Genomic DNA, 143,813 nt, shown 5'->3' on the forward strand with positions numbered 1-143,813 from the left:
GGAGTGAGGAAGAGGAGACTACATGAGGAAGTATGGAACGAGGAATGTATTTATGAGGAAGTCAGGCTGCCAGAAATACTTACAGAGTCCATTAATTTTTCCTGTTTTAACCTACCCTGTACAAGGACCACCTGAACTGCCTTAACATTAAACCTCACTGATGCTGCTGCGATTGGCCTTGGACAAATCCCATCTTGGACACACGCTGGAGGCAGCTCAGACAGAGCTGCCTGAGCTCAGCTGCCGGGCACTGCCTGTGCTGCCCTTTTCTGGGTATGTGGAAACACTAGCTTCTATACTGACAGTGAACCTATATTATTTTAAGCTGTTCTATCAAACAATTTTATTAAGGAGAGAAATAGTGAACACAGCATAAAACAGGTAATTCATTTTTTTTCCAGTTAGATTTTCCCAGGTTCCATCTACACAATACACTTATAATCTAAGAAACGACTCCTGAGTGACCCAATTGCCACACTTCGCACACTGGCACAATTAGCCTGTTAACAACTGCAGTGCTACTGTAAAACATTTGTTTTTCTCATTACAGAAAGCAAACTTTGATCCTAGAAAAATGTAAATGAGCAGGATCTTATCAAAAGCTCACCTCTATGTTGCAACACCTATGCAATACAGGTCTTTCAAGCATGATTTTGCATTTCTAACTTCTCACTGCAGGCTCACCCCATCTGACTAGATCAACAGAAATATCCCATTTATTACTTATCAGGCCTCCCCCGAATGAAAGAGTGTGCTGTTTCATTTGAACTGGGCTGCAGTCAGAAAGCAGAAGGCGCTTTTGTTCACAGCTGCCTGCAGCCTCTGCTCGTGTTGTGCCTCAAGGTAATGCATTTGTCTATGCTATGGCAGCTGGGCAGTCGTGCCATGAGAATCACTCAAGCTGTGGTTCTGTCTCGTGCTTGGTTTCGTGCTGTGGTTCTGCCTGGTGCTTGGTTTCCATGGGCTGCCTTCCCCAAGATTTCCCCCTTACAGCTTCGTCTTAGAGTAGATGGCTCAAAACGTGTCCCAAAGTGCCTGCTCAGTCTTCAGTTAAAATGTTGCCACCACCACTAGGTCAAACTGACTGAAACCAAAGCCAAATTTGACACAGTCAAGAAAAAAATGTGAACTGTCATATCAGGTTCTTGGTATGAAAAACATGGCTTGTAACCCAGATGAGGTCGTACTAAATCGTCCTATTCTAGCTCTAGGGTGCTCGGGCCTCCTGCGATTGAGGTCTGTATCACCTGGAGTGGAAGTTTGCTTTGCCCAGTTCCCTTTCAGGTGAGAAGAAAATATGTCAGTGATGTGCCAAAAAGAGGTAAAGGAAGAGGCTTTGCCACTCCAGGTACAACGTGTGTAAAATGCAGTATTCCACGTCACAACACTTTTTCAAATTACATTGTAATGATCACTGTTAAAGAGCGTAACTTTATCATTGAACACACAGAAAAAAACAAAAAACAGCAACAAAAAAGGCTGAAATACTTGAAATCTTTAAGAACAGCATTTTTCATTCATTAAAAAAAATTTAAAAACCCAAAACAGTCCTGCTTCCTTCAGTTGTTTGGGAATTAAAATGCTGCTGGCCGTGTTTCCCCCATGGCACTCCCCTATGGCAGCCACAGTTCAGTGCTGTTTTCTTTGAGGGATCACAAGACAAACTCACATGTAAGGAAGGATTGCCAGAAAATTCTTAATTTATAAAAAAATCACTGTGAGCTTTTTCACAAAGAAGCCATTTGCTATCCCACATGCATCTCAGGCCATATTCAGGAAGTTTGGACAACACTAAATATTGGGAACTTATATTCTCCTACTGCAGTGCCATATGAAGAATATTTCAACTCAGAAGAACATGCGATGAAAAGCAGGTCGGTCTGGAAATGCACATTCTTTTTTTTCAAAATGCGCCTTCGTTATCTTCTGTGACTGGGTGATACTTTTTTTTTTTTTTTTTTTTTTTAAGGAATTACTCTTAAGCATTTACAATAGAAAACTAAAGCCAAAACCTTATTCTAATTTTTTGTATCTCTTTTGTATCCAGAGTTCCAAATCCAGTTAGTCTCTGGGATATTACAGAACTTGCCATCTGTATTATAAATACTTACCAGGCCAAAAAAAAAAAAAAGCCAGGTGAAAATGAAGTCAAAGTAGTGAGTCATTTAAAGCAAACAAAACATAGCCAAGGACACCGCAGTTAACCCCAACCAGAGCATATGCAGCTCAAAAATTCTGCGAGAAGGTCACACTTAATAGAAATCCAGAAATAGTGAGAAAATAAGTGTCAGATGAAGGCACAGAAACAAATTAAACACTTCTATCATGTTGTTAGGCAGCAAATATACAATTAATACATATTTGTGTTCACTAAGATTATGGTCAGCTCATTTTAAAGAGGTTTTCTTCACTTATTTTTTGTCTCACTATTAAATAATTCAGAGTAATGTTCACATGTAACTTTTACATTAAAAATCTTTATAAACCTGCAGTCTCCCCATTGCACTTACTTTCCTTTCTACACAGAACAAAAGATTGTTCTAGGCGCATCCAAAGCACAATTTATACTTGATTATAGCTATATTCTTCTGCCTGAGTGACTAATATGAAATCTTATGAAGACAGCTTTACCTTATAAATATATTTCCTAAGCACAAACAGAAAGATTTCCTCATGCCAGTATATATCCACATCCATTTTAGAAAGTTATGCAGGCAAGACATTATTCTTCTCAACTATTTATATTTCTCCTTCACACTAACACAAATTGCAAACACCGAGACAAAATAATCTGATATTAGGAGCAAATGTTTCAGCTACTTTTTTTTTTTCAATTGTACAGCAGGAACGAACCATCTCATCCAAAGAGCAACATCATTAAGTTGCACAGTCGTAATGGCAATGATAGCACTGCTTTCTGAAACATCAAGACTGGGGAATTGAACCGCTCAATTCCCTGACTTACGGCACTGTTTTAGAGGGTGTTTGCACTGTGCTACATTCCTCTCTCAAAGTTTTTGTTTTGTTTTTGTATTTGGGAAAGATATCTATAAAAATAAATAAAAAGGCTTAATAGTGAGAGAAATGCATGTAGGACTGAAGCAGACCTCTCAACTGCAAATGACATTTTATTATCTTACCGTCTTCTGAAGGCTGGTGTATACCCCAGCTCAGTAGAGCCTCTATGTATTTCTTTGTTATATTTGTCATATCTCATAAGCTCACAATAACATAATTATTTCCTTATACATCAGGTGATCCACTGCATCATGGCCTTTTAAAAACAGCTTCTGGTAGTGCAGAGCTATGATCATGGTCAGATGCTTTATTTTTCTATTTTTTAAGTTAAGATCAAAACAAACTGGAAAATGCCATACAACTCAACAAAAAGTTGTAAAAAATATCCAGAGGGATACACAGTTCTGTCCTTCATACCAAGAGTTTTGCTGTTTTTCCCCCAAAGAACAGAAAGATTGGCAGCATTTTATTCACAGCGTCGGTAAAAATAGAAGTAGTAATCAGTAAAAAACACTCCAGCATAATGGCGATCTGTTGAGCAGTCTGCAAGATCCTGCAGGAGTAAAAAAGGGAGATTAATATAGGATCTTCTGTGAGCTCAGAGGTTTTGTCTTTTGCTGTGTTCCCATTTGAAACAAGCTTACCGGTGCAGCCACACGGAAATAGTATCCGCTGTCGTACAACCTAGCTACGGGCAGGCTCCAAATATGCTGATAGCCCTAGATGATAAATGAGAGAGAAAGAGATCCGATAACCCCATTTCGCATGAAATTGGAGAGAAAGAAAGTCTGGGGAAACATTTCATTGACAAATGCAGTGCAAGCAATTATGATAACAAGACTTGAGAGGCAGTCAGAGTATTTAAAGACAAAGTGCTGACTTTAAGCTTTGCAAATGCAGCTTTGCTCTGATCAGCTCTGAGCAGGAACTGACAGACATCTGGCTCCCGGCGCCTCTCGGCTGGCTCGGGGTAACTGAGCTCCCTCTCTAGCCTTCAAAGCAAATTGCAAGTGGGAATTGTCCCCGATGTGCCAGGTGGCCTGAGAGCTTTAATAAAGAGAAACAGCAATTCTGCTGATTTAGGAGTAGCAGTGATAGTCCTGTTCAGAAGGCAACTTCCTCCATAGATTCAAAAGATATGAGCAGCGTCTTCACCATCGCTCAATATTTCAAAAATTGATACTGGGAAGATTTCATTTTACTTCTGATTGCAATGTGCAAGTGAAAAAATATATTTTATACCTCTGACTTCTATTCTACACTGCATAAAATTCAACCCACACCTCTTTGTTGTGAAATGATCCATTTGGATACTCCTATGATATTTTTTATTTCATCACTTCTTAATGTCTCAACTCTTTTCTCTTTTCTTCCTCACTTTGATATGTGTAGGAGATGAGAGGTTTACATGATAGAGTTTCTGAGAAAATTGTCCAGAGTCCAAATGACTGCTCTCTTGCCCTTCGGCAGGGGATAAACCTTCCAGTCCTCAGGAAAATCCTTATGAAAAGGAGTTCCCAAGCAGGCTGCATTTCTGTCCTGAGTCAGGTTAAGCCTGCATGCTCCCTGCTGCTGGAGTCTGGCTGGCTTTACTCTTCTGGTGTGGATTTCAGGCTAACCCATGGAGTCTCTTTGACCAGCTTTGGCACTAAGCTTCAGGGATATTTCTGCCCGGGCAAACTCTCTGAGTCTAACAAAATTTCCAGGAGTGCTGGAATTACAGCAGACTGGTCAAAGTTTGGAGAACTTCATCTCCTTGAGCCTTTGCAGCACTTTCAGGTAAGCATATAACTTTATCCAAAGGTAGATGGAAAGTTTATTTAAAAGTCAACTGAAGGATGCAGATATCCTGACTGCTCTAAATTGACAAAGCACCAAAACTAGTAATTCAAAACCAATTAAGAACAAACTATGTATGATGCAATAGACCAACAATTTGAAGTTCGTGAAAGGACTCCAATTTCATGTAGGCTCCTCTTTCTGACCAGTTTGTTCAGAAACACTATCATCCTTGCTTCTATCTTTCCTACTTTTTTTTTTCTTTTAATCCAGAATAAACATTCCCAAGCAATGTGGACAAATCTGAGGACTTGGTCACGAAGACCTTCTATTTCCCCAGATTTTGAAGAAAATTTAAAGCCTTCAATTACTTTACTGGAGACGATCTACAGTTTTCAGGATCATGGCCCTAGATAACTTTCTAGAAGGAAAAGCTAATATGTTTTAATAATGTTACTTCCATCAAGATAATCCAGAGAATGACATGAAAATAACTCTTGCTTTTACAGCGAATATTTTTTTTCTACAGAGCTTTACTGGTAAATTCCTCTTCACACAGAAATAACTCTCTTCAGTGAAATCAAGATCTAAAAACTGGAATTTGCTACTTGTAAGATAATAGGGGGAACAGGAATAGACAGGGAGTTTGAAAGAGTCTGTCTCCTAAGGCCGTGGGTAAAAAGTACTTCCATTTCTTAAGTATCTCTAGAGATGAAATAAGTCACAGAAGTGATTAAACTCAAGAAAAGCCTTCTTAGGGTCTTCAGAGAGCTGCTAGATTTTATTTTTATTGTTTAATAATAAAATGCAGCAGAAAACTCACTCACACCAGATGGTCACATCCTAGCTATCTGATTATGGCCATACCAAAGCCAGCTATGTCCAGTAGACTTGAAGAACATCTGGACTTCTAGCACCTTAACTAATACCAGAATTTAGTGTCTAATAATTTTATGAGTCAGCTTTTAATGGGCCATTTCTTCCAATGAAAGCACTACTGACCCGTCCAAAGGGATAAGCTGTCACCAGCTACTTTTCTTTCCACAATTTGTAGCTGGAGATCTTCTCCATGGGGTCCTTTATCTCTTCATTTATTTATTTATTCCTTGCAATCGGCGCTGTGAGGCTACTCAGTGGAACTAGATGTTATAACTAGTCTCTTCCACCTTCTAGATCTCCCTCGATACCAGAATGCATCCACAAAACACAGGTGGTATCAAGAGTACCTACATTCAAGGGATCATGATGCCTTATCAATGAGACTCTGATGCTTTTATGCAAAACAGAGAGAGCTAATAGAAGGAAACATCATTCTGGAGGGCAAGGGGAAAGGAACAAGCTAATCATAAAACTGACAGAGAACCGAACACTTTTTCCTCCACAAAGCTCAATTTTCTTTTCACTTTTGCAAATTACTTTTAATCGGAAAGATAGCAAAACAGACAGTATATACAAATGATTCTCACAAGCCAGAGTATTACTGCAAAAATCTTACCTGTGTCGTTTCTTGGAAAATAGACCCACTGCTTTTGCTTAAAATATGATAGGGACAATAATTTCCAAACGTGAATTTGCACATGTATACAATTAATGCTTCTGTGGTGCTTCAAGAAAGAGGAAAAATATAAGGATCTATTCCACTGCTCTTAAATAAAATAACCATATATATATAATGCTACATAATAATAAGGAAAAAAATCCTTGCAATGGAACAAATTAATTATGATGGAGAAATAAAGCAGAGGAAATTGTTTACTTGGTTGATACGATGGGGAAAAAAAACAAACCATCAACCTCTAAACTTGTTTCATTCTCTCCCACAAATAGAGGAAGTTTTGCTTCTGGAAATCTGGGTGATCTTTACAGTCATTAAGATAAATCAAAAAATCTTCCTTAAAGTTTCCTTAAGCCCTAAGCCTATTCATAACCAGAAGCTATTATATGACTTTTTATACAACCCCGTGGTCATGGCAGACTTGGGTTGCATGGCTTAACGCGTAACATGACTATACAAGAGGCTATTTGGGCATCTAAACACAATGGAATAAAATTTTATGGAAGACAAAGCCTCAAAATAAGGGCTTATATAAACAGCTAACACTCGCTACTGCACATGTGCAAATATTCACATACGCTACATCCTCTGTTCTAGATCAGATGTGAGACTTGTGTGTTCTAGTTTCACACGATTTTACTTAGTGGCAGGAAGGTTTTCCATATTTTTGATTTATTGTCTTAGCTTTTGTACACAGCAGTAAAACAAATATGTTTGAGTTTGTGCTTTTAAGTGAAAGGTTATAGAAAAAGTATAGACCAAAAATCCCTCTCTCCCTCAAATAATCCAATACCCACAATAAATTCTGCAACTACTTCAGTGAAACTCTGAATAAGATTTATTAATCCCTACATGGAAGGATTTCACCGCTAGTTTCTAAAGTTTAAAATACAGGTTTTCAGTTGCTGCAGAAAATGAGTGGGGCTTTATATTTCCTGTTATATTTCCTCTCGTCTCTGTTCAGAGTGGGACAAATCTATACAAACTAAGTCCTTAACTTAGACTTTTAAGTCTAAAGGAGGATGTTTGCAAGGCGATACTTTTAAGATCAACAGATTGGATTTACAGGCCATCCGTAACTTCAAACGGCCCCGTCTTGGACAGACTGGAATTACCAAGTGTCATTGAGCAAAACGTTCAGCAGCTTTTCTGGCTAGTGCTGGCCTTCATCAGAGACCAGCTCCAAAAGAAAGGATAAGTTACTTCTGACAGAATGCAACAGAGCTAGACCTTTATTTCAGAAGAGAACCTCTACTGAGCATTAAGTCTGCTGCTTATTTCTGGTGTAAATCCTAACTCTCCATGTTCCCAGAGCCAATATTCCTGCACAAGGATTCTCTTTTACAGGGCTTGATGCAGCAAGTCAAAAGAGACAGTCTCTGCCTCAGAGATTTTACATACTTGCAGCTCATGCTGTTGGGAGTTTTTATGCACATTTTTAATAACATTTCTCTACACTAAAAAAAAAGCAACAAACAAACAAACAAACAACAACACAATCGGTCAAAGCCTTCAGTCCTGCTGATACAGGAGAACATTCAAATAACAAGAAGACTTATTCAAATAACAAGAAGCTTGTTCAAATAACCAGAAGACTAAAGCTTAGGACTACTGGACTTTAATAGCTACCTTGAAGGGTGAAATTGTCATTCTCCTGAAAGCAGTATTTGGTTTATGCTTCTGCAAAGTATCTCCCCAGAGGTCTAAACTAAAGAGCTAGTTTTGCATAGATTTGTCCCACTTCTCTGAACAGGGATGAATTTAACTTAGTAACAGAATAGAAATTAGGCAAGAATTTATATCAAAAATGAATCAGAGTTTTGTAATGAATGCATTATTGCTAACTGCACTTACTTGATTTCCAGTGAGATTTCTACATTCGTGGGCGTGTGTTTGTCAATGGGAATAACATAGCTGTAATTTCCAAACCTGATAAAAAGTGAAATTAATGCAGATAGGATTTCAATATAGACAGTAGTTTTGTAGAAACTGGAAATTGCTTTTAAAAGAAAAAATGTTAAAAAGTAGAAAAAAGCTCAGGTAAACCAAAGAAAACTGAAGAGGAGCCCACCAAGTAGCCATGTCAAATTTATGGTACTCCTATCCCACCACAGTAAAGCATAATAAAACAATTTACCTACCTGCACTGTAGCTTTTTACTACAATAGCGACTGTCAATGATTTGCTGAGTTTCCAAAATCTGTATGGAACTGACTGTTGTATCAATCCCTAAAAATATTAGGAATAATGTTTTCTTCTTTATTATTTCAGAAGTCATAGATAAGAGCATAATAATAATGCAGTTAATGCATCTACTAGATTGCTTGTCACTACAGAAGTTGCTGCTGCTCTAAATTTGCCCTCAGTTAAAACCTGTGGTTGATGACATTCATGTTGAAGTTACAGGGAACATGGGATCCTTGTTGGATTTACACAGACAATCAGCCTGAGCGCCTCATACTTAAAAGTTTTCTTTTGACCAGACTTTGAAGACCATATTGATGGTAGTCCAATTATCACACAAATATTTTAATGTTCATTTTAATGTACTAGTTGCTGTGGTCATACTTTTCATATTTTAAAATTAGCTCAGCATCTCATGTATAAATACATATGCATATACATTGTATATATACATGCATATATATCACAAAATATGTTTCAGGGCAATGTGAAGTGCAGTCAGATACTACTAATTGAAAACCTATTTTCTGGAGAAAAAAAAAGAAATCAAAACTTATCTAGTGCTTTGACTACCAGAAAAACTGAGTAAAGTCACTGGTTACCAGAGTGGTTATGTATCCAACCAGATTGGATTAAGTCCTTCAGTTTGCCAAAGACTTTTTGCCTTAATTTGGACCAGTCTCTCTGTGACATACACTGAAGGGGACAGATGTGGTGAGTGGAAGGGTATGGCCATACTGGCGTGGCTCTCCCCTAGGTGAATTAGCCCTGCAAAGAGACAGGCAGCAAGAAGCAGTGTGCTAACACAGCTCTACTGCTGCTGTTTGACGTGTGGGTATGCAGGCAGCAAGCAGATTATGTGCTCTGTTCATTGCTTGGCCATGGGCAGCAACCTGCTTTCAGTGCACGCCACTGCCTACATGTTTTATTATCCAAGTATTGCCCAATCTTTAAGCAAAAAAGACAAACCATAGAACAGAGCATCCACACAACTGAAAAGACAGGCGCAATCCTGCTCATACCAAGTGAATGCTAGACTATAAGAGGATAATATCTGCAATCAGTGGCTACTCATCTTCATAGAAAAACATTAATATTTTCAGCCCAGACTGGCTCTGACAGCAATGCGTAAAAAGGGGAGTCTGACATGAAGCTGGAAGTCCTGTGCCCAAGCACTCCATTTCATCTCCATTAACGCAGGTAATGTCAGGATCCCAAAGCAGAGATGGTCCCCTTCAAGAGCTCGAGCTTTTAGGTCAGCTATGGCAAAGCCCAAACACTTCCTCTACACAGTGTCCTGCACTCCCTGCACACAAATACACCGCTCATGCTTAAGCTCTTGCTGTGTAAGGGATACCATCGTGGAGCACCTCACAGGATTTTAGCCCCTGTCAGGAAAATCGCCACTTGCCTTGCTTGTGAAGCCAAGACTTCTGTCTCAAGTAGCTGCTTGCGGAAAAAGGTGCAGGTTTACCTGAGACGAGTTCATTTTTATTAAAAAAAAACTAATGAAGATGCAGGAATAAAATGCAATGACAAGAAGATTATAGTTCAGGTATTTAATGGATTCCTAAACTCTAATTTCCTATAATAACCAGTTATAAATGAAACTTCTCTCAATTCTAGCAGCAGAATTCCAAGACTAAAGGTAGCCTTTCAAAGTTATACAATTATACATTAAAAAGGTTAAAAAAAAAATGTGGGACTTACAGTCATCTCCAAGATCAAACCTTCTGTTACGATTTTCGATTGAGTTACTTTCAGATAACAGGCTACTTGTGTTTCCTGTGCAAGAACATGTTTACAGATGTTCTCAGGTTAGCTTTGCACAGTTATGACTTCAAAATATGGACATATATATCTTGTGTGGTTATTTTTTACATGGATAAAGGCACACATGATAATCCTTTAAAATACAAACACCTCTATTTGGACTAAACCACATACAAACAAAAGGTATTTGTAAATAAGAAGAAAAAAAGCTTCCATAAGATGTATTGAACTTTTTTTTTTCCATAAATATAATCTCCCTTATGAATGCTTTTGTTTCCACTGACCTTGAACACTGCTGACTCATCTTTTTCCTCAACAAATCTGAGACAGAGAATTAGGATCTACAGATCTACAACAGATATGCTCATCCATTATTAGTGTCTGCACTCACAAAATTCAGGTGTCACAGAGAGGAGCAGGAATGGGTCTGTTGGATATGCCCTCCTAAAGCAGCATTATCACAACTGTAATTATAAACTGTAGTTTTATCTTTCCATGACCTAGACTAATCAGCTGATTCTAAAATATCCTCTGCTTATCTTGAATACTTCTCATTTTAACCACAGTTCTGTTTGTTGTTAAAACATTTTCCTTTTCATTTATCTTGGCTACAGCTACATTAAGCAGCTTGCAGGTTTTCTTTCTGTTTGGATTTCATATTGACATTGTCACCTTCTGTCTAGGGATACACTCAGCTTCATTAAACTTGTGCAGATCTGAAATATTCCAGTAGCCTGTGTACTGCGCAGATTTTTCACTCTTGGATCAACGCTTAATGCTATTTGGAGCATGCGACCCTGAGAAGGTAATGCTTTGTGTTTGTTCCTATCTTCCATTTCCACCTAATATCAAAGCATCCGACTGGAGATAGAAGGTTTTCTATTTTATTTTCTTCTGCCTACAGTTCCCTCGTTTGTAAATGAGATTAAGCGTCCCTTTAATCAATCAATGCCCCTTCAGGCTTAAGAGCAATACAAATCACTAGCTAGGACCTTTTGAAAGCGTTGTGCTGAGGTGCCTCTGCTACAGGACTTGGTGCAGCAGCAATCCCAAGAACCATTTACACAGAACTTGCCTGCAGACAACGGCACTTTGCAATGTAAAGAATGGCCAGGGAGCGAGCTCCACTGGAAGGGTTTGGTGGTGAGAGCTTCCCAGCAATCGGCAATGCCTGTTCTTACAGATAATGGTGCATCAGAGGCTGAACTAGGTCAGTTCCCAATTTCGCCTCAGATCATCAACTGCAGTTAAACAATTGTTCCCAAGACAAAGAAAGGAAGAGAAAAGGGCTTGGTAATACTAACCCTTGCTCTAACAAGTAACATCACTAACACTTGCTTCTAGATGCCAGCAATGTTAAGATCTGGGAATGGGGAATACAGATCCCAAACTTTTTTCTCATCAGAGCTGAACTTTATAACTTCATTAACAAGGGATGTTTTCTTCCCTACTACTTGCATGGCCAGTATGCCTCTGTGTACAAGCCATTTATTACAGTTATTCTAAAGGTTGTAAATAATATGCCTACAGACATGTTACACATAATATCTGGCAGACAGTACCTGGAAGGGGGTTCATTCCAGTAAAAGGAATTTATTTCAGAGAGCCCTGCCTTCAAATAGCACTTCTTTGCTCAAAACTCCTGCCTGAATGAGCACAGTTGAAATCTGCTACTTCACCCTCCACTACTCCCAGCTAATTCCTGGCCAGTTAAAGCCAAGAGTTAAGTGATTAGTGATTTCCAGATTTATTTATTTGTTTTCTTTAACTAGAATGGCCAGTTGGAACAGTGACACCTCACAAAACATTTTAGGACCCAGAACTCTAATGGTTACCAGGCCAAATTTTCAAGAGATATTAACTGTAGTGACTATTAGTTATATCAAGACTTTTGAAACCCTCTAGACTATGCACTTTCTTAGGAAGCTAAATATCTCCCTGCCCCTTCCCCTAGATTCTCATACAATCTTTACTCATATGGTAAATCACAGAAATTCATGTTTTCTACTTACCTTGCTCTACCATGTTGGTTTGCTCATAACTTAGAGATTCACTTTCAAACCGATGAATTGGACAACAGTAGATGTTGTCACATGGCAAAAGGTCACAGAAATTCACTGATGGGATCTCAGTGACCCCATCAGGTTGAGTGCTCTGAGAAGTTGTACTTTTCTCCTGCAAAGCTAAATTAAGAAAAAAAAAAAGACACAATTCTCGCAAGTGTTGTCTATTGGCTTTCTGTAACAGCACAGAAACTGTAAGCCTGCTATGTGGAGGCAGACCAGCAGAGATACTCTACCTGCTATAGTAGTAGAAGGAAAGAGTGCAATAGGACTTGAAGTACTGCTGATGAAGAAGAAAAACAATTCATTAAGAAATGGACAGCAGTGTTGCAGACCAAAAGAGAAAACAACCATAATTCAATTACTTGCCTGGAATTGGGCTGTTTTTCCAGAAGTCTTTGATGAATGCTAAGTAAATAAAGAGTTGATATCGTCAAAGCGCTGTAGAAAGAGAAGTATTGTATAGATTAATATCTTTCCCTTATAAAACACAGTATACATAATACTTTCAAAGTATCTTGCCCCAAAGCAGTAGTTAACTGGCTGATTATAGCTCTTGTAATGGGAAAGTTCACACTGATTTTAACAAGTCAGGTACACAGCTAAATTAAGCAGAAAACATGGACAGTTTTTCCTTGTAAATAGACTCATAACAGTAGTTCAAAGTATTCAGTATATGAAGAGATTGTGAACTCCGGGTTTTTCAAATAGAAACAGAAATTAGCAATTTGGAAGTCCTGAGCATAGTGTGCCTGCCATAGGTCTTCATTTGCACCCAGCAGACTCACTCTTACATAACCGTGCCTGCACACTTACTGGATGTGTCTGCTGCAGCCTGCTTTGGACCTGTAGCACAAGTCACCGAGAAACCTTCATACTTTGTGACACTGACAGAGACTAGACCTGCGTGTGCTCTGCAAATGTTTCATTTTCCTAAAAGCATTTTGACTTTGCCACATTGTCAGGCATTTGCATTATTCATTTGAGTCACTGAATATATTGTGTTCTTTGAGTAAGATGGATAAGAGAAGGAAAAAACAGACATTGTTCACTTTTGAAAATACACTTTCTGGAACACTAAAAAATAGTTTAAGCCCATTTATTTCAAGCCAAAACCAAGAATAAAATGCAGTCTTTATAGTGAGGCAACTAAAAAGGGAAAGAAGAAACAAGTTAACTTGTAATTAGTTCTTACCATAGTGTCATAATAGCAATTAAAGCTATTATAGTCATTTGGAAAATCTTCCTGGAGCAAGACTCTCTTTTTGAGAAACAAACCTGCAAGAAAAATAATGTGTGGTCAACTTAAACGGTATATAACTAAGCTACTACCAGTAGATTAAGAAACACTACATTAGCTTGATTTTAAGCAAATCTTGTTGTTAACAAGTCATACTTTACTTAGATGTTGCACAATGTTAGTAGTCTGGGGACACAAAGATTACACAGCAAAGATGGACAAAAACAACAGTTCTTCTCTTTTCTTCATGACATTTTTCACACTCCTGAAGTATTTTAAAATCAAATGAGGAAATCAGTGAGTGATGGCCACACCTAAAAGATGAATAGCTCCACTATAAGTCAAACGTTAAACTGGGCCTGATATAAATACAGAAGAAAGGCCCTGTCCAAACAAGATTAATAGTAAAGGTACTCTAAACAAGAATAATATGATGTTGGAATATTTTATTGTCATTATAGAATAAAGAGGACCTGTCCTATTATTTTCTATATTATATTTTATGTAATTGTTCTGTACCTGAACAGTAGGGTGACTGTTGTGTGAAAAAAAAAAGCAATCTTGGGGGGCACTGGCAAGAGTAAGTCTGGAAAAGGAGCAATGTTTTATCTTAAAGAACAGAACAAAGCAATCTTGGAACACTGTCCTGAAGAAGGCCAAAATACATTCTCTAACGAATTTGATGCAGATTCCCTCTTTCTTTAATAGGATATGGACAAGAGTAGTTCTCCAAATATACCAAGGACATCCTGAGAAGGCCCTAAGCACCCAAAGAGTAGTATTATCCAATGCAAAATAGGAGATGCAAACAGCAAGCCATGGAGAAGATACCATCAAGGAATATATAGCTGAGAAAGAATTATCATTGTGCAGACTTCTGAACCCAAACCAACATTTCTGCACAGGGCAAAAGGGCGTGATGTGAACACACTTCCACGTTCAACACTTCTTTCCTAATAGTCTCCCCCTGCATACCACACCATACCACACCATACCACACCACACCACAATGTAGATCTGTCCTCATGCACAAAATGTACAGGCAAAGGGCTGAACAGTGTCTTGTGCATGCTTTCTACTGCCTGCCTCCTGGAACAAAATTCTGGCAAAGGAACTTGATTCTCTATTTAGAGACATGAAAACTTTCACCAATTTTTTAACACATATAAGACTCTCTCATAAACTTATTTCACACATTTAATTTCTCTCACCTTGCTGGATTTTAGTGGGACTGACTTTCTTGATGTCAATAGACTAGTAGCTCGACTATACCTACTGTAAGACACAAGATCTCATTAACATTCAAACATTTCAGCATACACTGAATGCAGAAGAGATGGGGTCAACAACACATGCTTTTGCAACTGAAACATTTAAAAAGAGAGAGGCAGAAAAGCGATTACATTCATTTTCAAGAACAAAGTCCTCCCAGCTACCTCAGTTTGATGAATGCTTTTATAAGCTACTTTTGATTTCAAAGGAAACCTGGAAAAATGGTTTAGAAATAGGAAATGCTCATCATTTTTCTACTGAAGCACTAATGAAGATAGAGTTTTTTTGTGAAAGAAGTTTTGCAAATTTACCTTAGCAGCTATTTCTAAGTGACAGGGTTGTAACTGGAAGTGGTCTGCCTTTGCTTTACACTGCTGAAGAAATTATAACAACGATCGCAACTTAAAACCCACTTTTTTTCTTTTTTCTGATTTGCAGAATGTGTGAATTTGCCTTTTTTGCCAACTTAAATGATGGTAATTTGAAAGACAGAGCAGCTGAAAAACAGCTGAACTTTGCTGTAAAGCAAAATCTGTTTTCACTTCTACCACAGAGGCTTTATCAATTTCCATGACAACAATGAGAGAACATCCCAGCCTGGGATGGTGGTACCTGACTGTACTCTTTTCACTGAGTGTTGACTTTAAACTGCTTAACCGTTTCAGCGTGGCCAGTTTTCTATTCCACTGTTCCAGTTCTTCTATTCTGACTTCCAGGTTGTTGGTCAGCTTACACAACTGCTTTACTGCGCCGACGTTCTCCATGAAGATCTGATCCTGAGAAGGAAAACAATGACAAATGCAAGATACAGTGTAGTCATCAATCAGAGGCAACAACCAGTGATATTCACAGAATTCACCTATGCAAGGACTAATTGAATATTTAAAATACAAACATAAGTTGGAGTAAGAGCTCTAAACCATAACAAGAAGCTTATGGAGCAGTTTTTTTGCTACCACCAGTGGCCTCCTATTTTCCTGCTAGTCTCCTGAAAAGTGAAATCACTGCTGTGGATAACATGAATATTGGGATGTTCAAGAACGTGTTCCCTCAACAGCTTCATTCAGTGTGTTTAAGTCATGATTGCTTTGTATGGAATACAGCCTAGCATGTTTAATCTGTTATTTTAACTTATTTGTAGCCTATAAAAAGAAAATAAGACAAGCAATACTTTTCATAGATCCTTTCTCCAAGTTTGGTGGGGTAAACTTTTGTTTTCCATAGAATAAAGAAAGAATGCATGACTATAATGAATGCTTATGTTATTGACATTGTTCAAATAGGACAGAATTACCAATCTGTAAAACCCCTCTCTTCCCATAATCGGCTGCCAGCGGGACGAGAGGAGCCCCTCTGAGCAGGGCTTTGGATGAGCACTCCCTGCAATCCTGTGTTCCTGGTCTCTGTGACTGCTTAGCCTCTCACCATCCCATCCTACATGACACGGAAGAGGAGAGAGCAGAGGACAAGAGCAGGCATTGCTTCCAGCCTAGCACCACAGTCATTACTGTGTGTGCCACCAGTATTTCATGATGTGTGATTTTGAAGCCATGATAAGGATTTAAGATAGTCAAAGAAATTTCCCACAGGGTGCACAGAATTAGCATTTGCATTTGATATAATGGGATTATACAGGCTATTAAAGTATGGAAGTTTTTATTTACAAAGAAAATGCCACCGTGACTTAATTTACCTCTAAAACATTTTATTAATTTGAACAATGAGATGAAAAAGGAGGCCCGCTTGTTGGATCAATTTTGTGAAATCTCTATCCAACTTTATTCAAAGTTGATCTAAATTTCTTGCATTTACAACTTCTTTGTGTGTTCATTTATGATTATAACGGAGAGATGCTAATGTAAATACATTCTATCATTAGAAGATTCATCTATTTACCAACATCTGGGTGTTCAATTTTCCTGAATGATTTTCTGAAGGTTATTTTTATAAATACATATGCAGACCTACATCTTATTATAAAACATAGTGTATATTTATAGCTCCATACAAGAAAGAAAGAGTCTAAATATACACATCCTCCTTCTTTCCCAGATTCATACCTTATCAACCATGAGGAAGTTTTCTATTTTTTCTCCATCATCGCAAGCAACATCTCCAACTTCTGTAACGGCTTGAGGTAAAAGCTCCTTCACTTCCTGAGCTATAATTCCTGTTCACAAGATAACAGAAGGTTGTGTCAGGAATTGCACTGACATCTAGACATGTAGCGACCGTGGTTTCATGTTTTCTTCGAGGTACCCATCATAAAAGCTACAGCTATGGCCAATGATCTAGAATCCTACTGTGGTAGGAAAATCCATGATTTTACTTTTTGTTCTATCCCCAAACAAAAACAAAACAAAACAGAAACCTTTAAAAATCACATTTCTCCCTAGTAACAATAGAATAGTTTCTGCTCACATATTTCAGTCTCATTCAACTTATGTAAAAAAAATCCCTTATATCTTTAAAAAAGGAAACAGAAGCTAGAAACACACTAGAAATGCTTAATTTTGGTCATTTTGTTTTACAAAAGAAACACAATGGTATACAGAAATGGAAATTCAAAGTAGTGAACATGTGTAGTTTCTTAAGAGATGAAATTCAAGACATTAAAATACACTGTGGCACAGGAGAAGCAACTGAAAAATGAGTACAGAGCTGACTGAATACCTGTTTCACGGGTGTTTTTTATTCCCATAACAGAGGCAAATTCAGGCTTATAGTCATATTCCACCAGCTTAATTTGTGCTATTCTTCTCAGTTGCTCGTTTGTATCAACCTAATTGCACAAAGACCAGGATTCACACACTGAAGCACTAAGAATTACCATGGCATCAAGGACCTCACTGACATAACAGCAGGCCTGACAGGCCCACTTGGCCAGTCTTCCCAGTGGAAAATACCAAGTCCTTCTATTCCTCCTTTGCAGAATTTACTCATATTTGTGTTTCCAGCTCCCATTTACACAGATACCCCCAAAATCCATAGTTTGCCTTTTCAAAAGTGCCTGCATGATGGCTGCGTAGAGCACAGGGGTACCCTTCTTTTCCTTAGCCCTGCATTTCAGCAAACCCAGGATAAATAAGCTACTTTGCATGTGTCAGAACAATGAGGCACACACATGCTGCAGAGCAAATAAATAGAAATGCCTTAAGTACTCCCCAGCCCTTACCTCTCGGATATTCTGTTTGGCTCGGCTGTCAGATGGATGCATGACCCTACCCATAACTTTTGCATTTCCACAGACAACCAGAGCTTCGTCTGGTGCATCTGTGTTAATTCCTACTCGACCATGATAGACCGTTGTGTCTGGAACATGTCCTCGTTGCCACAGCACATCACTGTCATTCTCAAACTGCCCTGGGTTAGATGCCTGAAAATAGATATATTTAAACATACTGTATAACATAGATGTGCCTAATGCTTTAACCCCTTTGTTGATGAAAACCAAATGCCAAATCTTTCATGTTTAAACTGCATTCATAAACTTTTCTAATACATCAGCATTAAAAAACAGATTGGAGTCATTTCTGAGTGATTGTTTCTGCACAAGCAATCTTGGCTTCATTGCTAGTCCCTTTGAATTCTATTATACTTTAACATTCAGTTAAATCATCAAACTGCAAAGCTTTCCAAATTTTAGGTTTGAAATTATGCCATGTAATCATTCTTGATCTGCCAGCAAATTTTAGCTGAGCCTTGCTTTTTCTAAGGGCTGGAAATTAGAAAACAGAAAACAAGCCAGAGGTTAAACACATGTGGTTCAAAAATATTTTTTGCCTATGCTTTGACCGGACTGGTTTCTTTCTTTTTGAATGCTGTTTCACAAGCTTTTTCAGGGCCTGTGCTGAACAGATCAAGGGGGATCTTAGACTGAATTCACAGGTCCTGATCTCCTAAAAGAGCGTATTCTATAAGCAATGCGGACTGTAAGTTTCTAGAAATAACCCTTAAAGACAAATAAATGAAAAAAAAAAGAAAAAAAAGAAAGAGAAAAAAAAAAAGAAGAAACCCAATAATGCAACCCAACTACATTACCTACTTTCTGAGTTACAAAGTTAACTGCAAACCGCTTGTGGAAGGGACTTGTCTTGTGCCCCGCAATGAGAACGAGAATAAAAAGGGGAGCGAGATGGGAGCCAGGAAGAGCTCCCTTTTCTCTTCCCCCCTACACTTTCACCAGCTTCAAAGCATCTGCTGGGCACCGACGGTCTCAGAAGAGGTGCAGTTTTGCTGGCCTGAAGTTTTTTTTGTACGCCTGCTCCATCACCCACAGACCTCTATCACCTCAGCACAGCCACGGGGAGGAGGTTCCCCCCTGCAGCCCAGGGGGAGAAAAGCACTGCTAAAATGCCCCCCAAATTATGCCCAGGGCCACAGCTTCACTGTGCCACTCTTTTTGCCTCTTCTCACTGTAAGCCCCGGCTTTATGCAAATGCTTAGAGCTAAGAGGGAAATGTGGAGTGGGGCATTCAGAACCAAATGCCGTTAGGACAAGTGTGGAACACTCTTGATTTTTTGCAATATTTATTATTATTATCAGCCAAAATCTCAAGTACTGAGCAATTCAAGCAATAAATCTTACCCTACTACACCCTCTTGACCTTTTTTGCCTTTTTAAAATTTTTTTCCATTCATCTCCTCCTTCAAATTAAGGATTCAGCTAATTAAAGCATGTGTGTGTTTCCTGGCAGATTCAATAATTTATTGCAGCTCTAAACAACCCCAGACTGAAGGTAGTTTGTACTGAAATTCAAATCAAGAGGGTTTTTTTCCTTCATTTTTAAAGCTTTCTATAACTTTATTTTTAACACAGTGAAATTCTTATAATGAGAAGATAACAAACAATGGATTCATTATCCAACAGATTTTTTTTCAAGCTTTTTGAATTTATATTTATTTTCACTGCCCAAGTACCTCTCAACTGTCTCCCGTGAATAACAAAACAGTTAATATTGGTCATGTGAAAGCAACGTATTTTCTACCTACCCTCACAATGATCCTTTCAGAAATGTGTGCAGACAGTAAGTAGAATTGGTCCTGGGAGAGCGCATACAGTCCAACCACCAGCATGAAGTATCTAATTTTAAAGGGGTTTAATCAAGATAATTGAAACAACGTCTCATCACACTTTAAGTGTTTTCAATACAGTGTCTATTATTGACACAAAAAAAGATGTTCAGAACCATTTTAAAATAAACTACAATATAAAAGAAAAACATTTCCTCCACTCTCAAGCAATATGCCCATTCAACCCCCAAAAGTCACTGAGAAGTCAACATAGATTTCAGTGATTTTGACAAGCTTAAGTAATAAGGACTTAAAGGTGAAGATCCCTCTCAGAGGTAAAACGTTTTTTTGTTTCATTTACTTCCTGATTTCCTAATCTATAAACCAACATTCTGGTTATGGCTTCCTGAAATAATCTTTAACTCTCTTTTAGCTCTTTTAAGCATGAGGCATTTACTTTTCTTTTTCATATCGTCACCTGATACAAGCAAAAGGCTTTTAAGCAGACACCAAGTATCACAGAAATTGCGATAAAAATCACAGGAATTGACAATATCGACGTTTTTCCCAGACATCAGCCCCATTCAAAACTAGATGTTCCCATTTTCCCTTTACATACACAGGCCAACTAGATACCTTTGGTCAGGATTAGGTTTTCCTTTTTTTCGCATATTATTTGCTGTTGTTTCACTAAAATGCAACCTTCCCAGCGTTACTTTGATTATCTGGTCCCCTGGAAGATCAATTCTAAAACAGAAAAGGCAACAAACAACATCTCTCATCTGGAGATCTACTAGACTCTGTTCAGATTTCTTCACGCTCACTAACTTAATTAAAAAACATATTGACAATGAAAATGCAACAGAGGAGACCCAATAAAAATTCAATAACCTTGGCTTATACCAATGCAATGCATTTCTTTTTTTCTTTTACAATTCTCAACCAAAACACTCGAGTCATGTTTATCCATCCTAGTGACTATTTCAAGGAAATAAACAAGCAAGAGACCAGGAGTGGGAAAATGCTCTTAGTAGGAGCTGTCTTGTGTTTCTGAGTCTGAGTCAATATCATACATACTTGTGGCTTTCCATGGGCAATAATGCCTATTATGGCTCTGAATTTACATACTAGAGTAGTAAATTTTACTTTTTGAACTATTTTCTATCAAATTTGTGTTTCTTGAAGTATAAACACAGAACTACATCTGAAATACCTAGTGGCACCACTATCACAAGTGATTAATATTGTGATTAAACAGTTCGCGTGGTGAATTCAACACTCCTCCTACAGTATTCCCATCTGGAATAAATGAAAAAAACACCACCATTATCACCCATGAAAAAAACGCACCTGCCATCCAGCTCTAAACACCATATAGCAATGCTGTCAGCTGAAGATACATATTTTGGAATATTGGAGAGCAGGTATATATTTGATTTGATATATATGATTGATACCTAGAGTGGAATCTGAATATGGTTCAGAAGATTGGCTTACAGCTACTATGAGTTCCCAGTAAAAATAAAATAAAATAAAATAAAATAAAATAAAATAAAATAAAATAAAATAAAATAAAATAAAATAAAATAAAATAAAATAAGCCAAATCTAGTATTAAAGCAGAGTAAAATTTTCAAAATGCTTACTTAACAGGATGGAAAGTTTTTTTGCTTCGATCTGACTGAGACTGTTCAATAGCTATTGTTTGACTTGGAGCTTCCACCTACAAAGAAAGGGAAGTTTTCAAAAATGACAAGAATGTTACACTTTCATACAAATGAATTTGCAGTAGAAACTATTTGCCAGATTATGTCAGAAACAGTGGAATCACCTTCATTTCTTGTGGACCTGCATAGAAACTAACCTGGGAATTGATACCTTATCAGTGATTTCTTCCATCTGCTCTAAAATGCTGTCATTCTGAGGCCAGAAATTGGGGAAAAATAATAAAAACAAATAAATATCAAAGGAAAAGTCACACAAGAATTTTCAAAAGAGATATAACTTCCTGAATCTATCTCCCAAGGCGTAAATGTAGATATTTTATATACATATATGTATATAATTGAGTCTATGCAAGGCAGTTCTGCAAGTTACTTTAATGTAAACATCTGGACATTTCTTGAATGCTAGCAAGTAGCACTTTGATTCAAAAAGAAACACATGAGAGTAATATTCACTAATTTCTTCTACATTAATGTTTTAGAAAGCACTAGGTAAAACTCGTACTAGCTGCCTTGTACCATATCTACAAATGTATTCTTTGGATCACTAAATTTCAACAGCAAGTAGGAAACCTGAGAAAATCTTTCAGAAGGAAGGAAATTTCTCAGTACTTCTCCATAGGTGAGATTGTGGATCCTGCTTGGAAGGAAAGGAATTGGTTCCTAGAAGGAAAATGAAAACCTGGAAAGAAGAAATGGGCAAATTTTGTTGGTTTTCTACTTCTGAATTGTTTAGGTAAAACAGATTTGATTCTTCTTTGCTTTGTGATTTTTTTCCAAATCATCTTTTGATTTACAAACCAACTGACAGCACTGCACTGTCCACATATGGACAACATTTCAGGCAGTGAGAGGGAAGCTGGTGGAACCATAAGACAGGCAAGCATGACATCTCTTAAGCATGGATCAGCACAGGCATCCATAAAAACATCACTCTGCTAAAGAGTTCCACATAGCAGGTGACTTTAAATGTTGTCTTTGGTCAGTTCTTGGTCAAAATCATTAAGAAAAAGAGTTAATTTCAATTATTTACCTTATTCCATAGATAATCTTAACGAAAAGTGAGAGGCACTGAGAAGGGAAATACTTGCCTTTATTCCAAAAGCTTTCAAGTAAAACTTTTCTATTGGTTTCAACCCCAGCAGAGTTTTGACATATTTTGGATTTCCAGGGATTCCAATATGGACTGTGATCTGGAAATGGTTCTTCTTCTGGCACACAAAGGCATCATCTGTTATTGAAAAATTAAATCCTTTGTCTGTGGCAATGTGATAAACTATGGCGGGTCTATGAAAGCAAGAGGGAAGAATAGCAACCATAAGAACAGATTCCTACTTTTTCTGCGGATTGAAAATACAATGGATTTTTACTGGTAAAAATGGGAGTGGAAATACATCTTCACAATCACCAATGCTACAGGCATTTTCTTTTTAGGTTCCCAGAGGTATAAAACTCTGAATACACAGCAAGTGTACCATAATTCACAGGAGGTGTTTGGGAAGCCGCGGGAGTTCACACAATTCTCATGTACAAACCTGATATAAAATAACTTTGCATACCCAAAAGCACAACTAAACATTTTAGTGTATTCAAGCACCCCTTATGGCACTGTTATAAATAACAGAGCTGAACTCAGGCTGCAGACAGCAAGACATCCTGTTTTGTTCTATACCAAGGATTTCTGCAGAAACTGCTGAGGTTAAAATGTGAATAACATTTTACTCAAGCTACAAGTAAAGCTCTTGATGCTGATCCTTTCACCAGGTCACTACAAAACTCTCTTTTATGCAGTTGTCTGTCCTACCCCAAATAAAGAAATCCTATTCCATTTATTCAAATGATTAATTTGTCACTTAGAGACAGAGTATTCTATCTTTATGATTCACAGCAGACAAGGAAGGTATCAAAAGATCTTTTAAAAGACTAGGGAATTCACCATTCCAACAATTCTTCCAGTCATCTGATTTCAGTGATTAATAATTCTGAAACAACACGATAAGATATATCTTACATGAAGAGTGAATTTCCATTACCCATTAATGCAACCACTGAGGATGGCTTTTCAGAGCTCATCTTTTCAGAACTTTTTTGCTCTTTATAGGTTGAATGAATTAAAACATCCAGATGATTTTTGTACAACAACAATACCGGCCAAAAAAAAAAACAAAATTCAAGTGCAAACATCAGTGCTTACAGTTTTTCATAATCGGAGTTAAGTAAGTTGCTCCACTGAGAAGTTTGGTACGGTTGCCACGTTAGAGCCTGGCAGCATTTGTCCAAAGCCACGTTCTGTCCATCACTGTCATATTCTTGCACTTCAAGAGCACAGTCCTTAACTGTTGCTGGAGAGAGATCGGGAAAAGTCATGTATTACCTTATTACCTAATGTATTTGGCAATTACCTTATCACCCAATATATTACCAGTTGTTAGCTATTATTAAACATATGTACATACACACACACACTCCCCTATTAGACATGGCATGCATATTTAAATCTGATTTTCCTTTACAGCTATTCCAGAAGAATATTATATTCCCTTGCCCTAGAAGACAAATCTTTTAGCTTTCCTGATTTGCAAAACATTACACAAGGAGTGCTTCCTTTTTTTATTCTCTCCAAAAGGGTGGGCAGTCTGGGGGAAAAAAAAAAAAAACAAAAAGCACAGTTGCAAACTAAGCATTTTATTGTAAAACTGCAACACCGCAACAAAACTTAAGCAAAAGAATTACTGATGTTTTCTATTCTATGCACTAGAGGACTAAATGAAACACTACTCCAACAAGGTACTTCACTTGAGAGTAGGAGAGAGAAACTTCCATAACAGCTACATTCATCACTGCAGCTGGCTAAGATGTTAATGTTTTCTGACTATTATATTACATTACAAATTTCATGAAGACGAAAGAGAATGTGACAAGAGAGACAGATAAATGAACTGTAGGAAGAAAGTAGATTTTGGTACTGAAGACAGCAACAACCATAAATAGATAGAGAAGCGCTTCCTCTGGACCTGCTTGCCTTCTCTTTTCAGCAACAGCAGACTTAGAGGATCAGTCACAATCAAGTAAATTTTAAAGGAAAGATAATCTAGTAAACCCACTTGCTAGCCATCAAAGGAACCTACTAAAAGATTAATTTAATGCTTAGAAATAACTGAAGAAATGACAAGCAATTCATATTTTCCACTAGCAGACAAGGCTAAGATTCCTCATTACAAGTTGTTCATTATGACTCTTCATACACATGCACCACAGAAGCTGATCTGTTCCTGCCCGTTCCCAGCGAGCTTTTTTATCTATAGCCATTAGTATAGCCTTGACATTTTTATTTTGATGAACTCAGTTTGCGAGTGTGGGAAGGAACATATAGCTTTTACCAACCTAACATATGGAGACACTTCACAGAGAAAATACAAAGTTGATAAAGCAGACAAGAAAGCTGACATATGTTTGCTCATCCACTACATTAATTCCCTATTAAGCTGACCCAAGATGTTTCCTTTACCCAGTCAATTTATTACTAAGCAAGTCAGCAGCTGCCTAATCTGTGTGCAGCAGGCTCCTGTTCGAGGAAGGGCAGCGTATTTTGGCTGGAGAGTATCTGGGGAGTGCAAACCTCTAACATTGTACCTCCCTTTTCTAATTATACCAAATTCTTTGTTTTTGAAAACATGGTAAAGAAAAATTGGTCCACACCCAATAACAGAGTACCAGCTGTTGATATTGCTACCTTTTCAGAACCACAAAGAACTCTGCTTTTAAAATGTTTACTTGTCCATTGTAGGAAACAAAAAAATTCTTCTTCACACCACTGCTTATTTGCTTACCTTGCCTGGGGTTGTTGCTCCATACCGGAGAATCAGTGGCATCTCCCAGTAATTGTGAGAATTTCCTTTTTTTTGCTGATGCTGCAGAAATACTTTTTTAAAAAAATGTTATTTTACTCATTTAAATATGGATATTACAGAATTACTACAAGAGAAAACCCAGCCATCTCATTCTAATTGTACTAGCACTCAAATTTTGATTGTTTGGGGCTGCCTTTTAAACAGATTTATGGACTATTTCCTTCCAATAAATGTTTTTTTGCTCCATATAATCTCTAAAAAGAAAAAAAAAGTCACACAATATGAGATAGGGATTTATTGTTTTCTAACATTTGTAGTAAAACAACAGCTTTATCTTGAATATTTTTCTACACTGAGGGTGAGCTCTCTTTCCTTCTCACTGAAGAAACCATTAGGAGGAATGAAGAAAGACCATTAGGAGTCAAACTTAACACACGGATCTCTAGGGACAATGGTAGGAAATGGCTCTCCCCTTTCTCAGAATCTCATATGTCAAAAACTGCTCGTTTCCAAAGGAAAAATAGCTTAATTTCAAAGTTTTGGTCTTACAAAACGTAATCTAGAATATCCTCAGATCTGATCACTCTGCCTGAACGTGGAAAAATGCAATTCAAAACTCCGGCCAGTCAGGCCCAGCCTGTACCAAAACTAGGTTTTTTTTTTCACAAGCAGAGGAAAAGCCTACCCAGTACATCAGTCCTTAACCTTTCCCTGGGTTTGCTCAAAAATTTCACATTAATCCAAGAAGTATTTCCTATCACTACTTCCCCAAACTTGAGTATCAAAAAGTTATTTGTTTCTGAAAAATTGCCACTTTCTTCTAGAAAACAAAGAAGAAGACAAAAAAAAAAAAAAAAAAAAAAAAAAAAAAGAATAGATAGCTTCACATAGAAACCCAGGGCTTGGATAAAACCCACATTACTTGTGCAGCACATAATTAAGCTCTATACAGAAGGAGGAGACCTGCGGCTCCAAGACCAACACCAACAAATTTATCATCTCTCCCAACAACCAGAGAGATTCCCATGTGGCCTGGATTAATCAAAACATTCTTATTAGGTATCATGGTTAGACACTTGCATTTCCTGGTAATACTTACTTTTTTTTTTTTTTTTTTTAATAATTAAGCATCCAGAACATGCAAGTAGGTAAATATAGCAGATGGTATATGAATACCATTTCACTTGGTTACATGGATAAGGCAAGTTCTTTTTCTTCCTCTCATGTTGAAATACTTAGAAGACATTTATGGACAAACCTCTGCAATACATGTCGCAAAAAATCTAAATTGCTTTTTTATAACTTAGTTACATAGCTGGTCCCTCTTCAGACTTGCAACCTTTTCTACACTTAAATCTATTTCAACTCAGTTTAACCTTAATTTGTATCACGAGGATTGAAGAACACTCAACCACAAGTGACCCAAAAATGTCTAAACGCTGCCATCCTGTGGAAAATCCTGCACCCACAGGGATTTTACACTAGACTTTTTCCAGGTTCTGTTATCTGCCTCATCTGCCATATAAACATTTCATCCTTTACCCAGAAGTCTGAGGCATGTTTGGCTGAAAACACGAGTAATTGAAACTCAAGCTGCCAGAGGACGTGGAGTTATCCCAAGGCGCCGCAGCGGTCTCCATCTTCAGGGAGCAGCCTTGGGGGATGCCGCCACAGGGATGCCCGCTTGTTCCAGGGTCCGGGAACGTCTCCGGGAACTTGCAGGCCACCATGCTGGCTGCCCCAGCGGAGGGGAACGGGGGCGGCAGCTGCAGCCCAGAGGGCCACGGAGCATCGTACCGCGGGGCTGCAAGGAGCAAGGAGGCAGGGAGGTTAAGCGGAGAGGAGAGTTGCTGCCCGCCATCTCGGGAGAGGCAGATCTCTTGCCACCTACTCTTGAGCTGTGGTGGAGAGCACGGCTCTGAGCCCGAGTCCGGTGGAGAGTCTGGCAGCTGGCTCTGCCTAGGGAGAAAAACGAGATTCTACTTTCTGCTGGTAGAAGTGGAGAGAGACCGCTCAGGGTGGCAAAAAGTACCTGGGAGGGAGTACCAAGCTACTGAAAACAGCTCCGGGAAGCAGCACTGCTTGCCATGACAGCTGTCCCCTTGTCACAGCATCACAGGATGGCTGAGGTTGGAAGAGACCTCTGGAGAGCATCTAGTCCAACCCCCCTGCTCCAGCAGGGACACCTAGAGCACGTGGCACAGGGTGGCATCCAGGCGGGTTTGGAAGATCTCCAGAGAAGGAGACTGCACAGCCTCTCTGGGTAGCCTGTTCCAGGGCTCTGTCATCCTCACAGAAAAGTTCTTCCTCACATGGAGGTGGAACTTCCTGTGTTTCAACATACACCCGTTACCCCTCATCCTGTCACCGGCTACCACAGAGAAGAGCCTGGCTCCATCTTCCTTTCAGTCACCCCTCAGGTACTTGAACATGTTGATCAAATCTACTCTCAACCTTCATTTCTCCAGACTAAACAGGCCCAGCTCGCTTAGTCTTTCCTCATATGACAAATGCTCCAGTCCCTTAAACATCTTTGTCGGTCTACGCTGGACCCTCTCTAGAAGCTCAACGTCCTCCTGGTACTAGGGAGCCCAGAACTGCACCCAATGCTCCAGGTGCGGCCTCACCAGAGCTGAGTAGAGGGGCAGGATCCCCTCCCTCGACCTGCTGGCAACACTCCTCCTGATGCAGGCCAGGATCCCATTGGCCTTCTTGGCCACAAGGGCACATTGGTGACTCATGGTTAACCTGCTGTCAGCCAGGACTCCCAAATCGCTCTCTGTGGAGCTGCTTTCCAGCAGGTCAACCCACAGGGGCAATAAACACGCACCTTGGGCCAGCCATCTGCTTTGGCCTCCAACTCTGCCCCACGCTGGAGGCCTTGTCCCTGCTGGCTCCTGTCACCCACGCAGGCCTTGTTGGCTTTGATCCTCCTTCCTTCCTACAGCCATTCTTCAGTCCCCTCTGGACACATCACCAGGAGGTTTAAAATGGGGCTTGCAGGGGGTATGTTGACATACATTTTTCCCTCTTTCCCTCCCTTTCCCTCTTCCCATTCCTATATCCATTTCTCTGTTCAGTTTGGAAGAATCTAGTGCAGAGCCACTAACTAGTACTTTCCATATCTAATTCACAAGCAGATCAAAATTAAACAACAACTAAGAGGCCCATCCGAAGGGCCTCCTCAAAGCAAAACTTCCAAGGAAAGCAACCTTAAGTCTCCCAGTAAGACAAGCTATTGAGTCGCATTTCTGTCCCAAACACCCCAGCTGACAGGTTGCTGGTAGCATCTAGGATTGCTGCCCAGAACAAGCTTGATGCATTGCAGAAACCTGAATTAAGAACAGGTTGCAAAGGAGGCGTTTAATCAACTCCAAGACATTCACAAGTAGCCTGCAGCAAACAGTAGGGGAACCCCGGCTTCCCAGTAAAACTACTTGATTTCTCCTCCATGGGAAATGGAAAGGGTTCAAGTCATCAGCAACCAATTTCAGAGGCTTCCTACTGTGCTCCCAGCTCCAGGCAAATAAGGACATTGGTCCCTCCTATCTTCTTTATTTTGAGAGTGGTGCTTTCAGCTGAAGGGAGAAAAACTCCTATATCACCTCATTGCCATTTAAAGGAACTACAGAGTGTTCCTCACTTACATTTGGAATAGATGGAAGTTCAGAAGCAAGTTCTTAACCGCCTCAGTCATTCCTATGAGAGGTAGTCTCAACCTTCAATTTAAAGGACTACGTGAAAGAGCAGTGCTCAAGATCTGTTGGACTAAAAACATTAAAAGAGAGGAAATTGTGAGGCACAACCTCCTTTATGAGGGCCCAGGATTCTGGCAGAAACTGACTGTGAAAATGACACTGCTAAAAGGGGCACCTTATGTTACGCAAACACAAGTTTTCCCACAGATACACAAATACCTTGAAACATCAAAGGAAAATTTCCATGACAATTTCCTTTCTGCTGATTCTACTTTTCTGAGTTTGAATGGCATGAGAGAAATTAATTTTTGTCACAGCCTATTACTTTAAAACATCCTGTGTTTTTCATAACTGCTCTTTTTTTTTTTTAATTGCCATATCCCCAACCCAGTGAAAGCATGAAAAAAAATCAAACACTCCACATTGGTGAAATATTACAATAATATTCCAATAACTTTATTTTCTTTCAGAACATGGTGTCTTTTTAAAGCTTTACAGTATGATTTCTACTATTGTAATAGTTTTCAACCGCTAACAAACTAGAGAATTAGGATGCTTTTGATTTACGCTTTGAGATATATTTTGTTGACAGTTACTAAACTCCAAATGTGCCTTGTAAAACTTGAAACCATAAAATCCCTAAAGTTCCCTCCTAAATTTTCTTGGTTTCAAACATGGCTTTGAGTACTCCATTTCTGCTTTACATTAAAATAGTTTTAATAAAATGCAGAAGCATACTTTTAAACACTTCTAGAAAAAAAAAAAAAAAAAGTTTTCACAAAGTACAGACATGTAGGGATATTTCTCCTAGTCAAAATTTACCTGAAACTGGCATTGTATTTAGGAAAGAAATAAAGGTATTTTAACAGATTCTATATTACAAATGTAGGGTATAATTAAATGCCTATTTGGGAAAGAAAGTACCATCCTTTTTCTCTTTTCATCACTGAAGAGTAAACCCTTAGGGTGGCACAGGGTGCTTCGTGTTTGTTATGATAATAGATGTAAAGCAAGTGGCCTCTCTGGAGACAAACAATCTTCTACGTAGAAATCCAGATGCTCTCAAGTCCTTGGTGGTTAACAGCACCCTTTCCTTTGCATTCTGCATTCACTATTACATATGCCATTATGTTCATCTGCATTTTAAATATATGAAGTATCTTCATATTCTCCTCCTTTGCCACATTTTGGCACTTTTTTTTCTATGTGATTTTGTTCTGCTTATACACAAATAATTTGCAGTGCAGATAAATGCTTCATAATGTTATAAATAGAAATTTAATGATTCAATAAATGCTCTTCCTCATCTTAATGAATTATTACTGCACTATCAATTAAAAAAATTGAGCCTCCAAATGTATGGTAGCACATACCATACTTACAGAGCACTCCAACCATGTATATCTAATCTTAAAATATTTAATAGAAGACACACATATGTATATCGTAAAAAAGGTTCATGAATTTCTATGTACAGCAAGGCTTTCATTCTTCTTTGTATGAATGTAAGCAGAGATAGGATCAAGTTATTATTCATGATTTAAAGTGGGTAAAAGCCTGTTTAGCCCATTGTAAATATGCAGTGCCTGAGTGTGATCAGAATGAAAAATGCTACAGGCTGTTTAATTATTTTTAAACATCTCCTCTTCCTCTGCCTCTTGGCAATAGACAGCCTGTTAATAATAATATTTTGCATTTGACAAAAGTCATCTGGCAATTGTGGAGATGAGTGATTTGGGTTTTGAAGTCCTTGATAGATAGATAGTTGCATAACTTTCCACCTCTGACCATGGCCCTTTGCATTATGCATGCTTTGTTATTCATAACATTAGTCTCAGAAAAAATTAATGGACAGTTTTCTCTGTTCTGAATGAAGCATTAGGCTGAAAACAGTAGCTCTTTTTCCCTCAAACTGGAAGATTTACATTAGTCTTGCATAGTGTATTAGACATTAGTCTCGCTTACATCAGTTACTTCATACGCACACACTAAATCAGCACTTCAGTTGTATTAAACAGCTTTGCTTTAATGCCCAAATTAGCATAACAGTTGTGAATTTTCAGACTTCATCCTCATTCATTTGGTTGAACTACAAGGAAACCATATTTCCCTCTGTAATCACCACTTCTAATTAATTTTTCCAACTACCCTTTTACAGTTTCAAGTAAGTAAATTTGTCAATCAGGAGCCAGAATCATAAAAATACAACCTGCAGATTTCAAGTTTGATTGCTGCATTCAGATTTTACCAATGCACTAACGAAAATAATTTAAGAGGTAATGTCAAGGTTGCTTTAATACTTACAAGGCTCCGAACTCAAAGTCACTACTGATGAACTCTTCCAGCATACTGGTGTCTACCGTAGGGTTCTCCAAGGCTCCATGTACATCTTGCCCTAAATTTAAAAATGTGAAAAAGACTGAAATACTGTGAAATTTGGACGGAGCCAGCGATACTTTGGACTAAGGAACGCTGCCCCCTGCATCCCTACGCAGGTGAACATCTCATGTGTAACAGATGAGTTACGCTTGCGTTCGGAAACCTAGTTACTGTAACAGAAAATGCAGGGTGAAAAAGGGCATGCAGGGGATAATGAAGAATATGTCAGTGTAATTCATATACGTCATTAAGTCTTCATTAACGATCAAGACAGCAGCATGAAGGGTTCCAGTTTGCAACCAGAAAAACGAGGGTTTTAAAGTTAAACTCATAGCACTGTACATTAGGCGATTCAGTCAGAGCTCAGACACTGTCGCACACAGATCACTTTCTGCACTCGCATGGTCAGTGAGTCTCTAAAATACTCGATGTAAAATACTCAATACTCAAAAACCTACTATCCTGAGCTGAGGTTAAGGAAATGGAAATAAAGCCCTAGAAATGTTACAGGCATTCATGCCTTCACATTATTTCCCCAGCAAAACCAGCCCACTAATGTGCAATTTATTAGATAGTGGAAAGGTTCGGGACTTTGGACTTTGTTGCTTGGTAACTGAAGGCTATAAATGGATTTTATGATTATAAAGTCTACAGAATTCCTGAGAACTCTTTTTTAAGAAGTAGTCCAGACTTCTCTTAAAGAAAGAAAACTATTTAGTTGGCTCCCCACCTTTCCAGCAAGCTGTTCATAAACACAGGTGTGGCCAGCGAGAAAGCAAGCAAGATAAAGTGTCCACGTTACTGCTCTCTCCCGTGAACTGCCGGATTCCTGTGCGGCTCTGGCCCATGGCTCCACAAGAGAAGAGGGACAAGTTTATAAATCAAGAGGGCCGCTCGGCTCAGCCCCACGTGGCCAACACCAAACATTTCCCCTTGACTCTGCAGCTGGGTGGGAGTAATACAGAAAGTCACTGTCACTGAGCACAGGAGCAGTAACTGCCTTTAGTCTTCAACTCAGTCGTTGACTGCAGTGAGCATGAGGATATCTGCAGAACAAGAGGTCATACCATGAAGTGCCTTGTTTTTATTTGCTCTTTTCCAGATAATTCAGTCTTGATCAATGTTTAGATATCACTTAGCCATAAAGAGCACCAAAAATCCACTTCCATCAGCTCACACAGAAATTCCCTCACATGTCTGTCTTAATTCACAACCTCAGCTACTACTGAGCATTCCCTAAATTGTGTTGTGATCTCAGATGCATCTAGGGATCATTTGCTCATCAGTATTGTGGACTGAATGTCATGCGGAATGATACGATTTTGCTATTAAAAAGAAGCTCAAGGGCAAAGTGTTGTGCTTTGCTAAGTAACCAGAAATTCCTTATTTCGACCAAGAACAGAAACAAGATCTTTTGAAGAACAGCGTGAATCAAAAAAGGATAAGGCCTTCAAAATGGGCCTCTCGCCGCCCAGAGAATGGATCTGCTGCTAAGGGATAACAGCAGAATATGTATTGTTCCCCCTTAACCTCTCCACTTGGCATAAATAGTTAAATGGATGGGGGAGGGAAGCAGCACACCAGGGAGAGCCAGAGACACCACTAATGGGAGCTTCCCACTATAGGTGCACAGAAGAGCCAAATTACATTTGATTGCACCATAGGACTGAACTCTTAATAATGGATTTTTTTCTTTCATTCTCTCTCTCTTCCCGGATGTACCGTCCTAGTCCATGCCATCATGTGCTGGTACTGGCATCCATTTCAGCAGCAGAGGAACTGCCGGATCACACAGAAACTTATGTAAAATGGTGCTTAAAACAGGTGCGGGCTGCAGGAGCTCACAGATGGTTTGTTAGGGAGTTTGTTTACTGCCCTTGCTGCTCCCTGCTCGTACCCGAGTTCCTGCCGCGGAAGCGAGCGCAGGGCAGGACGCGTGTGCGCCCGGATGAGGCCGGGAACACGACCGACCGCGCGCCCGGCGCGAGCGGCCCGGCCTTGTGCCGAGTCAGCAGCCCGTATCGGCCGGCGCCCGGGATCTCTGCTCCCGGTCCGCACTCCGGCGCGGCACAACGAGCCTGGGCGGCTCTGGGAAGCCTCCGCGCTGGGCAGCACGCTCAACACCTCTGGGAGAGCCTATTCCCAACAACAGGCACCTGCCTCCAGGCTGGTAATTCCTTGCTTCATATATGCCTTTTTTGGTAGATATCTCCTTTCTTCCAGCCAGGAGGCCCAAGCCACCTGGCTTTTCCATCCCAAAGGATTCAAACTCTCTATCACTCTTAAAATTGTTCAAGTTAACCCATTTTGTTTTCTCTGGTAGAGACCTAGAGTCTCTCACTGAAACAAGCTGCTGCGCCAGCAGGCCTGAGGATATCTGCATCAAGCACGTGGCAGCAATAAACAGAAGAGAGTTGAGGACAAAAACGGCTTCCACTGGCAGGGCAGTAATCAGCAAGGACATGTCAGAGCCTACAGCTTTTCAGTGGCAGAAGGACCTAACACTCTAGCAGGGAAGAAGTGAGCTTGTGTCAAAATAGACATTTTAAAGTACTACAGTTCTCCAGAAAAACAGTTTTGGAAGAGCAATAAGGAGTTCTGACCCTCCCTTCGCCCAAATAGGAAGTTGCACATTCAATTAAAACAAAACAAAAAAACAAAAACAAAGAAAACCCCACAACTTTTTAATAAAAAATACATTACTTGCAACAGAAATCCCAGAGAAAACTTGCAGCAAAGAGGAAATCTTTACTGGAGGAAGAGTGAAATGAGAAAGAAAAGAGACAAGACCAGGAGTTTCCAGAATAGCCACAGCACAAGAGAAAGGACATTTACTTGGAGGAAAAAAAAACAAGGTCAAATCCCAGTATCTAATCTAAGAGGCCTACTGGAGCTATCGAAAGTAATATTTGGCAGGCAAACAAATGCTGCATTATCCCATTTTTATTGAAAGAACTCCTTTTTCAGATTATGTTGTCACCTTTCAATATTGCAAAACGCAGCTTATCTTGCCAATGAGTGTCAAGACAAATAGGCAGCAGGAAAAATGGGATCCTTTTTGCTCATGAATTTAAAATAACCTTACGAGCAAGATCTATAAACATGCTTGGCTGCTAGTTGATCCATTTGGAAATCAAAACTGCATCACCAGCTAAACAGCCATTTCCTCAGTGGCAATGTTCTCAGCTTTATATTGCAAGACGCAGCTTGTCAGCAGCCTTTGAAAACACATTTTAACACCCCTGTGACTAACTTTGGAGGTTGTCAAATTAGAATCAGCAATTTGCTGCTTTTGTCCTTTGGGATGGTACTCTCATGCAAACCTCAAGCCAGAGTGCTTAAGCAGAGACAGGAGATCAGCTAAAGCTGGTGTTACACTCCATGAACCTCTGCTCAAAAAGATGCAAGCCCTGCTCTAAATCATCCTGCCGCCTTTCCAGGTGAGTTTGTGACTTTAAGAGCAACCAGAGGCTTCCAGCTACCGGCACGTATGGAGTCAAAGGTTATCGTCTGCAACCTTGGCGTAATCTAAAGTCACTAATATCTAATTTCCCAGTAGTGAAATTCAGCTATCTAACAGTGTCCCCATATACTGCATCTCAAGAGTAGACCTTTGTGATATTCTATCAGCAGCACTACTGAAGGAAGATCATTTTCCAAAATGTTTCCTTTTGCCTGAGATTAAGTGGAGTCGACAGGACTTCTCCCCGTACACACCTGCACAGACAGGTGTTGCCTCCCGAAGAGTTAATCACACATTTATTAGTTCTAGTTAAAGAGCTCACACAGCTAAAATCTCTGAGATCTCTTCCACCATTGCAGTGTAACAATCACAAAAGTCAATAATATCTATCCCAAGACAGATCTTGAATGTTCCCAAGAAAGTCCTGATTTCCCAGTCAATTCCTAAAATATTTTCTGGTTATCAAATTTTTATACAATTTTTCTATAATGTCCAACACTATTCTGGGTATTTAACAATTGTGCAGTACACTATACTACATGAAAAAATATTTTTATAAATAAAAGTACCACCTTGCTGGTCGAGAACGTTTGTTATATTTCTATTTCCATGGGTTCATGTAAACTTACACATTATGTATTTCTAAAGATTTATAAACAACACATTTGCAAGCTGGCAGCTCTAGACTGGGGCTCACTGACTTAAATTCCTTGGCTTAAATGCATTTCCTTGAGCAAGGCTAAAAAATCTTTAATTTACCTGCCTGAAATTAAACTGAATGTCAAAATCACTGTCTCTTAACCATGTCAATAAAGCATCAAGGAACTGAAATAACTTATTTAGCACAACAGAAACAAATGTGGGCAGAAAAAAAATGTTCATGTTACCTAAAACAAAAAAAGTTAATTTTCCTAGTTATTTTGAAATCAGTATCACATGAGGAATACTTACATAGATAATATAGGGAAAACAAATACGAAATGAGAACCGTGGCACTGAAAAGCTGGCATTAAAAAATTGCAAAGCAACCTCGGAATAAAACGGGGGGGGGGGGGAGTTTAATACACACACGCTTTTGAACAACCATTTTGAATCACCTTATAAGAAGTTCTAAAAAATGTGCTTGTCTTGTGGAATCTACCAGAAAGCATGTTTTGCGGCAAGAGAAAGCATAGAGACCGCACAAGAACCTACCTGAGTGTGAAACACCTTTGGGTAAATTAAGACCAATCCCAACCAAAAGACAACTGAAAAATCTGCATTCAACTTCTCAGAAAAAGACCAGAAGATACTACCATAAATATGATTTTAAGAGCTATATGCAAGTAATTCCAGAGGAAGATACCAGTGGAAATAATCCACCTTTAACTAACTTACAGGATAGAGCGAGGGGGCTGCCTAGTCCCATGAAAATCACTAGGGTTGCACAAGTGGTGAACTGCAAGGAGACCTCAACTACTTTCCAGTTTTTCCTTCTTGGTAATTACCGCCACAGTACCTAAAGTTCTCTTGAACCCCCTTTTCTCTCCAAAGTACAAAGAGAAACACATTGCACAGATACTACTTAACTAATTCTCATACCTAATTTTGTGAGTTTTCTGCAAAATTGCTTTTATTTTCTTTGAATCCTCCTTTCTTCCTCACTTAATCCCAAGCATTTACTACTGTACTTTCGAAGCTACTAGACACAGCTAAACCGGCTCTAAAACTAGATGCTTACCTTCGAAGAACTGCTGCAAGGCCTCATTTTCCCCCACCACATCCATAGCAAGGCAGAGGTGTTTTTCTTTTCCACAACTTGAAGAATTCCACTGAAAAAAAAGTCCCCGTCTCGTTCGGAAGATTAGTTGTATGTTAAAGAATCCACAACAACTTTTTGCTGAAGGTCTGAACTCCCTTTGTCCCAGCCACTTTCATTCTTTTGTAACTAATGTCACAGACACATTTGAAGTCTGCTGCATGTCAGGAATTTAACAAGACCCAAGGCAGGACGAAGGAGAAAGCTTTGCCTCTGGTCCGGACAGGCAGCATTCCTTGTTTTAAGGACCTTTGATCCCAACGCTGCCCGTGATTACTCATGCAGCTATAAAATTTATCTTGTCTTTTTCCTTTCATATAGATGATACAACTAATACTATAGATAAAACAGATCAAAAATGCAAGAGCAAAGCCACCACTGGCTTCAGCATATGCCCAGTCCCACTTAAATGGATTCAGTTACCATCCCACACAACTGCTTAAAACAAATAATGGGGATTAAAAAAAAAAAATCTCTGAGCATACTTTAATAGAGTAGAACTTTGACCCAATTACTGTAACAAAACTGAAGTACAGATTAACTGCTTGCCTAAGGTAACATGGGAAAACCTACAGGAAAGCTGAAAACTGAGTAAAGATCTTTTAAGGCCAGTTACAAACACTAATTCGCATTCTCTCAATCCATCTTTGTACAGTACAGACTGCTCCTCTTCTGTCTCTCCATAAGCAAAATGAAAAAAAAAAAAAAAAAAAAAAAAAGGAAAGGGAGAAAAAAATCTCCCCCCCACCCCCACCAAGAGGCACTGGATTACAAACAAAAGCTCCAGTATAGCCAAAAAAACCTGGAAAAAGGCAGTTTTCTAAAGTGGTTATATTAATCGGAAAAGTAATTACAGTGTAACTGTGACAAACTGCAGTCACCTGTAGTGACGCAGATTTCTCATGGTAAAAAAGGTATATTAGGTATACAGGGAAGAAGGATATAGTTAAGCCAAACAGCCACTACCACTCAAGATACATTGGTACCTCTCTGCGGGACCTAGCTATAAGAAAACAGTTTCTGCACCATAAACTTTGGGATGCCTTTTAAGTCTTGGCACTACCATTGTTAGAACAAGAGCAGGAGTTTGTCCTGCACAAATGAGCATCTCCCGTGAAGGATTATTAAGTCAGAGCAGCAGCCGCTACCAGGTGTCATTTAGTCACTGTTATCTAATCCTGAAAAGGGTTTGGTTTCAATATGTAAACTAAGGAGTAATAATGATTTATTTGGGGCATTTAAGGAGCATTTATGAGCTTAATAGAAATCATAACAGAAACAAATACAATCTGTTTTCCAAGGCTAAAACCAGACTTCTTTGCCTTAGGTGAAGTAATAAACTTCCAGCGAAAGAAGTCAGAATTCTCCAGGTCTCTACAGCAGGAACTAGTAACCAGTGATAGATGGAAAAATATGAAGTCATTAGTGAAGCAGTCTGTCCACACTCCACATATTCCACTACTAATAAATATTAAGGTTCAACTGTTTCTTCTTATTTTCGCATTGAAATGACTGGCAAGAGCCAACTCTCACAGAGTGGTTTCAGTGGTGGCATACAAGCAACACATGTATGGTATTAAATTTCACAGCTCACTTTCTAAAAGTAAATAAAAATGGAAAACTTTCCAGGAGGATGTAGTGACAGAATGTTATTTTGGTCTGGAATCCCTTATAACAAAACAACTGTAACCATGAAGATGCTTTTTGTTGAGAAACAACTATGTAATAACTTGCCTTTATTTTTGATGTTTGTGAGCTCACCTGCTAATGCTTTAATGATAATGATATTTGAGAAGAGGCTGTCATGATCAAAAAGAAACTACCGATTTTCCCAAAGGGCTCTTTTGCAGCAGTTTACCACAGCCATGCTCCATGTATCCTAATCAGCGGGCAGCTGGTACTCAATCAAAGAACATTCTTCCTAAAAAGACATTTTCAGGTCTTTTTCAGGTTCCCTTTTGCAGCCAGTGGCGTGTGTGAAGAAAGTGGTAAAATTACAAGAGAACTATAGTCAACGTGCTGAAGAAATTCATTTAAAGGATATTTTAAAGGTGAGAGAACAGCAATGGAAAGTTGATGTATGAAATATTGCAACTTAGATGTTCTTTAAAATGATTTTTTTTCTGCCTTCCTCCCCACCCCCTTTTTTTCTGCAAGATCAACAACAACAAATAAACTACTGAAAGAAAGTTGAAGGGGAAGAGAATGTTTTCAGACTAACATTTATTTAATCAGAAGGTTTGCTTGACAATCACTAGTACACCTGCAAGTGCTTACCACATTTGTTCATCTATCATATGTAAGCATATACAGCATTAGTCAGTTTAAAACAATCACAGTACTTCTTAGTGCAATCTGCAAAAGGAGAAAAATCTTGGACCCACTTTGTGGAAATAAATATCAACTGACAAAAAGGATTCAGCCATTTCAGAGTTATGTATATTAAATGAAGTTCATGCATGCGCAGAGTAAAAAGATTTAGAGCTCATCCTTGTAGTAACCAAGTTTTGCCAGGGACATTTCTCTTCTCAGCTGCATAACTTCCCAGAACATCTGATCCACTAAAATGACAAAAGAGGTAGAAATGTCATCAACATAATGAAGTGATGAGTATTTCATTTCAACTGACATATCCCAACTGCTTCCTTGTGCAGCACATCCTGATGTTTACAGAAAATTCAGAATTGATATTAACATCCGTAAAACAAGAATCAATGTACAACAGCTATTATTGCTTGGTTGGCTTCAAAGTTTGTTAAAAAAAATATTTTTGATAATATTCCAAAGATGATAAAAGATGGTCCTATAAAAAATTATTTGGATTTTGTTCTCAGTTAAAAAAAACAAGTAGTAATTATTTGCCATTCTCAATTTTTGACTTTGCTGCCAATCATTCTAATTTCCTTTAAGTTAAAGTGCCTACACAATAAAAATACTATAATTCGTAGGATAAGCAAAAATTGTTTCATCACAGAACCTGTAACTTTGTTGAAATACTCCAAATTGTAATATTTCTTCCCTCCTTTTCCCAGTAATCTGACTGCAGCAATGAATTGGAGAAGGAAAAAAAAAAAAGACCTTGTATTATCATCTGTATTATGCCAAACTTTGTGCATCCCTCGAGCTTCCAAATGGCACAGTAATACAAATCAAAGTTATTAACTACGTAACTGCTCAAGATTATAATTTCTGTGCAGTCACTACTACGATGTATAGGGAATTCAAAGTTTCATTTCTGCACAAGAATGCAAGGTCTTTCCTATGATATTTCAAAAACAGTTTTGCAAAAAATGAAATGTGCCTCAAAAATGACATGATATAGAAATGGAAGCACATGCAATATATAATGCAGACAATCATCATGAATGCTCAAATTCTAAAGGTGTCATTGAAATACACAATTCTGAATGCTTTTTAAAAAATAATAATTTAATGGGAACATCAAAGCTTATTTAACTCAAAACTTCAAGAATAAATAATTCTGATAATACTGAAAAGACTGACTACTTGATAAAGAGAAAAAAAAAAGGGGGGGGGATCTCAAGTACTAGTGAAGTTTTCAGTTGAAACTACACAGGTCCTCCTAGACAAAGTAATGATCTGAACACCGTAAAACCATTTCATTTATGAAACAAGTGGATTTTTGATGAATTCACTGAAAATAATTCCCTTTTGTAAGGAAAGTTAATGGCATTATGTGTTTCAGCAACTATGCGTCAATTTGTCACTTCATGCTAGAAATGGAAAAAAAGCACTTGGATGTAGCCAAAATCCTGAACTGAGAAGTTCAGGACAGACTATAGGGAACGCAGATCAAAGTGGGGCTATTTGGACCAGTGGGGCCAACCCAAATTCTCGATGAAACAAGTCTACATAGACTCGGAGACTGGCAGCGTGAAAAACAGAGAGCCATAAACTTTATAATGCTACTTTAATTTACTTTCCAAAAGCACTACTGAGTTCTAAAGAATTGTCATTTTTTTAAAAGAAATTTAAGAAAAAATGACACTACTAACAAAAGGCTAGCAGCACTTCTTTCACTTTCTGAAAACCTTAAGCAAATCTACAAGCCTAAGAGGTATGGTGTATTTCAACAAAAACTTGGACCAAAGGTAAGGACTATTCATTGATCTAGACATGAAACGTGATTAAATTGTGTACAAATTAAACACAATTAAATAATTTTAGTTTTTTAGTGACAAAACAAACAAAACAAAAAAAGAGCCTCGCAAATGAAGACCAACAGTTACAACTCCAATATGCAACAGATTTTTAAATTCTATAATTAAGTAACCTAGAAATACAATTAATATGTTTTCATAGACAGCTTCTTTTATATGGACATTTTACTGAAGTAAAACAGCACAGTTGAGCAAACTTCTGAATCATTAGCACAGACAGGAGTTTAAATGGGCAGTTTACTAACAATTTAGTTTTCAGGTTTACTAACAGAGCCCTGATCAGGAGACTTTGCAATGCCACAGCAAAGATCAAGAGCTTATTTCTCAGTTGCACCTAACTAGCTGCTTAAAATCTGATGGAAAATAAAAAAGGAAGAAATCACTCAGGTCAAGCCAGGCTGAAGGTTCTCGGTCTGTTTAGACAACCCAACACTTTCAAATGAAATTACATTTAATTACAACCAAAATTCTGGAGGTCGGTATCAGGCATTAACAAAATAAAACAAAAACTGAAAGGCTAAAATGAGGTACTGAAATAAAAGGGCGGGAGAAGACTGAACCTAAAACATCTCCATTTTCTGTGAAAGAACCTTAGTTTTCCACACAGTACTTAATAAATTATTCCTAACTCCTCCCATCACAGAATTCTTCACAAATAAAACTTCTCACTGAACAAAATTGGAGTTGTAACAGGGGGTTAGAATCATTATTTTCTTTGCTATTAAAAGGTTCATTGAAGCAGAGGGATATCACCAGATTCTGATAATTACAGTGATACAAACATATGGTTTACTCGTGATGTCAGGTCAGTGTTGTGCACAGGTGTAAGATTTAGGCAAAAAGCACTGTTTAAATTGCTACTCCAATATTTTTACTACTTACCATCTTGCTGCTTCAGAAGTCCTTGTTGGATATATCGAATATATGTAAAGAAGTTGCACACAGACGTGATCTGAATCAATATAAAAATAACAACAATTAATCTCATATGCTGTATGGAAAAATAACTACCATTCAAAATGTAATGAGAGTAAACCTACTTACTCTGTAACGACAGAAAGGAGAAATGTAGTAATAATTGCTTGAATCTCCTAATTTGATTCTATGCTTGCATGACTTACTTTGTCCACTGAGAGCACATTTCCTACAAAACATAAAATTTGCATAATTGAGTAAACACTTCTGACATTAATGTCTACATACTTGCACATGTATAAGGTTCCAATATTGGAACCACTTTATATTGGGATAGGTACCTGAGTCTGTGACTTCATTTTATAAGTTACTGTTACATTTGGCTACCAGCTATTCAGGTTTCACAAGGATTAATTTTGGTTTTGCATTGGTGCATCATGAAATATTTTCACTTTTAAATATCTCCTTAGCTCCTGCATATTTACTCAGTTCTGATCATATACTCCCATATTCACTGGTTCAAGGTAGCTCGACAACTTTGAAACAATGGGGTTTCTCTAGCTCTTCAGACATGAAACAAAGTTTGCATTATCAGTTGATGCTAATATTTAAACAGAAGATTTTTGCTTGATATTAGATTTAATCTCAAAAACATCAGCCCTATAGAATAACAATTTTCCAAAGGCTGTGCAAGATGCATTTTAAGACCAGCTTTGCATTTATGCCCAAATTTAAACTGCACTTTACATTCCGAGTATTAAAGAATTTCGGCAAAGGAAAACAGACAGTCCAGCCATAGTTCCTTCTATTAGCATTACAAAAAAAGTGGTGGGAAAATAATCAAATTTGCTCTTTCTGGTGTACTGCAAGTATCACATTCACAAATAAGGAAAGGTCCCTAGTAACCAGAAATTCTTCCAGAAGCCACTCTGAGAAAGGGCACACTGAATTTAAGACATTTTCTCCAGAAAGCTGATTTATTTGGAATTTCTACATTGCAACATCTCCCATGAACTAGGTTGCTATGGCACCCACTGTATAATTGATTCTAAAAGCTGCTGCCTCCTCTCCCTTCCATTGCTACCTCACATAAAATTAGAGGGTCAAAGAACAAGCAGCCTTTCAAAAGCTAAACAAAAATCACTGAGCTTCCGCCCTTCTAAACTGTGGCCAGAGGCCTTCCAAGAGCCAGCAGCTGCTCCAGAGAAGCACGTAAAACGCAGTGAAGCAGCAGAGTGCAGGTGGCTGGCTCTCCACAGCACTTTAGGAGGACTGGCAGCAGCACATGGATCCCAGAAACTTTGTGGTAGGTGACACAAGCTGATCTCCATTTCGGTCAAGCTTTTTCAAGACAGAAAGGCTTTCAATGCTAAGAAAATAGACCCTGTTTTTCCTCCTAGCTATAAAACTAGCTCCTATATCTTCCAAGACATCCCATTAAACACTGGCAAGGCACACTGCTAATGACTCGGTTCTGCACTGTTCAGAGCACGAGCAGCTCTGGGCTTGGTTCCCCACGGGGACAACTCCTGGAGCCCTGTGTGGAAGCCCAGCTGTCTCGCTCAAAGGCAGCACTTGAAGCACACATCACCACAGGGTCAGAGAATGCTGCCTGCATGTCGGCATGTATGAACCTTCCTCACTGCCAGCACAACTCCCTGCCCTCCCCTGCCTTGTTTTGCTGTTGGGCCATTACACGCTACTTCCATTAATTCCATTAAGAACATTATTCTAGTTTATTTATGGTGTTTTTCTATACTATACTACTATTAAAGAATATTTTTTCAATTAAAAGGAATATTTTTTAAATGAAAGTCATAAATGTGAAACTGTCATTCCAATTCAGTGAAAACAGGAACACCTGTTTCCCATTAACTGCCAGTAATGATATTTAAAGTAAAGCACAATTGCTGTCAAATGACACTGAAATACTGCATATTCCTTACCTATTACTTATCCTCAAGCAATAGACCAAAACTTTGTCACTAAATGACGGCTGGAAAAGGAAGAAATAAGCTTACTTTTCTGATATGCTTTGAAGTAACTAAAGTTTAATTCATACATAAACACCTCTAAAGTTAATCCATAGCCAGCCAATTGTTTAAGGACTACATAAGCTTTAACTAAGAATTTATCTTAGGACAAAAGATGCAAATGAGTCCAATGGTTCAAGGGAATATTTCCTCAAGATAAGACGCAGTGGCACTGCTTCAACAGCAACGATTTCAGACCAATTTGCCAATTGCCCTTTCATGGCACGTGACTTATTTAATAGCTGCTGGTTGTCTGTCTATTCCACACTGCATTCACAGAGCGCAGGTCACAGGGACACGTCTTGGCACCAGCATCCCTTGAGGAGCTCCATTAGTTGTGGTGGGTCACTCAGAGCAGGGGCTGACAGAGCTCAAAGCACCTTCTGGTGGCAGGAATAACTTGAAGCATATATGAATCGCTGAATTTTGTAGGCTAGAAATGATCAAAGACTAAGCCATAAGACAATTTTCATTTTAAGTAGTTTCTTTAAAAGGAAGAATAAAAATTTTCTTTGAAGCATGTTAAAAATTGTCTCCTCACAAATGCTGAGAACTCAAAAACAAGGAGTATGAGAACAAAAAGAAAGAAGCAATCTCATGCCAAGCAGAACCAAATAATATTTTGATGGAAATTTTCTATCAGAAAATTGAGTTTGGCCAAAACATGTCAATTTGCCCAAAAGATTTTCAATCAAAAAGTCAGACCTTTTCAAGATTTGAAAGGTTCCGGATTGACCTTGGCTTTGTTTCTTTACTCTAACACACGCACTACAAATCCCTCCCTTCTCTTCCACACCCAGCAAAGCACTCCTGCCTCAGCCACATTCCTCCCACCTAACTCCAAAGCCTTCATCAGCTCCCTTCACACCAGGTCTTGCCTGGTCCACTAGAACCAGCCCAGTTTCATAACCTTCCCTCTTGTCATTTAACTTTTTTTCTTTTTTTGGTGAGGCGGGGGAGAAGGAATGGGGGGGTTGACTCCTTGTTTCCTCTCCCACCAAAAAATTTGTAACAGCAATCTTGATACCTCTGATTTTAGAAAATATTTACAAGTTAAACATTTGAATGAAGTGATGAGTTGACAGCACTTTTCTCAATCCGAGAGTTTGAGTATCTCAAAGGGGTTAAGATTTCCCTTTTGTCTAGGAGCTTAACATACTTTGGTCCCCCACATTCAACTGCAGAAGCTTTCACAAATCGAACAGGTTGCAAGCCAACAGGTTCAATGCTCAACGTGTTGTTCTCAACAGCTTCCAGAACAGCCGAAGCCAACTGCAAAAGAAGGTAGAAAGCAGTTAGGACAGCTTAGCATTAGGCATCGTTCTCAAACTAGTGACATATTTCTGCCTCTATAATGCCAGAAATACTGAAAAACTGAAAAAGATCAGATTTGCCTCACATACTGGTGCAAGCAAAGTCAAAAAGGCCCCATTCCAAGATTCCAGTTTAAATTCTGCCTTCCAAATAAATAAGCACCTTCCACAAGGCAAGACACCTGTCTTTACAGCAGACTATTTAGCCAAACATGTTTCAACTATTACCTGTACAATAAATGCATTCCTCATAAGCCCAAACAACATGTACATTTGAACTAGCAGTGGTTCTGTCAAAGACTGGACATGGCACAGAACTTTATTTATTTTAAAATTACTCTACTTTTATTAGGGAAAAAATGCCTTCTTTATCTTGCACAAAGGAAATTATGTCACAGTTCTTGAAATATAGCTTTAGAAGTACATTCAAAGAAATAAAACTAAGTACTAAGGAGAAAAAAAGCACAATAGGTAATTGCAACTTTTATGCAGCGAACTAGCAAAAAGTCATCTTCTGGAGACCAAGGGCAGCTTTCCTCAATGCTTTTTGATGTTAACTCGTTATAAACACACAGCCTTTGGACATTAGAAACATGTTGTTTGCCAGGCCTCAGCAGATGTCAAGGATTACGTTTACTGTTTAAGTATGGCCAGATAGTCTACCATACATATTTTAAAAACTAAGTTAGAATTAAGATAGTTCTAATATTTTTTCTCTGCCACCTTTCAAAAACAAAGCAGAACAGTACACATGCACACAAGAGACCACCAAGAATTAAAGTAATGCTCCAGCTGGTTAGATAACTGCATTTCCAATTATTCAAAAGCATAACATATGCAATTTGTTGTTTAACTGCCCAGAGTTAATACTGAAAGGAAAACAGGAGTTGGTCACTCCACGCACAACATCTGGAAGCAATATTTGATAATAAGGGACAAATGCCAGCAGCCTCACTCTTTCCTCGAGAGGCGATACAAATCTGCAGCACTTGTATCACCACTGAAATGGAAACAAGCAAATGAAGTTGCTGGGATAAGAACAGGATGGCCTAGTTATATACCCTGCAGAAGCAAATCAACTCCTACAGTAACAAGGTAAACTTGTCAGTGCAAGAGGTTCATATGATGCTCTATGCCAACCATAATGAATTAGCATGGAAATAAATACAGCATTTTCCATGCAAGGTCTTTCAGTTACTAAAAGAAATCTTTCATTATTCATACTCTTATAAAAAGGTACTCAATAATCGGGACCAAGTAGAAAACTTGTAGCTGGAACCAGTTCCACCTCATTCCCAGACTTCCATTCACATTGAGGGGGCTGGGAAATCCCAAACAAAAAAAGGCACGTCACTATTTTCATCGAAGACTAAATCCCCAAACTGTCCTTCTTAAATATTAAACCCCAAAGCTGAGTTCCTGCAACTCAAACTTCCTTTTAAGAAAATATCCAGGTTGTGTTTTCCAGCTGCAATCATTGATAAGGAGAAAACATGCCCACAAAATCAAATATACTGTGGTCTCTACTGCCCTCTATATAAAGCAGAGACAGCAATAGGACAATATTTCTACAAAAATGTATCTCTGAATTGCCAGGGGAACACGCACCATTCATCCCACAAGCAGCAGATTCAACCAGATTGCTGTAAAGTCTAAAAAGGGGTAAGCCAGCCTCTAGCTGAAAAGTTTCTATCTAGAATAGCAAACAGCAAGGAAAAAATGATTATCTTAATACTCCATACTACACTAGTTCACTGTAAGCTGTTCCACTGCAATGAAATAAAAAATGCTTTATATGAAAGTATTTTTACTGCAGTTTATTATTGGCTTTTTACAAGATACTCAAAGGAAAAATGTCAGTGATGACATTTAGACTATATTACCTCACTTTTTGAGAAAGTTAAACATGGAAAAATATCTTCCCGATAGATTTTGTCCAAGAAAGGGCATGTTCTGTCCATAGTAGGCTCATCCTTCCAAGATCTGAATTCATTATACAAAGACAGGTCAGCCTAAAACACACAAAAGATTTATATATTTTAGTACTGTAGTTATCACACAGGTGTTGAAAAGGTATAAACATCCACAGATAACTAATAAGCATTAAAACTAAGAGTTTTACATTGCACTGTAAAATAATGCTATCATAACCTCAGCTGTGAGCACCTTCTTAAACCCACTCTCCTAAATTGGAGCAATTCAAAACATCCCATTTGCAAGACAGACTTAGTGCTTTCATTGGTCACCATGACACTAATGACAAGCTAATTACTTCTTCCTCATTTTCTAAGCTTCCAAAATAGCTTTGAAATGTACGGCTATTGTTTAACAGACAAAAGCCAGTAATTTACTTCTTTGCACATCTTCATTACACTTTTAGTTCCCCTCTTTTAGTGAGTCACAGAAAAGCAAGGAAATCTAAAGCAAAAAAAGCAATTCTAAACATTTTATATAGTATCACAGCATTTGAACATAATACATTGCTATCTAAATGCAAAAAGAGAATATGCATTTAACAATAAATGTACTAACAAAGGAAAACTGTAATTCAATACACAAATCACTTAAAACTTTACTCTTATGCTCCCTTTTACATCTTGAAGTCCAGCTTCCTTCTACACTATCCTGCAACAGGGAGGACAGGACATTCACTTGGCTTCATGCTGGGCTCCATATTTGTGAGCTGACTTCCTCAGAGTTCCTATAGTCTACAGACAAATACTAAATAAAAAAAAAAATAAATCAAAGCAGCAGTTATTTGAATTGGAAAAAGATGGGTAAGCATGTTCCGTATCAGGAAGGGGTGGTTTTATCCACTTGGAAAATATCTTGTTTTATTATCTCTGTGGTGGGAAGGCACCTACCCAGCCTGGTATTGAGACAGGTACTAGATCATTGTTATTAAAGTCAATGGTTCCACTAGGAAGCAGCCAACCCACAGCGTGAGTGCCCATTAATGCCTGGGTACCCACTGGGCACTCGCAGAGCCCAGTATCAAGTTTTGCTTCACCTGACAAGAATCCTATTCATCAAGTGCCAAGGCTGCTCTAAAGCATGAGGCAAGCCCAGGGAGGAAGGCTGCTCTCAAAGCACCCTCCCCAGGTCAAATTAAAACAGTCAAACACCAACATAAGCCACCCGCTCCTCCAGTCCCCATAAAACCACAGTTATTCCAATGTGCACTGGCTACTCAGAGTGGCTTTGAGACTGCTGGCATGCATCTTCAGTGCCTTTGCCCTCTAACTGCTCGTTAAATCCTTCTCTTATGCTCCAGCAGCACTACACTCTCCAAAGCCCAGACCTGTGTCTCTGCTCCCTGCAGGCCACTATGGGAGTCTGCTGGCAAAAAGGAGATCCAAACGTAGGTGACAGTGTTGGAGTGATCTAAAGCTATATGAATGGATACCAGCAGGAGGAATGAAAAACGACAATGAGATACAGCAAAGGTAGGAAATAGAAGGTTGGGGAGAAAATAGAGATGTCCACAGAAATGGTGGCAGAGAGTAAGCACAGAGGAAACAGAGACAGGAGAAGAAGATCCTAATACTGCTGCCTTCACAGACTCCTCCCTCAGGTTGGCTCTCCACTACACAGAGAACAGAGATAAAAACCAAGAGGAAAAAAGAGGGAGTGAGCATTAAACGTATTTTGGAAGAAAGATTTTTTTTTAAAAGGCACCAATAAATATTAATGCCGGTTTTACAATATGCATCTTAGAAACCAAGTGTGATTTTAATGTCTTGTAACATTAAAAGCAAGTAGTGTATATGAGACACAAAGCAAAAATAATTCATGCTAGGGATAATCCGATTAAAAAGATTAGTATACTCCTTGACACAACCTCCTTCCATATTCTGTTCTTCCCTATGCACTTCCCTTTCTCTAATCTCTCAGCACTCCTCAAAATACATATGTAAAAGAAAATGATGGAGTTTGTTTCGAGAAGAGAGAAACTGAAAAAAACCTACAAAAATTAGATGGGCAAATTTATTTACTATTAGACCCATTTGCCTTTCACTCAGGTATAATCAGAAAAAAAAATCTTAATTAATTGAATCCATAAGTGCTCTGGTTGCTAAGTCACCAGACTCACTGTATAAATGAAATTCAATGGGTGTAACTTGCTCCCAAGGGAACATTTCCCCATCTAAAAGCCCATCTCAGGTCTGTCTAAATTGAACACCACCAAGAGATATTGGCAGGGGAAAAGAAGCCATTTTCAGTTTGTTGTATATAAGTCTAAGCATTAAGATGCATTTCTCATTAACGGTGTTGGTTATTTGCTATATTTAACTAAATTTCCCCCAAGCCCATGATTTACAATGAAGCTACCTTAGAAAAAATTCCCCATGAACATAATTTAATGCTTTTCCTCTCTCATCTATATTTTGTGGGTGCTGTATGTTTTTTTTTCTTTTTTTAAAAAAACTGATGCATTTAGCAGCATTTATATTGAGTAACATTACCTGCCTGCACACAGATGTTCACCTGGCTTAAATCCTGTTGATGCCTGCATCTACTTATCCTTGAGGATATCCATGCTCAGTAGCATTTGCCTGAGAATCTGTCACTTTTTGTCTCTCCTGCAATTTAGGGTAGACAGTCACTTGGACACTGCCTATGTTCCACAAAGAATCATGAACATGGACACAGCTTCATCGGGTGCCTGGGAAGGGGAAACTCCAGGTTCTGGACTCTCTGTGAGGGTGTCACAGTCACCCTTCCTGCAGCCGAGACAAGGCCACTGCTTGCCCTGGGCAAGAGCATTCCTTCTGACACCCACTCTGGACACCAGGAAAATGGCATGGGAGGGGGGAACCAATGCAGTAGTGGGAATATTTGGTGGAAAAAAAGGAGACAGAGGTGGAGTTCCAGGTCCAGCTCCCAGAAATACATTCACATTAGGCCAACAATAAACAAAACCACTTCTGAGGATAGTGCAGAGAGACAAAAACACACAGTACTAGATAAAATAAAGCAGTAGGGAACATAAGTCCCTCCTGCCTAAGTCCGAAGCCCTAGGCCAGAGGCAGTCTGGCCCTTTCTGCCCCTTGTTGCTCCATTAAGCATTCTTGCCCAGAAGAAAGACTTGACTCCTTGTAGGTGGAAAATCCAGGTATTTCATACTGATTCCTTAGCCTGTCACTAGGAGAGACAGTCACCTATCTCAAGCAGACTGGATCAACCTCAGAGTATTTTCTTATGTGGGAAATATAAAAGACCGAAATAAAGAAATACTGATCAGGCAGATTGGGCCTTCTGCTACAGGTGCTTCATATTTAACCCTTTCTCTGCACAGGAAATTGGGGCGAACCCATTCCCTCCCACCTTTGCTGCACATGTAAAATACCATTGAGTCATGACCTCAATCTGATGCTTACAAAGTGATGGGTCTTTCTCAAGTGCAACTAAGATTCAATATTGAAATGAAAAACATTTTGTGTATCCCAGCTACACAGGCAGCATGCAATGCTTTTGAACACAGCCTTGAAAATCTTCCCCTTTTCTAAATTCCAAGGCATATATCATAAGTGTGCTTAATGACAGAAGTCAAACCGAAGTATAAAATTGGCCACAGGGAATCAGATTAAAGATCCACTGAGCCCACTACGCTCTCTGATGACAGCCAGCAATGACTGAGCACTAGCTACAGAGCAAGACAGGGATATTGCTCCAATTAGAGCCTCCCCGTTTATAGTCATTAGTGGTTTAGAAGTTTCCTGTAACAAAAATCATGCCTGTATCTTCTACGTACCTTTTCTTTTGTTTTCTTTTTGTAAGTTTGCATGATTACATTTTGAATCATTTATATTTTTTGGACATAAGATTAGTTTCACTGCTTTATGCCAATGAGTTCTATAATTTTGATCTGTGCTGACTCTTCATTTTCATTTCCAGAGTGTTAGTAATAGTAATAACTAATATTCGTTCACCATTCATCTTCCCCATGTCACCTGTGATTGTATAGATATTTGCTCTACCTCAGATGTGTCTCTCACCACAGGGAGCCCTCATTTCTCTCCGTACAGAAGGACTTCCGTAGCTTTGATCATGTATGTCACACTTCATATTTTCATTATATTCTTTCTGAGATGGACATATCATAGCTGCATGCAGAATTAGACACATACGTTCACTATATTTGTACAGCAGCAAAGAGCTTTTGGCTTTGCTATTTTTTCCTTTTTTGACACCTTCTAAGGATATGGGGGTTTTCAGCTGAGCATAGATGGTGTTTTCAGAGAATTATCCACAAAGACACTCCAGTTGTTTTATCTTTTTTTCTGTGAAATGCACCTAATTCTGAGAGAACAACTGCATGTCTGCTAGGGTTGCATTTTTCACTAGCTACTCTATTCTTCAGTTATTGATTTTCAGTTTCATCTGCTACGACCCAATCAGTACCATGAGATCCCCCTTTTCAACTATTCAGGCATTTTTCGCTATTAATATTCTGAGGGGCCATTTTCAATGTCATTTACAAGTAGATCAAAAAGTCTCTAAGAGAAATTTTGGTAAATTTCCTCAAAGTTTGGCAAATCTACCAAATTTAGCTGGGAAATCTCCTCCACTTCTCTAACAAATTATTATTGATTTTTTCTTTGTGTCCACTCCTCCCTTTCTCACCCATTAGTGGTCTATAAAACAATTCCTCTCCTATGACAATTTAGTTTAAGAAGCTTTGGTGAGGACTGTCATTCAGTTATATTGTTTTTTGTTTAATTCAAATATTTTAAATTTTACCTCATTCCTTTCCTCCCAAAAATTAAACTAAAAAAAAAAAAAACAGAAAAATTGCCAGCTATTGGAATTTAAGAAAATCTTTCTTTCATTAATGACAAAAATATCTGAAAGTATTCAGCACTACATGAAGATTTAACATACAAATTTACTGTGATTAAAAAATAAATAAAACCAGCTTATCAACAACAAAAAACCCTCCTTGCACTCTTACCTCTTTACAGTCTTTGACAATTGGCTGCATCATGGTGAGGTCCTGATGACTGCCACCCATAGCACTGCTTGTGCTCTTGTTTCTGGCATGTCCTTTTTTAAAGGGAGTTTTTCCACTGCTCTGAAGCTCTTTCGTTGGTGATGTTGGTGAAGTGGACAGGACCAGAGTTTTCAATGCTGCTACTTCCGCCTGAAGGACATCGATCTAGAAAATAAAAATACAAGGTCCTTAACAGACCAGAGCATATTAGGGCACAAATACATTGAATCCCTCAACAATTTCTAGTTATCTTCACTCAAATCAAGACTTCATTTTCCAGCAGTACTAGCACACATCCCTATGCAACTGCACACTGCAACTAAGCCTGGCTCCTAGGCACCTGGAGCATGAGAATGCTGCTGAAATGCCTGTTATAAATCCGTCTGTTAATAAGTCTAGGCAGCATTTAGTATATAAGCAATTTAGGATATATTTTTAAAATACATACATGCAAGGCTCATTTTATGTCTTCACCATTCACATTTAGATTCAAAACTACATGAAAATACAAAGCAAGAAAGTTCAAAAAACCCTCACCTTTCCCTGTGCTTCTTTTAACTGTTTTTCTGCTGCAGCTTGTTTGACATTAGCTTCTTTAACCATTTTGTGTGCTTCCTACAAAAAAAATGTTTAAATAGCATAAATAATTCACACAAGTTTAAAAGATCCACTTAAACTAAGGAGTATATCCTACTTCCTTGCTTCATGGATATTACTTACGATTAATAAATTGTGCAATAATCCACTGGAATTAGAATAGCTCTGTACTCCCAAAATATCTGCAAATGTATCAATTTGGATTCATCACTGAAACATTAAGTTCCTTTCCCTTGGCCTAAGCCCAGATTGAGAAAACGAGCAACTCCACCCATTCACAGCTAACCCACCTCTGGCAGAAACAGTACCTGTCAGGAATGCCAAGCTCCATCAAGCTTCAGTGGCTGCCAAGTGAAGTTCCTTGATCCCTCAAGAGAAAGACTCAAACCAGGAGCAACAAAAACAACAGAGGCACAATGGTACCTTTAAAGGGGCTGCCCCCTTCTTCTGGCCAGAACAGTTTTAGTTGTCATCTATAATTTCTGCATGAAGGAACTGGCCGAAGGACTATGAAGCCTGCATTTTTATCATCAGTAAAACAGGCAACGTAAAAGCTAAAAATACTTTATGGATTAACATGCATTTCTTAAATAGAACAGAAAAGGAAATATTAAAAAAATCTAGGCAAGCAAATAAATCAAGAAAAAAAGTGTAAAAGGACTAGGGATTTTTTTTTAAACATCCTTTTACTTCTAATCCTTCTGTCTGCAGAATTTGCATAGGCCCAGATCCAACAATTTGCTGCCTACGATCAAATTACTATTCTTTTTCAGCATTTACTGAGGCAACACAAACTGAAGGATCAGTGCCACTGGCTAAATTACTTGGAATAGGGATCCTTCTTATATCTGTAAAGCGCCTAGCACGTATCTGGACGCTATATAAATAAAACAAAAGTTAATACATCATGGTACCAAAAGATCTGGCTCCCACTGGCATACAACACAAGTGTATAGTATGAGTTTGTAAGTGTCTTAAATAACAGGACACATGCAGGGATGTGAAGATACACATTTATACAATGTGTACAGATACATTTAACACTGACCATGCAGTTTCTGTCTAGCGATGCTCCTTTGAAAGCAAAGCAGTGCATGTCACATTCCTCAACACTAACAGTGCAACCACACAACATATACCCCCAGCTGTGCTAAACAGTCTGGATCCTCCACTGGGATACAGTCATATAAGCTTCAGCATCCATTTATACAGTCATTGCAGTTAGTGAGACTCAGAATAAAACACAAAACCAAGGGCTATAGATCCCAGTGCAAAATCAAGACTGTACGATGGTGTCTTTCATTATAGACTCTCAGTGAAAACAAATGACAAAGAATATGCAAGTGACATGCCCATAACAGTTGGAGTTATGAATAATTAAAACTCATCAAACTATCATTACTAATGTGTTACATTTCAAATAGATTCGCAGATTAAGTGATACATTGATCTATGTTATGAAGTGTTACTAATATAAAATTTCATGGGCAATTTTATTTTTATTCCTGTATAGTTAAATGCCCAAGATTTTCTTTGCCAGTTTAATTCCCCCCAAATACACATATATTATACTAAAAAGCATATTTCTAGTCTTTACTTGTTCCCCACACTGCAAAGCCACTTTGATTGAAGTAACTTTGCCCTACTGGATTGATGAAATACGATGTGTAGCCAACCCACAGAGCATTTTGTAATTTGATTTTGAATGTTAAAATCTTTCAGTTTCTGATAGCACTTCCATACCAACACCATATCATAGGTTTAAATACTCTAAAATATATCTAATGTTATATCTCTATGCATATAATGAAAAACAATACTTATAATATTGTAAATGTCTAGAGCATCTCTGCATTCTGAAATTTATTCTGACAGTTGTGTGTATCACAATTTAGCCTCTAGGAATTTCATGATAAAAAGGCAACCGATCCTGCTTCTAGGACGGATTTCAGATTTTTTTTTTTCCCCTCCAAATGTGGTGCAAGATCACAAACTTTACTGGCACCACTGTCCTCTTCTCAAATGAAAAGGTCCCACTTAAAGTTCAGGCTTCTCACTTTGCAACCATGTCCACCCTGGTACATTACTCAAAGTTTCATGTTTCTTTTCAAGTTTGTAGGAGTAACATGCTGCCGGGCCCAAAATTCAAAAGCTGAAAGCATGAAGAGTTATGTACTGTGCTGCCTCCATTAATCTCAAACTGATTTTGTGTTTAGCCACCACAGCAACCCCAAATTTAGGTCTTTAATCTAGACAGCCTTGTTGACAGACAGAGAAGCTGTACCAAAATAGTTATGTCAAAAAATAAGCCAAGATAGTTCTAAGATTCCTAATATATTGTCCTTATTTTCTTCATTTAGCATCTAAGCAGTTGACAAGTTCAGCAAGGTCTCCTTCATCTAAATAAAAAACAATCTACTGCTTGCTCTTCAGCCTCTAGTTCAACACACACTGGTCTGGAGGACACAAATCCCTTTATAAGCTCATTGTAGCAAAAAAATCAGCACGCAACACACTGATTCTACATAAAATATCTGGCTCAGCCTCCTTTAAGTATATCACATCGAAGACTCCAACAAACCTCAAACAGACTAGCTGTAAGTTCTTCCAATTCCTGTCCAAGTTGATCTCGCACTTTAGAAAGCCTTTCACATTCTTCATCTTTTAACTTCAGCTCCTATGGAAAATTGAAAGTTATTTATTCTGACTTAAGAGTAATTATTTGGCCTTTTAAAGCTAATACCACAAGGGGAAGAAAAAATAAATAAAAAGAGGAGGAACATATACAACCTTTGCTAAACAAAGCCTTTCAAAATATTAATCTTAATACTAGAAGCAATAAAATTAATGCTGCACATGTATAGCTATTCCTGCTATATAGCAACCTACCAGGCCAGTCTAAAGCATCTAACCTAAATGTCAGAATTTTCATAACATTCTGAAGTACAATAGCTTTTTCTGCTTAGCATATGGAAAACTAAATACTGAAAGTGGCAGAATACAACTATTGCTATTTACCTGTTCCTTAACATAAAGGGTGTTTTTTTTTTTTTGAGTACTTGTTAAAAAAAACAACCTTCTGAAAATAGCTTTTGTCTCAGGTCTGCTTACAGAATCTTAAAATATACATTATTATAAATATCTCCCTACAACTAATACAATTCCAAAATTACACTCCAATTATATTCTAATTATTGCTTATGCAGTGATACAGAAATCAAATTAGAGCAGTTTAATGAAATTCAGAATATGTTACTTGTCTTCAGCATCACTAGAACACAGATAAAGGAAGCCTGTCTGTATTACTTGTACTGTGAAACGTAAATACAGTTTCAGCAATATAAAGGCTAGTTATACCCCAGCTTATCAGAGTTCTCCCAAGTTTGAGGCGGGGGAAGAAGTATTTTTGCATGAAAGTACAAAAAGTTTGATAGAAAACTTGAAATAGGAGCTACTCTACTCTTTACCATCCATTAAACCCTGGAATCTCCCATAAGGCAGAAAAGGATGGGGAAGGAGGCAGGGGGTGGGAAGCAGTATGTAAACCCATTTTAAGCATTTTTTGAACATAACTCCCTTTCTCCACTGCATCTAGTCCTTCCCTCTTTTCCTCTACCCTACCAGAATGGCTCTGGCACTACCACCATGCCTGAAATGCAAGGTTCGAGGCCTCAAGTCCATCACTGAAACGTCAGAGACCTCAAAAGCACGCCAGCAAGAACTTGCTTCGCAAGCCTCCAGAAGCTCCTAAGGAACACAGCTGTCTTCAGAAAACTCTGGGAGAGCAGTCAGTACAAAGTCATAAAAATAAGGGCCAAAAATCTCCTGCTTCCTGCGTGTTGCTGGGAGGTAATTAGCATTTTTCCCAAAAGCTTCATGACAGAGAAACCTTTCATGCAACTATATGGAAAATTACATTCTGCCTGGGAGCAGGTAGAATGGTGACACTAGGTCTTGCTTTCAATTTCTGCAGCAAGACTAGCAACAGATTTTCCACTGAGATGAAGGGTGCTCTCAGACTTCAGCTCCCAGATTTGACATGCATTTAAGGACCATTTTAGACTTAAGTAGTATTCAAAGTATTCGCTCTCTCTCTTTTTTTTTTTTTTTTTTTTTTTTTTTAGGGGGAAGGGGTTAACTTCAGGCATTTTAAATGATTTTTATTCATTTTATTCTACTTGTTTGCCATTTTGATCTTTCAGTTTCCATATGCAGCCTTTTAGCTATTTTGAAAGGCACCACTTAAACAATAATGCTTTTTCCACAGCCCCTACTTACTAGCTACAGTTCTGTACAAATTAGCTATTCTCCCCTCAAACACTCCTGCAAAAAGACAAGTAAATACAGAAAAAGAAAATAGAACATAGAAAACCAAAGAGAAAGAGAAATACTGGGGAAGAGATAAAAAAATAAAGAAAAAAAGAAAAAAAAAATGTAGATTTAAAATCTTTCCATGTACAATATGGTTCTTAAGGAAATGACAAATTCTGAAGAAATATCCTTAAAAACAAGTTTCGTGTGTTTCTACATTTGTGGAGAGCACATCAGCACCTTAATTTGTCAGTTTATTCCACTGGTTTGTGGAAGAAACACTACACACACCACTATATCTTAAAAACAAGCTATATTAAGATCCAGGTCAGGACTTAGATTAAGTTTAGGCCGCCAAGTAAAACTACTTAATGAAAACAGAGAAGATGACACCATGCAGCCTATTGCTCAGGGCTCTCTTTGCTGTATTCATCAAGTATTGGGCAAGTTTCCAGGACATGATTCAGGAGCAGCATAATAAAACACATTATTTTTTCAAACAAATTTAATAGTTTGGGTTGATGTTTTTTAAGCAGGCAAGAAACAGAGTATCCAAAGCAGAAGTTTAGAACTATTTCGGCCAGCACTGCTGCCCATGTCTGAAAGCTGTTCCTGAACACCTTCCAGCCACGCACAACAGGGAAGCGGAACAGGCACCTGGGGGTGCCAGGCTTCATCTATGCTGAAGTCTTTCCCACAGGGCTATTCTGAAAAGGTGAATTATTATTAAACACAAATAGCCATTTTAACTTGCCTGAGAAAAATGAAAAAAGTTTTTAAAAAATCTTAAATAGTCATTTTACTGTTCATTTTGATCTTCATTGGGTGGGTCATTAAAAAGAACTAGTGAGACAACAAATGCAAAATACTGCTTCAAAACATGTAATGTTTTAAATTCTAAATTAAAGAGAATCACACTGGATCTAGTTCAGAACTAGAAGCAGAAGATCCAGAATGCAGCAATTTTCTACAGAAATCATCTAAAACCAAAACAGCAGAATACTGCTGAATTCCGAAGTTATCAAAATAGGTATATTTAAATACTTTCAAATTTGACTTGTCTTCACTCAACACACAAGACAGAAGTTATATGAAGTTATATTTAAAATCATAGAAGAGCCTCTTGCTTTCACTATAGCAGAAAAGTACCCATAATTCCTATTTCTGGAAAAAAATGTTTCACTTGTCAGCCAACCTGTAAGTTTTACTCTAAAGATGGCAGGGAAGTAGAAAACTATTAATTCTCAAACTGAAGTATTTTATTATTTATAACCATAGTCTCTGGTAGACTGCTCTTATCCTAAGACATGAGGGCTAACACCATCAGTGACAAGTGGTATTTTTAAGACATGAATGGGTTCAAAAAGTGGTGAAAATACTATGTTAATTTTTAGTTTTTAAGAGGATGCTTTTCATAAAATACCATGCCTAATACCACCGTTATCTAACCTTTCTCCAAATCTTACGATAGGATTTGTAATTGCAAATCAACTAGTTGGAAGTAGACAGTATTCCCCCTCACCAAGACACAAAGAAATCTCTGGAGGATTTACAGACACTGCCGTTTTGTCAGTGATGCTGTTTGTTTCAAATAGTAAAGCTTGAAGTCTTAAAATACACAGCATGACTAAAGCGGCATTTTTTTTTGTTTCTGTGTATTTTGTTCAAGAACCATACTTTTATATATGTGCATGTGTATGATGTAGGGTTCTTTTCACATTTATTCTTAATATAAAAATAGAATATATTAAAAGTTTCATTCAAGGAAGCAAGGACATGAAGAAAACAACTAATGAATCCATAAGCTTCAGAATTCCTTTATTCTTTTATAGCTTCCCTTCCAAACACAACTGCAACAAATTACATATGGTAACAGCCTATAGTTTGGGTAAGGCATTTGGAACAAATGAAAAACACAAGACACCAGCTTTGTTTACTGTGCTCACCCTGGGGAAGCACATAAGTTTTCAAGGCTCAATGAACCCACAAAAATTCAAGTGCCAATTGTAATTCTCGTTTTTCTCATGGTTTCTAACAAATCTCAGAAATTAAAAAATGTCCAAAGTCATAAAAAAATGAAAAAAACACTTAAAAAACAAGCTAAAACACAGGCACTAAGGACTACATTTCTGCAGATTCTTAAGCTGGATACTCATTTGAACACAGGTATATATTTGGAAATAAGTGTTTCAAGACCACAAGGCCTACATCAGTACTGCAGGGTGGACACACAGCCATGAACAGCCATGACTTTTTGGAGAAAGTAATCAGATGCATTTTTAGGCAGTGCAAATGGATACAGAAAGAGCTAGCTCTTAAACTAGGAAGTGGAAAAAAGCTAACATCACAGAAGTAGTTGTGGATATTATTGTACAGTGTTTAAATACTTCTTCCATGACTCCTATGTTACTGAACAATTCTGGAAGTGACAATTCAAGAAGACATGCAAAAAGGAATCTATCCATCCAGAATAACACTGATGAGAAAAAAATCAAATGGGCTCAGGAGTAACAAGGACTTTGAAATCAACATTCAAGTTAGAGTTGAATGACTTGTTAGGCACATGTAAAGTGTTTGAAAAATACTTATCACAGTATGTTCAAACAGTTTTAATGCCCTTTCCTTATTAACTACCTTAACAAAGCATGAGTTGTGAACTAGACAATCACCCACACAAGTTTCAGAAAACAGGAAACATTTCTGTTTAAAAGACAAGTGAGTATAGACTAGAATAAAATGTTATTTTATTCAAAGGAGAACTGTAACAGATCTGAGCTGAAGTTTGCATGTGTTAACTGTCATTTTTATTTTTCTACAGCTAGAGAGCTCTCTAAAGTTTAAAATTTAATTGTTCTTGCTTTCTAAGGTTTCAAGTTTCACTGCTAGGATTATATATTCACATGAAAAGCCCACAAACTTAGCTCTGGTTAGTGTCCTGTCTCTGGTCAAATGCTAACCAGATAAATGCCTCACAGAAGGAAGCAACTACTGAGATAAAACATCAACAGAAGTGGTATCAGAATCCATATTTAAGATGCACATTAACAAGGGCAAACACAACTATGGCAGAAGTGATGAAAACATTCAACTGGGAGAGGAAACAAGTACAGTGGAAAACAAGTTCAAACATAAGATAGGGTGAGCTTAAACGTATGCAGAGAGGAAAACATGTAGGGAAAGTAAAGGGCATGAACAGAGACAGCATAAAAATCAATGAGGAATTTTAAGCATTGAAGGATGTAAACACAATAAATAATGTTTTTGTATTTATATAGCATCTTCCATCCAAACAAGATAAAGCGCTTTACAAATATTAATAAATTGAGTCACAGTGTCTTTAAAGGTAAGCATATTCAATTTGAAAGGTGGTGGAATAGCACTCCAAAAAACACCAGTGACATCTTTATTGCATCTTTCACACGCAGGCATCCCTATGATACATCATAAACACCTGTGTTCTAAAACATTTCAATATTCCTTGACACACACTACACTTCTATTGCGTAGGAGAGAGAAGACTCAAGAGGTACATAAACAGTATCTATAAGTACTTCTAAAATAACAGTGGAATGACAGAAGATTATTCTTGTTCTTAAATGTTAGAATGAAGGAGTGGCCTACTTTGAAAGAAAAACACAAGTTTAACCACATTTTGCAGCCAAAACTTTCCATGGTGAGTAGCAGGAGCAGTAGAAAAAAGGTATCAGGGAATACTTTTAGGACATTTGCACTGCAAACACTCAGAATAACTTTACATAAAGTAACTACATTGCAATAATTCTATAATAAATTGATTCAGACTGCACCTTCTAGTGCATCTATTATTCTATTAGAAACACTTTGAAAAAACAAACAGCAGGAGAATACAAGACAACAAGCCTTACCCTCTGAGCTTTTGCAAGTTCTTCTTTCAATCTTTCATAGCCCTTTTCTCTCACTTCCAGTACAGATGGGCTCCGTAAGTGAGATAAACTGTCTGTACTCAACCCAAAAATATCTTCGCTTCCTTCGGCAACATCTGCTACTGTAGCACCCTGCAAAAACTCTCTTTCTGCATTATTGCTTTCCTTTCTGGAATTACTGTGATTGATTGACCCACCCTGGAGTCCAGAGGTAGCACAAGGTACTGCGTCGGTAACATTGATGCTGTAAAGAAAGTGATATTTCTTTATTTAAAGAATATATTAAGAAGAAATATTCTAGAAATGACATTAATGGTGTTGAATGTACCCTTAAACACAGCTTAAGGTTACAAATAAGTTTAAATTATGTCTTTAGTAAAAGCAGCAGATTCTACGTATAAACATGATTATTTTAATTAAACAGATGCACACTACTTACCTGACACCTGATACTTCTCCACAATTCAGGTGTCTGGGAGATGAGTAAACAGGTTGTGTGGGAAGGTCAGAAACATTTAATGCATTGGGTTGGATTGGTGTGGAGGACACAACAGAAGGATGTGGTCGATAGATAACACTGGGTGAGGTAGTTTGTTCCTGAGTCCCAGACTCATTCACTCCAAGAAGATCTGGTGTAGTAGGTGAAGCGAGGTTCACTTCATGAAAGCCTTCCAAGGGGTCGCTGGCCATAATAAAAGCCTCATCATATGAAACCCTGAATTAAATAATCATATTATCAGAACACAAACAGGAAATATTTAATTACATCTGATAATTATCATAATTTGAATTTTAAAAATGTGATTAGAATATTGCATGATATAATGGAAAACATAGAATAATATTGCAAAAGCATCAAGACATAATATTACCTGCATTTTGTTGCATGTATGTCCAGTTCATTATTTGTTAAACCACAGGGAAAGTGTCAAGAATGGAAATCTAAAGTTCAATCCTTTCTGAACATCTTAAACCGAAAGAATGTTGCTAAACATGTGTTCTATCTCAAGTTTCACACATACCATGTAAACATCAATAGTTGGAGTGGTAAACCAGCTGTTTTATTCCATTATCAGGTACATTTGGAAAGAAAGGTAGACTTTACTGTGGACAGCAAGATGATTTGTTTACTGTTTCTCTTCTGTTTCTCTCCCCTTCAGTACACACACAAAAAGAATCATCTAAGGAACTGCACAAACTTAAAGCACAATAATGACCTTGCATGGATGAAAGGGGACAGCAATATCCTTTTCTATTACTTCCAGAAATCTGTTCTATTTCGAACTATCAGCACCAGTTGAACAAACAATTTACGAAGAAAACACTAGCATAGTTTTGTGCTCTGGAGCTTTTCTATTATAACACAAACATGAATAGCTTATCTTAAGTTTCATTTAAGTGAGTCTGACAAATAACATTGTTTGTTCTCCCTATAGATCTTCTTAACTATCATACACATTCTAAATATATGCACTGCTTGACGATAAAGGTTGTTGAGCCAGCAGATTAAAATGAAGGGCCTGCCGAAACTACATGCAGTTTCTTCAAGGTTAAATGTCAACTATGCTTTCAGCTCTGCAGCGCAACTCTCATGTGTTACTGTTCAACATTTAAGAAGCCAAAAAGTTCCCAGAGCAACTGGCATATTCCAGAAATCAGCCCTTTTAAATTCATCAATCCAGATGAAACCTCCTATACCACCAGCCTCTAATTTAGGCTCAAATCTACACTTTCAAAATCCCCACCGCTCTTTCACCACCAAAGGCATTCCCAATACTACTATGTTGACAACAATGCTCTTCATATTCCCGGTTCTCCTTTGAAATTCAGTCTTCACAATGAAGAGAAGATAGGGGAAGAAGATACAGGGGTTCTGCACAACAACATGGAATGGGCTGTCTGGACAGCTTGCCTCCTCTATGCCAGCAGCAACTACGAAACTGCACCAAAAAAAAAAAAAAAAACAGCAGAACAAAAGCTAAGGAGGAGCATGAAGCTGAGGCAGCAAAATGGAGACCACTTTCCTGCCAGTTATTCCTCTGTCCATGAGCTAGGGTTTATGTTGCCTAGTTTACATTTCAAACTTGAAAGATGTATCATTAGTTCCATTAAAAACTCAATGTGACTTGCTTAATTTTTGGTAATTTCACCACACCTAACTGTTTATCATTGTTACCGCCATTGGTTCTTTACAGGTACATACCCCATTGGGCTGAAATATTCTAAGTTTTTCTCCAAGCTTGATTTAATATATATGTAATTTAGCCATCTGTAATAAAAATGGCTCATGAAAAATTACTTTTTCAGTTCTAATAAGTCCTCAGTATTTCTGTACAAATCTTAGGACTTTAATGTCTGGAGCAAATACTTTTAAGTATTCAATATAGACAACTCAAAGACTTTTTTTTATTATTCTTATGACAATTTATGCAAATTCAGCTGCATTAAGTGCAGAAAGTCACTGTCATGCAAAGAAACTATTTAGAAGCTTGCTTACTTTTTGTGTTTGAGTCCACTTCTACCCCTCACCCTCCAAAATACATCAATCCAAGATAAACAAGGCAGTATGCTTAACAAAAAGTTCCATCTCTATAATTCTATTCCTATGAGAAATATTCCACTTTCCTACCACTTTTCACTAAAGCCTGCCTAAATCCTGTAGTATACTTAATAGTCATTAAAAAAAAACTAAAAAATAGTACAGAACTTTTTTATTTACAGCCTATCTCTGCTTATACGTCAAGTATCAATCTCAGTTGAGCCAGACAAGACAGATATACCCTATGAGCAAGTAAATCCACACATATCTTGCCCAGTATAAAAAGCAATCCTGGTTTTAGACAGTAAGTAAAAAGGTTACACACAATATTTCTGGGAGAGCTGGAAATAAGATCCCTCAGCTGTACTTTTTCCAGAATATTTTAAATGGGCACTCTTAAGCATACCATCTGTGGAAAACACTTTCATTCACAACAACTTTTTTCTTTCTGAAGTGAGTTCTCACTTAACAGTGAGCAAGCAGAAGTTGGATATATTTCTGACACAAGACAACGAAGTCCATATTAAATATCTCACTTTCAACACTGATGAAAATCAGGAAAAAAATGCTATAAAATTGTTAGTATTATGCATTAATGCAAACATTAATGCATACATGTGGAAAAACTAAGCTGTCTTAAAAGTAGAAGTGCTCTTTTGGGAAAACAGCCATTGAGAAGAGAAATGGTAAACAAACAAAAACCCCACTAAACTTCAGTGTTATTAAAGATCATAGGTTTGTTTCAAGGCTTTTTCTGGATTCATATTGTTGCCTGGAGGCAGCAATAAGAAACCCTGCTGTGAAGGAGTATTACATGCATGGTAAGTGGAGAAGAGTTTTACTAGGAGTCATGCTGACAGTGTGTAAAGAACTACACTGTTGACACAGCACTCTTTAGCAGCCTAAATTCTGCCACTGTGAACAAAAGCTGATACTCTGACATATTTCAAGGTATCTAGCACTTATTAAATAAACAAAATCATGAATTAGCTTAATACTTATTCTATCATATTAACATAGAGTGAAAATTTAGAATAGCATTAGTTCCTAGGAAATATGTTTTTGTTTTAAGATGAGAGGATACAATTCAGATGATATACAACATTGCATACTGTAACAATCCAGTATAGAGGAAACAAAATTTCTTCATCCTTCCATCCGGAAAGAATGGAGATTTGATGGAGGTTGTCAAAACATTGCATCTTTTAATTATCTCTTTACTATCACATTTGCATTGCTAATTACCCAAATAATTTCCCAAGGAAGCTATATACAAGTCTTGTTTTATCTAATATTAAATAAAAGTGCACTACAAATAAATCAGTTGAAGGTCAGTTTGATACAACTCCATAGCTTCTAAAAGGACACTAAAACACTGCTGTAAAACTTTCAACAGTAGTCAAATGAAAATGCTTGATCCGATTTGCCTGATGTTACTCAACTACTTGTTTGAATTAAAGTAGTCAATAACTAAACATTCCCTGAAAAGAAGTATTATATTATGGGTTTTTTTGAAAAAAAGTATTATCTAAAGTATTATCTAAAACTGCCTACTATAAGCTCTGGAATCTTTCACAGGTTGTTCAAACTTGTCCTCTTCAGCCTACCTTGTATTTAAAAGTTGCCTTGGTTAACACTAATAGCCCACTCATTAAATACCACAGCCACTCATTTCATACTTCAAAACAGTCAAAAGTGTGATATGACAAAACTTATCTGCTGATGTGAAGAAAAAAGAACATAAGAAAAAAAAGTTGCTACTTCAAAACAGTCTGATGATAGTTTATCTTCTTAAATGCTAGCTTAAAAAAAAAAAAGTGTGCTGAGAATTTTAATTAGCTACAATGTTTAAATCTTCACATACCAGGTCTTTCAAAAAAGGTAATAAAGTCTCAAAGACTTCATTTATTAGAATCCAAAGCCTGCTTTTATGGATCTTTTTTTTCAGTGTGTGTCAGCGTGAGCAGGGGGGTTTGTACATTCAGAAGGACTCCTATTAGCCCTCCATTGGGCTTGCATTCCTTTCAGTAGGTTTAAAATAAATTAACCAAAGCCTTGAAATATTTTGCATTATGCAACCTGGAAATTAATATGTTTTAAGCCCTAAAGACCTGAACAAGGCCTGGCTGTTCAGTGTGCCAGCATACTAAGAAATAACTCTTAAAGAGGCAGTCCAGCCACTCTACACCTATACACATCAAATGCAAGTAGGCTTTCTTCATATGAAGGTTAGAAAATATTGCTGCAAAGTTTACAAGGGCATTAAATTATACTGGTAAAGATACCAGTATAAATCACACATTCATTATGAACAAAAGATGTTGGGGGGGTGGGGGTCCCTCAGGGCTAAACATTGTTTCAAATTTAAGCTTAAAAATTCACAAGGCACAAAATTCAAGCAAATTTAAAAGCGTATTGATGCTAGCTCATTGCACAAACACAATTCAAGATTTAGCATAAGAATTCCCCTGAGGTTTACAGAAAACAATTGAAGACTGAATTACAATTTTGGTTCACTGCCTCCTTCCAATCTACCTTGACAGGGATTACAGCTCCCCAGATAACCTTGTTGCTCCTGTAGTCCTTGTCCATGATATAAGGAATGAAATGCCAGCAGCCAAAACCTTCAATGTGTGGCAAGAATATTTAAAGGTTTTGTTTAAGCACAACTATGCAATAGATTGTGATAAAAGTAAATTTTTCACAAGTTTGATTTATTAAGATTATGTTACAAACAACTACAGATGAGATAGCATGGCCTTTAGCTACTTCAGGGACTTTAAGAATAATTGAATTTTAAAGATGCCATCCTTACTTTTAGGAATTTGCAATTATGATAAAACTTTATTTCATGAGTCCAAACAGCGAGTAAGACACATGGGAATAGAAGAGCACTGAACTTCAGTGTTCAAATATTCTACTTTTAAGGTGTGTGGGTGGAGAGTGTTCAATTCAACAAGATTTTTTTCTATCAGATTTCCACCAAGGATGCCACATGAAGTTATTTTACTTAGTCTTCTTTATTCTTTACTCATGTTAGACATCCGGAACAATGTTTCACACTGTTCTAAAGAAACATGTAGTCTATTTCATAACAAGACTTCATTGAGTCTATTAAAGAAATTATTGCTTTGAACTGATGATTAAAACAAAATCCTAATATTTTCAAATATCTTCAACTGGAAAAGTACAGGTGACTATAAGCATTTTCTCTTACACAAAGATGATGCATGATTTAAAGACTAGCAATTATGAAGTGTTTGTGAAACCTATAAATAAACAGTTGAGAGTCCAGTGGATGCTATACCTTCTACTAGAGAAAAAAAAAGGAAGAAAAAAGAAAAAAGTGTATTGTGAGATAATACTTGGAAATTTTATTATAAATAATCATTCAACTAATGCTGTTCAGTTCCAAAAGCCTCTCTAAAACCAGTTATTTTTACTACAAGTAATAATCTTTTTCCAGACAGTGCTCTTTTTAAGGCATGGCACTATTCTGACTTATTTTGGAAACTGCTTTACAACATCATCGCAGTTTTAAGCTTGATCCTGCAGACTACAGCACTGCAGTTCTTGCTACAACTTTAACTAGAGACTCTTTCATTCTTTGATTTAGACTAGAAGTACTTAATTAACTAAACTCAAGTAAAAAAGGATAACTATTTTCATGGTTTGTGAAGTCCTCTAAATCTATCTGCAAATACATTAAGGCAATATTTAATTTTCTTAATTTTTAAAAAAGTTGGCTACCATACAAAGTACAGTTTAAATTGTTTAAAACAAGTTCTTGCAAAGTTACTGCTGGCAAGGCTTCAATCATGGCATTTAAAGGGCGTTTAAAAATAAAACCCAAAGTAGATATTTTCTGGGGAAAAAAAAATATGTAAGTTTAACTGGAATGTCCATGAACCTGGTGTATTTAGTGTTTTTGAATGAATTTTAAATGTAGTCAATACAGCTATTAAGACAGCAGTAGTTTGTAATCAGAAGGTATTTGACTGTTCTCTTGCAAAAAGTTTACCCTTTAAAATATACTGTAACAAAATGGGTGTTTCAGTCACAGCTGTGAGATGCAGCCACATTTGTTATTTATTAAAAGCATAATGAGAACTGTAAATTATTTATCCTCCTCTGCTCAGTAGGTAACATTAACCAAGCACAGCAGAGGAGTGACTGCTGAGACAGTAATACGAAAGGCCTGATTTCAACCTACCCAAGAACTCATTAAAACCGACCTGCAGTAGGACTAAAACAGCAATAAAAATATTGTCGCAAGCAGGCCTAAGGGTCTGCCGCATATTTTACCCAGGAACGCAAATATTGGAGCATATAGCAGCGGCCAGTGCGTGCTGATGGACCGAATAACCTCACATCTGCTTCTGAGGTAGCCCACACTTGCTGATAGTCTGTGTAAGGCGCTCTGCACTCCCTAAAGCCCCGTTCTCGGGATTTTTCTGCGAAGCAGCTGCCTAGGAGCGGGCGCGACGCTCCGAGGGAGGACGGCGCGGCTGAGCAGGGCACCCGCGGGCACCAGCAAAGGCGCTGCCGGCACCGGGGGACGCCGCTCCCGGGCTCCGGCACTCACCGTGGCGGCTGCAGGGCGCCAGCGCGGCACTTCCCGCCCGCTCGTCCGTTGGGCCGGCAGCTTCCCCGCGGCGCTTCCCCCCAGCCCGCCCCAGGGACGGGACGGGACGGGACGGAACCGAACCAAACGGCGCGGCCCCTCCCCCCTCCCCCGCGGCAGGTGCCAGGCGCTCCCCTACCCCAACCCAACGGCCGCCGAGCGGCTCCCGGCTGCGGAGCCCGCCGGGGAGGCTCCGGTAACGGCGCCCTCCCGGGGCCGCCACTCACCTGCCCAGAGCCGAGCGAGAGCGGCCGCTACGCCGCGTCCCCCCACACAACCTGGCGGCGGGCGGGGGAGGCGCCGCCACTGCGCATGCGCCCGCGGGCGCACCGCCCGCGGGGGCGGGAGGCAGGTGCGCGAGGCCCCGCCCCGCCGAGGAGGGGGCGGTTTAACCGTCATCGCCGATGGGGGCTTAACCGTCCTCGCGGAGTATTTCGTTACTTCCATTTATTTATCTTCTCTCCTTCTCTCCTTCTCTCCTTCTCTCCTTCTCTCCTTCTCTCCTTCTCTCCTTCTCTCTTCCTTTTCTTCAGTAAATCCACAAGGCAATTAAAAGTTCTTTATTTAATAGATACACAGTAACAAAGTTACAGGACTACACAGTTAGAAACGAGAACATGAAGTATTAAGAGGATACTCACCCCCGTGATTTTCGTTAGTGGCACACATATTTCTCCAAATGAGGTCCTGGTGCTGTCTCATATAGGTAATAATTAAAGGCCCCACTGTAATATATATGTGCAGGAGTGGTACCACATAAAACAACTAAAGATTGCATGCTAAATAATAATAATAAAAAGCTTTGTTTTTCCAGCTCTACTAGTTAGTCCAATGAGATATTACTATTGTTTCTAATTTTGGCTTGCCTACGTCCTTAAACCATCATTACTGCAGCCCTGACAATCACAAAAATTCAGGTGATTTTCTCACTTTGTGGCGGTTAAAGTGTTGACTTCACATTTTTTCCCCCTTTTGAAGCCCCAACCTGTATATTGCTTTTGGTTTTTTTATGTCTTTAGAACCAGTAGTCAAAATGTCCGAAGGCTTCTATAAACAAGACCCTATTTTATCACTCTCCTGATTAGATGGCCAAGAATCAGGCTTCAGACGACAGCAATATTGGCTGTATTATTGCTAACATTATTGTCCAGGGCAGCTGAACTAAGTGCTGCAGCAGTGAGTAAAAAAAGAAGCAAAAAGAAGAACAAAAATAATGTAAACAAGACCTTGTCCCATTCATCAGTCAGGGAATCTAGGCCACATTCCTGTCAATTATTGAAACGTTAATTATCTTGACAGCTTTCCACTGAGTGAGAAAGAATCCCGTTTGACGAGTCCTGCAAGACTTAGCCATGGACAAATATTGCTCTTGACCATAGCTTACACAAAGCAAAAAGTTCACTGAGGACAAATATGGCAAAGGGGATGTCAAAGGACAAAGATGTCAACGTCATTACCTACTACCTATAAATAGTGGTGTCTATTAAAATGCACTTCAGTACCTAAAGCTACACTGACCACAGATTGTGAGGGAGCAGTCAGGCAGTAGGAAAGTGACTACTTAAAATCACCATCCACAGCTTTTCTGAAAGTAATCTAAACCCAAGAAACCAGGCAGAGCAGAAAGTGCTGTGTTTGAATAAGTGTAATTTGAAGTTTGTTGTGAAAAGTCTCTGAGCAGAGACGTTCTGTTTGAAGAGCTACTGTCTTGGTCCTTCAACCAAAAAAATGCTTGATTTGCTAATATTGACATGCAATAGAACCCAGTGAGTGCTACAGATTTCTGAAATTAGAGGGAACATTAGAAAGCTCATTAAGAACGTGCTTGCTAAAGAGACCTGACAAGTGGAATCAGAAGATGGAAACAATGTATCAAGCCCTAGTAAACTGACAGGAGTCTATAATTAGGTCTGTAATCCTATAGTTCTTAATCCTGTACAATGACTATTTGCCATGACAGTCTGCTCTCCTAACCAGACTAGACATCTCGCATTTTGAGAAATAAAAGGAATACAGTTCTAAAGGCATTGCTAAAATTAACTGATTTATTTTGTCAGAGTATTCTTTTATTTTGCAATCTTTAACACTTTGAAAAGTTAGCAAAAAGCTACAGAAAATATAACTGACATGGTTAAAATTAGGAGTTGAAACAACTAGATTTTAATTCAAATATATTAATCAATGTTAAAGAATATGTTCAAAAAATATGTATTTTCAATGAGTACTTTTAGGCAACCCTTGGTTCCTTCCCCAGCTACACATCAGCATGAGGGAACTGTAAGAGCGGAGCCACTCCTCCGTGGTGGAACCAAGGGTGGGCCACCAGCAAGGGCACAGTCACACATAAGGCTGGGATGGTGACAGCAACAGACTCTATTGTTCATCTAGTAACCATCAGACCAGGCAGCATGTTGAATCAAGTCCAGGAGTCACCCAAGAAGCCCAGCAAACAACAGCAGAAGATAGGACCGAAGACAAAAGCACCTATAATACAGGTCTGAGATGCACCCATGATGCACCCATGAGGGAAAGAACAGACAGGCTCAACCAAATCACACCTCAGCAAACCCTGCAGCCCCAAACCCAGGCTTAAAGGAAGCCCCTGGAGCCCCTTACCAGGACCCAGGAGAGGCTGGTCAGGGCAAACTAAGGCCCATCAGTACCCTGGCAATCTGGGCATGTGATCAGGCAAACTAAAAGTCCTTTTGGGGTAAAAGAAAAAGTCCATTACTGTTCTTCTAAATGAGCAAAGTCACAGATACCAGTACACAGTGCTGTACAATTTACACCTTTGATGGAATAAAATATGCCACAGATGCTATCTCCGAATAAATAGACACAGTCTGACAGAACTATTCAACAAAATTGTCCAGTATATAAAATTTGGAGGATGGAATGTGCTGAAATCGTATTGTTTCCAACAACCACTAGTATTTGCTGCTCCCATCAAATCTATTCACTGAACTTTTTGAATCAGTCCATGGGTTCATTTCGAACTCCCTTGGTGTGGTTAGATGCCCTGAAATAGAAAATCTCCTTCTCCAGCTACATAGAAAGCTGCCTCAGCTACATAGAAAGCTGCCTCCTATCTTGCCGCAGTCAGTCTCAGGCTCAGCTCAATCCATACGCTGATAGCTGACAGCCTCATTTGTGTAGCTTCTGCCTAGACATACCAGTGCAAAATGTAGTAAATGTTGTCGCAAATATATTCCCTCATTGCACAAAGTCCCTCTCACTGCAGTACTCTTGTCTGCCCAAGGCCTCTAGTGCATTTAAACCATCAGCGTGAGAGAGCTAGTCTCCAAATTCAGCTGTATCCTTCCCTAATTCCACAGGACTATCGATTTCAGAGAGGAAAATCTGCCTCAGTGAGGAAAAAGTGCAGGGGACAGAGACATGTCACAGGGGCTGGGCCCACACCAGAGCAGTCACCTCTGCTAAAAGTCAGGAGTAACTGCAGGACTTCAAAGAAAAGATGTGCACTGTCTGATCTGACTTCCTTTTACTCAAAGTTTCTCACAGACACGCACGCCAGCCAAGCAAACTGCTCTTCCTGCAGGCTGGGAGGAATGAGAAGAACGGGGTGGCTGTTTTCTCAGCTGAAGGTGCTGGAGTGTGTGGTGGGGGAGGACGCCAAACAATTTCCCAGATGGATAGAGCAGATAAGCTTTGAACTCTATTTTCTACTTCCTGGAGCTACTTCTTGCTTGTTTCTTTTATTAGCTTTTATTATTGCACAAACTGTAATTATTACCCACTGTCAAGAAGTATGTTGCAAAACAACCAACTCAAGCCAACTGAAGGATAAATCTATTAATTGAAGTCTTATCTGCATACAGGACAGTGAAAAGAAGCCAAAAATTGTTCCACTCTGCACATATAAGGAAACTAAGGTACAAAGACTATAAATCTTATCTACACTAAAGTGTTTTTTTCTCTTCTGCTGGTTCAGATGAACGAGCACTAGCAAATTTGGGAACCATAGCATAGACAAGGTTTCCTCAGTCCGGCATACTTCATCAGCATTTTAGCTAAGCTTTTGGAAAGCAAATGTAATTGGTACATTGGTATAAATAAGCATCCAGCCATGCCTTAAAACCACAGCTCTTGTCTTTTTACTGCTCCTGATTTAACTCATATAACATTAAAACCAATGAGGCCTTATTTTTCTTCAAATTTATCCGCTAAAAAAAACCCTCCGGAATAAGACCATGTAGAGAGGAGTGATGCTAAATACTCCTGACATATAGCCTGTTTCTCAAAATTGCTGGTAATGGAAATTCCACAGCTAAGCAATGTATTTAAGTGCTCAACTATGCTTAGAGTCAGAAATATTTTCTAAAGTCCAACATAATCTCCTTTGCTGGAGACTAGGACAAGAAGTAATGAGCTTATACCCGTGGATGCCGGGAGCAAAGGTCTTTGGCATATTTGAAGACATCGTCTACCCTTCAGTTTCCTCGAAGACTAAACACAGTTATTTTAATCCTTCCTCATAGGTCACAATTTTTAGACTTCCTGTTGTTTCTATTGCTCTCTCTGGGCTCATCATGCTCAAGCCGAGGCACCGTGCTCCAGATGAGGTCCGAGCAGCGCTGGCTTTAACGTATCACACACCCACTTGTATTTCCCAGTAAAAGGCGGGCGGGGTGGGAGGTTGTTCTCCTGTTTGCTGTGGTGGTAGCAGAATGCTCTTTAACCCTTCTTTCTCCAACTTTTGCTTGTGCCTTCTCCTGTGAACTTGTTTCTAAGTCCATTGATTCTTGCTGGACTCTAATCCGGTTCTGAAGAAATGCTTATGGCCCTTTATGTCTAACGAATTTAATAAGCATGCTCCCTATGCCATCAACCAAGTTATTAATTAAAGCATTATCAGAACTAGGATGATCCCCCTGACAAAAGTTGCTTTACTTTATCAAGAAGTTACTCAAAACCATGCTTTGCAACACATTTTTAAGGTCTGTGACTACTTTGCAGTAGTTTATGCTGGACATTTCCCCTCACTTCTTTATGAGATGTCATAGGAGGCACTTTCTAAATCCTCACCAAAGACTATCTATATCACATACATTTTTTCGTTCCTCTTTATTTTGGACTGACTTTAAGTGATTTGCTCAAAGCACACAACAAATCTATCATAGAACCCAAACCCATAACTAGTTCAGTCCTCTCCTCTTTCACACTTATCACTCTACTAAATCAGCGTAAGAAATAAGAGCTTAAAATGATGTCTTAAAAGTGAGTGTCCGTTAAAGGCATCTATTAAATATCAAGATTTGAATTATAATTTTAAAGAAATATTGAGGAAAGAAAATCCTTTTAAACACAGCATGTGCCCAGTCTGTAGAGCCCGTTGGCTCAGTATACCAGGAGTAACAATTTTTTAGTTGCATTCAGAAGAAAAGACCATTTTACCTTTTATATGTCTAGTTAGAACCCAGACTAATTAGAAAAGATACAAATTAATAAAGAATCTCAATCATAATTGATTGTCATCAATTATCAATGATATTCATTGATAATTGTCAATAATTCCTTGATCAATTGTCAGTGATGTTCACTGATATTCACTGATATTCATTAATATCACTGAGAGTACAAGGCAGCTATTAACCAATAAGGGTTAAAAAAAATTCCCCTCTAAGCAAGTTAGCTCCTGATGGTCCACTTTGACCAAAAGACTGATTCTGCATTTGTTATAAAACAAATATGGCTTCTAGATTTTTTTGGAAGATGTTTATAAATGTAAAATAATATTAAATGGAAGAAACAAAAAAGCTGCAGTGGTCTAACCAACTTATGTAAGGATGGACATGTGGTTTCATTTATCTTTAGAAACAAGCCAGGGACGGATCCAGAGTATGAATAAAAATAGAACAACATGTTCATCTCTAGTTGGAAAGTGGCATGGATGCCAAACCTGGACTCAGAAATCATAAAATCGAAGTACAAAATGCATTTTCACCTTAAAATTAACCATCCCCTCAAAAGCCAAGTTTGCAATTCTGACAATTCTGTTCCTAAAATGGTAAATCCTTTTGCCTGAGGAGATTCCAGAAGTGGCTTCACCACATGCTCCCAGTGATAACTGGGAGTGATAGGGCTGGGTTTCAGGAACCCTGTTTTATTCACAAGTCTGCTGTGGATCTGGATAGCTTTCTTGTGCCTTAATTTATCCATCTCAAAACTGATATTCATGAGACTTCTCCCTCTTTCCCGTAGCATGCAGTCACGTTATAAAGTTTAAATGCTAAAATTTTATACAATTGAAAATTAAATTAAATTAAATTAAATACCCAGAGCAGATCCGACTGCACAGGAGCAAGGCAGGACTTTTGTTACATCTCCCAAACCTGAGCAAAGGGCTCTCTGAAGTGCCAGTCCTCCCAACAGTCCTGTCTCCGCCAGCATTTACAGCAGCATTGCCATGAGACGAGTCGTACCTGCAGTTCCCATGGCAAGAAAAGTCTTCTCCCACCTCACTAAAATGCTCAGAGCAAGGATTTACCCTGGGCAATGGAAAAAAGACATTCCCCGGTCAGCACACGTAGGTGTGCATACGGGTTCTGGGTCACGTGCTGGGGAAACAGCTTCCTAACAAGCTGTGCCCCTTTTCCAGGCCAGGTCATGGTTTGTTTTATCCACTCTTGGCTCACAGGCTAAACCTCGTTTCTGGGGGAGCAACAAGGCTTTTGATCAGAATGCATATTTTGATAAGCAAGGTGCATCTTTTGCAAAGACTTCCAAGGCTATTCAGGCCTTTCTTTTAAAGGGAAAATTTGCAGAAAGCAGAGAAGGAAAGAACTGATTGCAGCACAGAGTGGAAATGATTGGGCTACTCATGCCGAGAGAAAAAAGACAGGCTGGCTGTGTTTATTTGTGTGGCTTTGCTGAGGGCTCTGCTCCTTCGCCTAGGTGTGCCTTACTCTTGGTGCACAGCAGGGCAAGCGGAGGGTGGAGGGAATTGCTTGGTGCCGAAGTGTGCCAGGGAGGAAAGCCGGGACTGCCTTGGCCTTGGGCACAGGGCTGGCAGAAACCCCCGGGCCGCTGAGTCCAGTCCCTGGTTCATCTCAGGGGCTGTTTTCCCTTACCAATGATACACTCCTCATGTGTGTCTCAAGTGCCGTTTTTAATAACAGTAAATAGTTTGATTTTTTTCTCTCTCTCCCTTTTCTTTCCTTAAGTAAAGTCAACTAAATAAGAAAAGTAACTCTTATGAGTTACTCTTTTTACAAAGAGAAACTGATGGTAATCGGCCACCCCAGTGCAACCCTGTTAATGTATAAATACCAGAAATCCTGTTTTCTCAAGCGCAGTGACACAATTCCAAGTGCTTTTCAGACAACACAGAATACAAAATAACTTACCTTTTCTAAACATTTTTTCCCCTGCAAATGCTTTTCTGTCTGTTCTTTTCCCCCAGCTTTCCTTTGATTCTGTTTTGTCCCATCTTTCCTTTCTCCTGCATGCAACTCTCTCTGCCCAAGAAACAGCTCAACAAAATCCTCCTTCCCTATAGTCCCAACTGTGTTGGGGTGGGCGGTGACATGTCCCTACATTTTGGTTTGAGGTTCCATTTAATTTGAATGCAGACAAATTCTAACCTGAACGAAGGGTACAGTTTCTGCCACTTGTTTCAGCAGGATTTAATCACACCTGAAACATTGGAATAAGGTAAATCTCTTTCCATCAGTCATTATTGTACAGTATTATCTTTTTAAGGTCAGACACTAATCTAGATTTCCATTCTTACAGATTTTTTTTTTCATATACACAATTCACAGTATATTCGTATGGATAATTTCTTAAAAAAAAAAAAAAAAGCCAAGCAGTTCTCATAATTATTTCATGGTAAAAGCAGAATGATTCAGTTCTACTGTTATGTACATTGTGCATTATTATATATTATTATTTTTTCTTGAAGGAAATAAACAAGCAGTTTTCATTTGCTGCTCTCAAAGATTTAAGAAAATACTAAATTCACAAGAAATAGTAGTTTCACTAAAACCCAGCTTCTTAATCCATAATCCACAATCAGTTTATAATGTTTCTCTTGATACTTTAAAAATCTTCACTAAGGACACAAAAATGCCTGTTCTGCAAACAAAAATTCAATATTCACTGTAAAGGAAGTAAAAATTCTGATGTTCTTATAAAGGAAGTATTGACACAGAATAATATCCCACTCTCATATCTTACTTAGTCATGAAGAAGCACAGGAGGCATTAACATACGTTAAAAAGCACAGAGTATACATTGGCCTTCCACTATAGTCCACTGTAATACGAAATTCTGTTAAGATAACTTCTTTGCTAAAAAATCAAAGTGATTAGGCTCTCATATGATCCAGTGCACAAAAAGGATGACTTATGCAAATGCATATAGCAAAAATAGCAATGCAAATAGCAAAAAGCTGCATTCTTAGGAAGCAATGAAACTATCCAGTAGTCCTTATTTACCATTCACCTTTCTCTTAAGCTAAAGCTACATTAGCTTTCCCTAAAGCTAAAGCTACATTAACTAACTTGCACAGCCTGTTCCAGGTTAAAAAAAAAAAAAATCAAGAAGTGCTTTTGAGAAGTCTTAAGGCGGGAGAAAGTCATCCCAATCGGTCCATGTAGTGGCTGTTGTTCCTGGACAACCCATCTCCAGTCACTTTGTTGATTCCATCTTTCCTCAGACAACTTCCATGCCTTGACAGTTTGTTTTCCTGCCTGTGTGCCTTACGGGGACAAAAGGATTGTCGAGGCTACTAAGAATCACAGCAATGATCATTCTAATACCCAGCTCAGGGCTGCCAAATCAAAAGTGATGTTTATTTCATTACAAGGAAATTGCAAAACAAAGTGTTTCTGAATACGCTTTTACAGTGCTCTAAGAATTAATCTCTTGCAGGCTTTATCCTGCAGACGGAATTCATTTGTAATCCTCAGAAGTGTTCTGCCATGTGACTTCCAGAGATAAAGCAGCCTACTTTAAAGGCTATTTCCACAGCCTACCCTGAGTGATGCTACGTACGGCAGTATCTCTCTCACTAGATTAACTTTTAATTATTACAATTTCTCTCATGAAAGAGACTCTCATGAAGGACAGCAGCTCACTACATGTTCAATCTAAGGTCAGAGGACATTTTATGTTAATTTGCTCATCTGTTAATTTGTTTAAAACAGGAATTCCAGCAGCAAGTGGCAGTAAGTATTAAAATAAAGCAAAAGCACAATATATTCTAGCCTGAGAAAATCTGACGGCAGGTTCTTAATGTGACCCTTTTACCAACATTTTACTTAGGCACTTCTTTTAAGCGAGAAAACTACTTCATGTTGTTCAAACCACATTTTATCCTAGTTATTACGGCATTTCTTTGGATACTGGCATTGTGCGTTCTTGCTGTAACTACTGCAACTTCACTAACACACAACATGAATAGTCCCTGCTCCAGAAATCTTCCAATCTAAGTGAGCAGAAAAATCAAGAGAATGGAGGAGGAGCAGGAAGCACAAAGCATTAACTTGTATTTGGTGGCTTGCTACAATCCGTCACACTATGTTGTTAAACACCCCTTAATGACTTCAGCAGAGCCCTGTCTAGTTGCATCATGCTAAAATGCTTTTGTCTCTGGGTGATTTACATGCGCCCAGAGCCTAGAAAGAAAGCCTATAAATGCAAAATAAACCAATAGCAGTGAGCACCATCAGTGGAGCTATATGAACACAAAAACTTCTCAAACTCGTTTTGTGGTTAGTGAAAGAATAGTGAAACAATCATCTCCTCTGCTGCTACTGGGTAATGACACAATAACTCTAAGGACACCCCTCAGGACCTTTGCAACTCCATCCTTCTCAAATACCTTTCAGGATTAGTGCATATTAAGAAGAATTTCCACATGCTACCTGGCAGATGACACCTGTTAAAACACAATCGCAAAGGTGTGATTATCTAAAATGAAGTGTTACTTACTATGTCTTGATAATATCTGGATTAACTTCCTTATTAATATTCATAAAACTCCTTACAAATATTAAGTGATATGTGGGATGTGCAAAGTTAATCCTTAAACACCTAAAAGTGAAATCAATACTTGTTTTAGCGAATGGAGAGCTCTGGAATTCTAGCAGTAGTTTGCAGGTCCTTGTCCAGTATTATGAGATTTTAAGAGTTCGCTCTAAATCTTTATTTGCTGCAGTAGTCTCATCTAATAAATGTCATTACCACCCATATATCTTACAGTGACATCCAGTCACACAGGAGGGAGGAAACAATAAAAATAAAAATCCCTGCAGAAACTGATCTTTTACTTCCTTCAGATATGTATATATAAAAAATATATTTAAATTATTTCATTGTCATGTACTTGTCATCTTCCTGCAAGCTAGCTAGGTGACACCCTGTATGAACAGGTCTTCACTAAATAATCATTAAAGGGCTCGAAGAGCCTTCGGATTACCCGGGTGGTTTTGGGTATGTATTTGGGATGTATTTGTTCAATAAATCTGGCTGAACGAAAGGAGAGCATCGGGTATTTATCCCTGGGAAAACCTGACCACTGCTGGTTACTGCTGCCACCTCCAGGGAGGCAGGGCCACCAGTGGTGTCCATGAAACTGTCCCCTTCATCCTGCTGCGTGCCAGCTCTGGTTTTTCTCCCCCAAAATGCTGCGGGGCACCCTGCCCCTCGCCAGCACCACACTATGTTCTCTGCTTAGCTGGATAATCGCTGAAGAGCTGTACATTTGCTCGAACCTCCAGCAAGCATTTCCACACAGCAGGATTGTGGTGGCTCTGCCAGCACCGCCCAAAAGTAAAGGAATGTGTCCATTGTTGACCAAAATTTTCTCATAACCCCTAGTCTTAGCTGACGACGCTGAAGTTTTTTGTCATAAGCCATCAAAAAGGAGTTGCTCTCGTTTGCAACCTCCTCCAAGCCCCCTGTCTTTATCCTCTGCCCGTAAAGCAGAAGGCAACTCCTAATAACATCTTGCCGAAAGGATTTTTGCAGACCCCTGTAGCCAGCACACAGTGGAACTGGGGGCAAAGGGATTATCGCGAGGGCTTTCGCAGCCTTGCTGTAATAAATGAGCCTTGAGAGCCCCCAGCCAACGTGCTGGTAGTGTCCTGGATTAGAAAGACCAATATATATGGGAAAGCACACTCTAAATGTAACATTGCCTTAAAATTTACACTGCTCTGCACTCATTCTTGCTGGCACAATACTGGCATAAGACTAGACAGGAAATAAGTTCATTAACTAGGGATTTTGCAGCAGTGGGTACAAGGCCTCAGTCTTTCCCACTTCTTCCACAATTCAGATGGATAAAGGCAACCCATGCGGCCAGGGGCAACTTAAAACATGAGCAGTATTAATGGCGAAAGAGCTTGCCAGCCAAGGCAGGGAAGCAGCAGAGCCACTCCACAGCCTTTGGTAATGGGTCTGCATGAGCAAAGCGGCGAAGGAAGAGGGAGAGATGAGGCCATGGCCCATCTTTGGGAAGCATCTCCTGGCACATGGAGGCCGTGTGTTTCTTCCAGGCCAGGTCCTGGGATGCTGAGCCAATTCGTCGGCTTATTTCCTTTCAGGCCTAGGTTTTAATTAAATAAGTGCTCTCAGAGAGCTTTGTACCTTCAACTGGGCAGAGAATTGATTAAATCCATATATATCTTGTTACTCTTCCCACCCCCTTCTTTCTTTTTTTATTTATTTATGTTGCAGTCACATTATTTCCTTCTCCGCAGAGACTTTTGTCAACATTATGTGATGTTTCCTGGGCTTTCGCAGTCTATCACCTTTGACAACCGCCGCGTAGTGCCCTGAGTCATCGCAGACAGACTGCAGCCCCTCGCGCAGAGGGGAAGGATGTTGCGTGCAGACCCAGTGAGGTGAAAGGTTCCACGAGATTTAAATGTCGCCTCAGGAATCAGATCACTGAATCTGATGGGACTTTGGGGAGTAGCGACTGCCCTTATCTGGAGGAATGTGTGGCTTTTGCAGCATATGCAGGAGACCTGATTCCCCAGTGCAAATCAGCAGCACAGGGAGAGCTGCTCCGGGGCAGGGGAGCAAGGTGCAGCCAAGGCACATTCCCAAATCCAGGAGTCTGGGAGTGTTGCCAGCTCCTTCCATTCACAGGCAGCCCATGGTCCTCACTGATATGTCTTCACAGGGCCGCGTCTGGAGAGACCGTGGAAAGAACACGCGTGTTACCCGTGAGTCTGCCCCGTTTTGGGGACAGGAAGGGAGAAGGGAAGGCAGGGTGCGCCGGCCACGCCGCCGCGAGCCTCCTCATTCAAATGAAAGGGGTCTTGCTGGCGGCAAGTGCCGAGGTAATTATAGAGCCCAAAAGAGCAAGATCAGCAGCTGCCGCCACCGCCGCTGCTTGTGTTTGTGCCCGGCGTAGCTGACGGGCCAGAGGACTTGGCAAAAACACGCTCCCAGAAGTGGAAAGACATTTAACCCCTGTCCTTGTCAGTCCAGAGCTGCCGGGGCGCTGCGGGAGCGATGCCCTGACGGTGCCGGGACGAGCGCTGCGGGCCCCGAGGCTGCCGTGCCCGCGGAGGAGGAAGGCTCCGGGATTCGTCCTCGTGCTTGGGCTGCCAGGTTAGTGGGTTCACAACGCGCTTAATGTGTTTTGGGAGCCGACTTAACACCAGCCTCCCTCCCTCGCACTGCCTCGCTCGCTTTCTCTAACACTCCATAAAACCATAAATAAAGTCAAACAATGGCAAGGGCTCGTTCTATACAGAGGCATTATTTATTCATATGTGCTGTAATGCCTCCTTAATGGTCAATTAGGGAGCACTGATTGCTGTTATTTTTTACTGCGGTTTCTCTCTTAATAGTAATGCATCCTGAAATCCTCAGCTGGGCAAAACTCCCATTTATGATCAGACTCAATATTAATAGGGGAAATATATATATATATATTTAGGCATTTATACTTAGCTGCCTTGATGATCTTAGCAGAAATGAGGAGTGCTATAACTAACATCTCACCCCATGCTTGAGCAAGTCCAGATAGAGAACAGGCACAGAAGAAAAGGAGAAGGAATGCTGCGGAAAAGCAATGCAGAGTCCCTGCATGTGACAGGAAGCCTTGGCCCTATATCTGCCGAGGAAGCTAAGGGCAAGGCGATTAATAGGCGAGTCTCCCATGGCACCAGCGACCGCGGGCTCTAACGCAGAGCCCTTCGTCCTTGCGCGGCCCCGGCCAACAGGCGAGCCAGGAATGTGCTGGGGGGCATCGTCCGACGTTGCTCTTCCTGCCAGCCTCTCTTCTAGCCTTTTAATTTCCTGTGACCATGAGTAATGCTGGAAGGACTGTCCAGCTGCCCGCGAGCCAAGGGCCAGGGACCACCGTGTGAGCACCGAGCACGTGGATTTATAGCAACTCCCCCAGCTCTGGGGGTTTTATACCCAAGCGGCTGTAGTTGTTTGCAGAGGGGAAATCAAGCAAGTGCAAAGCGAAGCTTGTGCTTGCTGTGTTGTTAAATACAACCAGACGGGCACATTGCTGCCTTTCTAAGCTTCACAGTGTTTAAAGGAATTTTAGATCACCTAATCTGACTTCCTGCGTATTTTGGGACATTACCTTTCACCCTTGGCTTCGTGTGAACCCCAAGCTAAAGTGTCAATAGAACATTTTGCCGAGCAGCAGCAGGCTAAAGCATAGTGCCTCCCAAACAAGGAGAGGAAAGAGAGCAAGGCATCGAAGCCTGAAAGTGCTGGGGCAGCCCCACTGCTACCTGCCCCCTTCAGAAACAGAGAGCAAAAGCTGCCGTCCTCCAGTGCCCCCCAAGCCAACGTGGTTTTCTTGCACGGTGTCAAGTAAAGCACTGAGAGAGCTGGCAGGGCCTGGCTGAGCAAAGCGCTGCCCCTGCCGCAGGTGAATCGCGCTCCATGGGAGCAACTCCTCCCTCTCGCAGCCCAAACTGGGGGAAAATGCTCCTAATCCAGAGCCCTGTTAGCAGCACAGCTCCAAGACTGTGGCCGGACTCCACGCAGTGGGCATTTCCAGAGAGGATTTGATACATCTCCGTGAAGCCTCCCTCCCCTGGCGGGAGGAAGGCTCCTTCCTCAAGCCCGTAGGCTTCACCGTGCTCGGTGAGATGCAGGTTTGGTTATAGCCCCAGTCCTCCTGCAGAGCTGTGAACATCACAAGGGCCTTGCAGCGAATCTCGCTCTCCTCATAGCCCATGGAGGAAGGGGTTGGACGGCAAGTTTCACAGCTAAACAGCTTCCAAGGCCAGAAGTGATCAGTAAGATCATAGAATCACAGAATGCTCAAGGTTGGAAGGGACCTCTAGGGATCATCTAGTCCAACCTCCTGCACACGCAGGGTCACCTAGAACACGTGGCACAGGGCTGCGTCCAAGCGGGTTTTGAAGATCTCCAGAGAAGGAGACTCCACAACCTCTCTGGGCAGCCTGTTCCAGTGCTCTGTCACCCTCACTGTCAAGAAATTTTTCCTTAAGTTCATGTGGAACTTTTGGTGCTTCAGTTTCCGGCCATTTCCCTCTAGTTCTGTCAGTGGCCACCAGTGAAAAGAGGCCAGCCCCATCCTCCTCACTGCCTCCCTTGAGGTACTTATAGACACTGATCAGGTCCCCTCTCAGCCTTCTCTTCTCCAGACTGAACAGGCTCAGCTCCCTCAGCCTCTCCTCATAGGGCAGATGTTCCAGGACCCTGATCATCCTCATAGCCCTGCACTGGACTCTCTCCAGCAGCTCCACATCTTGTACTGTGGGGCCCAGAACACAATACTCCAGATGCGGCCTCACCAGGGCTGAGTAGAGGGGCAGGATCACCTCCCTCGACCTGCTGGAGACGCTCTTCTTAATGCACCCCAGGATCCCATTGGCCTTCTTGGCCACGAGGACATACTGCTGCCTCATGGTCAATTTGTCCACCATGACACCCAGGTCCTTCTCTGCAGAGCTGCCCTCCAGAAGGTCAGTCCCCAGCCTGTACTGGGCAGGACCTTGCACTTGGCCTTGTTGAATTTCATGAGGTTAGACGCTCAGGCCAACCCCAGATGTGTGAATTTCTCCAGCAGATTTTCTTTGAGAGAATTACCTATTCTCATCTTAGAGATCCTAAACTGCAAGGAGTCTGCCCTGTCCGAATATTGGGTTGCTGCCACAGGTAGGAATTGATGTTTCCCTTCAGACTGCGCTTGTCTGACTCCTCCTCTAGCCGTTGCACCCTGTTCTGCTGGGGCATGTGGCACCAGCCTTCTCACTATCAAATATCCTTTCTCCTTGTAAGTTCCTGCTCAGAGGAAGTTCCACCGGAGGTCTCCATTACAGACTAGATATTACAGGGGAGAGAGGTACAGTTTTCCCTGCCTGACCTGAGCACGTATTTTCCCAACACTGATGAGCAGGGTCTAAAGGCAGGGACAGCTATCCTAGGAAACACGCTGTAGCAAATTTTTTTTTTTACCCAATTCCTCCTCTCTAATCCAGCCACTTGCTTCTCCCCTTGTTTCTAAAGGGCTGTTTCAGCCAGAGAGTGGAAATCTCTGCCTCTCTTTTGTTAGATGTTGCCTTCTGACCACAGGCTCACTAGCAGACAGGACTGCGCTCCCGCACGCCAGGCACTCTGCTTGGCTCCTGTGTTGTGCTTTTCAGAGCTCAGCAAAAGAAGTAAAATAAATAAAGGGATGTGCCAAGTCTGAGAAGCAGAAAAGCTATCATTTGGATGTGAAAGAATAAAAACCATACATCTGTTTAATTTTTTTTTAAATATAAAAAAACCAAGGTCAATCTGGCAAGCCTTGAGCAGGCATCCTGCACATGGGATGAGACAGTTTGTCCATAGAGACCGTCTGCCCATAATACTTACAGTGTGTTTTCCCTGCTGATTTCTGCAGGGATCAAAAGAAAAAGTGGCATTTTTACAACTGATTTTTCATGGCTTATTTTTACATTCTGCTTCAGAAACCTAGTCAAGTTGCACAAAATTCTATCAAGTCATCTATTAACTATGGATTTTTTTTTCTAAGTAAGTTACCTAGGCTGGCACCAAAAAGATGTAGAAAAGGATCATATTTGTGCTGCTGCCTTACAATAACTCCTTTGAAACTTTGTGCTTGTCTTAATCACTTCCTTCCTTGAACTCTGTACAAAAGTGCTTTCACTTTGGTGTTTACTTTTTTGAAAGCCCATAAAAGTTAATTTATTATTCCTACGCTAGGTGAGAGCAAGCAACAAAACCGGAGTAGAACATTTACCTTTATACTTTTAGTACTGCCTTAATTACATTGCCTTGCATGCTGTCTGCCTGAGCAATCCTGCGGCTTTTCTGCATGGCCCTGCAATGCTGGGGTGGCAATATATTGATGAATATGTCTAGCTGCCGAATAGAAAAATAACAAGGCTCCCAAGCTGATCTCAGCTGCTGTGATAACTGTTAATGAAAGAGGCAGTCTCCAAATCTCTTCTGGTTTTAGATGAATGCAGTTGCCAAAGCCAGTTGAGAACACTGGCTGGGGAGACAGGCACATGGAGGAAATTTAGTTTTACTTCTGTTGCTGGAGATCAGGCAAAGTTTTAAAAAATTACAAGCACATTTACTTCCGTTTCTTTGTTCGCGCCAGGCTGGAGCAACCTGGGGGTAAGCGGAGGCCTCGGAGCGGTGACACATCCGTGCGGGACACGGCCACCCGGGCAGGCAGCCGCGCTTGGCGCTGGCTGCAGCTTTTTGGGGTGGTCTTCGGGGCACAGCCCAGAGACAGCACTGCAGCCGCCAATTTGCAGGTCTCATCGGGGCTTCTGTTTGCAGGATTTTCATGTTTCTCTCTCTTTATATATATATGTAAGCACGCACTCCCTGTGTATTCATGTCTGCGTACGTACACTATTATATGTGTACACGTGTGTGTAGATCTATGTATCTATCCTTTTTTCATGGGTGCGTTCAGGTTAGGATACGCTGTCTAAAATGTTATTGGTTTCCTGCTTCTCTTCTACTGTTTCTAGGCACAGCCTGCCAGGACGATGACAGTCACTTATTCCAGCAAAGTAGCAAATGCCACTTTCTTTGGATTTCACAGATTACTCCTAAAGTGGAAGGGCAGCATCTACAAATTGCTGTACAGAGAATTTATTGTTTTTGCCACTCTTTACACAGCGATAAGTGTATTATACAGGTACACTCTTTCCAATTCACATCTCCTTAAATGTTATATTGAAGTTTCACACTTCATAGCATTAGGTTGAGAGATGACTGTTTGGGGGGGAGGTTTCTACAAAACTGTGATCTTTGGACCTTTTTGATATCCTTCAATCTTTCACATATGCTTTAGTATTGCAGAGAAAGCATGTAGAGTCTAAAGAAAATGCTCTCTGTCACATTCAACTGCTTTCAGCCCTGTTCCAGTGTTGACCTCTACATCAGCTCTAGTGATGTTAGGCTAAGCAAAAAGCCTAGAGCTAGCCCACATAATGCAGCTTTTGGCTTGGCAATGCTGAGCATCTAGCTTGAAATGTTAAGTATAGACCTTTCGTCCTACTCGCAGAACATATCTTCAGCTGCTTAGTGGTAGTTTTGTAGAGAACTCTGAAAGGCAATAATTTGATGGCCAGTGTACATAAACTTTTCTTACGAAAAATGAAGCTTTTCTTAAAGTAAGGGCAACATGACAAACTTTATTTTTACGGACCTAAGCTTGCAAAGCTAAGGGCTCAGCCCTTTGGCTAAGCATAACCACATGGAAAATAGTTGTGACCTGCATGACACAAGTGTACGCGCAAGCACCGGTGTGTAACACAGCACCTGTGAGGGTCAAGTTAGAAGGAAAATTACTCCCTTCGCCAAGGTGTAAATTAAACACCGGCGTGACAGAAGCAATGCATCAATTAGTATATTGAAAGCTTTAATTGCTGAAGTACACTACATGCAGTGTGTGGAACAAAGAGAAAATTAATTCAGTTTGTTGGTGATCTATCACTGACTTTACAAAATGGTCAGTGGTCTATACTTATAAACTCAGAAGTAAAACTACAGCACCAATATGTAAAGAAATACAAGTCCAGAACCTAGCTTTACTGAAACGTTCTGCAATTAAAGAATATAGTTAAATGCAGCACTGAAAGCATTCCAAATGCCCTGCAGATTTCATTACACAATTGTAAGCAAAAGCACACCAAATGCTTGTCATGTATAATTTTTAAAAGAAACCAAAGAGGAACTGTAATATATCTACAAATAAAAACGTTGTTTGTGTTTAAGCTTGTTGTATTTCATTAGATATCTTTCTCCTTGGGAAGAAGCTCCTGTGCTCCACTCACTTTTTTTTCTAACATCTGGTGAAGATTTTCCTTGCTACAAAATAAATACAGCTGTTGAGTTTTTCCACCATATAGATAAGACAAATTTCTTAGGCGTAAGAGCAAAATACTGCTGCAGCAATGTAGCGTTTTCAAATAACAGCAAGTACAGATGAGTAACCCTGGCAATTCAAGCAGACCTGAGCTGCTTTGTTAAGTAGCCCTCTGAAAAATGAGAGCAAGCTCTTCTTGCAGGGTTATCTCTTACTAGCATTGCTGGTCTATATGAGATAGCATGCTAATTCCAAAGGTGTATTGATTCTAATATGGAGTGCCAGGCCTGTTAGTCATGAGAAAACTTCAAAGACCAGAAAATAATATTGCCTTCTCCTCCAGCTTATTACATACTACAAGGGTTCATCACTTTACCTTTAACTATTCACTTGAAGACACTAGCCCAGGCTGCTCCTGATTGCACATTTATGATTATTTATATTTGCTTGCACTCTGTAGCTAGTGCCAGAGAAATATGAAAAGACATATACATTTTATTTTTGCTGCAGATTTTTTCTTACAGGAAGCCAAAAACGATTCTTTGAAAGATTATCAATTTACTGTGACAAATATGCTGAACAAATCCCTGTAACTTTTGTGCTTGGTAAGTACTGATCACAGAAATTATTCTCCAACACTGCTTCTGTCCAGGAATCATGAATGACTGCATGAGCTGAGGGCCGTATGGAAGATTAGAGGCTCGCAGTAAAATCATCAGCCTCCATTAGATCTCTTTAATGTCAAGCTGTTTTTTTTTCACTTCAACACAAATGCTCAAGTCCTTAATATGCTAACAAAACAGCAAAGTTTTCTTATATATGCATGCATGCATGCGTATGTAGTGTATGTGTATACTGCTATATATATAGTACTGCATGCCACTAACTATATATTGTTCTTGATCTTTCAAAACACTAAATCCATTCAATTTTGACTACATCAGGAAAAAATGAAAGTTAATATTAACACACCAACAGTTGTTCAGTGGGAAAGAGCCATGACGTGCTGTTTATTAAATAACAAACATTGACTGCATGCGTCCTGTTTTTTGACATAACTTACTGCTTTTATCCTGGAAGATGTGGCGAATCGGTTACACTCCACAACCTAAATCAAAGTAAGCTAAACAGAAACCCTGAACAGGCGCTGGGTATTTTTTTCTTTCTCTAAACCCTCCAGGTTTCTATGTCACTTTGGTGGTGAATCGCTGGTGGAACCAGTTTGTGAATTTGCCATGGCCGGATCGACTGATGTTCTTGATCTCTAGCTGTGTTCAGGGAAGAGATGAATACGGTCGCATGTTGAGAAGGACACTCATGCGCTATGTGAATTTAACATCTCTGCTCATCTTCCGCTCCGTGAGCACCGCTGTCTACAAAAGGTTTCCCACCATGGACCATGTGGTAGGAGCAGGTACTGTCATGTTCTGGTCCCCAGCATTTCTTGACCTTCCTTCAGCTGGGGGCATGTGAAGGGGAGGGATGAGCCTCCTTTTTCATTTCCTCTTCGATCACATGTGTCTGTCATGCTCATCCATGTCAAAACTGCTACATTTTGTCAGTGGCTTAAATTAAGCATTTTAAATATTTTTTTAGACAGCTCTTAAGGACTTCTTCTAGCAACACTGTAAAGTTCACAGTGATTTGGAGACTCTTAGCAGGATCTGCTTTCAGACAACATGAAGGCAGAACACATTGGTCTGCCTGAAGAGACGTATGTAGCAGGTGCAAAGTCTTCCAAAGGTTCTTTTCCTTTCCAAAGGAAAAATGACACAGCTGCAATATCATAAAGCAAAGTTGCATTGCTGAGATGCTGCTGCTGTGCTTCATAGTCTGGGATATAGCTTTTTCTAGCCTATTCAAGACTAGGCTCCATAGGCAATTCTTCTTCATCTCAATTACTTGTGAGCAAGTTGTGCATGTCATAGATTGGCTATGACAAATTAAAAAAAAAACTATTTTTTTTCTTTAAACTTACAACCTCATCACAAATGGGTTTGTTTGTTTGTTTGTTTTCTCCCAAGGATAAATATGCTAAGTATTAAGCATGTCTCTATTTTCTGATTGTTTTGATTACACAACAGTTGATTGTAATGATGGAGAAGAGAGTTTAGCCATTTTTTGTCTCTGCAGGAGCGGCTGTTGAGTATTTAGATATGAGGTGTGATGCTCTACCTTCAGCTGAGGTGACTGGATTGGTCAATGTCAGGGGAAGGACAACAGCCAGAGATTTAAAAAGCTGTTTTAAACAGGAAGAGACATATGTTTTTACTGGAAGTCTTTCATTTCTTAAAATTATTGCCTATATACAATGTGTATATATATATATATATATACACATATGTATACACACACACACACATCCATACATGACTGATAGATACTAAAGCTTTGGATACTAAAAAAAAAAAAATCCAGGCAGAATTAACTCTTCTTACTGATATAAACTGTTCATACAGTCTCCTCTTTTCCAAATGCTGTTGGATTTTGAATTTCACTTCCTTGTGCTTTTCAACAAAATTGTTTACCTAAGCCTGCAAGTGGTCAGGGAAGCTTCTGTCACTCTCCCCAGCAATCTGCTTCTAATACACACTGGAAAATTACAGCATTTCCAGCAGGCTAATCCAGCTCTGCCTCCCTATTGCTAAAGACAATCTGTTCCGAAAGAGACAAAATGTCACGGTTTTGTACAAAAATTGTAGCCTGGAAAACAAGATTTTTTTTCATGCTGTGGAAAATATTCCATTACACACTGGATAGCTAAGCCTTGACAATATAGTCAGCTCTATACATTTCAATACATATTGCACCACAGATTTTTGTTGATGTAGCGCTGAGCTCTTGAGGACACTACTCTTACATCCAGTGACTAATACAGCACTGTGCAATTATCCCATCCCTAATTCCCTATGGCATTATATAACAGACAGTATGGAGAGTGCAACATTTAATATGAATACAGGTGGCAGAATCCGGAACTTAAAGAGCTTTAATCATTGTAGGAATGTTTTGCATATCAGACTCAGAACTCCCATAGTAAGAATATCGCTACATACTTACATCCTCAGCAAATGAACTGCTTAAATTCATAGATTTTAAAACAGAGAGCAGTATTATGGTAATCTAGTCTGACTCATCCGTAACATAAGGCATAAAAGCTTATTCACAATGCCCTTTATCAAATTGTAACTTCTGACTGAACTGTAATATCTCTGGGAATATAACCAGCCCTGATTTAAAATTTAACAGTACAATGGACAATGCCCCACATTCTATGTAAACTCATGCTCACAATGGTGAATTCCCTGTTGAAAAGCAGAATTGCATTCTGAGTCTGAACTCGCATAAAGTCATCTTCTCCTCATTGGATTTTTAATAGGTTTGGTGATTCTTTCTTAATTAGGTGAAAACACCCTTTTCTCTCAATAGCTACTTATTAAGAGAATGCATAAAGGATTGAATAAACTGAGTAGATCAGCCTTCTTTAGCCTCTTTTTACAAGGTATATTCCTCAGTTTTAGTTCTTCCTTGTAACTCTTTTCTAAAATCTTTTTCATATTTGGCCTCCTTTATGGCAGTGTAGGCAGTAGATTCATATCCATTCCTGAGGTTATGATGCAGGTACATGACTGAAACCATGAGTGTCACAGTCCAAGTTTGCAAATCCTGTTTGCTGAGTGAGATGAAAGAAAAGCTAGATGTTCAAGAACATGAAACACGAAAATCAACAACTAGGCAGAAAGTGGCCTAGGAAAGGAGGAAATGCTGGGAAGATACACAGGGAGTGAGCCCCATACCTCTCAGTGACAAAAATACCTTCTGCTGGTTGATATTCATAGTCCAAATCTCACTACTGGAGTGAGATAGCTGAATTAATCCTTTTTTTTTTTTTTTCCACATAATACAGCGAAAGGAACAGAAAGTGAACACCCCTTTTTATCTATTTGCCCACTGTCCGAATGCTCCGTGAAGATGTGGGAGGCTGCTAACCAGCTCCATCTTCCTCTAACCACCACCTTTAGGGTATTTGAAGTGGTGCCCTGAAGCAATCGTATCTCAAAGCTTTTCATCTTGAAGGTAGACCTGAATATTCTTTGAACTCCTGAGTGGGAGACGTGACTGCTTTCAATCTGTTTCATTAAAAAAAGCAAAAACAAAAACAAAGCTTGTCTGACAGGACACGTTTTCCCATTAGACAACATTGACTTACTTGGTCTATATTATTGTATTTTACTTCTTTATTGACTATAGTGCAAGTCAAACTTTTCATACTTTCACAAGGGTTTCTTGTAAGGCCCTGTCATTCCCCAGGTCATCCTTTTCAAGATCTTGGCATGCTATTTCCCAGGTATTTTCAATCAGTGTTCCAGCACTTGTCAAAAAACAATACTCTTATTCAGAGAGTTGTTCGGCTAGTTCTTCAAATATTCCCATTTCATTTTAAGAACTTAGATTTAATATCCTGAAATTGATGGAATATAAAGTGTTTCTTTATCACTGCAGTTACAACAAGCAGCTCTATATAGCATTTTGCTTGCATTGCTATAACCTTCACCAACAATAACAGTAACGCAGAAAAAGAAAATAGTGTTTTGCTTAGGTTTTCTGAACAAAAAGATACTCTGTTTAAGTGGAGAGCTGGGCTGACTCTTGGAGCATTGCTATTCTTCATGACCCTCTGGCTGTGTCCTTGTAGATAACGACTTCCCAGAGCTTCTCGATTGAATTGCATCCAATGTTTCTTCCAGACTATCAGTTTTCTGATACTCTGGTGCCTCTGGTTCAGCATGATGGAAGCATCTTTTCTTGTCTTGCCCTGAGAAGGCTGGCTAGCCAAAAATCAAAGCCAGTCTAAAATACTGACGTGGGTGTCATGACTAGCATGCCAATTTGTCAACTTGTCCGATTATTTCTGAGTAGATGATTAGAGAGGCACAGTCATCAAGGGACCTTTTAAAAGATACTTATACCTTGTTTTTATTCAGGAGTACTGAGTCTTGCTGCTGAACTTTCACTCTTCCACAGAACTTTCTTCTTGCCCAACAGCAGTAACGGTTTCATTGCAGCGATTACACCCATCTTGTGTTGTAGCATTGCAACTGTGCACTAACATCATTTTCCTCAGTTAAAGAATATTTAAAAAACTCACCTGTTCAACAAATATTTTCTTACATTAGTCACCTTTTTATACAAAAATCAACGTATGGATTTAGATGTGTATGCATCTTCCTGATGCTTCACTCATCACTAGCAACGTTAAAAATAACAGGCCAACAGGAAAAACTTAATTGCAAGTTGGAAGCTAGCAAAACATTTCATCTCTATTTTCAAATCTCATGTTAAACTATTCTCAAACTATTGCTCAAAAATACATACATTTAATTGGATGAGCCACTTATTTTTTTGTTGCCTTGTGACTGGCAAGAGTCGCTTGCCAGTCCAGAGCCAGTATTAGCACAAGAAAACAAGTTTATATCCCCACCCTGGTAGCTGACCTACCCACCTGAGCAAAAATTAAGATTCCCCAAGCCTAAGCATTGCTCCAGTCCCAGAAAATAAATACATGATTCAGAAAAAGGAAGCGGCACAGCCCCTGCCGCAGATTTTTCCAGGCGGGTTTTCTCGGGAGCCTGGGCAGCAGGACAGCAGGGCAGAGCTGGGCTTCCTCACCCTGAAGCCCAGCGGGACGAGGAGCTGCTCCAAAGCACAAGCTGCCAAGCGCCGCCCCGGGCTCTCCTGCCAGCAATTACCTGCAGCAGAGGCCAGCAGGGTTTTGCAAGGCCGGGATGAGCCTTGCAGGAAACATGATGCCTTCCCAGCACCACGGCAAGGCAAAACGCCAGGCGGGGAGCAGCGTCAGCCCTCGGCTCCGGAGCGCGTGATCTGGCCCCGTGTCCCGCTCGCGGTGGGATTTCTGGGCACGAGGCCCTTGCTGCCTCCCTGCACGCCTTTGTAACCCCAAAGAAAACACGAAACACAGCCTGGCGGAGACGCCGTTCCCTGGCAGAAGGCACCGAGAGCTGTTTGCTGAGCGCGGTGTCACCCTGCTCCCCGCTTTGCAGCTTTACCCAAAGATTATCAGGAGTCACGTGGCTTCCCTTAGCACACATGCTGAGATATCACAGCCAGCCCTCACTGCTGGAAAGTGATCGTTTCTTGGCTAATGTCATTTAGCTCCTTATTTTGCTGGAAGCAGAATACGAAACCAGAGAGTATAGTGCTTAGCATCACATGTATCTGCAATATCTCAGCAGCCACACATAGGAACATGATAATTTTAGACTGTTGCATGTGAAGAGGGATTTTGTATGGATAGTTACTTTAAGAAGAAGCTTTTTGGAGCAAGATCCACCCTGGAAGAAAACTGCAAAAAAGTAGGCGAATAGTGGCCGTTATAAATATTATTCTATGCACATTTACATCTGCTCAAAACAGACAACTTTCCGTCAACATTTCTAGGATAAATCACACTGACTGCACACAATAAACCACTTTTTTTTTTCTTTTTTGTAAATAGGATTTATGACAAGACATGAAAGAAAAATATTTGATGATCTTAAGTCTCCCCATCTTAAATACTGGGTTCCTTTTGTCTGGTTTGGAAATTTGGCGTCAAAGGCACGAAAAGAGGGTAGAATTCGAGACAGCGTAGATCTGCAGACAATGCTGAATGTAAGTAGAAAAGTAGATACATGGAAAACTAATCTTAGATTTTTGTGCAGTAGCTTTTCACTTATGCCATTTGATCTAGCACACACAACTCTCCAGTCTCATCTAAATATTCTTACTCAGGATTTATTGCACTTTTCTCTGTGTAGCAGTGTACATTAATACAAATATAGCAGCAATTCACTGGAATTATATTTTTATAGCTGAAAAGATATTGACTGGAAAAAAAAGAACAAATTGGGGAGCGAAAAAAAAGTATTCTAGCATATACTTGTTCCACTGCCGGAGGAGGGAAAATAATCTACCTAAATAATTAAGTGGTCAAACATCCTCTTTACAATACATTATATGCTTTTTAATATATTGCTAACAGTAAATACCTTTGAGAAAATGAGACAAGATAATTTGTGAAATACATATTATACTAAATATTCTAAGTCCACAAATTAAGTGGATATTCAAATATGCCAATGGGTTCCTGGATAGAATTGTGTGATCAGTTTATAATACACTTTCTCTTTTTCCTCTTAAAATGCATACCGTTTAGAATCGAACATGATACGATTTTGTTTGGTTGGGGTTTGCTGTTTCTTTGTTTGTTTGTTTTGTTGTTTTGTTTTCTTTTTAGGAGATGAACAAGTACCGGTCTTGGTGTAGTCTTTTGTTTGGTTATGACTGGGTTGGAATTCCACTGGTCTATACACAGGTACTGAGATATTGCCCCTTCAAACTCGACCTCCAAAAAAAGGGGGATTAGTGCAAAGGATCCACAGATTTGACTAAGCATTCCAAACTGTAGAAAATTCACTGACTCTCACTGAATTTAGTCTTTAGGCTGAATGCTTGGCTAAATAAATACCAAGAAGGGGAAGAGAGGGGGAAGGACTGAATATTTCTAGGTTCCCTGTGTCTACTTGCTGGCCATAACTGCTTCGTGGGGCCTCTCCATTTGTAATAGCTCTCTACAGAACTGTAAATAACAGTATGAAAGTCACTCAGAGGCCTTTCGCTATGTGATGCCTTATGCAGAAGGCTGTGTTATTACATGATCTCAATTAAGCTTTCTTCTTTGCAGGTTGTTACTCTTGCAGTCTATACATTTTTCTTTGCCTGCCTGATAGGGCGTCAATTTTTGGATACTGACCAAGGGTATCAGGGACATGACTTAGATCTTTACATTCCAATCTTCACGTTGTTACAGTTCTTCTTCTACGCAGGATGGCTCAAGGTAAACTGGTTTTCTGGAAGGGTAATGGGCAAATGATCCCTAGGTGAGTTGGTGAAGGTGTCAGAACCGACATCAGGGTATTCAATTTATTGCAAACTGTAAAGTCACCAAGGAGTAATGGAGTTAGATCAAAACTAAACTCAGCTTGAAGTGCCCTATGGTCTATCTTCAAGAGAAACTTAAAAAAAAATCCAATTCCCTGCAACAGATCTTACCAAAGAAATTATCAGGAACAACTCCCTGGGGAAGTGCTGCTCCAGCAAAATCCAGTCCCAAGGCTGGGAATATAAATTGACAGATGGAAGATTTAAAAAGCTCTGTCTCCCACACTGCGGTGGGATGGGAAAACACTGTTGCAGACCTGGTGCGGGCTGAACCACAGTCTCTTCTTATGATTGAAGGCAGCCTTTACTACCTACTCCTAACCGAATCAGATGCCAGCAATTAAAGGTCTCCAGTTTCAGATGGCTAACAAACAGTGGCAGCAAATATTGATTATAATTCTAATGCATTAAAAAGTTCATTAAAGAGAAGAGCTAGAGAAGGAATTGGATGCTACTCCTCAGCCCGCTGATGCTCATCAGTCAACATATCGTCATTAATCTGATACTTATGTGATTAAGCCATACACCTCATATGGATTCTCCCCTCCGTAATGAGTATCAAAGTAGACTAATAGAAAAAAACAGGTTTCAAATAACATGCACATGTGTACATTAGGGTCTATGTGCATTAGGTCTTCCTTCTGGATTTTTAATGGCTGAATCAGTCATGGCTGATAATCAGGAGCCAACTTTAGCATCAGGGTGTGAACTGGCCAGTTTTAGAGTCTCTTACTGGCAGCCCTCTTCCCACAGCCAACTGCAAATGGCAGGGCGAGCAAAGCAGCTTCCCAAATTGGCAGATTGCAGAAGGCTGCAGGTGGCTTCGCTCAGCCTCTCTCCTCAGGCCTGCAATCTGGGGTGCAGAAGCAGTTTGCAGCATACAGTGCAGTCAAGAAAAGAGATGGTGAGAGAGACTCTTGCAGCCACTGCTCCTGCAAAGCACGTAGATGGGGAGAGCTTCGTGCATGGACAACTCATGGATAACATCTTTGGCTCTCCAGCTTCGATTCTTTCGTGTCATTGACTGAACGAGGTTTTACATTTTATAGTTGGTGAGATACTTATGGCCTTAAAAATCATGTCTTTTTAAAGAAATAACTTATTTTTTTAAAGGTAAGTTGTCAAAAATGCATTTGCATCTGTGGAATCTTGTCTTCTGAGTCAGGAAATATCCATGAATATTAGTCAAACCCCACAGTATGGATCATTTTTTGCTGCTACTTTCTGCTTGCTTTCCAAGATATTGACTCTCTCGGTGCACATGTACTTCTTGTGCCAGCCTCTTGTTGTGGCCATGAGACACAGCAGTGTGTACATGCAGCTGCAACATAGAGTTTCTTTCAGCTACAATCGCTTACACCAAGGCTTTATCCCTAGGGAACATCTCTTAAGGCTTTACTAGCAGCTTGAAAAACCATTACCAGTTTGGGGCAAATTTTCCCGCGTTTGCTGCACCTGTGGCACACAAACAGTGCAGCTGCTCCTCTTGCCCATCCCAAGGGGAACACTCCAAGGACACCCCATGCTGTGGGTAGCACTTTTTCCAGTTCAGCTCAAGGTTTCCAGCCTGCTCTTGAGGACATGGGGAATACGTTGTCATTATAACTGAAAAATCTTGTGCATAAAATAAAAAATAAGATAAAAAATGAAAGGAGAAGCAGATTTAAAAAGCAGATTTGAGATCAGCAGTGCTCCCTCAAAGCAGCAGCTCTCCTGCACCCGCAGTGCCAGAGAACCGTGGCTATTTCTATCATGAAGGTTAAAGCCTCTTTCCTGCCGAGTTTATTGGACCTTGTCTGCCAGACTATTGACTTCCAGGAACGTAGCAGTTGCCCAGAAATAATGGCTAAACTGAGCTCATTCCTTGGCCACGGGCCAAATTTGTTACACATAGGACAGAGGAACAAAATTTCCCATCATGTGCGACACATCTAAATCCCCGTGTTCATTTCTGGGTTGGACAGGCAGTCCACGGGACTCAGCTGTTGTGGCAGGTCTTGCAGTGCATTTTGGTGGAGCGATTCCCCAATCAGTGTCAAGCTGACCTGGGGGTTTCCCTGCACAGTCACTGTGCAATTTGCTTTTGGACTTATCCAGGGGGCTCAGCAACAAGGTGCCCAATTCCAACACTGGGACTGCAGAAGAGAAATGGAAGGACAAAAAGGCATGACTGTTTAAAATCTCACCCTACTGAGGAACTGAGAGATTGAGAAGCACTCTGAATTTCCTAAATCTATTTTTTTTTTTTTTTGGAATTTTTCCCATTTTGTATTTTTCTTCGCCCCTGTTGCAGCTGTGGTCTTTCCCCCCAACAACCTATGTGGCACCCAGGGCCAAGCCAGACGAACAAGCTGCATTTTATCCAGGGGAAAAAAAAAAACAGTTTTGTTGCTCAGAAACATTAACTGAACAGCCTGGCAGAGTACAGTAGAGCATAATACAATAACCAAGGCCTTAGCTGCTGCACCATCAATCTAGACGAGCCCAAGCTAACAGTAACCACAGGCAATGAGTGTCCCACCTCATATCCTGCCCTTCCTTGATTCCTAGCAGCCGACTAGTGCCGACGAGCCCGGCTGGCAGCACCAGCAAGGCATCGAGGTACAAATCCCTCAGGGAAGCGAGCGGGTGCTCCGCAGGGCTGGCAGGAGCGCCGCCCTCCAGCGCGGGTCTCCCTGCAGCGCAGGCCGCAGGCCGTGATCGCGAGCGACGGCGGCAGGGGAGAGCAGATCTGCCCCGCTCCGGGGCACGCCGGCCCCTGCTCACCCGCTTGCTTTCCTCCTAGGTGGCCGAGCAGCTGATTAACCCCTTTGGAGAAGATGATGACGATTTTGAAACGAACTGGTGCATCGATAGGAATTTACAGGTTGCTGCCGTTATTTCTACTTCCAGCTTTGCCATAACATGTGTTATAGTTGGATTTCATACTAATTCTTGTACTGAGGTACAAAATAATGGTGCCAGATATCATGGAAAAAAATCTTTCCTTGGAAAACCCGTGGCTATGATCCCCATATTTTTGCTTTTACATTCATTGTAGATTTGGTATATGAGATTTCTTGTTGCCTGATAGAAGATGCAAGTAGCTGAGCCCAAACTATAAACTTGGTTTATGCCTAGAAAAATAAGTAATATAGGTCAATCCTGCAAAATCCCACAGCCATCTATTCCCTTACAGATGAAAACATATTTTGCCAATCCAAGTGGCTAGAGATTACACTGTTGTATATTAATCTTTCTTTTAAAAAAGTGATGAAGATGATACGGAAAACACCAAACAATTGACCCTGAACCAATAAATCTGGCTTATACCATGTTTCATGCTGTGATACTGCTCTCAGCATCACCTGTGGCCAGCATAGGAAGCAGATATCTTTGCAGCACGGAATACTCCAGTTGCAATAAAATTTGTGCTTTCATGGAAAGCAGAGGGTTTGAGGGGGACTATATTTTAACACTGTGTCTCTTCAAAATATTCAGGCTAACTTACTGAAAAAGAGTTTCCAGTTAAAAAAAAAATGACCCATGCAGTACAAAGCAGATTATTTTGTGCACTCTACCATATTGAAAGTGACATGATCTATACCAAAAAAAACCCCAAAGGTCTCGCTTCTGGCGGTGGACGAGATGCACATGAACTTGCCAAAGATGGAGAGAGATATTTACTGGAACGACTCCACTGCCCGGCCGCCCTACACCAAAGCCGCTGCCGATTACTGCATTCCCTCCTTCCTCGGCTCGACCATCGAAATGGGGTGAGTTGTGCAAAAGGGCCGTAACGCCCTCGGACACAGGACTGCGGCTTCCCCCGCCTCCCTCCACCACCAGCCATGGACATGTGAGCCGGGAAGGTAGGGATGGGATTTGCTGCTATTTGGGAAGAAGGAGAGGGCAGACTGATGTTGACGGGATGATGTCTTCAGCGTGTGCGCTCGTAGGCATTGTGCACCTCTATCTTAAATGCTCTAATTGACAAGAGAGCTGGTGGCGGCTTGTTGGTAATCCCTGAACCCCTGAGTACTGAATGGCACCTGAACTCATGGACTGACTTTTCCTAAGAGTCTTCAACCATTCCCAACTAGTGCAGTCACTTTTCCTTTGCTTGATCTGCGAGCAGATCCTTCCCTCTGTCTTGCTGCTAGAATGGATTGAGGTCGTACAAGTAACCAAAGACATGATCTTTGGCACTTGCACACTGTGTGAATTTTCATTGACTAATAATCAGGTTGTGGAAGTTGGAGGAGTCAGAATTTTTGGAGAGAAAAAGAGGAGTCATTTGCAGAGGATGATGAGAGCTGTTATTATACACACTGGCGGATAAAACATTGGCTGCTACCGTCAGGATCTATATTAGAAAATGGTGACAGGCCAGGCAGCTTATAAGCTGCTGAGTTAAAACCCTTGTGACATGCTGCAATGTATAACAGATCCATAACAAATACCAGGGCATGTAGACATTTCTACTCAAAAATCTCTAAAAATCTGCACAGAGCCCTTTCAGAAACTTCTGTGTTCTGAAAATACTATAAAACAGCTAACAGAAAAGCTGAGAAGAAAAACCCACAGAATAGTTTATTTAATTGCTTTTGCTGGGGTACAGGGTGAAAGTGGAGAGGAAAAGAAAACTATAAAGTCTAAGAACTTTGATTTTTTAATAAGAAGCACTTCAAAGAAAAGGAGAATAAAAAAATAGCTTTATGTTAAACCCCATGAAATGCAAACAAATCCAATAGGCTGACTTTTTAATCAAGTATTTTCTTCTCTCATCTTCTAAAAAGAGCTAGGTAGTTCTTACATGAACTTCAAAACTGAGGTCTAGAGACTCATCCAAGTTTGAAGAAAATACAGAGACGTAAGACCAAAACCCAAACCTTTCTCTTCTTGGTCCAGCATGTTCATAAATGCTGGGTCCTCTGTCCCTCTGGGTTAACACTGCCTCCTCATGCTCATCACCCCCTTAGCCCCCTGGAAACCCTTGCCCTTAGGAGCAGTGTGTGGGGAGGTCTGCCCGGTGCTGTCAGTAACGCAACCTGCGCGGCCTGGTAGATGAAGCAGTCGTCACCCCCTGTCACCCACCCAGACTGGGCAGGGGAAGAGCAGCAGTTACGAGAGGGACTTTGAAATGCAAATGAAATGAAATACCTTAGAAGTGCATGGGATGCGAGCATGCGGGTCATTCCAACTTGTTTTGAAACCCACTCAGTTTCCAGGAGTAGAATTTTATTATTGGTATTTTTGCCCAAAGAACTCTGCTGACAAAATATCTGCAGCCTTGGGCAAGGATGCTCCCTTCCCCTCACCCCTTCAGCAAGCCTGACCATGTGGGGTTGCCTTAGGTGCTGCAGCCACTCACTTCAGTAGCTTAGCGCAGCTGCCCTGGCTCCTGACCCAAATGCAAAATGGGACTAGGGCTTGGTTAGAGGTCTGGATGCTTTCACAACCTGGTTCTCAGGCAAAGACACATTTGGGCACTGAGAGCTTTACAGGAGATCCAGCAGTCACAGAGGAACAAGCACTATTGCCAGGTGTCCTCACCAGTTTTTTGTCCCTTCCATGCCCTTCCTCAGGGACACATTAGGGTTTTGGTTCTTAACTATGCTTTTATTGCTGCCTTCCTACCAAGACATGCCTATTTGCACACATACTGCCTTCTTCCTGTATGTAAGTGACACTTACTGCCTGACTTTACTTGGCAGGCTGGCTGATACAGAGTTCCTCTATGGGGAAGAGTGGCCATGGGAAGAGGAGAAACACAGGAGACAACATTCGGTGCTGAGAAGAGTTAAGAGGTTTCTCAGCGTCCATGAGAGTCCCTCATCCCCTGCTCACCGACGCTACAACCGGCAGACAAGCGAGAATTCGGTGTTTTTCCCAGCAGATGAGAAGGGGCACATCAGGCGTCTGCAAGAAATGCACACGAGAGGGAGGCATTCCACCTCCAGCTTCAAGAGGAAGCATGAAGGACCTGACAGAAGTAATAGACTTCATAGCAGCAGAGATCTAGGACCTATAACAGAAACCTCTAGGAATGAGACACAGTTTAGCGACAGCGACAGCTCATCCGAGCAAAACAAGCCAGTTCCTGAGGTTATCATCTCTGAAACAGAGGAGAAGACACCTGACACGCTGGGCAAACCAAATCTGCAAACTGCCTGTGTGCCTGAAGAAGACAAGCACCAAGGGAATCTGTCTGAGACAGATGTGTCTCTTCTGGATCTTCCTCTTGACCCTCCAGAAACATCTACCTACCACTCCAACTCTGAGACACACCAGTCACTTCCTAGTGTGATAGGGGAGTCCAAAAATGAAATGCAGAGTAGTAGTATAGCAGGATTCATAAGAGATCATGAGAGAAGCCCTCAGCGATGGAGTTTACCAAGTTTCCACAGTCATGGTATGATGTTAAATGCTGACGCTGCTCCTCCTTTATCAGATTCCGGGACAACCTCACAAGAAAGGACTTTAGGTGATGGAAAAGATGTTGCTACTGCTGCTGCTCCAGATGCATCAGAAATGCAGCACTTATTGGAACACCTGGATACTAAAGAAACAGCTATAGTAGAATTTTCTAACGAGAAAAGTGAAAGAAACCTTTAACTGTGCTCCCTCTGAGTCTGACTGAACTTGCTCTCTTTTCTTGAAAGTGGTTCTCACACAGATTTTTTCAAAAATACAGAATGGTAGACACAAGGCCCAGACATGTCCTGAGCAAATCCAAGAGAATTTGGGCACCTAAAAACGAAGCATTGCAGTGATTTGCTATAAGGTGCCTGGTTGCTGACTTGAAATCTTTGACCCTATGGGGAACACTTTTATGGGGGGACTGTGAGCCTCAGGAGTGGATGCAAACCAGACAGCACGCGCTGCACAAGGTCACCTATAGGAAACACAGGGGTTACCAAAAGAGCAGAGGTGGCTCTGTGCACTGTGGGTTCGGTCTGAACACAGGCACCACTGATCGCTCCATCAGACTAAGGTGCATAACATCTGTTTATAGGATCCACCAACACGTTTTGTTTCTAGTTAAGTGGCCAGAGGAGAGGTGTGGGCTCAGTTCCCTCCTCAGTCTGTTGAGACTGAACCTCTTCATTCCCCACCATCCCGAGAAAAGCCCTGAAAATCAGGATCCTCACTTGTGCGGGGTGAGGGTCTGCTCCACTCCCAAAGCTATGCCACTACACCTTGAAACCACCACCACAACAAAAACAGGAGTAAATATTTAGCTTCACGAAGAAAAACGGAGGAGACACAGCTGCTGATGGCCTGGGCACAGGGGCCACATAAGGTCCCTGCTCCCGGGGGTGTGCGTTGGTACAGTGCCATGGTGCTCTACCAGGAGGTAGGAGCAGCGAGGGGCGCTCGAGCCAAGTGCTCTGCCCTCAAGGGTGCGTGTTAGACATGGGCCTTTCAGACGGCAGCCCACAGGCTACCGTCACCCACAGGAGACAGCCAGACCAGCTGGCTGCCATCAGAAACTGCTCTCCACTTGCTTCCCTCACTCCCTGTCCCCACACTACCCGTTTGCCCCGCACGCACTAGTGCCAGCCTCAGACAGCAGCACGTGGCTCCTGCTGCTCCCAAGGTGCCCAGCCACCTTCCAGGAGCAGGTGGCATTTTACTGCGTGGCCTTTCCAGTCCCAAAGCAGGTCCCCAAAGCAGCAGTGAGTCCTTGCTCTCAGCTCCCTGCTATGTGTGCATGCACACAGTAAAGCAAGACGAGACACCCCACTGCTTCCCCATGGGCATCCAGCTGGACACTCTCCCTTCAGGCAGTCAGTGGTGCCTGCACTCACCAGGACAAGGAACAGCCAAAGCGGGGGCAGCCTGGGCAAATGAAGCTGGATAGCTCAGAGCCGGGAGGAGCAGGGAGAGGGGGAGATCTAGAACATGATGGTGGCTCCAGTGGCCAACAAATGTCATGCAGATTGCAAGGGCAGCAGCTCTCCTGCATGGCTGGCTGCTCTTCAGGCAACAAACCTTTAGCAGAGCAACTGGTAGCACCTGGGGTTTTCCAGACACCCCTGAAGCTGAGAAGGGACTAAGGACCTGCCAGTGCCTGCAACTCCTGCCAGCAACATGGGTGAGGAGGTCTTGAGATAGGCTGTCGTGTGAAGCAGGACTCTATCTATCTCAGCTGGGTTGGCTTTGAAGAAAAGCCACTCCTCCCCACTTCCACCCCTTTCTGCTCTGTGTCCATGTGGGAACATACTTGTGCCTGTGTGCATTAGGCCTCCATATCAAATCCTTCAAGGATACAAGCCAAAAAAAGACGTACGTTTCTGAATCCTCACTGATTCAGGGAGCAGATGACATGTAGCCCAAGGAAGAGCTGTTCAAACTAGTGTTAAGGGAGTTTCAGGCACATGGAGAAGGCAAATACAGGTTACCCAAGCACTTAGAAAGTACCCTAGCTTTTCAGTCTTCAGTGTCCTGATTCACAGATTCTCCTAGGGAAGGGGACTCTCTTGACCTATGACAGTGCTGGAAACACAAAATTTATCGCTGGACATTAAAAAAAAAAAAAAAAAAAAGATTTTTTTCCATCCAGCATTCTTCTCGCTGAAAGCACATTTTCCTTTTGGTTCTGTTTTGTGTTGTTTTTTTCCAGTGTAATTGCATCTGTGACAGTCAAGGACAGCATACCAAATGTAATGTATCTACCAATATAATCAACTTTAAAAAGTGCGAAGTTGTAAGTTTAAGTTTAAGCTACCTTTTAAGGACACTCAGACAGCTCCAGGCAAACAGCTAAATCCGAAGTTAGGGTGAGCACTGCTCCCTGTGGAGCCTGAAGCACTACTTTGTAGAGCAACATCAAAGACAGGAGAGCAACATGGGCTCTGGCTGGTGTTTCACCATGCTCTTCCCAGCCACGCAGGTACATGAAGGGTTTTCAGTAGCTGTGGAGAAAATTTGGCTTCTTATCTGAGAGGATTTTCTCTCCGTACAGCACAGCAGCTTGAGGCAATGTCCTTCTCTGTCTAACGAGATTTAAGCCAGAAACTGGAGGTGACTATAATTAGGGATGCCCACACTCCTGCTAGACTAAGACCCTGACCCTCTGTGTTGTGGGTCCGGCCCCACCACATCTCTTCAGCCTCCTGTTTCCACATTGTTTCCACCAGGGCTTTAGGTATGGAGAAAGGTCTCATCCTCCCCGCTCCAGATATCAACTTTTTTCCTACCAGCATGGCTGAGCTAAAAGCAGTCTCCCTGCTTCCCTCACCACTCAGCCACACGCCTCTCCGGTCAGGCTCCTCTGCCTGGCTGCTCCCCAGGGTGCATGGGGACGCTACCCAGCACATGCCCTGAGCAAACTTGTTTCTGCTTGACCCTGCCTCTCCTTCTCGCTCTGCCAACACTCCCTGGACCAGCAACCATGCTCAGCCTTATGTGGACCTTTACGTGCTAAGGGTATCCACTCAGTGGGTAAAAAAGTCTTAGTTAAGTCTCACTGAGGTTTCTACTACATGTAGACATCTGCTAAATTAGCAACATCAGCTCCAAAGACCCACCGTGTCTTCTGCAATACACAAATATAATTGACATGGGCAGGCTAGTTCCAGATTAGGTATAATATTATAGTTCTTGCTTGTGAATCAACTAGTGCTGGGATAGAGTTATCACGAAAAAAAATCCTCTCCTCAGTTAGTCTGTTGTCTCATTTTTGCAAACATCTGCGGGCTCTGACTTGTATGAAATTTGCTTTTGGGATTATGTGCTCTCTTAGGCACTTCTCTTGGTAAACTGTTTGCCTTAGCATGGTAAATGGACTATTTTAGAAAACCAAGGAATTTATGAGTCATGTTCACCGGTATAAACAATGTAGAGTTAGTGCGTGAATAAAGGCATTTTGAAAAACAGTTGTCTTGACTGTAGGAAACTGTCAAGAAACCCTTATGGCAAAGGTTTGACCTACCATGCAAGATGTGTGAAAGAAACAGAGAGACAGACCTACAGAAGTTGGCAAAGCTGGTAAAGACTGAGGAGAGAATAGGGTTAGGATAGATGAATATGTCATAGTAACAACTTGCTCCCACCAAATGGTGTTAATCTTGAACAGGATGGGACATATAGGAATAAAGAGAGGGCCGGTCCTTTGTACCTACCTTTCCATGTATTTCTACGACATGATCCCACTTGACTCTAGAATTCATGGAGCTGAGATTACATTGCTCAAACTGCATGGACATCCCACCACCTTTAAAACCCTCAGTCACGAATAGCACACCTTTGCACAGTTTCCTATTCAAGGAATATATGTGTATTTTGGAAATAATGGAAATGTTAAGTTGGCTATATGATCGAGAAAGCAAAAATACGTACCTGCTGTTAAATCAATGACATCACTTTACAGACATTTGTTTATCTTGACTTGGGACCAAACAAATGAAGTTTTCTGGACAAACAGGTTTGCTTATGGTCACTGTATTCCTTATGAATGAGGTGGAAAGGGAGAGGACAAAGGAAGACAGGAACAAATCGTACCACTGCATAGTTTAATCTTTTCTGCAAAAAGAGACAAATGGTAACTGAGCTGCTGCTGCTAGAGCTTGGTACCCTTGACACCAAATGTGTAACACTGTCTAGTTGCAAATACACAGCTGTGAAAACATGCATTAGAGAAAGAAAATATTTCACAGTGGAAGGCGAAATCAGTGTTTCAGAGACCTGCCCCCAGACCTTCTCACTTCATTAACACTGCTAAGAAGCCTTTAAATGTAAGAGGCCATGATCATAACTCTGCCCAGGCGGGTAGAGGGTGTCTACCCTTGTGCATTAAGCACATGGGGACGCACAGCAGCAGCAGCAGCAGCAGCTGCAGCTGCAGCAGCAGCAAATCCCCGGGGGCGCGATCCTGGCGGGCAGGAGCTGCTTCACCTCCAGCCTCTCGGCCCAGCGTTGGGCTGTGTTTGAAGGCCTTGGAAGCAGCACCTCTCTGCACACACAGCTGTCCTCTGCATGCACATTTTTTGGTGCTAGAGAGTCAATGGAAGCCCAAGTTTGTCCCCTCTCCTAGGACGGACACCCATCCCCCTCCATATCCTAGCACAAACTGGGATTTTTAACTGCTATTTTACTTTCTTCCCTCTTCCTCCCTAGTCTTGGCTGTGGGAGCAGCCACAAATAAAGCCCTCATTGTGTAGGGCCCACCGTAAGAAAATTTAACGTAAAATTGAAACAGCTTTAAGTCAACAGGAGATTATCTTTGATTGAGTTTATTCATGTGTATATGGACATTATCAGCTTTAACCATCAAAACAAACATTCATATGGGCATTATTTAGGAGAGTTGTCTTCTACTGTACCACTTGTGGACACACGGCAGCAACCTGTGGCTGTTCCATAGCTCTGTTGGAGCTGGAGCTACTGCTAAGGAGGGACAGCACAGGCTCGGTGCTGGTGCTTTGGCCCTGTCCCTGCTCTGAAGTTAGCGGGGCTGCCCGACCGCTTCCCAGCAGTGATTCTTCTCCCTTTCACAGTGACTGCGCTCTGACACTTGTCACACAACTAGATGCTGCTCCCAGCTGCCAGAAGAGACCAAAAGGCAGAGAGAGCATCTGACTGAAGCCCGAGGTGTCAGACACCAAGACACATGAGAAGAAAAAGTGCCAAGTGAGACTGAACCCACAGGCGGAAATGGCAGGTTGAAGAAGGGATGTAAGGTGCAGGGATTGGCAGGAGAAAGGGTCATGTTTCAACAGGGCTTGGTCCAACTCCTCCTTAGGTAACTGGCTGGAGCAAGACCCATAAAGAGAATTTATGGCTGGACAAAATCCCGAAGAATAAGTTATAACATAGGAAACAGTCAGGAAAGGGAAACCAGCAGGAAATGAAATGAAAGATGACAGGCTAGAAGAAAAAGGAAAATCTTCGGGGCAGATCAGACGAGGATTGTTTTCACCCATTTGTAACTGCTGTCACATCACCCCTGTGCTGCTTGGCTTTTTACCCTTCTTTTGCAAATCTGAGTGTTGAGCTGTTTTCACATCATCTAGAGAGCTGTGACATTTATCAGATATTCAAAAAAAAAATGTTTCTCAGCTGTAAACATAGAGAGGTTGGACCAAACTATACAATTTGGTCCAAGGATCACCCCAAGCCCTTAAAACCTGGGGGGCTGTATTCAAGTCCAGGGATTCAGACAAAGCCCTTCTTCCTGTGTATGCTGAAGATCACTACAGTAACACCCGGGTCTAGGCAAAAATCCCATTGGGACTCAGTGGAAATGCACAGATTTTGCAAATCCCACTCTGTCATTCCCACGGTCAAAAATGCAGTAAAAGGCGGACATAAAGACGTCTCCCAAAATCCAGAGCGGGCCGGTGCGAGTGCTGATGTCCAGCGACTGGAAGCCGCTCATGCAGAAGGTTTGGTCGTCGATGGACTCCTGCAAGGGAGAGCAGAGGCGCTCGAGGCCGGCCCGCGCGGAGCCGCTGCGCGCCGCCCCCACACACGCACCTGTATCACGTAGTGCTCGGCCGTCAGCTTGTACTCGCGGTGCCCGATGGTGAAGGTGATGTGGGGCAAGCTGGACAGTCTTCTGCAGTCTATGACGTACTGTGTGCAATGCGGTCATTGATGCAGGATTGGTTTGAGTTTTGTTTCATGTTTTGCTTTATAGTGCTGTTTTTGGAACTCAGGAATTTTGCCCCAACAGTGAATTTACTACCCAAACCAGCTTAAGGATGACTTACGTCTTGGCATTGTTCTCCTGCTTTCTGTCTCCCATGCAGGGTCAGCCCACGCTACCAGGCCACACCATCAGACTCAGAGACCCTGAGGAGCAGGGCTGACAAAAGCCCTCATGAACCCCAAAATGAGCAAGGCTGGGGCATCCTGACCCATGCATGGCTCAGACGCCAAGCCGAGCTCGTGAGAACCACAGTGCCCTCCCTGCAGAGGAGACACGAGTAAGCCACAAGTCCGCCAAAGAAAACTACTCCTGTGCTTGGGACAGTTGCTCTGCCCTTGCGCTCAGCAGCGTGTTTTGTTTACAGGAAGGGGCCCATGCAGAAAGCCTGGGGGAACACCAGGTTTTATACTTCACTCTGCCCTGGAGTGCAGTTGGAAGAGCAGAGCAAGTCCGTTTATGTGTACAAATAAGCAGGCACTTACAATAACGCAGAGGAACATTTCCCTGCCCTTCTATTTCTTTCATGAAACAACTGGGATGCTCAGGAGCACTGCAGAAGGCTCCGAGCCCCAGAGGGATCTTTGCGATGTTTAAAGTCATCGCTTGCAAGGTTTTCCGTAAGAAAGATCCCTCTGTTTTGTTGTTAAATCTGTGTTATGAAAACATACTCCTAACTATTCTGTATGCCTCCGAAGTGTCATATCAGTATAGCAACAAAACAAACGGGGGCTCACAGAGGTCAAGAGTTACAGAACCACTAAAATGCCAGCACAGGACATGAGAAGCTGAACATAATTTAATTTACCTAGTTAATATATCTAGGAAAAATGAATTTTCCCTGGATAGAAGTAGAAGCTCTGGCAAAATCACTGATGAATGCACATACTCACAAGAGGATATATTTGAGCCAATATACTTAGCTTGTCTGAAGTTGGTACAAAACATTGGCCCTGATTGACAGTAACAGAGCAATTCTTTGAGATACCCCCATCACCTCCTTCCACACAAGCCTGAAGAGCATGGAAGAGGACATGGACACCTGGGGGGCCTGGTTCTGCATTGAGAGCCTTCCCCAAGACCTTTCCTGAGCTCTTATTTTGGTTATTCTCTCCCCTCCCACAGCTGATGAGCTCCACGCACCAAAGAGATTCCTTCCCACCCCAGCTGAACTTACCTCTCCCATCTGAGATGGTGTCGCCCCGATATAGCCCTGCAGCCGCCTGATTTGGGAAGAGGGGCCAGTGATGAGAGAGGTGCCCGAATCGATGATGGCTTCACAACCATGGGAGCAAAATGCCACCCGGCCTTGGATCTTTATACTGTAAGCGAAAATAAATAAATAAATAAATAAAATCTTAGGACTCCTGCAGTGCTGATCATTTGCTGTCTACTGATGAACTTGTCCGCACGCACAAGGTGACACCCATGAGATCTGCATCCTCATCACTGAGCACAGGAGGAGCAGAGGCTGAGGGCCACTGACTGCTTTGGCCATGGTTAAAAAGAAGGATTGCAGCTGCAACCAGAGCTGGATTTGTTTTCTTGGTGCCTTAACCCCTTGTCTGAATAATCCCCCAAGAGTCAACTTGACCATTTGGGGAGTCATATTAAAACATATTAAAATGCCCTACAGAACGTATTCCCAAGAAGCCCGCTCTTTGGGAGCTGCAAAAGCAAAACACCAACAAGGTGTTCTGCAAGCACATTGCAAGGCTCTTCTATCTCTGCAAGTTTTATAGAAGAGGTGAATTTTGCTGGCATTGCTTCCATACGCACTTGTTAAGATGTATTTGCCAGTAGCTTTTCTCAGTGACCGGGACCCAGTGAATGGAGCCTTTGTAGAGGGAATGGTCGATGCCCCCCAGGATTAACTCACCGCCGTTCTCCGTGTTTTCTCCTCTGAAAACATAAAACCAGTCAACGCAAACATAAGAACAGGCCCTCACACATGGTTCATGATGAGATTATATTTTAAAAAGCAAAAGATGAATCACAGCCTTTTCTAAATTCATGTGCGCACAGAGGATAGAGATTATTATAAAGTTATAACCGGGCATGTCCCCATTCAGAGCATCTGAACAACCCCTGAGAAAATTTACCATAGGTGGCTGAGGATTGAAGAGAGACACTAGGAAGAGGCTAAGCGAACTGTGGGTCTCACCTCAGAATAAACACTAGATACATCTATGTTTTTGTGAAGTTTTTACTCTATTCAGTCTTGGGAACAAATATTTCCTTTTTCCAAATGTGGCCACTTGGGTGTAGCAATGCATTTCTGTACTTCTCCACTCACCAAAAAAAAAAGTCTAGCATCTCAAAATACTTTCAGATTGAGCTGGGGGCTTTTGGATTGTTTCTTGATGAGCTTTAGCAAGAACAGCTAATTGTTCCAAAAAAAATAATCGTGGTTCTCCCCCAAATATTTTTTCTTTTCACCTCCTTTTTTTTTCAATTGCAAAGTGAAAAATAAAGAAGAAAATGGGAAGGAATCCGCCAGTCTCCAAAATCAAATTATTTTTTACCAATTTCTGTCAGGATAGGAGACTTAAGGAGGGGTGTCTTTTTCTTTTTTAATTTCTTGAATGGTTATATTTAAATATAAAACAATATCTAAATAAATATAGAATAAAATTCTAGACAATCTTAGAATAAAATTATAAACAAATATAAATCTGGACTATATAAATATAAACTGTATAAATAGTTCTACTATATAAATTTACAACATATATAATCTATAGTACAGCAGCATATACAGTATAGCATATACAGCATATGATATATGTGCATAAATATATAGATTATATAAGCTATACACATATATAAGTATTTTATATACACACAGAAATATTTTTAGACATATATAAGTATTTTAGACATATAAAAGTATTTATATAAATATAAATTTATAATATAAAGTTTGTAAATCTGGAGGGTTTTTTTCCTTTTTTATTTCTTTGTGCTTATTACATATAATGTAGCAGAGAGAGCTAAAACAAACGCTAAATGCATAGATTTGGTAGCATTTTCAGGTGCAAGACTTCATCTGCTTTGCTTCCCCCCGATATCTCTTTCAGGACACACTATGGAAAATCACTTTTTTTGCCACCACGGCTTCCAGGACCGACCTTTTCAGGTAGAAGGAGAAGAGGGGCTGCTCCACCAGCCCCTGGTTCATGATGCTGTCGAAGACGGGCAGCGCGTTGCCCACAGCAAGCGAGGGGTAGCCCAGGCCCAGCACCCCATCAAAGTGCGCCAGGGCAAACGTTACTCCCGGCTCGAACACCGACTCGCCAAAGTCCTGCCCCTTGATGGAAATGTTACTGATCTGCTCAGAAAAATAAATAAAGAGTAAAGGCAGCATCAACCAGAAGAAACTAGGTGTGTTTGGGATGCATGTTGGCTCATTCAGGTTATGAAATGTGGTGGACAGAGGCTGAAGTTTCTTGTGTGACCGAAACCAGAGGAGCTTGCAATCAAGAGAAACAAGCTCTTTGCACAAGGCTTTGCAGGAAAAAGCCAGTATTGGATGCGCTTGGTTGGCTGTTGGCCTGGGGAGATGCTCACCTGCAGCGTGTCTCTTCCAGCAATGCCCAGGAGCTGCCCCGTGCCGTACTGCAAGGAAAAGGCCTCGCCTCCGTGCTCATACGAGTCCGACTGGAAGGACTTGAACCTCTGGTGCACCCCTGCACAAGGCAAAACAGGCAACGGCAGGTGTGGGGACATGCGTCTGCTCCCCACCACCACGCTGCCGCGAAAGCCCATTTGGAGGGAACAGGAACGGCAGCATTGAGGACCCTCCCAGTCCTGCCCTCCCGGCTCCCAGCAATCCCATCAGGCCGAGTCTGGCCTTTTGCTGGCCCTGGGGGCGCTGGCCTCATGAGAGAAAGGAGAAACCCCTGCCAGGCCTGTGCCCACCTGAACGCCCAGGCTGGGCCTTCCTGGAGGCATACACTGAGTTACAGAGGATCTGAGTTGCAGTCCCGGAATGCCAATGTTGCCCAGGGGAAGTGCAGCCATCCAGCTGCAACTCCTCAGCCCAGGAGTTTGCATCTCGGACAGGGAGCTGCCCTAAGAGGGAGAAAGGGCCCTCCTCACGCCCGAGACGCAACGCGAGGGGCCGCAGCGCGTCTTACTGCACGCCTCGCTGATGCAGTAAGCCGAGGGCACCCAGAAGTTGGACGAGCCCGTGTCGAACACCACGGTGAACTCCTGCGGCGGCGTGCCGACGCTCACCACCCCGTAGTACTGAGCCTGCAGAGGGAAGAGCCGGTGCGGTGAGTGCTACCACAGGGCGAGCGACTCCCGAGGAGAAGACAAGACTTGGATGTGCGATCCACTGTGTTCCCAAGTCTTCCACCGCGGTCGGATTTAAACACAAATGAGCCCTTTTTCTAGGGGCAAGGGGCTCTTTCTGGCTCCATGGGGAGCAGTGTGCTGTTTGAAAACATTTTAAGCTTATGTTCAGTGCAGTTCCCAGTGAAGCCAGCAAGCCGTCCATCTGCTGACCTCCAGGGAAGCAAGGCCATCCTAAAGCAAAGCTCACAAAACGTGCAGTCCTTTAGGTAGCTCCCTATGAGCAGCAGAATGAAATCAAAGTCAGCAAGATCCAACTCTGCTGATGGCCAAGGTGCCAACATTGTCATGGGAGCCATGCTTTTCCCTTTGTATACATTGCAAATATTTGTCATTAACAAGCTAAAATGATTTCCAGATTCACAAACTGTGTTAGAGGCAGTGAACAAAGCTTATCAAGTGGACAGAGAAACCATTGAATGTCCTTGGATAGCAACAGAAGATAGGGGCAATCTGTGAACACACGAGCTCTGCAGTGAAGGGTTTATCGGCCGCCAAAGTGCAAGTGTTTAAGGGCGTCTATCTGGCCAAGAAAGAGCACTTGAGCACTAAGAGACCTATTTTTAGGAAGAGGCATTTCTGGAATTCAAATGGAGATAGAAAAGTAATATCCAGGGCCAGGTCTTTTGTAATAAGGCCAGCACTTGAATAGGTAGTTTCAAGTGCATATTTGTTAATACACAGGGCATGGTTTCTGGCCCCAGAGTTCACATGCTAAGTGAGACAGTCACTAAAAATGCAGGTATATGTGCCAGGTAACAACATACCATGTTACACAGCAGGATTTTATTAGATGGTTGCTTTTATTAAATGGTTGCTTTTTCTCTGTTTTCTATTGATTAATCTCTAAAGTGAGGCAGCTCTACAAAACGGCCCAAAATTCCAGGCATGGCAACGAAACCTCCACAAGCCTGTTACTGGTGGTTGCTGGATATGCTGGGAAAGAGTTTTCTGCTTTGTTTTTTTGATACTTATGTTCTTTTGACAGGCTTTAGAGGTGGGTGCCACTTTTCAGTCTCTTTTGCACTTCTCACACACATCCCTAGCTCATCTTCACACATTTCTTTATGACCCTCAAGTGTTAGAAAGTTCTTGCTGAATTAATCTGCCTTTCCTTCCCTTTCCCTGTTCAAATGCAGCTTCCCCAGAAATTTTTGTAACCTGGCTTTCCTTTAGATAAACACAGGAATCATATTGAGCAAAATAGAGATCAGACCAGCAAAACAGAATAAATCCTACACCAGGAAAAACAAATTACAAAAACACTGGACCTGCTAGGCTGATGCCTGAGATGAGCCAAGCTTGTATCTTTTCTTTCTTCAGTTTAAGAGGTAAATTCACCCATGTTACTGTTTGACCTAAGTCTTTACCAAATACAATTTAAACTCAAGCAATAAAAGCAGAAAAATAAAACCTCTACTTGTGTCTTTAATATCACTGATTTATGACTCCACTAGTATCTTTATGACTCCATTAATATCTTTATTATCACCGATTTATGACTCCACATGATCAGATTAATGATATATACATATATCATTTAATGTGTAAATATCCAAGTTTCTAATAGATAGGATATATATGTGTATATATATGTAAAGGAACTAATCAGATACTGCTATTAAAATCCAATCCTGACCCAAGATGAATGCAGGAAGACCTTTGACGCTTCCTTGGAGACTCAACAAACTTCAACATAGTTTTTTACACAAATTAAACTTGCTGTAGGACCGCTGTTGCTAGACTGCATCAGTCTCCTACCCATCCTAACATTGTCCTATACATGTTTTGCTTTGCAGACTGGTAAATGAATTGCTGATTACACAGTATTCGTAGTGTACAGCAAGGAGCCCTTTGCCTCAAGTGGTGTAATTTCACTGAGAGACCTGATTTCAAATGTACCAGGGTGGAGGGAAATCTGCCTTCAGCAGAGCAAAGAGTCCTTACGATTACGTTCCCAAGAGCATACTTACGTTCATGTAATCGTACAGCCTTTCGGAAGCGGTTCCTACCGATAAGGTAAGATCTGAAGGGAAGCAATGCAGGTACCTCCGAGCAAAAACGTCAGGGTGGTGGTTCCTCCAGAAGTGCTCTAATTCTCCCTTTTCTTTCAGCTGCTTCTTGATAGATTTAAAGTGAACGAGGGGGATTCTAAGTGAACAAAATCAATGCACAAAATATTAAGCAGATCCCCTGTCTAGGCACCTCAAACACTTCCTTCTTTTCCTTCGTGCCTTTCTCCGCACCGTGGGCAGCCGCAGGCTGAGGCCGTTGCAGGAGCTCGGCTGGGACGCGCTCCCGCGACGCTGCGCGTCTTTCCTTACCGTTCCAAGGCCACGGCGAGCGGGATGCAAACCACAGCCAAGAGTGTCACCCTCATGGCTCCGAGCGGCTTCAGAGCCGAATGATGCTCATTGATGCCAAGGTCTCTTTTTTATACCTCAGTGGTAGTGGCGGGCGTTTGGCCAGGTCGATCAATCCTCAGAGGTCAGCACTCATTGATGTGTTCTCAGAGTCACCTCTGGATTGTGCAAATATTGGTGCTCAGTGAAAATACTTAGGCACAGATAACCAGGACACGGGGCAGACTAGAAGTACATTTTACCATCAAGCTTTAATATCTTTTACATAAAAAGAGCGAATGGAGCAAGCTTGGCATCTGTTGGCATGGGAAAGGAAAGGGAGGCCAAGGAATGACCCGGCTCCCTCCACACAAGCTGCGTTTCATGCTCCCCTTAGTAAAAAATACCCCAGAGGCATCCAAGGGAGAGAAGAAAGGATATAAGATGCAGCAGTTCCGCTTCTATATGGACACGTATCAGCAGGACCAAACACGTAGACATTTGCTAGTGTTGTGGCAGGTCATCCCTCCACAACTGAAGATTAATACTCTATTTGTGTGAAAGCTCTAGCCCAAGCACAAGTGGGATCAGCACTCACAGCAACGGGTCTTAACTGCCTGCAGCATAAAGTAACAAATAGCCAGTGGCTTTCTCCTCTCACACAGCTGTTCAGTCCATTTCTAATCAAAGGTTGTTGCATACATTTCAATGAGACATGTGGACTCACTCACCCCGATTTATTTGCTCATGAGTGTCCCGAGGTTAGTGGCTCCCGCCCCTACCTGACATTTGGGCTGGAGTCAAGTTGACAGAAAAATAATGGTGTCAAAAAGAGATCCTGATCTCTTTTTGAGGGGAAAAAAAAAAAAAAAAATCAGATGCCTGTGAGGAAGCTTAGCATCAAGCTTGCAATTTACTCAGGAGATTTACTGAGTCTCTTTTCTGTAAGAGAAAGTGTGAGCAATTATATACTGCCAAAGAGAATACATTAAGGCTAAATTGGAATAATCATAATCAGCCATTTTTGTTGGAAAGAATGCTGGCATACTGGGAAAAGAGCAGGGATGATTTTTTCCATGTTCCCCTGCAGTTCAACACCTGATTAAAAATAGACTGCTTGCAAAATGGAGGTAAACTGGAAATAAATAATCCACCTTCAGAAGGAGATCAAACATATGAAACTGCACAACAAAGAATGAATTTCTAGAACATGCAAAAGAGTCATCACACGCTCTGACAGTAAATTTCCAGTAAATGCAAACAGCAAAACCAAACAGATATATGGTATTTGTGAGAGAGGAGGTATAAACAGTAACAGATTTTAAATAAATGCAAATCAAATTATTTTCAGTGTATAATAAAGACTTTTTCAAAACTATTCCTCCAAGCCTCTTCCCTTAGTATGCCACACTGACTAAAAAAGAGTCATGAGAACAGTATGGAATTTAAAGCTGTCTTCATTAAAAGTCATTGGATTTTGAAATACATGTCTTGCTCTCTCAAACTCACCTCTGAAACTGTGAGGGCTAGAAAAGATATTCCCAGGCAGGGCTGAGAGCCTGCTGCAGTAACCCAGAAGCAGAGTTATGGATCTAAGAAAGCACCAAATCCTAATCACTGCATTGTTTTAAGAATTTAATCTCTAAAATTCAGGAATAACTATGCATTTTTATATAAATTTACATTTTCTTATGATTCTTTTTAAAGTGTCTTCCTTTGAGAAGCGTTCATAGTTTCTGCTAGCCTCAGAAGTTATATGCAAGCTTTCTGCGAGGAATTAATCATCGAATTATAGAATCATTATGGATGGGAAAGACCTTCAAGATCATCAAGTGTGACTGTAAACTCAACCTGTTTATTATTTATTTCAACATCTAATATGAAGAATATTGTTCACGCAAGCACTCGAACAGGATTAAACCATGCAGCTCTTTACTGGCTCCCAGTGGAGAAGGTACATGGTGATAATCACCACTTTGTGTCCAGCCCTTTTGGCTTGAATCTCCTCAGCTGCTTTTGATAAACCCTTAACCACTGCAACACTGTTTGCAATTGCTGTCAACACCATAACTTTAGAAAGTTTTCTGGAAAATCATAGAATCATTATGGTTGGAAAAAAACTTCAAGATCATCAAGTCCAACTGTAAACGCATCCCCACCGAGCCTGCTAAACCACGTCCCTCAGCGCCCCATCTGCGCTGTTCTTGAACACTGTTGAACACTGCCAGGGACGGGGACTCCACCACTTCCCTGGGCAGCCTGTTCCAATGCTTCACCACTCTTTCTGTGTAGAGCTTTTTCCTAATATCTAACCTGAACCTCCCCAGGTGCAACCTGAGGCCATTTACTCTTGCCCTATCAGAAGCTATGAAGCTTTCTATCCAGCCACCACACTTGAGAGCAGCACCCTGAGCTGGTTCTAAACACAAGACTAGCAAGTGAATATCTGAGCAGAGAAATAGATGTGGCCTCTTGGGGGATTGCAGAAAGCACAGACTTTGCTTGAGAAGGCTGCCCAAACCCCTCTGAAAGAAGCAGAGCAGATGCCCTGTCCTCTGCTACAGCAATGTGACTTCAACAAGATCAAGACGATGGCTGTGCTGAGCGCCTTTATCTCCTGAACTTTCCCTCAAATGCCATAAATGCTTCTGGCAAGTGTTGTAGGACATCAGGGATAGCTCTGAAGACATGGAGTGACTACCAAAACACTTCAGTGGGTCTGCAGAGGGAGCTGCTTTTGCCTTGTCCTCTGGTGAGTCACTAACTCTCAGGATCAAGACAGTGTGTTTTATGGCAGATGTAGTCCTTTATTACCCCACCAGCATGAAGGTTATATTCCCGCAAATACTGTGAGCTCACAGTGTCTTCCAAACAGACTTTCATTTAGCCAACAGACTTCGATTTAGAGGTACAAAATGCAACAGCAAAAGGTCATTGTGACTTTTTTTGATAAGATGGAATAATAATTAAACTACAATGCAGAGGACCCCTAAGAGAGATTTATCTGAAGTGTAAAAGTTTCACTAATCAGCAGGCTATCTGTATAAGGGGCATATTTTTTGTCCTGGATGGTACATCCTACCATTCAGTTTTTATTATTTATGCCAAACACATCTGCGTTTTCATGCTTCCAGTACACAGCGTCTTAACAGGGTGGGCAACCTTGTCTTTAAAAGGAGCTTCTTAGAAATGGAAACAAATACAAAAGCCTGCCAAGGCACATAAGAGCTTTTCTTAAAAATGAGAATGTGTTTCAGGGTAACTGGTATGAAATCTGAAAATAACACGTGTTCCTTACGGGAGTCCTCTGAAGGGGTGTGTGGGATTACAGTATTAAAAGAAGAAGCGTCGTTGTTCTCCAAGCATGGTGTTTCTGCCCAGCTCCTCAATCCAAAACCTGTTTTGTGGCACGTGGGTTGCAGCCCTTGCCGGTCTGCAGCCCGCGCTGGCCCCAGCCGCCCTTCTCCTTCCCCACACGTGTGCGCGGTGCCGCGCTTGTCTCGCAGGGAGAAGACGAGTAGACTTCCATAACCAACGCTCCATTTTTAGGTAGGAGTTGCTTCAAATTTAAAAGCAAGTGATAGCAGCAGAGCTCTAGGTGGTCAGATTTTGGCCAGAAACCATGAGGCCAACTGCTTAATACTGCCTTTTTCTCAATGTTCTGTTTTGCTGCCTTGTATTTTTCCATGAATAAGTGACTCTTGGCAATCGCGTATTTTGCGTATGAGATGCCTTGCACCTGGAAACCGGCCACAGGTTGTTTGAGGAAAATAGCCTTCCTGAACTGTGCTAAGTGTGGAAAACGACAGGACTGAGCTGTAGATACCGAGAGAGACAGCTGCCACAGGAGAGACTATTTCACCCCCTGCCAGCTTAGAAATCCAAAGATCCCAGGAGAGCAAAGGCAGACATGCAGGTGGGACAAGGTGTAAAAAAAGGGCTTGAAAGCAGCAGCAGCTCCAGAGGTCAAAGTCCTCAAGGACATCTCTGCACAGGAGCAACCCCTCGAGAAGAGCTGGCAGAAAGCAGCAGGGGAACGGTGTCTGTGGCACAACTGCATCTAAAAGAGCCATAACTAAAATACCAGACCTAAAAGTGTGAATCTCAATGTAGTTGCATGCAGGGCAGCTTCTTGCTGGGTGCGTGCGGCGGTGGGAATTGCAACAGCATGTGGGAAGGCAGCAGGAGAGCGGCCTTGGCAGGATGTGATAGCGAAGGTGTCAAACTGGGGTTCAGAGGTGAAGCAAAGCACAAGCTAACATAAAGGGCCCTAAACTGTTAAGAGTACAAGGTGCTACAGTAAGCACAGCTAAATCAGGGACATAAATACGAGAGCTGCTAAAGATAGCAGTTTGCCAAGTATTTGTGTTAAAGGTTTAAGATATGCACTGGGTGGCAAGTTACATTATTAAATTATGTATTTGGCACCTTGCAAAGTAAACCCATAAAAGTGCCTCTCATCTGGGAAATTAGTCGGGTCCTGACAGATTTTTTTAAACAACGGGTAGATTACACCTGACATTTCCGCTGAATGTTTGATTAAAGCTAAACATTTCAGTTTATAAATTCAACGCTGGGTTATGTTTACTCTCTTGAGCCAATCCCTGCAGGCAGCACCAGCTGCACAGGCAGCACAACCGTAGCAAAAGGTGAGGCTGGGGGCATCGGAGAGACTCTGTGGGGCAAAATTCGAGCACATCTGTAGTGTGCAGGAAGAGGGGTGGCTCTCCTGGGTGAGCAGAAGGGGTTGCAGGGGAGGGAGCAGGGCTGCGTGTACGCGAGACCCGCACTCCGCCTCACACTGCCCGTAATCCCCATCACCAAACACTCATTCGGTTATCAGAAACATTTCAGAGCCCTCGAGATTAACGGCTGGTGCCACGTAAACAGAGCCTTATATTGGGAGGAAGGAGGCACCGCGGAGCAGTGAACACCAGGGGACAGCCCGGGAGGGCCCCTGTCCCTCCTGTCGCAGCCCCGGGGGTTTCTGCAGTAAGAAACTCCCAGGATGGGCAACAGCCTGAAGGCGATTGTGGCTTTTGTGCCTTCCAAGGGGTGCCAGAAGTACCTCCTGGAGGACCTGGAAGAAATGCCCGTGGATAAAATGGTGGACCTGAGCGGCAGGCAGCTGAGAAGGCTCCCTCTGCACATCTGCTCTTTCAGGGAGCTGGTCAAGCTCTACCTGAGCGACAACAACCTGAACCACCTCCCCCCCGAGCTGGAGCAGCTGCAGAACCTGCAGCTCCTGGCACTGGACTTCAACAACTTCAAGGCGCTGCCGCCGGTGGTGTGCACGCTGCGGCAGCTCTGCATCCTCTACGTGGGCAACAACCGGCTCTGCAGCCTGCCCGTCGAGCTGCGGCTCCTGCGGAACCTCCGCACGCTCTGGATCGAGTCCAACTGCCTGCAGCAGCTGCCCGAGGTGGTGTGCGAGCTCAGCCTGCTCAAGACCCTGCATGCCGGCTCCAACGCGCTGCGCGGGCTGCCCGCCCGGCTGCGCGGCCTGCGGGAGCTGCGCACCATCTGGCTCTCGGGCAACCTGCTCTCCGAGTTCCCCGCGGTGCTGCTGCACATGCCCTTGCTGGAGGTGATCGACGTGGACCGCAACGCCATCCGCCACTTCCCCAGCCTGGCCCACCTGCGCGGCCTCAAGCTGGTCATCTACGACCACAACCCCTGCCGCAACGCACCCAAGGTGGCGCGAGGGGTGCGCAGGGTGGGCAGGTGGTCCGAGGAGAGCCCGGAGCCTCGCAAGCGCTCCGGGGCACTGGGAGACATCGCGCCCGAGGACCTGCCGCCACTGCCGCCCGCCGGCGACAAGGCCGAGCTGGAGGCGGAGCCCTGCTGAGGCGGCCGGCGTTGCGCCCGGCCGGCACCCGCGTAAGCCCTCGGCGCAGGTGCGGTGGTCAGAGCTACGCGGCAGCAAGACCCTCTTTTACAGACACCCGCGCAGGGCACAGCAGCCAGCACACTCTAGAGCCCAGAGTTAGTCCCTTTGCCCCCTCCTGCTAATGAGGACCACTAGAAGCTTGCGGTAGAGATGAAAAGCCCATTGCGGCAGTTCCCCGTGCTCTGGCTGGACTGTAGACCCAGATGGACTTGCTTTTCTTCACCAGAAGTAGCCTACGGCCGCGTTCCTCCTTCCCCACCTTGCCGAGGTGCCCAAGTGCAGCTGGAAGGCGCAGCTGAAGGTGATTACGAAGCACAGACCACTCCACTGCGGCACAGTTTTAACCACAGTCTCTCTCTGAAGCAACCTGAATTCAAAAAGCAGCAGCAGAAGTTACAGCATGAAGGTTTCCCCTCCTGCTGCACGGGAAGGCCTTGCGGAGCCCTGGACGTAGATCCAGGGACCAGCACCTGCCCGCCAGCGCTCCTCTCAGAGCTGCCGCCTTCTTTCCGGAGAACATGCGACTGTTACTATTTCATTATTCAAAATGAGTACCAGGAAACCTGGAGGCTTTTTTGCTAGTATTTATATAACCACTTGCACTGTCTGTTAAAGACGGCTATATATACACCAAACCTTACACAGTAGCAAAGAAGGAAATCCAAAGCTGAATAAATGGAAGAACTACAACAGCTGACAAGGTAAATTTGCATGAGCAGCACGTAAGATGGGGAGCCTGAGGCTGCTCTTATAAACTCACGCAGAAGAGGAAGGTTGAGCCAGTCTTTAGGTGAGGGCAGGAGGATATTTATCTTAGATGTTTGGATTTCCTAGGAGATGAGCATGTTTATAACCACTTTTTTCAATATATATATGTTCAAGTAACATAGACTCTGGCTCAAAATGGCTTGATGTTTTTAGTGTTCATTCTGTAGCACTGAGCATTCAACTCAGGTTTTTTTTTGTTATTATTTTTTTTAAATAGAGGAAGGGAGCCATCAGTGAAGCAGAGCAGCCACTTTTCTCTTCCACTTGTTGGGCAGGGGGAACTTTCTTACCACCCCCGCATTCAAAAGTCACATCTGACTTCCCGTAAAAGGTTTGATTCAGCACCTGCCTGTGACTGCTCAATGTCACTTACCTTCTTTGAAAAATTATCTTGAAATAGAGGGACTGTTAGCACATGCTGTCTTGTTAAGTGAAGTCTGATTTTGGATCTGGCTGGCACCCATGTAATGTACTTACCATTCATTAAATAAATTGTACTGGTCTGGCTGTGCTTCACTCTTTTTTTGGAATTTAACCCATTTACCTCTTCTCAGATTCTTTACCTCACTCCTGTTCCAACAAACTATTACTTTTGGCAAAGGAAAATTATTCAACAGGGTAAGAGTTTTGCTTGTTTCTTAAACATCAAATTTCCTAGTGTTCATTTCCTATAAGATGTGGTAACTCTAACTTATCATGAAGGGAAGGAAAGAATGTGTTTCACCAGCTTCTGCATAGTTTAATTACTGCAGTATTCTTAGAAGACAATATTGGCACTTCTGGTAGGTTGACGAGACCTTGCTTTGAGAACTGGGAAGAGTATTTCCTAAACTGATTCTCTTCCTTTCAGGATGCCCAGAGGAAAAAAAATGTTCACACAGATACCTTCTTGATTTGAGATGGGTCTTCCAGCTTCAGTGGTCTCCCAGCTACACACCAAGACACTGCTCTACCACTGGAGCAGGGTCGTACTGCACACCTGGTCCCTCTGCATGTTACTGTACAGCCAGGGGCAGCTCCCCGTCCTGCTGCTTACAGCTATTAGCGAGAGACTCCATGAAATCCACTGCAGAAGTCACAGGGATCCGCAGATAGAGAAATTAGTGCAGTTAAAAGACAAGTTGCCTTCTGAGAATTAGTGGCAGGTCACAACAGACATGGAAAACCATCAATACCAGAGTTATGTTTGATGAGACAGGCAAGAAGAAAGCAGAACTTCTGTCTCCTTAAACCCACTGATTGATGATGCAGAAAGCCCCTGAGGTGCAGTTCTGCACATGGACTCACGCCCATCTTCAGCTTTTTATCTTCATCATCAAGAAAGGAGCATCACCTCCAGCACCACTACGAAAGGGTAACACGTAACCTACTGTAGAGTCTACTTGTAGGATCCCAGATCAAAACCCACGCAGGCAGGACCACAACAAGTTGCATATACAAAATGCACCAAGCTAACACAAAATAGGCAACTACAAAAGCAGGCAGGGACTTTAACTTGAGAAGACATCATGTGCATGACTTACTGTGAACTGGGTTCAGGTATCTCAAGACTGAGGACAGGCACTGTCACTGCTCTAAAGAAATTACATTTCTACAGAAAGACAAATACAACTGATTAATCCATTTTTTTTTATTTCAGTGTATTTTAAGTGGAACCTGGAACAAGAAACAGGGTTGTATAAACCCGTATTTTAATTGAAAGTGAATCTTCCCACCAACACAAACTGAAATAATTTAAAATCAACAGAAAGCTCATGCTATTGATGGAGATGCTCATCTTAAGCTTCTGTTCCACAGCCTCGCAAGAACTATATCATTAAAAAAAAAAAAAATACTAGGTGAAATCTGGTCCACATGTCAACAGGCACTGAAGAGTTTAACACGGGCGATGGTCTGGCACACGTTTTCTAGAAGAAAAATAAAAATCAGAATGTTTTCCCCACTGATGTCCATTCTCTACTTCCTCCAGCTTATTTTTATCTTTTTAGTTCTTATTTTACATTCAATGCTAGGTTTATCTCACATCACAGAAGACAGTATTCTCTGAAAGCTGTGGACCAACTCTAAGCAGGGTAAGATAAATAAAAATATGAGTAAAATATGTAAAATATATTTATATGATCTATATTTATGTATCTATTATATTCTTATATGTGTATAATAAAATATACATGCATTAAAAAAATCCAAAAAACAGTGAAAACTAGTAAGTACATGGGATAACCTGCCCACAAATGGAATTTTTTAGTAATCCTAACTTATAACAAATGGAAAAGTACCATCCCCACTACCTGGCATTTTGCTCAGCCAAAATTCACTTTTGCTGATATTTGGGTGCTACAGACCACGGATGATGTGAAACACAGTCTTATGGAATGAACATTAGCACGTTAGACATCACTATTCATTTCAAATAAAGCACTGTTAAGCAAGACTTTCTGCACAGTTACTTCGCCACAGAAGGCCATTCTAATAGCACTATAACTGATTAATGTAGATATTCTAGTAATACCTTGGTGCCGCTTTAATAATGTCATCCACACGAAGAATCATTTCTGCTGCTTCAGCTGCACTCAGCAAAACCTGCCTCTTCACTTGGAAACTTTCTGTAACTCCCAAGACTGCCATGTCTCCAATGACACCCTCTTTCATATCTTTAAAGAGAAAGAGACATCATGGGTTTTTTGTCCATGTTTCCTTTTAAGAAAGTTAAAATAAAAATGACAGTGTGACAGCTTTCCTGCTCAAATGAAGCACAAATTAAGTCCAAATACCTCTCACCTGAAGATTAATGATTTAAGCTTATCTTGTTGCAATCACATACAAAGATTTAATGTTGAAAACTTCCTACCACTGGGAAGGAGGGACAAGATTCCAGCAGGTGTCTCAGCACTTTTTCTTTAGGTATAGCCACTTCCCCCAACCTTTTCCTGATTGTCTTCTTTCAGTCACTGCCTTTCCTCTGAACTTCATGGAACTAGACTCAAAGTAGAGCAACTGGTTTCATGGGCAGAAATCCTCCTCTCCAGAAAACCATAAAGGAATGTAGCAGTTTGGATAGTGCAGAGCAAACAGACCTAACATAAATGTCTACATCACCACCTCGTTAGACAAGCAAGAGGTGACTGACTGTATCCTGAAACTTCATCTCAAAATGAAACACACTAGGCCTAAAGAGCTTAAATGGTGGATGTAATATGACCTTAGAGTAGTAAATTCTTTATCATGATTGCCCCTTTCAAACAATAAATTGCAAAGTTATTGACATCCAACAGGAATTTCCAGTTTATAAAAACAGCTCATCTTCTATTTACTACTGCTTTCTGACATTATTATTTTTTTTTTTCACCAGAACGGTAACTGAATCACAGCACTGATACAAGGAAAAAAAATTATTAATGAAGAAATTTAAGTTATATGCACAGATTGCTATTTCCTAGAAGAAAGAAAAAAAAAAAAGAAAAAGAAACACAGAGAAAAGGGAGCGCCACCTGGTAATACAGACTTTAAAAGCACACAGAAGAAAGGCTACATTGTGGCCCTAATGCATCCTGTTCTCCCAGCTGAATGTATCAGTGACAAACTGATGTGACGGAGCTTGGGGAGCCAAACCTGCAGCAAATATCAAGCCAAGAGAAGAATATCAAGCTACTTACCCAGTCCGTAAGTCGTTTTCCCTTCACTGTGAGCAGCTCTGAGCTGTGCAACCAAATCTGCGCTGTCGTAGCCGGCATTATCAGCTATGATCGTCGGGATCTAGGGGCATAAACACATTTATTTTCTTTAAATACTATGCCTTGCCACTTAACTTTCCCTGTATGGAATGTACTTTGCTGTTACTAGTTTACCATTAACTTTTAAGAACAACGAGTTTCAAAAACATGGCAGTTCTTCTGTGATAGTGATCAGCAGTTAGAAAACTCTATCAAATTACCTTTCTAAGGATGTTCTCTTTTGTTTAAGACACATAGTTACACTGCAGCTGAGGACAAAAGCACCTGAGCAGATTTGTCATTCAGTTTTACACAGGCAGAAAGAAAAATATCTCTTCATTTACCATTCCAAACTGGAAATGGAGAACTTGTGTCATCTTAAGAACACAAGCTTGCTGGCAAGCACTAACCACATAATTCTGCTCACAGGCTAGGTGAAACCTGCAAGTCACTCATGTTGACTGTAGAGGTAGTAATTTCCCTGAGAAATTTTCCTATGCACTTTCATTTCCTAAGGAAGGTTTTCCCTAATTTAAGCAAAGGAAAGCTGTGTGGCTTTTTTTTGTTGTTTTTTTTTTTTTTCTTCAAACCGGTATTCTGTTAGCACACTATCGGCATTTTTTTTCTTGTAATTCTTTATTTCTGACCAAGATGCAGTCTTCAAAGCAAGTCCTATACAGGATTAGGGCATGAATACAGTCCAATAGTACTGGACTATCAACACAAGACCATGAGTAAAATCAAAGGGTTGCTCTTTTCTCCCAAAGTTAGCAGTTAAATACATCGGCAGTCAGCTAAGTTAGCTGAGATTTGTATGAGCTATTTCTGCTGCTCTCTGGATTCTGCACACACAGAAGAACTAATTAGAAAAAGGGCTAGCTAACAAGTGAACACTGAGAAACCTATAATATACCCAATTATGAATATACTAGTCTTTCTTTAAAAAGAGGCTTTTTTCACATTTCTTTCCCAACAATTGCTAAATTTCACTTATTAGAGAAAAGGAAATTGGAAAACAAAGTAACTATCTGATACCAGAAGTTAGTAAGCCAGCAGCTCTTGAAACTTTATGTCTATTCATTCTGCAGTCTGATTTAAACCAACTTACCATTCTCAAAGCCTTTGCAAAAGACTCCATTGCAACAGATTCTTTGCCAGGTGTTCTCATGGCAAGTTCTGCCACAGCATTAGCCATCAGCATCTCTGAACAACCTAAAGACACACACAGTATTTTATATATCTGCCTTGAAAAGTAACACAATATACACTCTGTACATAGCATAATGCATGGTAATACTCACCTCCACCATAAACAGTTCTAGTGTCCTTCACGGTCTGGGCAAGGACACAAAGAGCATCGTGCAAAGACCTCTCTGCTTCATCTAGAATCTGCTGTGTTGCTCCACGCAAAACTATGGTGCAAGCTTCACCTAAAAAGGTCCAGTGCAAAAATATTTTAAAAAAAATTACTTCCTCAAAGGCAGACTAAGACCTTGATGAGACACAGGAAGGGGCTATCACTGAGCATTTGTTTTACTATCAGTGTAAGTCAATTTTTATGTACATGGATGAATCTAAAGGAAAATAAACAGAATAATGACATTTCACAGGGAGAAAAAACCATTTGCACTACACAACCGTTTTTACCAAATGAAATGCTGCAGAGTACCTACTTTAATAGAAAATGAAAACCTTATCTCAAAAGAACTAGAAACTTAAAGTGTCATCACATATCAGAACAACAAAATGTGAATGAAATTCCTGAAGTATGACAGGTTGCTATTATTCCTACCAATTTAATCTAACGAGGTAAGTAAAAAGAACAGAAAATTTTGATCCTACCCTTATGAATGCTCATGCATAAGTATGTTATGTAAATGGAAAAAAGACATCTTGGCAGGATTAATGTTTTATTAAAGAATAACGTTTAACAAAGACTGCTTACATGAATCACTACAAATATGTTAAGCCAACTTGGTAACTGAGCAGTGTTAATGTAGGGAAACATAAATGTTGTAATAAGCCACTAAGGGCAAGACACTTACCCATAGCCACCCCAGAGAAATGGATGAGTTTATCTTCTCCAATCATGACTTCTTCAATAAGCTTGCAACTTCCCAGTTTTACCAGCTCAGGATGATCAAAGGTGGATGCAATTTCACCACCTACAAATATCACACTACAGTCATTGAGCTCAAGATAAAAGCATCCACTAAGGCAGAGACTAACCAAGAAAACCAAAATCTAATGAAAAGAAAGTCATTTTCATAGTTGCCTAAAAATAAAGGTAGCAGTACTGACAGGCCAAGCTTTTTCCAATGTCAGCAGAAGTCTTTAAAATTTCAGTGTTTTGTTTTTATGTCATAAGAACTACAACAGCTGTAATGCTTCTGAAGTCTCTCTGGATGACAGACTGTGTTGACATTTACCAGTACTGAAATGTAAACAAACATGATCTGTTTAGATTTTTAACAGTATTAACAGATGAATTACTTATAAAATATTAAACCCGATTTGCATGTTTATAAACTTGGGTTGGGGCCAGCATTCATTTTGCTTGCTCAGCTACATGGCTGAGAAAGATTTGCCACGACAGTCCTGAATTGAGAGACTGCTGGTATGTTCTAGCAGCCACCCAGCATGCTGTTCATAAACTGATCAACTCCCACCATGTAAGCAATGAGGGTATTAGAAGGAACAAATTGGCTCTAAATGGATTATTGCTCTAATACTTTTCTCTTCCACTTTTAAAGTGGTCTTTAGGAGACCATTTACATATATTAATTCCCCGTTTATATACATCTGCTCCTCATTAGCTTGGGGTGTTTCTGTAGTTCGAGTGGTCTAAGGCAAGACAATATTCGCAGGTAGAAAGTTGAGGCTTAAAAAGCTTATCTGAATTTTTCAGCTATACTGTGTGATTCTGTACAGTGCAGCTGCTCTGACTGTAAACCTGTTCTGCATTTGTTCAAGCCTAAGCAACGTTCCTCTCACTGAAGCCTTTGCTGGCATCAGGTTGCCCACAAACAGTTCCACACAAATGTAACTAATTATACTAACCTAATTTTACTAAGACAGTATCTTTTTCTTTCTCCCTGCAAAGCAAATTCTCCATTCTCATGACTACTTTAGTAACCAGCTTTTGATTGCGTTCCAGTTAACTACTGCTAAGTAATTCAGACAACTAGAATCACTTTCAACCTTCCTGAATTTTCACTGCTACTAGAGTCACATTAACACTGGCCACTACTAAAAATATCCTACAGCTATCCATGTTATGTGAAGTCTACCTCAACTACTTAAGATATGATGACTTTCTCTTGCTACAATCAAACAACTGCCACTTATAACAAAATAGGATTAACGAACCTGCAGATGTGTCAACTTACATTTCCTACCTCCCATAAAGCAAATGTTTTGGTATTTTATCAAGCAGGGACTTATCTAAAAATAGACATTTTAAAAATATTAAAGAAAAACACCAGCTAGCACACTAATGTGAAATTGTATTTTGCAGCATTAAAATTCTTTATACACAGGTGCTAGGGAAAAATATTTTTGAATCAAAATGCAGGGAGGATTCAGAATCAAGATGAACATTTCAAATGTAAAGTATAATGCAAACAGAAAATAAGCTAACTGTTGCAAAAGTACTGAATTCTATACAACAGCTGTTAAAGCAAGAAAGTAATTTCAGTTACTCTTAGCCAACTTCACAGCATCCTGTATTTATGTCTGTACTTGAAAGGTCTGTAAAGTAACTCCTTCTAAGCACTCTCACATTTAGATTTGCTAAAAGAAAGTAAAAAAAATGCCCATAAGGCACTAATATTAATAGAGATCGATAAAGGACTTATCTAATTTCATACTCCATACCTGTAACAAGAGCCAGACGTTCTACACCAGCAAAGTCTGCATGTTCAATGGCCATAACTCCAGCAGCCCCAAAGAGCTGTTCGGGGTAGTTGTAGATCAGCTGCCTACAATTAAAAAGTAGGCACAAGTTCACATGACACAAAGAACTCGCCTTTTAAAATGAATCAGTTAAGTGTTACATGGGACACTATTTTACAGATACAGTCATAAAAAGTGTTCTTCACACTTGCACAATATTAAAATGTTGCTACTTTGCACCTGGATTATAAACTTTACCCTTCTCCCAAGAAAATACATACCTGTTAATAAAGCAGTTTATTCCATGTTTAAGAATACGCTCTACCTTCTCCTTCATTTTTTCCTTTTCTGCCTGTTCTATTTCTGCTACCTTTGCTGTTGAGTCCACTCTAACCCGAGAGCCAAAAATCTGAATTGAAAAAAACAAAGAGTTTAGTCTAAAAACTAAATTACTTCTACAAAAATATCATTTCAAAATAGCGGTTCCATCACATACCTTAATCTTATCTGTATCCATACCAGTATTTGCAATAAGAATCTTTGCATTTTCAATTCTTTTTGGTTGATTTACACCAATCTTCTTGTCAAGTAAAAAGCCTGTAGTAGCAGAGAGATCTTGTAAGACTTCAAATTAAAAGAGAACAGTTCATCTAAATTATTCCAAAAACTTGTATTGATTATTCAATTTAATAACAACATAGCAATGCTTCCTGAAATAAATTTCATAAAGATATGTAAAATTGTTTAATTTTAAGAGCACCATTAGCTCACATGAAGACTTACCTTCATCTAAGTAAGAATCGGCCAAACTTCCACCGAGTTTCTTGATAACATGAATAGCTTCCAAATTACCAGAACCTTTCAGCCTAAGAACAGCTTCCACAGCTAGCTTGACAAAGTGATCTTTATGATGAGTGAGTAATTTTGAGGAAAGAGTAGTTCCTGCAATGTTCATTAGATCTTCACGGAATTTCACTTCATCATCACTAAAACAAAGCAAGTACAATTAAATTAGAAACTCATTAAGCCTTAGCTATCACTCTCCTATCACTATGAAGTCTCCCTGCTTCTTCTAACCTGAATCTATCTGTGTCATATTCCATTTTGAGGAATAATATTACATAGTTCTCTCCCATATTTTAATCTTGAACAGCTTACATAGGGTTACTGCAAATGTACATTACTAACCCATGATCCACAGCAGCTTTCAGAAGAGCCTCTCTTGAAGCTTTTGTGGCTGCTCTCCAGCCTGCAATAATGGTCTGAGGATGGATCTTCTTTGAAATCAGTGATTCTGCCTCCTATTTAAATAAAATTAATAAGTTATTTTACTTCCATCATATATTTAGAGTAATTAGGAAGGACACTTCAGAGTAATCAGAAAATTTTGAATATAAACAGAAGCCAGACAACTATAAGGATTCAAATAAACAGCTGTTTTCCAATCTAGACAAATACGATTTGTCCTCAGAATATCTTACATAAATTTTGATTAATAAATCTTAACTGATGTATGAATAGCAACCAGACTCATATATAATAACAGTTATATTTCACTTCATGTTTGAGAGCAATTTCTTATTCACTTACACCTGCAATTCTAGGGTTAGTTCAAAAAAATCTTCAAATTTCCTTTCTGCAAGGAACTCAACAAATTGAACAATCAAGATGTTCTTGATGCCTATCCAGGAAGCATGGCCATTAAACTTACTGTCAAGAGTTACGTCAAGAATTCCTCCTCACTTTCAAAGTCTCTTTCCTAGTATTTTCAGATCTTTGCCAATGTTCACTATGCACTGTTCAAACAAGCACCATGAAATTGTGCCTCATGCACACAGGAGCAGCATTTCACACACATTTCTCTCCCTCCTCAACTTTGTGGAAAATTATTTTTGAGAACTAAACTTAGCAGTGCTGCATGCTGCTCAGTGCAATCCAAGAGTGAGCTGTGACAGTGATACCTTTGTACTGCATTTCCGTAATGAAGTAAGAGAAAATAACTTTCAAAAAGGTACCAAAAAGTTGTGAAGTTAAAAGTAATAAAGCATGGAATATAGTTTAATACACCAAAAAGATTTAGCAGGTGTTATCTAAGATCTCTTTTTTCCTATCAATTTGAATGGTACTGTAAGAAGTCTTGCTATGTTTTGAGAACCTTCTTAGTACAAACTCTTATTACTATCTTAGGACTACAGTGCCAAGCAAAAACATCTGAAAAATTTTAATACATCACCCTCAGTAATTCAGCCGCCAACACAGTAACAGATGTAGTTCCATCACCAACCTCATCATCTTGTACCTTTGACATATCTAAAAAGAATAAATAAATAAAAATCACTCTAGTCATGCTTTGATCCATAATATGATTTTCAAGCTTTAAGTACAAATATTTGTATCTCACATCAGCTTAGAGAAGAAAAAAAGCAGCTTGTTTCTATCTAGTTTTAAAAGGTTTTCAAGTTATAGCCACAGAACAACCAGACATCAAACCAAATTCAGCATCCTTCAAATTACTGCTTTTCATCTGCGACCCAGGCATCAGTTGTGGCCTGCCAGCAGCCCGAAGTTGTTCTCTCCCCATTCCTAGGGAATGGTCATCCGAAGGGACTAAGGGCAGAGAGAAGCTCTGAGGTTTACAAACAGGATCACAGAATAAGATAACCACATACGCAGCATGATCTGTTGACCAACAGAAACTCAGCAAACACAAAATCTGGAGAATAACCTGCTCAGGGTGCTGCTTGTCACTAAAACTGAACTGTTTGCACATGAAGACAACTGATCACAAGGGTAAACTCTGTCTGGAGACAGTGTAAATCAGGTAACAAAAAGATTTAAATCAGGGAGAATCACAGAGAACCTCTGCACCTCAGCACATTTTTGTTCCTGCTTTCCTAGTGAAGAAAGTGGAGCACAGAGCTGCTTTTGTCCCTTCTGACTCCTGGGACAGATTAGGGTTGAGGGAAAGCAGTGTCACTATGTCAGAATAGTTTTGCAAGAGCAGAATGTACCTCAGTTTTATTCTTGCAGAGTTCTGAAACTCTTGCAACATTTTGCTATCCCTACTTGAAGAATTCCTCTCCCTCTTCCTCCAATTTTTCACAGTACTAGAAAAATCCTATGCTAAGGACAATTACAAAAATAAAATTGCAAATGGAGAAATACAAAGCACAGCAACAGCAAGCAGTTAGAAACTCACCAACCAAGACCTTGGCAGCAGGGTTGTCAACTCCAATAGCTTTCAGGATGGTTGCACCATCATTGGTGACTGTTACTGTGCTATCTCTTCCAGTGCTCAAAAGAATCTTGTCCTACAAAATGCAAAATTTAGACTAGTTCATAGAATCACAGAATGCTTAAGGTTGGAAGGGACCTCTAGAGGTCATCTGCACACGCAGGGTCACCTAGAGCACGTGGCACAGGACTGCATCCAAGTGGGTTTTGAAGATCTCCAAAGAAGGAGACTCCGCAACCAGTTCTTGAAAACATTCTGTAACTATTAATACTACATGTACAGGTATGGCAGCTAAGAAGCTGCAGCTATCTTACCATGCCTTTAGGTCCCAGAGTGCTCTTGACCAGGTCACCAATAGCAATGGCACCAACAAAGGATGACTGAAATGAAAGCAAATAATACACCTTAGAACAGGGTTTATCTTCCTTTAAGATAAGTAGTAAATGCCGAACTATCACTTCCAAGGAGACATCTTAAGCCAACCTTTCCACAGCCACATTCTTTTCAGCAGAACATGGTTCCATGCATTTTAACTGCTACATTTTGATAACTAGACCAAACCTGCTTTTAGGGTACCTGCGAAGACAATTATGTCCTGTGACCCAAAGACAAGGCTTATACTGAATGCCAAGCTTCTGATGGAAGGTCCAGGTTACTTTGCTCCTTAGCCCTTACAAGTTTTCCTGATTGCCAGTATTAACAAAACATTCCTACTTTCCTACCTTCTCTTCCCAGATATGCAACAAGACTAATAGTGGACAGATGAAGTTCATCATAAACTGAAAGCACTTCCAAGAGTAGAAAAACATCAAGCTTAACTACCCAAAGTATTGCCAGGTTCTCAGAGATCAGACTTACCAAGCGAGCAGTTTCAGCCTTTTCTTCATCTGCACCTGCCTTGAAAATATTCACAGGAGCAAGGGAAATAGATGCCTAAAACAAAAGAGTTAGCATTAGAATACTTTTTTAGCTTTAATAAGACACTGCATTTTTAAATCGCATTATAAGCATTAACAAGCAAGAAAATATTTCTAATATTAAAATGATTTATTCCTCCATTTGGTTTTGATAAAAGTATACTTTATACACATTAGCCTTGACTCTTTCTAAAAATATATCTTGCAACCTCTCAAGATAGAAAAAGCAAGATCAGGATTGTGACAGCAACTGAGGGTCTACACAGCTCTCCGATTCTGCAAAAAGGCCTACAACACAGCAAGAGATTTTCCTGCGAGTCCCTGTCCTACGCTGATCTCCCTACATGAGGGCTCTCCTAAGGTCCCTGCTGCAGACGCTTATGTGATCATGGCAATATCTATAAGCCTGAAACACTTTTACCTTAAAGCTTTACCTAAAAGCTGACCATCCAGTAGTCTCTGTGTTGCGGCTCCATGTGGCTCAGCATCAGAACCAAAGTACATAAAACCAGGAGAACCAAAGAAAGCTAGTTACTGAGCACATCAGTGCATCAGTCTTTGTGCCAGAACTTGATTTTTTTTTCTTTGCATCTAGATGCAAATTTTACGAAAACCATAATCAATACAAGCCTCTAAAACAAGCAAACAAAACCCCAATATTTACTTGGGTCCTTGAGATCCCTTTAAGTTGGGAAAGAGCAAAAGAACAAAGGCCCAGCCTTCCTCACAGAGCTCGGGGGCCTTTCCCTGCGCTCTGTGGCCGGCACATCATGGTCACCACAGGCTTCTCGCCCACGGCATCCCCATCCTGACAAACTCAGGGCGATCGACAGCCACATAGACAACGAAGGGCGGCTCCGCGGCGCGCACCGGGAGGCTCCGCACGGCGCGATGGCCGCGCGGCTCCCGGTGCCCTGGGCTCCCGGCGCGGCGGCTCCCGGCTCTCCCGGGGCAGCGGGGAGCGAAGAGGCGGCCCACGCCCGCCTCCGGGCCAGCCACGCTGCGGGTGACACCGCAGGAGCGAGGGAACCCCCCGGGCCGCCTCCGACAAGCCCCACACGCCCGCCCGGCGCGGCCTAAGGCCGGCTCCGCGCGCGCTCTGGAACCTTCCACGGGCAGCAGCCGCAGCCCGCGCGGGCAAAGCGCGGCCGAGAAGGACGTGGGGAGGCCGGGGAGCGCGCGAGGAGGCCGGGCCGCGGCGCAGCCGCCCGCACTCACCATGGCGCCACCGGCCCGTCCCCACGGCGCGAGAGCCACGCGCGACCGCCGCCCCGCGAGCCCTGCAGGAAGCTGCGTCAGAGGAGCGGCCGCTTCCGCCCGCGGCGCCGGCGCGCGGCCTGCCGGGAGGCGGCCGTTGGGGCGGCCGTTAGAAGCGCGGCGGCGCGCGCTGCTCCGCGGAGCGCTGCCCCCTCGTCCCCAGCCTGTTCCCAGATAAACTCCCCCACCAGCGGCAGGGTAACTTCCACACTGTGTTTGGAGGCCAAAACATTTTAAATCCTGGCTGCTGGGTTTAATTTTAAGGAGGCTCCTGGCCTCTAAGGGCGCTTGACAAGCAGTGCCTGGTTTTTGCTGCCCGCTCGGTCACCTAAATTCAGTAAGCAGAGTTGGGTACAAATCATTTTGATACCAAATCACTGGTAGTTGTTCTGGGGGTAGTTTTGCAGGTGTGTAGCATCATACCGAGACACCTTCAGCCACTTTTTCTACACAAAAAGCTTGTTGCCTGCTTGTACAAGAAAATAGAGTTGGTTTTAAATGTCTTTATTAAATAGTTTGCTCCATCTGTTATCCCTTTTCCCAGCTACTTAAAAACACCCTGTGTTTTTGTTCAGAAATGGAAGTTGCACTATTTATAATTCCCTAATTCCTCCCTTTAGTGTAAGAGCAGGGGCTTTGGCAAAGGCATGTCTGCTAAGTGTAAAAATGCCTTGGGATGTACTCAGAACTGTGCTTTAGGAAGGTTTGGACAATTCACCCAGGTTTTGTGCTTTAAACTGTCATGCAAAAGAAGCAGAGATGAAGCAATTAACAACCTTTAACTAGGAAGATCACATGCACTTTGGTAGTACAGGAAAGCAATAGCTAATAATCCCAGTGTAACCTGCTGTCCTAGCTCTGCCCGCTGGACAGTTACTGGACAGCCTTTAGAAAATGAAATGCTCAGAAAATCGTACTTTGTAAATTATCTCTGTGCAGTGTTTCAGGTCCAACAGCGCAGGGTCGGCTGCTCGGAGAGGTCTCGCCGGGAGCTCCGGGTGCTCCGGCCTGGCTGCCCGCACCTCAATGCAGATTCCCATCCTTGCACTGCAGTTGAGCTATCCGCCACGCAGGGGTGCAGAGCAGACCTGTTTGCCACCTTCTCCAAGGCTAGTAACTTGGGCAGTGATCACAGAAAGTAGCTTGGGGCTTACCTCAGTCATTACAGTCATTTCAACCTTGAGGCAGATAAAAATTTGCTGAAGGAAATAAAATGGAGACTCTCTACCACATCCAACTCTTTTGAGTCCCAGCTGAAAATTTTAACAGACATATTACTGTGATTTTATGTATAATGAATTTAACAGGGCAGCTTGTATCATTATTGGAAATGCTATTCCACGCACATGCAGTTAAAGTTAAGCCTTGATCCTTCATACCAACTACTCTAAGCAAGCTTCAAATTTTTATTGCGTAACAGAGCATCTTCAGATCAGGAACATGAGGTATACGCCTATTTTAATTGGAATTGCTGTTTCAATTGCATGACGGTGTAGTTGCAATCATATTGCTAACGTAATTTAGGAACTGTGAATTTAGGAACTTTGCCTATTGGCACATCATCGCTGCTACATCAAGCATTTTGACCAAAAGCTCCTAGAATTCATCTGAAATGAGGATAAAGGCAACCAAAGTTGCTCCTTAATGCTGAAGCCTTGTTCATGCTTGTTTTCATACTAAACTGCCTCTTAAGCAGCTGTTCAGGATTGGAAGCTGCAAGCTGTTAGCCAGGCACAGGAATTGCCTCAAAACTTCCTTAGAACAGAGTTTTCTTAGAACTTACAAGTTATCTAACCAACACTCTCCAAGGACCAATATGTTGTTTCCTAAGAGATTCTGAAAACACAGTATCTCCTGAAATCTCTAGCTTTTCTTCTTTTGTTGGCTCAAAACATCATCTTTATTGAAGTTATGCTTTAAAACAAGGGCTTGGGAAGGAGAGAAGAGGAAATACTGAATTTTGAGCAATCACCACTATTTTCCAGTTCCTGTAAGAAAATGAAGAGGACATCTGGAGAGGCTTCATCCTATTTTTTTACTGCCATTTGTTTCCCTCTCAGTTTACCAATATACTAAAAAAAAAAAAAAAAAAAAAAAAAAAAAAAAAAAAGTTAAATCTCTTAGTTGTTTAATCAACTAGAAAAATAAGTACATTCAATATGATGACATATAATTCACTAGCCAGTAATTAATGGCAACAATACACAGAAAAAAGAAATCCAAAAGTCTGTGTACAACAGAAATATATCAAGAAGAGAGCATTGTTTAAAAAAAAAAAAAAAAAAAGCCGTGAAAAAGACTTCCAAACCCCAATTCCTCACTTTCTAGTTCCTTACCATTAGAAAAAAAAAAAAAAAAAAAGAAAGAAAAGAAAAGAAAAAAAAACAAAAAGTATCACACAGAGCTAGGTGCCTGGAACAATGATTTAAGAAAAGCAAAAAGTGTTTTACTAAAAGCAGAGTAAAGCAACACTGACAATGAACATCCTTCCCGTTAGTAAACACCCAAGTAACCCACACACTATTTTCAATGTAAAATCAATAGTTTATTGCCATGCTACAATTTTTTTTTTTTTCAAATGAAGTTGGCACTGGTAAAGGGGACAATGTTGTCATAGTACATAATACATTTTTTTTTAAATGCACATTTGGTAAGCTTTCTCAGTAACGAAAGTTTAAAACAAGTGAAATTAATTTTAAGGTTGATTTCAAATGGCATAAAAATACACTCTTTCTGCATAGTACAGTATCACTTTTGTCATAAAGGAAACAAGGAATGTTTGTAAAAAATTAATTCAACAGGGCAAGTTAACTGAAACTTTATAAACAATTTGGCAACGGTACTCCCACTGTTTAGACTTTTTTTTTATAAAAGAAATAAAAATCTAGAAAGCTACCTTTATACAAAGTTACTATATTTATGCCTTTAAGTAGGAAAAAACATTTTATAATGCGAATTAGGACATACAATAATCTTACAATATCATACAATGTAAGGACAAGAAAGGAACACACAAACATAAGATTTTGGCCTTTGTAGAAACGCATATTTCTGCATTTAATAAATGCATTTGTGGCACACTGGTGACTCCTGTATTTTACTGCTATCAGTTCAGCTTTCGCGCCAGAGCTGTGTGGAGCCGAGCTGGAGCGGCAGGTCTGCAGTTCTGCTGGAAACGGGGACGACGGCTCGGGAGACGTGAGTGACGCTGCAATGGCAGGAGATGGGACATGTGGAAAAGGCGACGCGCCCGCTGGCGGAGACGGCCACAAGCCTCTCCTCGCACGCTAGAGCACTTCGGATACATTCAGGCATTAAGTACCAAAGTCTGACAAGGGAGAACGTCCGTGGTCGGGATTTGGCAAGGTTCAGGAGAAATACAAAGTTAGTACCAAATATATAATATATTATATATAAAAAATGTGGGTGTATGATATACACATATTCTAATGCAAAAAAACTGCATTAATATGGAGTTAAATTTGCTGAGATCCATTCCTACGTAACATAGCCATTAAAAATGCAGGTGTAATCCTGATCTTTCACACACTTTAGAATCACATCCCCTCGCATACAGAATAGTTAAAGCAATATATATGCAAGTATGACTAAGAAATCAAAATTCACATAGTAATCTGAACTCTGACCACAACAAATAGGATTTTCTTCAGTATGTGTAATTAAATATATTTATATTTTTACAGTATTTTTAGACCATTCCTGAAGAACTTGACCAACCAGGTCCCCAGGTGTAACAGAGCTGTTCTGTCAGCAGAATTCAATCGTGTAGGAGCACATCCTGTGGCGCCCAAGTCAACGCTCACGATTCATTTGGCTTCGAGGGATGCTGCGGGAGGCCCAGACAAGCCCTGGAAGGATTGCCCTGCTAGCGGGAACGGTTCCCTAGGGACATCAAAGCTCTCACCTCACGCTTCCTCCCCCAGCACCCCAGGGAGTACTGGAGCAAGGGACACACTGGCTCGGGGCCACGTGGCGAGGGACAAGTTGAGCTTTGCTGCCTCGTCCTGCCAGGGCTCCTCTCCCAGGGCAGGGGAGCCAGCCCTGCGCAGGCCCCGCTCCCCTGTTCCCCAAGGCACGGGGCACTTGCAGACACACACAGTCCCCGTGCCTGCTTATTAACCATCCGTCTTTCTTTTTTAACATAATCTCCTTTGTATATACACATATTTGCTACATAAAATAGAATTACACCAAAGTAATGGATATATCAGAAGACATTGTCACAATATATGTATATTTACCGCACTAAATAATCACAAAAACTGCAAGAAAAAAATTTCAATGCCCTTTATAATATATAAAAATATAGACGTGTCCAACACTTGTTGCATGAACTTTAAAGGTACCTTTCTATCTCATATTCTATCTGTACACCTACATACTTCCAAACAAAATACTGCGTTAATCTGGAGTAAACACCAGGTTAATATCCTAATGAAACATCTGACAGACGGAGTTATACCTTACAGCCCAATATTAGAAGAAATAATGTATACATGGTCAGAGTTACAGTTGCTATGTTTCTTTTTAATTCACTTAAAAAAAAGTTTCCAAAAAAAGTGTCCAAAAGAGGAATTTCTAAAGATTGTGAAAGCACCTTAACTCAAGACTTCCTGTCTTTTTAGTATTTATTATGTAAGAAGGACATCAGCAACCCTGACTCCATCTTAACGCAGTCTTTTGTGGTGGAATTTCTTCTGATTTTTTTTTGGAGTGTATATGGATTTAAAATAAAGTTATCATAAGTGAACTTATGTTTATATTATGCAAATACTGTCAAATATAAAATCCTGTATTGCTACCTCTAGGGAAGGATGGCAAACATCTTACAATTAAATTCTGGAGATACCTAATTCTATCCATCAAACTGGAGGACCAAGCTTCTTTCGGCTTCCTGCAGGGGAAATTGGGAAACGTCACAGTTAAATCCACTATTACCTCCTAGTCATTTTTTAATCTTATTTGCAGCCATAAATAAATTAGTGCAGTGCAGAAATGCCATTTCATCATTGATTCCACCTTACACAAAGAAGAAAATACTGCTAAGAAACAGAGGTCCAAATCAGACCCAACATTATATGCTCAAAGTAGTAACTGAAATTAATCAGAACTTTTTTTTTTTTTTTTTTTTTACTTCACCAGCAGTGAATAAAGACAATCTGCTCTTTCCTGATTCTGTCTCATTGTGGACGTGCCCACATATAAAACTAAATTAAGTATAGCCAGATTTCAAGCCGATGCACTCAGGCCTAAGTCCAACAAAACCAACTGTTGGTCCTGCAGAACAGGACCAACTGTTGAACCTGCAGAAGAGCAGCCTTGTCTGGGACTCTGCACCGCTCGGGCCTTTCTGCGGACCTTCTTGCATCCAAATCCTAGTCAGGGATTTAAACACACGAATAACTACACATCTAGGAAAACAAATGAAGGATTTTATGATATGAAACATGCTTGGGCATGTTCCTTAAATAGGAACAGGAATCCAGCTTGAATGTCCACCCTCACATCCAACACCTATCACACACCAAACATACTCATCAGTACACCTGTATAGTTGGCATTTTAAAAACATTATTGAAAAAAAAGAGTGCTCTAAGGTCAGTTAGTTTTCAGAATGGCCCTTTTTTATATTGTTTTATGAAGTCAGTCATTGAGAAATACTACAAAGTTAAAATTGTATCATCTTCTCCTGATACCTATTTGAGAAGGAAAATAACTGCTTTCCTGATATAACTAATGCATTATGCTCTCACCAACAGTATCATCGATGCAAGTTTTATTATGTACTTTTGGCCATTGTTTCATTTTTTCTAGCAAGTGAATTTCCTTGATTAAAAGATACTCTGTGTTGCATTTATTTTCACAAATCATAGCATTTACGGAGTACCTACAGTTTAAGGCATTCCCTCATTTTCTATGCTTGAAGAGTAGCAGTCAATTGCATATTATGGATGAAAAGCAGAACTGAAGGAGATGTTGCCATTTTTGCAGGGCACGGCTTATGTAAAATAAACAAGTCACAATTATTAAAGAAAACTGTTACATATTTGTAGCTTCTCACTCTATACACTTGTGAGCTCCAAATAAATATGATCTAAACACTGTGGAGAGATTTCAGCTGACAACGGAATGCTAAATCTACAGACAGTGAATCTAACATCACAACCTTTAAAGAGACTGAACTGCAAAAATATTTACCAAGTCTCCAAGGGTAAAGTGCATTGCAACTATACCTACTACAAGGGGCAGAAAATAAGGAAACAAAAATAATTCTAAAGACAAGGAACAGGGACTACGCAGTAATTTGCCAGCTTACACACACACACACACACACACAACAAAGAGAAAGCATTATCTCACTTGCAGGATGAAAGAGGGTAAAAGATATTCCTAGAAAATATGGTGTCAGACTGGTTAACATAATTAAGGCTACAGAAGGTTTTCCCTTAAATTCTGCCGGATGCATTTTCTGTTCGGGATACTGACAAAATGCCAAGACTACACACTCAAAAATCATAGAAGCTGGCATTTCAGTTAGTCCTTAAATCCAGGCACCAGACTAGGAAAACATCCCCACAACACAACACACAGACACCCACAAATACACACAAAGTACTGTGACTTACAGACTTGCAAAAACATAAAAGACCATCCTTTCTTTCTGAAACTATTCAGTGTAAACGCGTAGGAGAATGTACTAGGACTAGAGAGGATTACGTTTGTCTTCTGGAATTGCAGCAGGTCTCTGAAGTCTCTTAGTCTACCTAAAGTCTATTCCTCTATTTTTCATTAAGAATATTATTTCCTGCCTCACTGGTATGTTTTAAGGATCAAATTAAACAACATTTCTGAGATATCCATGCTTGAGGTCCAAATATTTATAGGCAGCTAGATAGATCAAACGGTTTATACCTCCAAACACGTGCAAAGGAGTTAGTATGGCTCTCAAATTTAAGTGAGCTATAAACTAGGAACAAGAATCACACCAGTATCATTAAACCACTACATATTTCAGAACAAAGACTGGTAATCTCTCTTCAGTGGAGATCAGGACTGGTCTATGGCATAAGATGAGGCAATGGCAAAGATGTGAAGGAGCATTAACAGCATTGTAGACCTGCAAAATGTCCAGCTCTAGCTTGTCTTTAGCTTCTTGAGCACCGAGCTCTCCCCAGATTTCAACAAGCCTATCACAGTATTATGCACAGGCTGACACTGAAATGATTCATGAAAAGTTTGTCTGATCTCTTAAATCTATCCTAACGCCCTCAATAACTCTTGCCTTCTGCTTGTGCAAGTTGTTCTTTGTGCAGCTGGTATTTCAGTACCACAGAGTCTGTAAAGGATAATGAAAACCTCGCAGAGTGAAAAGATTGCCTGATACTATCCCTTAAAGACGTGGCAAGGAACAAGTATCTCAGGTGCTGTCAACTGTTGCCACTAGTAAACTGAGAGAAGACCAAAGAAAAAGCTAAGGGAAATACACTCCAATTTAAAAGACTGGAAGTATTTTTGGTTTTAATAAAACTTCAAATATTGCATGAAGACTGTTAATTCTTCTTCAGATCCTCCAATAGCTTTTCCTGTACATGTTCTCCTTACACACAGTTCAAGGGTTTTTGTTTTTGTTTTAATCACACTGGTTCACACAAGTGTCAGTTCCTTTGCAATCCCTGGCTCAAGAGTATTCTCTGCTGCTGCTAATACCCAGGTGCACTGGAAATAGTGCCAGAATTCTAAAATTATTCAAAATAATAATAATAAAAAAGTAGCTAAGAATGCATCTGGCATATTCCACAAATGCACGATACCTGGATGTACCTGTAACACTGAGCAACTCTTATTGTAATCAAATTCACCAACTGCAAAAGAAAACGAAGTATGCTCATAGATAATCCTACCTCCAGATAATTTACTACATATTCGTTCTAAATTAAAAACGACTACCGCCTATGGATACACATTGCTCGAATGTGCAATCTGCTATAAAGAACTACCAAGTCCAGTACCCTGCCTCCCGCGTAACCTGTGCCTGATGCTTCAGAGGAAGACATTAAATGCATAATTACCCTTTCCAGTTGTGCAATAACGCGCGCTGCTGGAGAGCTGGGATATTTCCATCGGGCAGAAAAACGGAGAACACTGGACACAGACAACCATTTGACCTTCAAGAGTCTCTCTTTGTCAAATGCGGAGAATAAGAGGAACACAAACAACCCTGAACAATAATTAAAGCTATGTACAAAATTTAGACACTTCAGACATTATAGGACAAGTAAAAAGAAACACACAAGTGAAAAGAAGGCACACTGAACTAAGAAATGACCAAAGAGCCTTAATTCACACAGCCAGCCTGTGAATTCCTTCACAAATGATTAATGAGATTAAAATTTTGTCAGTTTTCACAGGGAACTTCATATACCACTTGAAACTCTTCTAGCAGAAGTGACTTAAGGCTCTTTTCAGATGCACTTACAGCTCTGACCTAGCAAGTTTTGATGTGACCTCTCAGATATCACACAAGCTAAGAGAACTATTGGGAATTTGAGGCCTGCTTGCCCACGTGGCCTTTAAAAAAAAAAAAAGACATTAAAAAGTGTGGTATTTATATCCCTTGAGATGAACCAAGATATCTTGTGTAAGTCAAACTGAATTAATGAATTACATACATCTCATTCTGGAGGAGCCATCTGAATGAAGGCTAAATGTAAAGATATGTACCTTTAAAAAAATCAGGTTTACCTGAAAATAACGCACATATCAAGAGGCTTTAAAAAGTGTTATAAATGCCATTCATGACTACAGGCACCGGACCAGAATATTTATAAATTCAAACCTGGCATGTCACTCAGACTCTACTTGATTTAAAGAGGCACTGTGAAAGGTGGCGATGCTGCTATGCAGTAATTACTACTATTGTAGAATGAAATAGTGTTATTAAAATGAGTATTTGCTCTACATTAATTCCCTTTTGTTAGACAAGTACATGAAGTATGCAGAAAAAAGTTCTATTAGTCTATAAAAGGCGTTAGTGTTAAGAAATGCAAAGTACTTGCATCTTAAACTTTATAAACTTCACAAAAAGGTGCAAATGATTTAATGCTTTCCAGGCTCACATAGGCAGGTCAGTACTGTTATGTCTAGTTTTCCTAGAAGTACCGTCATCTCGGGGCAGTGCTTTTTGCAGGCTTGACATAGCAGCAGTTCTTTCAATGTCTATCACAGCATACAGCTCTGTGCGCCTGGTTGGAGTTTGGGGAAGTGGAGTGGTGGGGGTTTTGGGAGTCTGAGGGTTGTCAGAGTCACTGCCACCTTCCAAGTCAACCTGTATGTAGTTGAGCTGCCTGTGTTCTAAACTCGGACGCCTAATGTCAAAGTTGAAGACTGTTGGGGTACAGTCCCGACGTCGTGGAAATTCTACTTTATGAGCACTTGCTGGCACTGTTACATTCTCTGTATTGACATAATTATGCATTGGATCTAGGTTATTGTGGTAGCCGTTCAGAGATGGGGTCTTTGGTCCTAAACTGTCGTCTTCATCTCTACTCAGCTTGCGAGCTTCCCAAACAGGAGGCAACGAGGGCAAGTTCTCATAGTTCAACAACGCAGTTCTCCTTTGAGCAGAGTTGTTAATGTTCTGGGTATCTGAGGTACTGGTTGATGTCAAACGACCTCTCCTGACCCCTGAGGCACTAGGGATTGATAACCTATTTATATTTTCATATACCAGTTTATTACCAGACGGCGTTTCTCTACGTTCATCACTGTCGTACCCAGTGTCCCATTCAGTGTTGTTCGTGCTGCTGCCGCTAACTTGGTCTCTCCCAAGTTGCTCCAGTTTCTCTCTTTCCATTAACTGCTTTTGCACAGGCGTTGGTCCTAAAACAAACTTGACTCCTTCAGGCTCTAGGAGAACCTGAGCATCTCTGTCATCAGTGCACACCTGATCTTCTTTCGCTTTATTTGTTTCAGCGTTTGAAAGCTTTGATTCCACCGGCACATGCACACTTGATCGATTTTTTCTCTCCTCTTGCACCCCAGTAGTGTTGACGTAAGTGTGCACCTAAAAGAGGGGGAAAAGAAAACAAATCCATACTAGCTGCATTTCCTTTTTCTTTTTTTTCCTTCCTTCTTACTCCCCACTTTCCTACGGCGGCTAAAGGGAGAGCTAATTGCTGTTTTCAACTACTTAAGAGATGGTTAAAGAGAAGGACAGAGCCAGGCCCTTTTGGAGCTGTCCAGTAAAAG

General features: G+C 40.7%; 7 protein-coding genes across 9 annotated transcripts in view; 2 read left to right on the forward strand and 5 right to left on the reverse strand.

The window, feature by feature from the left end:
* Nucleotides 1–3,305: 3,305 nt before the first annotated feature.
* On the reverse strand, nucleotides 3,306–36,777 carry MYRFL (myelin regulatory factor like). The gene is made up of 25 exons (XM_088522938.1): nucleotides 36,732–36,777; nucleotides 31,474–31,564; nucleotides 27,363–27,430; nucleotides 27,014–27,275; nucleotides 25,451–25,542; nucleotides 23,815–23,962; nucleotides 22,712–22,907; nucleotides 21,543–21,619; nucleotides 20,534–20,644; nucleotides 19,877–19,967; nucleotides 18,060–18,260; nucleotides 17,558–17,666; nucleotides 16,945–17,054; nucleotides 15,497–15,660; nucleotides 14,824–14,887; nucleotides 13,568–13,650; nucleotides 12,742–12,813; nucleotides 12,609–12,655; nucleotides 12,322–12,492; nucleotides 10,247–10,321; nucleotides 8,494–8,581; nucleotides 8,207–8,281; nucleotides 6,293–6,401; nucleotides 3,663–3,737; nucleotides 3,306–3,571 (listed from the first exon to the last, which is right to left on the reverse strand). Exons 1-25 carry the CDS (start codon nucleotides 36,775–36,777, stop codon nucleotides 3,485–3,487), a joined length of 2,712 nt encoding a protein of 903 aa, XP_088379064.1. The 3' UTR covers nucleotides 3,306–3,484.
* A 2,283-nt stretch (nucleotides 36,778–39,060) lies between these two features.
* RAB3IP (RAB3A interacting protein) lies at nucleotides 39,061–61,767 on the reverse strand. Of its 2 annotated transcripts, XM_010217256.2 has the most exons (10): nucleotides 61,495–61,767; nucleotides 61,038–61,299; nucleotides 55,424–55,519; nucleotides 52,783–52,860; nucleotides 52,207–52,410; nucleotides 47,135–47,263; nucleotides 45,098–45,210; nucleotides 42,035–42,134; nucleotides 41,873–41,942; nucleotides 39,061–39,370 (listed from the first exon to the last, which is right to left on the reverse strand). In XM_010217256.2, exons 1-10 carry the CDS (start codon nucleotides 61,743–61,745, stop codon nucleotides 39,288–39,290), a joined length of 1,386 nt encoding a protein of 461 aa, XP_010215558.2. In that variant the 5' UTR covers nucleotides 61,746–61,767; the 3' UTR covers nucleotides 39,061–39,287. The 2 variants fall into 2 exon arrangements, with proteins under 2 accessions (XP_010215558.2, XP_010215559.2); XM_010217257.2 differs by lacking the exon at nucleotides 55,424–55,519.
* A 23,442-nt stretch (nucleotides 61,768–85,209) lies between these two features.
* BEST3 (bestrophin 3) lies at nucleotides 85,210–101,147 on the forward strand. Of its 2 annotated transcripts, none has more exons than XM_088522914.1 (9): nucleotides 85,210–85,361; nucleotides 87,045–87,139; nucleotides 87,715–87,948; nucleotides 93,052–93,206; nucleotides 93,832–93,909; nucleotides 94,279–94,431; nucleotides 97,321–97,443; nucleotides 98,139–98,290; nucleotides 100,232–101,147. In XM_088522914.1, exons 1-9 carry the CDS (start codon nucleotides 85,210–85,212, stop codon nucleotides 101,130–101,132), a joined length of 2,043 nt encoding a protein of 680 aa, XP_088379040.1. In that variant the 3' UTR covers nucleotides 101,133–101,147. The 2 variants fall into 2 exon arrangements, with proteins under 2 accessions (XP_088379040.1, XP_010215557.1); XM_010217255.2 differs by having other exon boundaries at nucleotides 97,321–97,401.
* Nucleotides 101,148–106,755: 5,608 nt separating this feature from the next.
* On the reverse strand, nucleotides 106,756–113,674 carry LOC104570266 (cathepsin E). The gene is made up of 8 exons (XM_088522990.1): nucleotides 113,502–113,674; nucleotides 111,309–111,426; nucleotides 110,740–110,858; nucleotides 110,301–110,500; nucleotides 108,949–109,071; nucleotides 108,347–108,491; nucleotides 106,998–107,096; nucleotides 106,756–106,926 (listed from the first exon to the last, which is right to left on the reverse strand). Exons 1-8 carry the CDS (start codon nucleotides 113,505–113,507, stop codon nucleotides 106,756–106,758), a joined length of 981 nt encoding a protein of 326 aa, XP_088379116.1. The 5' UTR covers nucleotides 113,508–113,674.
* A 5,204-nt stretch (nucleotides 113,675–118,878) lies between these two features.
* On the forward strand, nucleotides 118,879–119,718 carry LRRC10 (leucine rich repeat containing 10). Its single transcript, XM_010217254.2, has one exon. The coding sequence runs from the start codon at nucleotides 118,879–118,881 to the stop codon at nucleotides 119,716–119,718; it is 840 nt and encodes a 279-aa protein (XP_010215556.2).
* Nucleotides 119,719–122,140: 2,422 nt separating this feature from the next.
* CCT2 (chaperonin containing TCP1 subunit 2) lies at nucleotides 122,141–132,304 on the reverse strand. The gene is made up of 15 exons (XM_088522939.1): nucleotides 132,229–132,304; nucleotides 131,685–131,750; nucleotides 131,335–131,446; nucleotides 130,369–130,445; nucleotides 129,324–129,436; nucleotides 128,919–129,121; nucleotides 128,632–128,732; nucleotides 128,417–128,544; nucleotides 128,118–128,221; nucleotides 126,287–126,406; nucleotides 125,543–125,671; nucleotides 125,350–125,453; nucleotides 124,185–124,284; nucleotides 123,041–123,182; nucleotides 122,141–122,435 (listed from the first exon to the last, which is right to left on the reverse strand). Exons 2-15 carry the CDS (start codon nucleotides 131,685–131,687, stop codon nucleotides 122,405–122,407), a joined length of 1,467 nt encoding a protein of 488 aa, XP_088379065.1. The 5' UTR covers nucleotides 131,688–131,750; nucleotides 132,229–132,304; the 3' UTR covers nucleotides 122,141–122,404.
* A 9,404-nt stretch (nucleotides 132,305–141,708) lies between these two features.
* Nucleotides 141,709–143,813, reverse strand: part of FRS2 (fibroblast growth factor receptor substrate 2) — a 9,806-nt gene continuing 7,701 nt past the window's right edge. The window contains exon 6 of the mRNA XM_088522974.1: nucleotides 141,709–143,628. Coding sequence (XP_088379100.1) covers nucleotides 142,678–143,628 — 951 coding nt within the window. The 3' untranslated portion in view covers nucleotides 141,709–142,677. The remainder of the gene's footprint in view (nucleotides 143,629–143,813) is intronic.

The sequence above is a fragment of the Tinamus guttatus genome, unplaced genomic scaffold (genome assembly GCF_059628265.1).
Source record: "Tinamus guttatus ecotype Peru unplaced genomic scaffold, ASM5962826v1 Tinamus_guttatus_pri_ptg000171l, whole genome shotgun sequence".
Classification (NCBI taxonomy): Eukaryota; Metazoa; Chordata; class Aves; order Tinamiformes; family Tinamidae; genus Tinamus; species Tinamus guttatus.

Bases quoted from the DNA above. Each gene is read 5' to 3' on its own strand.
- MYRFL (XM_088522938.1), bottom strand. From the start codon at position 36,777: ATGGATGTGGTGGGGGAAAATGAGGCCTTGCAGCAGTTCTTCGAAG. The intron at 31,565-36,731 runs GTAAGCATCTAG...TTTTAAATTTAG, and splicing joins CTTGCAGCAGTTCTTCGAAG to GGCAAGATGTACATGGAGCC. The intron at 27,276-27,362 runs GTAGGTGGCAAG...TGCTCCTTGCAG, and splicing joins CTCTCCACCACAGCTCAAGA to CCCCGCGGTACGATGCTCCG.
- RAB3IP (XM_010217256.2), bottom strand. From the start codon at position 61,745: ATGGCCAGCGACCCCTTGGAAGGCTTTCATGAAGTGAACCTCGCTTCA. The intron at 47,264-52,206 runs GTAAGAGTGCAA...TGTGTGTTTTAG, and splicing joins TTGTCAAAGACTGTAAAGAG to GCTGACCTGTCTTTGTATAA. The intron at 42,135-45,097 runs GTATGTTAAGCT...TATGTTTTGTAG, and splicing joins GTTGAATGTGGGGGACCAAA to GAAATGTGCTCTCAGTGGAC.
- BEST3 (XM_088522914.1), top strand. From the start codon at position 85,210: ATGACAGTCACTTATTCCAGCAAAGTAGCAAATGCCACTTTCTTTGGA. The intron at 93,910-94,278 runs GTACTGAGATAT...TCTTCTTTGCAG, and splicing joins TTCCACTGGTCTATACACAG to GTTGTTACTCTTGCAGTCTA. The intron at 97,444-98,138 runs GTTATAGTTGGA...AAAACCCCAAAG, and splicing joins CCAGCTTTGCCATAACATGT to GTCTCGCTTCTGGCGGTGGA.
- LOC104570266 (XM_088522990.1), bottom strand. The intron at 110,859-111,308 runs GTAAGACGCGCT...TGCCTTGTGCAG, and splicing joins CTGCATCAGCGAGGCGTGCA to GGGTGCACCAGAGGTTCAAG. The intron at 106,927-106,997 runs GTGCGTGTGTGG...TCTCCCTTGCAG, and splicing joins CCGAGCACTACGTGATACAG to GAGTCCATCGACGACCAAAC.
- LRRC10 (XM_010217254.2), top strand. From the start codon at position 118,879: ATGGGCAACAGCCTGAAGGCGATTGTGGCTTTTGTGCCTTCCAAGGGG.
- CCT2 (XM_088522939.1), bottom strand. The intron at 130,446-131,334 runs GTGAGTTTCTAA...TATTCTTTTTAG, and splicing joins TGCTGCCAAGGTCTTGGTTG to ATATGTCAAAGGTACAAGAT. The intron at 125,672-126,286 runs GTAAGTGTCTTG...GGACCTTTTTAG, and splicing joins TTTCTCTGGGGTGGCTATGG to GTGAAGCTTGCACCATAGTT.